The following is a 126,115-nucleotide window of genomic DNA, read 5'->3' on the forward strand; positions in this document are numbered from 1 at the left end:
AGCGAGTGGCCCTCGCCGTGTCAGCGAATTGGCTCGCGAGCCAGGAGGAGGCACCGGGCCCCCATTGTGTTGCATTTCGGCATCGCGGAGTTTCCGCGGCGACTCGCACCACGAATTCGCCACCGACTGTGAAGCTCACTTTGCTGCTGCTGCTATAGATTCACAAGGCAAAGGTCCCCCCCATCGCCCGTGTAGACTACTCAGGGCTGTTAGGGCAAGTGCTGTTTAGCGAGCACCTGTGAATGTTGGCGCACGACGGGGTGTGGGTGGCCAGCAACCACGCCCAGCCGCCTTTGTCTCACCGGTGGCGATGTTTTTACACACCGCACTCGGTACTCATTTGAGTCCGAGTCGACCTAGGGGAGGCCCAGGACGGGTTCAAATGATCGTTATTGGTGTTGGCCGTGAGCGGGAATCGAACCCGGGTCGTCGGGGATCGTAGCGGAACGCGCTAACCAATGTGCCACCGCTCCCCACGTACATGCCGTATAGACACGCATGCACAGCATGTGTACAAGGCAAAAGCGCAGCCCTGCTATTGCTTGCTCACGCCACTGCTGGCAGAAGAGCCTCCACAAGAGGGAGCTCTAGAGATACTCCAGAGGGTATGTTGGCCTACTCTTCCATGTTGGCCAGATGTCTTAGAAGTGATGACGGTCCTCACACTTTACTCCACCGCACGCGATCTGCTGATTGACTAACTGGTGTTGCGATTTCGACTTCCGGATACGCAGTCGGAGGGATTTAAGAAACACCGCGGTTTCAACTGCCTCACCTGGAGATCGAGTTGAGCCAAGGGCCACTGGATTGCGAGTCCTATGTGGTGACCATCACACCACGGCAGCATACGCATTCATTGTAAGCAGAGGTGTGGACTCGAGTCATGTGACTTGGACTCGAGTCAGACTCGAGTCATGAATTTGATGACTTGCGACTCGACTTGGACTTGCATAACAATGACTTTGTCCCACCTCTGATTGTAAGTCCTTTACATAGCAATCACAACTCGGAGGTTTATGATTCATTTCTGTATGCAGTGTTACACTTTTGGTGAATTAATTAATAACCTAATTTTCAATGTCGTTAAGTTCCAATTAGTATTTGCTCTGTATAGATTTCTGCTGGCATGGTTGGTATAATTGGTGGTTAAGTAACCCCCCCCTCCCCCCACTAAAGTTGGATTTCTTTTCAGCGCTTCTTAAATTGCTGACGCTGGGAGATTAAATCGAACCGCCAACTCCTGGTTTTCACGTACGGTGTGCAAACCATTAAATCAATAAGTTTCAAACAACTCAGGAATGTCTATAAAACAAACGCGCACACATGACTTGTGCAAATGGAAAAAAACCCAATTAGCATTTTCTATCTAAGCTAAGCATTGCTTCCACTCCTGTTGTGTTGAGGGTGAGTAGGACTCTGACCAGTTCGTGGATTCGGCAGACTTCTAGGATCGGTTTAACACGACTGCTTTCGCGACCAATATTATTCACTAGCAGGAAGTACCCGGCTTCGCTCGGTGGAAAATATATTTCAAAACGTATCTCTTAAAAAACATCTTATATATAAAAGTCTTCGCGCGCTCGCGCTTGCGCAGGATTTGGCTCTCGGACGGTGGCCTTTACGTAGAAAAAAAAATTGCCAGGCGGCATGCCCTAAGCCCCGCGGTGGGAATAGGCTATTCCGTTTTCCCATCCGTAAACGTTAAACTAGTTGAATTAACACATTCGCGCCGTTTCTATTATTCATTATTTACTTATTGCGCGCCGTCAACCATACCAACTCACGCCAGAGGTCGAAACCGGGTACCCGATACCCGTACCCTACCCGATACCCGGCTACCAGTACCCGGTCGGGTACGGGTACCCGTTTGCGACCCTGGTGCGGCCGGGTACAGGTAGGCCGTGAGTCACTGGTGAGGAACCGTTTGTCACTCATTTCCCAACATCTTGTCTCTTCTCACAATTCAAGTTCCTAGAATCAACCCATTCGCGCCTGCAACATGGCTTCATCCTAGAGGTCGCAATTAGGTACCCGATACCCGTACCCTACCCGTACCCGGTCGGGTACGGGTAGGGTACGGGTACGGCCGGGTACGGGTACCCGTTTGCGACCCTGGTGTGGCCGGGTACGGGTAAGGAATCAAAACCCGTTAGCGACCTCTGACTCACGCCAATTGCGTGGGGGGCAGACCCTACTAAGTGCTGCGCGTTACCTCCAGCTCACGGGGGACATTTCCTTTTACGAGTTTTACAGTCAATACATACAAACATAACGCTGCGGATATTTATTCACAGTGTCATGTACTCTTGCCCCCCCCCCCCCCAACACGCTGCGTCCAGTTTCTACTGCAGACTCCGTAGATCATATTTTAGTGCTTGTGTAGGACTCTTACTGACGCAACAACTTTTGTCTTTCTTGTTCCTTTTATTTCGCATATAGTTCACATCTCCGACAGCATCGTTCAATGTTCCTCCATACTCTTCAATGTACAATTCTCCATCAGACCCACTCGATGTCCCTCCGTTCGCTCGCTCTGCTGCTTCTCTCTCTCCACCAAGGTCCGTTACTCCGCTGCTTCGCTACGCTATACTCGCTCCGTTCTTGCTACTCTGTCCGTACTCTCTATATCCACTGCTACCGTATACTGTATTCTCCTTGTCCACTGCTACCTTATACTATACACTCTTATCCACTGCTACCCTATACTATACACTCTTATACACTGCTACCTTATACTATACACTCTTGTCCACTGCTACCATATACTATACACTCTTGTCCCAGGCACCAACTCCAACGCTAACTCCAACTGCGACTCCAACACTAACAATGACTCCCGTATCTCCATACGCTCACTGCCTTTATCCCCGAACCAATCAGCCCCAATTAATTATGTCATCCCCCCCTTTCGCTACTCACCCGCAGATCCCCAGCCTCACGTGATCCTGTTATCGTAGCCACCCCGGCGCCAGTCATCAACCACTCACCCTCTCGACCAATCACCGGCCTGCGTCCTCAGTTACCCTTAACACCTGTGGCGTCTCTTAATGACTTCACCCCTTAATTGGCGCAACAATAACTGTATATCCTCAGTTGCCCCCACTGTCCGCTACACGCTCGCATCGCATGCCTCCATGTTAGTCAGTGTAACTCCATTTATTTGCGTGTCTGTAGGTCCATGTGTGCGTCTTAGTCCATGCGTGTGTTTTATTGACCTGCTCAAGGCCTATGATACCATCAGTAGGCCTGCCCTCTGGGTTGTTCTTCGTGCTTTCCGACTCCCTGACCCACTGCTCACCATCCTTAAGGACCTTCATGATGGTGAGCGGCACTACGTCAAACTATGTGGCCGTGAGTCAGAGCCATTCCCTGTACACCTTGGGGTGCAACAGGGATGTCCTCTGGTTCCCACATTATTTTACATATATTTCGACCACGTAGTTCGTGAAGCCTTCAATGCCTGTACCAGAAGAATTCCCATCTCGTATAGTTACAATGGGAGGCTGATCGATGTCCGGGTGTGGTCAAGGGATGGCTCCCTATTGCTCAACCACGTTATGTATGCTGATGATCTGCTAATTGCTGCTCACTCGGAGGAGGAGTCCGAGGTGCTGCTGCTGAACCTGGAGCTTGCCACTAAGAGGTGGGACCTTACCATCAGCCCCACCAAAACTAAGCACCTGCCTGCCTATTTTGTACCATCGGACACTCCACCCCCACAACTCCAAATTGGTGATGGGGAAGTTGTGGAGACAGTGCAGAGTTTCCCATACTTGGGCAGTGTGCTAATGACCGGCTCCGGTTTAACAGCAGAGGTCTCACTCCGAATCAGTCGAGCCGCATTATCTTTTCATCGGTTGCGTAACGCTGTGTGGAAGCTACCTGGTCTATCACTCCGCAGGAAGCGTCAGGTCTTCTCGGCCACGGTCATTCCCTCCCTTCTCTACGCTTGCGAAACTTGGACCCCCCTCATGGAACATCTTCGCCGGTTAGAAACATTTAGGATGGCCTGCCTACGATCCATCCTGGGTTCAACCAGGCTGTATTGTGTGAGCTCACAAATCCTTGAAAGATGTGGACAAAATCCCATCGGTGACCTCCGGCAGGCAAGGCTGCGTTTCTTGAGTCATGTAGCCCGCATGGTCACCCACCGCATGCCTGAACAGCTTTTGTTCGGCCGGATCGAGGGGGCTAAACGGGCGCGGCACAGGCTGGAGAAGACATGGAGTAATGTGGTACAGGAGGACTTGGAGCTGAGTCCACTTGCGGATGACTGGTAGCAGCCGTGTCACGATCGGCCTCTGTGGAGGAGGCTCCTGAAGGATGCTACTGGGCAGTTGGAGGCAGTCACCCTCCAACAACAACGGAGGGCGGAGGAGTGACGCTCACAACAACGAGCGGAGTGCCAGGTGGCTAAAGCACAGAAGGTTGCCACAGTAGGGGCCACAGGTGGTGCATCAGCCAGTCGTCTCAGTCAGTCGACCTGTGCTATCTGGGTTTGCCCCGTGACCTCCTGCCAGCGGGCGTTCGACACTTCACGTGGCCTCAAGGTGCACATAGCCTGACACAAGCATTGTCGTGACGTCACCGCCACTTAGTGGCGAATGGCGGTTTTTGTTCAATCTATGTATGTATGTGTGAGTCGATTTGTGTGTGTAACTCTACGTGTGTGTGTGAGTCCATTTGCGTGTGTAGCTACATGTGTGTCTGCCTTTTTCGCCCGGGCAACGCCGGGTACTAACCGCTAGTAACATATATGTACACAAATACTAAGCTGTTTTAAAAAGCCCGGCGTTCCGTTTGTCCATTTGTCCGTCAGCCAAATTATGAGAGCCTCACAGAAGGCCTGAATCAAAAAGTTATAGAAAGTGGGAGGTAGTGGAGTAAATCCACAGCATGTAGGACTTGCTGAAGTTGTAAACTAATCGGCGAGTTTTGTTTACGTGTCAAACATTACCGGCTGTGTCGGGTGGTGGAGGGGTTACGACACATACGCGATTTAACCCAAAATCATTTATTATGGAAACTTCTAGGATGTTGCTTGCAAGGTTTGCTCCATCCCACAGCCACATAGGGGGCTTGTTCTGATGCCCCATTGGTGGAGGTTGGCGAGGCATGGGGCGCGTGACCAGTCCTGAACCTGTTTCGATTTAAAGCTTTCGTGACTGCAGGGATTCATCTTTTTGGTTCTTTCGGTAAAGTCACGTAGAATGGAAATAATAAAATAATAAAAATAAACATAATAAAATAATTCTCAGCAGCCGTCCTCAGGTGGAGAACAGGTCTGTCGACAGACCTGTTCTCCACCTGAGGACGGTTGCGTTGTGGCCGAAACGTCGTGAGAATTATTTTTTTATGTTTTATTTTTATTATTTTATTATTTCCATTCTACGTGACTTTACCGAAAGAACCAAGAAGATGAGTCCTGAACCTGTTGAGGGTGGACCACTCCTTGCTGGGGAAGTTGGAACCAGGGGGGCGGTTGTGTGGGGGTAGTAATGAGGTTCTTATTTGGCAGGTCCAGTGACTTCGATTATTGTGTCCAGGTGAGATTTGTGTTGAGGTCGTGAGTGGGCAGGGTCTTTACAAGCATTTGCTGAAGGAAGTCTAATGTGGCCGTCTATGTCCATTGGTCACCATCAAATATTAGTTTGAACAAATCTGACCAACTGACAGCAGCAGCAGTGATGCAGTGTGATGGACAGCTGTGGACTGTTTGCGTCCTCATTTAATTGCTGTAACTTCCATTTTTGCCACCGAGCTCATCCGCGGGTCATTCTCTGTAAATCTGCTTCAGGCTGAATGTTTTTTTTTTATTTGCCCGCATCAACAAATACAGTCAGCACAGGATAGCCACCAATATTCACGGTGGCAAAGTCTGCCGTTGGAAACCATACATTGTAGAGTACCCACTGCCACACTATGAGGCCCATTAGCTGGGCTAACGCCAACAATAACCAGAATATGTATACTGCAGGAGGAATCCGATCTCTCCCAGTACTGCTGCGGGGTCCACTTTCTGCCCCGTCTCCTTCCCCCCCCCCCCACTTCTCTCTCCCCCCTACTGCTGAGGCACACTATACATTACACTACACACTACACTATACACAATACACTACACTATACACTACACTAAACACTACACTATACACTATACACTACACTATACACTACACTATACACTACACTACACACTACACTATACACTACACTATACACTACACTAGACACTACACTATACACTACTATACACTACACTATACACTACACTACACACTACACTATACACTACACTATATACTACACTATACACTACACTATACACTACACACTACACTATACACTACTATACACTACACTATACACTACACTATTCACTACACACTACACTACACACTACACTATACACTACACTATACACTACACTATACACTACACTATACACTACTACACTACACTATACACTACACTATACACTACACTATAAACTACTACACTACACTATACACTACACTATACACTACACTATACACTACACTATACACTACACTATACACTATATAACCTCGTGCCACGGCAGATCTCTCGCCTACTTTAGCAGTTTTTTCTTGCCGTGGTTGTCCCACCTGATGACGTTTGCTTGTGTTGCGATCGAAACGTCGTGATCTATTTTATTTCTACCTCCGTTACTTTACCGAAAGAACCAAAGAGAATGGATTCCTGCGGTCACGAAAGCTTCAAATCTAGATTGCGCTTTAAAGCTCTTTTTTCACAGATGTCCAGTTGGGGGCCGGTCAGAATGTAACAACAACAAGCACTACACAAACACGATCAGAGTACAAAGTATCGGAACGGCCATGAGATCTGTGATCCATCAGAACACTCGTCATAACAGAATACTAGGCCAGGCTGGAACATTGTGTGTTTGAAACAACACACAGAGACACGCGTGAAACACACGGTGTTCTGGCCCTCACCCTTATTCTGTCTGTAACGATGGGGTTCCTCGTCATTTATAGATTTGATTGTCAGGGCAATGCAGAAATATCCATTGTTGTATGCTTTATATTTAACAGGTGACGTTTTTGGAAATCACTCCACCTCACAAATTATCATGTGTTTATGAAACTAAACAATTTATTTTATTTTACCAGGGAAGGCTGACTGAGCGAAACGGCTCTTTTTCAGAAGCGACCTGGTCACAATTGATAGCTCAACGAAGTGGCTTATCATGTGGAAATGTATAGCAGCCAAATACTCTAAACCGCATGATTCTAAATGTGGGGGGAAAACTCAGAGGACCCGGAGAAAAATCCACACGACCACGGGGAGAACATGCAAACTCCAAATATACAATAGGCGTCAGGATCGAGATCGAACCCACGACCTCCTGCATACCAGGCGAGGTAGTTAACATGTCGCCACCGTTGATCCCCATTAATCCCGACAACATTTAATTTGCAGTTACGAGGATTCCTGGAATCACATTATTGCGATTTAGCTGAAATGCCCGAGGTATAAAAGGACGCAAACCCTAATTATACAATGACCGTTGTAATGAGCACAAACGCTCGCTCGCTCGTTCTCGAGTCGTAGCTGTACAGGAGGTAAATTCGCGTGGCGTGGGCTTTGACAGCACGTTCTGAAATGATCCAAGATCAAGTACCTTTACTGATCCAAGACCATCAAGTAAGGTGCGTGGGTCACGCAGCGGGGTACATCATGGCCGCGGTCATAGACGCTGAAGTAGCGAGCGCTGTTGAGATCCTGAAAAAAAAAATCCACATCAAATCAAAGTTGAGCTTTTCACCGAGTTTGGCTTAATCCAGCACTGGGAATTAAAAAAAAAACCTCCATTTGATTGACACGCTACAAAAAACTTTTCAGGACGCATAAAAGATCTGTTCAAGTGTGGCTAAAGCGGCCTATTCAAGTGACTCCACAAGTCGCTGCTCAGTGACATCATCGTCTGAGGCCGCTCTCGAACACAGGGTAGTGCACTGCTTGCTGCGAGCGTTCAAGTTGCTCCGTCGTTACGGCACAACTCCAGTCGCACGGAGGGAACGTGAACGTTGACATTTTTTTTTTAAATTGTAGAACAAAAAACAGTCACAGTCGTGGGGGGCGGGGGGGGTCTGTGCAAGTAAACAAACAATCTTTAAAATACATATTTTTATATTTTTCCCAACCCAAACTTCTTCTGATTTCTCTATCGACATCGAATCACAAGGGGAAGAATCTCTTCAGATTTAGGGTTACACCTCCGTGTTAGGGAACGGTTCACGGGGCTACCGTTGAGATCTCTTCGAGTGACCTTTGCTGCTCTACACATCACAGGGGCTTGCATTTTTCAAACCGCCCTACCACAGCGAGTCACGCTGGTCTCCGCATGAGGCTCCAGCTGATCATTTTAAATCTCAAGAATTGGAAGTTAGCCAATTAAAGGCAGGACCAAAGTTCATGCGATTTTGTGTTGTGTGTGTGTGCGTGCGTGCGTGCAGCTATTTGTGACCGTGCTGAGCCCATCAACTCTCTACACCTCCGATTAGCACTGTTGGTTACGTACTGTGTGAAAGAAGTTTAACATTCACACATGCAACCCGGTTTTATTCGCAGACAATGGCCAAAACCTGGGTTCGAACCCAGAATCTCGGCTACGTCAGCTGAGCACTCTGACCATTGCGCCAATAAACCACCTCCAAAATTGTGTTTTCTTACAAAAAAAATAAAACCGCGTAGTACTTTGAGAAACATAAATCTTGACATTTCTCAAAATGGGTTCCTCAACCCCACACCGCGTAACGTGAATGGAGGCGGCCTCCTCACTCAGCAGGCAGCTCACGGCCGCGCAGAAATCTGGCGAACGGGAGGTGATTAGCCATCCCCTAGGCGACCAGACTGGCCCTCCGGTATCTGGGGACAAGAGAGAAAGAGGGGTGAGAGGAGAAAAACAAATTCCACCGGGGGTGGCTGCCCGCGGGGGCACGGGGGATGTGGTTTGGGGCCCAGGACGTGAGCAATTGGGTGCGCTGGTGGTGGTTGTGGTGGGAGGAGGAGGGTGTTTCAGGGATAGTTATTCTATTCCCACGACCCCCGTCGGCATGGGCCAATAAAAGGCGACGTTGCGCACAGCTCGCGAGCCGCGGGGTTCTTCGCTTCTCCGTTGGCTGGTCTCCGGCGCTGCCGCCGATGAGGGTGCTGGGATGTTGAGAGAGGCCGTGGTGACTGTTTAGCGAGCGAGCGAGCGAGCGGGAGCGTTCCGTTACATCCACGTCGCGTGTGTGCTTCATGTCGGCCCTCTGGGTGCGTGCTACTCACACGTGAAGGTAACCGGCCACGCTTCGTTTAACGATCGAAATGCGCAACAACAACAACAAGAAACCCTAGACGGCACGCGTCAATAGAGCACTGTCCGAAAGTTAGCGTGTGTACGTGTCACGGACGACGTTTCGGCGATGGCCCTTCTTTGTGTTAGAGGAAGAAAACGCGTTTTGATGATACTGTGCTGGCGGTTGTGTGGCGTTGCGTAAGCGCGGATAACAACGACTCGACGCAATTCGTCGTTAACGCTGCCCTAAATATATGTATAATAGGCGACGTTTCGGGTGATGGACCTTGTTCGTGGCAGAGAGGTCAGAGCGAACGAGTGCGTCGAGTTGTTTTGTTATTTGCGCCACCACCACGACCACCACCACCACCACCACCTCCACCACCACCACCCAGGGCTTTGCTTTGCGCGTTCAATCAAACGCCGACTCCCGTTCCGTGCCTCCCACGTACAGGCCAAATCGCTGCTTGTATCTCTGTACGTTCACTCCACGGGCCGAGCAGCCTCCGGTGCTTTGCGCGCGTTCGCCAGCCAGCAGCGTGGTCGGTCGGTCCTTTATTTGTTCGTTTGTTGAAGCGCGCACTCGGCACGGGGCGCCCACTCGCTGTTCCTCTGTCCCGTGAGCGACGCGCTGCAAAGATTGATCGTAGCATCACCACCATAGCGCTCGCAAATACCATCGATACAAACTCGACGAGACTCAATTACGTTCGGATGACAGCTTTAAACGAGTTTAAACTAAAAGTTCAACGTTGTTTTTTTTACCAGGTAAGGCTCGCTGAGCCGTGTAGCTCGTTTTCAGAAGCGACCTGGCCGATCGCAAGTGATAGCTCAGCCGCGTGGCTTATCATCACGTGGCAATTTATAGCAGCGAAATACACAAAACTACGTGTTTCTAAATGTGGAGGGAAAACCCGGAGGACCCGGAGAAAAATCCACGCGACCACGGGGAGAGCATGCAAACTCCACATATCGAGGCGCTATTTGACCATACTTCACCACGCTGCTCAGCGCGGGTTGGTGAAGGCGGAAGAACATAGACGGAGGAGCAAAGAAGCACAGTACAACACTTAACGTTGCTCGACTGCCGGCGCGCGTGGTAGGGTGAACTGTGGGTACTTGCACGTCGTGGAAGAGTAGGCAGAATACACTCTAGAGGAGCGCTCCAGAGCTCCCTCTAGAGAAGACCCTTCCGCCAGCAGTGGCGTGAGCGAGCAGTTGCAGGGCTGCGCCTTTATCAACACCGTCACATCGGCAGTTTGCTCCTGCAACAAGCAAACCAACATTTGTTAAATACAAATATGCATTTAAATATGATTCGCCAAACATCAAAACTATAATCGAGACTTAATGAGATATACAAATGACAGCACATCCGTTTTTTAATACAATTACGTGGTTAATGCATTGCAGGGAACTCGCAGCGCCACACGTATTTGTCAGTGTCAACGATGTTCAACTTCAACTGTTGTCGCGCTTAGCCAAGCCTCCGAGGCGAATTAACATCTGAATGGGGTGCGCTTCGTTCGCCTGAGAGCAGTTTACGAAGTTAAAAAGCAATAAGCAGACAATTACGGTCCGTCTCGCCACGTATAACATCAAATAAAGTTACATTCATGCCCATCAAGCCCGTCCCATCGGCCCACCAAACCAATGTTTTCCATTTGGCATCTCTTGAAAGTAGGCAGACTTTAAGGGCCGGTTTCAACCATCAGAGGTCTCATCAGCATCGACAGACCAGAACAATGTTATCCAGCATAGTCAGTTAAAAGCAAGCAAATAAATTATATACCATGACAAGCAGGCCCGAACGAATCAAACAAAAACGAGTTCACAGACGACATGAAGTCGTCGTTGCTGTGGTTATATAATCAGGTGAAATGGGTCATTTATTCCTTCCGTTACCCAGTTGCACGCTGGCCATCAAGAGAAGCAATGCAGAAAAATAAATGTTTGTAATGCACTTATACGCTCCAACATCTATCTGTGCTCCCCGCCTTCATAAACCCCCACTGACCTAGCGTGGCGAAGTATGGTCAAACACTTTGGCCCGCTCTTCCACGCCGGCTAGACTTTCTTGGGAAGCGGTAGGTAGTGAGTAGCCACACTCTACTCCCATCATTTCGAGTGACCTCCGATGCACGCAGCAGAGAGCGGCAATCCACGGCACCTCCTACCGCTGAGAGGAAATTTTCGTCACGTGACAACCAAATCCAATAAATGCAGCGCTCCCTCGTTATTCGCGAGGGTTACGTTCCAGAGGGCGGTCGTGAATATCAAATTTCTCGGAGAATGGTATTGGCCTACGAAGTATCATTATCGTAATGAATTACGTTACGTAAATTTGTAAATAAGCTATTAAATACGTGGAAATTATTATGATATTTTTTTAGAAATATTAAACGTAAAGAAAATAATAATATTAAAGCATTAAATAAGTTTGTAAGTTAATTTATCTTAATCTCATCACTTTCTCTCTCTCTCTCTCGATGCAGTCGTATAGAGTTCCAGATACGATTCGTAGATACCCAAAATCGCGGATAGCAAGTTCGTGAATAACGAGGGAATACTGTTTTGGAAAATATCTCTCATTAATTGTCACTGATGGAATTTAGGCATATTAAGTACGAACCGAAATTTCATCAGATGGCTCTCTCGTGCAGTCACTGGTCACCTGCCTTTAGACCATCAACTCGCTGTAGTCCACGCGCCCAGACCTGATTCTTCACCTGTCAATTCCATCTGAGCATGACAACGGTCGTGCATTATGCGGGAACCATTTGAAACGAGTGGGTTATCAGGTAGTTCAACTTGAATTGGCCATACAAATAATACGGCACAACTAAAGTTTTTATTTTTTTACACCAATTTCTGCTCCGGCTCATGGACCACTACGCTTTGGGAACCAGGCTTAGTAGTAATCACAGGCAGCAGCTGCCTGGACTCGAACCCAGGTTCCTCTCAGTGGCCTGACCTCTGAGCCACCCGGGCCGGCCACCTACGGAACGACAACACGTGTTACGGAGGCGCTTCCCTTTTCTTCTCGTGCCCTCCTTGCATCGCGACGGACAGACGCTTCATCACTCGCCATCAACGAAGGGGACAGGGGGGCGGTGGTAGCCTGATGGATTGTGTGTCCCCCCCCTTCTCACCCCCCCCTCCATCCTTCCTGAAGACAGCCAGAAGTTTTACGACCTGTTGCCACTGAGCTGACTGTTAATTGTCTCTCGTTGATTGATCCCGCGGAACTTGCCTCTCCCGATCCCTCCCTTGCGCGCGCCTTCACCTCCAAGCTGTTTACGAGACGGTGCACAGGTCGTCCAAATGTCTGTTAAGTCGTAAACGCATCCCCATCGCGGGTTTCATTCGAAACGAGGTTTTAACAGCCCAAGAATGTATTTACACCCCCTTTGCCAAAGTAACCCTTGGCACGAGGGCCGCCTCCATACTGTGTCACTCTTCGGAGTTATTTGGAGCAGACTTCACCGCGCTCGTCAGGGAGGGAGTGTGAAGTGATTGAGCTCAGGACCGGTTCGGATAGCGCTCGCCACCGATGTTAACCGTGACAAGAAATTTAAATTTCGATTGAAAGCTTTCGCGACTGCAGGGATTCATCTTCTTGGTTCTTTCGGTAAAGTCACGTGATATGCAAATTCTTTTGTCAAGGCGCCCCTCTTTCCCCCCCTTCCAACCCAGCTTATATATATATGCTCCAAGCACGTGTGCTGTTTCATTCAGACGCTGTCGCCTCAACAGACCTGGTGTCACCTGAGGACGGCTGCTTGCGTTGTGGCCGAAACGTCGTGAGAATTATTTTATTATGTTTTATTTTTATTATTTTATTACTTCCCTTCTACGTGACTTTACCGAAAGAACCAAGAAGAAATTTAACTTACAGGGCTCGTAACCTCCTGAGAACCGGAGGACACCTTGACCCTGCGGCCACTGGAGGCCGCTGCGTTCATCACAATTTAAAATCCAAATCAAATGCTACTTTATTCGAATCCCAATCTTTGCTAAAAGTCACACCCCCTCAATAAACAAAACTTCCCTTATGCACCCATCTTAGCCAGCAGAGCCCGCTCACAATCACCGCAATGCAAGCACAAAAAGCAAGCCCCGAAGAATCGACCTTGCATCGTGACCCTGAGTCGTTCCTGACAAAGACGCTGGAGGCTTTGGAATTTCTTTTGATTGTTGCCCGGCCGCGGCCATGGTGGTGGCGGTGGGTGCTTTGGACCTTCTCGCGTAGGATCACGAGGACCTTGGCCACTGCACGGACACGCAGAGAAGCAGCAGCCTCGCTCGCTCGCTCTCTCTTTCTCTGCAGCAGAAGGGGGGTTGTCTGCTGTATAGCCAACAAAAGCAGCACATAATAGAGAGCTTTTTTTTAGATCGCGTAAATATATACATATATTTTCTAGTAATATATTTTTTCTTTAACATTTCTATATAAAATCTATATTTACATACATATTTATATATTTTCGCGATCTAACCCAAGACAACCTCGAGTCTGGATCATATTGTTCGCGAAAGCCTGCGTGTTACAAAGCAGCACACGCACCCGTATGGCCTTAACAGACTTTTGGGGCAAGCACTGTTAAGAGAGCGCCTACGAGAATTCGCTACAATGAGAAACGTCGTTGATTGTACGCGCCGCATATGAATTTAAATATATTTGTGGCGCAGAGGTCACATGAACGGAATTTCGGAGGTAGCTCAGTGATATCCACTTTCTGTGGGTTGTGACTTTTCTTTTGTGTTGTTCGCGGTGCATTTAACGCCACAGCGCGTGGATTTATGTTCATTTGGTTGGTGGTGACTTTGTGTGCTTCGTATCGGAATCGCCTCCAGTGCTGTTGCTGCTGGCGGCAATACAAGTTGTTTAAAAGTCTAAGTCTGTTGGTTGTGCTGCACTGCGAAAGCTCCGCACGGAATTTCTCGACCGGGTCATCAAATAGCGAGAGAGAAAGAGAGAAAGAGAGAAAAAGAGCAAAAATAAATTGTGTGATCGCAACGGGTAGCACGTGGAATCACTCGTAACAATCATTACTCATTAGAATTTGGATACCAATGGGGGATTCGTTTGATTCATTTTTTTTTACGCAATGAACAATTGTCTCCTGACAGGTTTCGTGTGCCATGCCTCCTGCCAGTCGGTGAGAGAGGGGGAGAGAGAGAGGGCCCGACTCCATCCTCTCCACCACAGCATCCATCTCTCTCGCTCTCTCACCCTCTCTCGCTCTCTATCTCTCTCTCTCTCTATCTCTCACTCTCTCTCTCTAACCCTAACTCTCACCCTAACTCTCTATCTCACCCTCACTCTCTATCTCTCACTCTCTCTCTGACCCTCTCTCTCTCTGACCCTCTTTCAATTTCTCACCCTCGTTTTCTCAATCTCTCACCCTCTCTCTCTTTCAATCTCTCACCCTCTCTCTCACCACCATGGCCCTAAACTCCTCTTGGGAGTCGCCGCCGCCTTTCGGGCTCAACGGCAGCGCGGGGAACGCGACGGGCGGCGACGGCGCGATCCTCGACGAGGCCGTCAACGCCGTCACCACGGCCATCCTCGTGGTCACCATGGTGTCCCTGGGCTGCACCATGGAGATCGAGCACATCGGCGCACACATCAGGAAGCCCCGGGGCATTATCATCGCCGTGCTGGCGCAGTTCGGCATCATGCCGGTCACCGCCTTCGCCTTGGCCAAGGTCTTCCGCCTGAATCCCGTGGAGGCCGTCACCGTCCTCATCTGCGGCTGCTGTCCCGGAGGGAACCTCTCCAACGTGTTCGCGCTGGCGCTCGACGGAGACATGAACCTCAGGTGCGTTCTCGTCTTGCCGCGAGCGTTCGCGTCGTCGTGTTCGCGTCGTCGTGTTCGCGGTGTCGCGTTGTCGTCGTCGGTCGCGATGCGCTGTGTCGGGGATCCTTTGTCGGAGGAGTCCGCGAGCTTCAGGCCGCTGCTGTTCGTGAGTCGAGATCGACACGGGGGCGAACTCGCAGGCTCCGGGCTGGTCGACGCGAACTCTCTGCAGTTTATTGCCTTCAAGAAATCGTGCCCGTTGGCGAGAACAAACCAATCGGTGACCCCTTTGAAAGCGACGGCCTGACAATGATCACGTTTTTATTGCCTCCTTCTCCCTGCTTTTGTTTTCTCTCTGCATCCCCCACGGCGTCTTTGGACGAGGTACATTTAGACTCTTTGAAACGTTTCAATGAATCTCAGATGAAGGGTTCGAATCAAGATGAGTTTGAATTTAAACTCATCTTACGAGTTGTTGATCGTCGCGTGACTCATCACAGCATCGTCGCCATTATCATCATTCGGCTGCGTGTGCGTGCACGTGTTGAGATTTCCCAATACATCGGATCAATGCATTCGATTGATCTCCGATTTTAGCTTTCGGCATATACTTGCGTGGAGACACAAGATTGGTGGACCGCGCACACTTGTGAGATCTCCAAGCCCGCTGGTCCATGTGGTAGCCAGGAGATGGCAGTACAGCGAACGGGATTGTGAACCCATCTGTGTGGACCTGTGAGTGTTCGTGCATTCTATGCATTGTGGGTTTATTTTTTCTTATCGCGATCTGCTCTTGCTTCCCATGTACGATGGCCGGCGAGGCGCACACGAGGTGGTGGGTGGCCATCACCGGGTCAGATATTCGTCACTGGTGTGTACCTTCAGGGGGAATTGAACTCGGGTTGTTGTCGAGAACAGGGCACAGGGCACTGAGCACTCACTAATGCTTCCCACAACAACAACAACCGCCATTCGCCACTAAGTGGTTGTGACGTCACCACGACGCTTGTGCTAGGCTAGGTGCACCTTGAGGCCACGTGAAGTGTCGAACGCCCGCTGGCAGGAGGTCACGGGGCAGACCCAGCAGGTTCCACGGGTCGACTGACTGAGACGACTGAGATGACTGGCTGATGCACAACCTGTGCCCCCTACTGTGCCAACTTGCTGTGCTTTAGCCACCCGGCGCTCCGCTCGTTGTTGTGAGCGTCGCTCCTCCGCCCTCCGTTGCTGTTGGAGGGCGACTTCCTCCAACTGCCCAGTAACGTCCTTCACGAGCCTCCTCCACAGATGCTTCCCACATACACACAGCCACCTTCAATGGAATTGGCCCAACATGCAGTGCAGGATTCCTGAAACACAGCTTGGTGACTCATGGAGCCTTTCAGCAATAAATAATCCATAATCATCACTATGCTGTCACATGCTTTTTTTAACTACTGAGTAGGTTTTCCCAGTTGTGCTGTATTTTCAGCAATTCCTGAATAAGGTCCCAGCACGTGGAGCGAACCGTCAGACACCGTGCCAAAAAACACATTCGGTCTGACCGGAAAAAACGCACCGGAGGCACGTGGACCGAAACGTCGGACGTCGTGCTGCAAAGCACGCGGCACGACCCGGAAACATATCGGAGACCTTCTGTACGGCACAACGGCATAACGCTACCCCGTGGTATTACTCGCTGAGGGTTTAATGAACAAATCAGCAAGGGGCGTCTGTTTCGCCCCACATTGCCCTTGTACTTTCTTCGTGTGCAGCATCCTCATGACCACGTGCTCCACCGTGCTGGCGCTGGGCATGATGCCGCTGCTGCTGTGGGCGTACAGCCACGGCCTGTCGGACACGCGCTTCGTCATTCCCTACGCGAAGATCTCCATCGCCCTCGCTCTCATCCTCTTGCCCTGCGCCGTGGGAATCTTCATCAACGCCAAGTTCCCCAAGTACTCGCGCGTGATCCTGCGGGTGAGCGCGCGGCGCCACGTGGCGCGACTTCAGCCGGTGCAGTCCGGAGGGCTGCTCCGGAATTGTTTCGCGCCCCTGTCGCCTGATTTGTTGGCCTCACAGGATTACGGGGATACAGGGCACGACAGCACATGGTCATTGTGGATTGGCGTAACTTGCACTCTCGTGGTAGTGCCTTACGCCCGACAACCCCCACTCCGAGGTAGTCTAGCTTCGATTTTGTAAAAAAAAAAATTGAGCTAGAAATGATGGCCCATGTTCGCCGCACCATCAGCGCGATGCACCTGTCTTCGTAGAGTAGAAGCTGGTTATAAGCACACCCTGCCCCACCCCCCCCCCCCCCTTCTGATCGCAAATACCACGGTTACTGTTGCCGTGAACTCCAATCGCTGGTTCCTCCACCGCTGTTGAGGACTCGGTCTGACAGGATGACTGTATCGCCTCCTCCACCACCACCACACTGAGTCCCACCACCACCACACTGAGTCCCACCACCACCACCACACTGAGTCCCATCACCACCACCACCACCACCACCACCACACTGAGTCCCACCACCACCACACTGAGTCCCACCACCACCACCACCACACTGAGTCCCACCACCAGCAGGGCACTGCAGGTCACGACGCTTCTCCGTCTGCGTCTTCCCCCTGCACTGCTCCACTTTGCCTCGCATCGTCTCAGACGCGCTTCTGCGGGCCGTCTGGAAAGCTCTTCCTTCAGATATTAGCAAGCCACTGGAGCTGTGCGCTTGTAAATCTGAATTGAGAACTAATTTCCAGTGAACTTCTCTTTGTGTTTAGTTTGTTGTCCTTCTCCCGCACCTACGATTTAGCACGGGTGGCTACGTAGGGTGCGAAAGAAGTTCAACGTACGTACACACACATTACCGAGCTCCTGCAATCTCGCTCAATTCAAGAAACTCGTGTCAATTATAAGCACGTGTAAAAAACACGAACCTAACAAAACCGTTTGGGAGTAAGGCCATGTTGTGCTTATACTCACAGTGTGATTCTATCAGATGTGTCTCCCAGCCCCCACGAGTGAAATGTAATGGTGTGCTTATAAGAGGTGTGCTTGTATCAAGCTTCTGCTGTATTCCACACGTCGGCGTGTATATATATACACACACGGGGCAGACGGATGTTCCGTCGGCCAGCAAATATCTCGCGTCAGCCTCGATTTGTGCCTCCGACTTGGCTGGGCAAACGCTTTTGATGGACGGGGCTAATTTCCAGCGGGGCGGGAGAGACCGCACTCCCCTCCTTCGTGGTTCGAGCCCATGTCAGATCACCGTCACCGGAGGAGACGCGGTGCCTCCCCGTGGCGCAACATCTCAACCCCTTCAAGCGGTCTTTCTCTGTCGCCGTGCGCCAGGGCGGGATGCTGCTCCTGCTGCTCATCTCTGTCGTGTTGGTGGTTCTGTCGGCGCTGTATGTGGGCTCCGCCATCTGGCTCGTGTTCTCTCCCACGCTCATCTCCATCGGGCTGCTCATGCCCCTGCTCGGATACACACTGGGCTTCGTCCTCGCGGGGATCTTCCGCCTCTCATACAAGTGCGTTGTCCACCCCCGTCGCCCCCGCCGCGTCCACCGCCTCCACCGCCCTCACCACCTCCACCGCCCTCACCACCCCCACCGCCCCCACCACCTTCACCGCCCCCCCCTCGGACCCAGACGCTCCGCCGTTCTGCCAGTGGGGGACGAAATAGCGGCACCGCCAACGTGACCGGTGGCGGCAGGGAGCGACGAGCACCGATGTTTGCGGGTTTTATTTTTTTACGTAACATTGACTTAATATCAGAATCATCAGAATCGTCATTAGAATGTGGAGGAATCTGATGAGCTATGAAGCTCAGAGTATGGGCTGGGGTCTGCAGGTTACAACAGCAAATGATGCAGCAACGCTCCGAGTGCAAAATAGGGAAAATTGTCAGCAGGTCACAAAATATAAATGAATAATCACGTAATTAATTCTAAAAGTACGACTTATCAAGCTTGGGAAAAGCAGCAAAGAAAACAAAACAATCCTAGACCACAAATAATGAAACCTTATTTTCTTATAACTTTACATTGAGTTGTATTGACAAAAAACTCTAAACATTCGGCCTAAAGAGAAAAATATATATAACAAGTAACGTTTTAATCAATGGCCCTACCTCATGGCATGCAAATTAATAAAACACAAACACCACATTGTTTTGATCGGTTTCTCTTTCGACTACGTCCACACGTGCTTTGAATATGACACCAAAGAGCAGACATTAATGTCTAACCCTAACCCTAATCATCACGCAAACACATGAAGACAAATATTCCTCGTGCACCCTACATAGACCGTTGGGGTCAAATGCAGTTCGTGAGCACCTACGCAGGCCGGCACATCGCTCGTTGGAATGCACGACGCCTCTCACGCCTTTGTCTCCCCAGTGCCATTGTTTACACACCGCACCAGGTACTCATTTAAAGTTGATCCGACCAAAGTGCGACCCCAGGACCGGTTCGGATATCACTCGCCACTTGCTATCCGTGGTCCTGAATCGAACTCTGGTCGTGGGGTCGTTAGCACAATGTGTGCTAACCACTCCACCACCGCTCCCCAACAACAACAACAACAGCCATTCACCACAAAGTGGCGGTGACGTCACCGCGATGCTTGTGCCAGGCTAGGTGTACTCCGAGGCCACGTGAAGTGTCCAATTCTCACTGGCAGGAAGTCACGGGGACAGACTCATGTGCCGTGGGTTGACTGACCAAGATGACTGGCAGATGCACCACCTGTGCCCCCTACTGTGCCATCTTGCTGCATTTTAACCACCCTGCGCCCGTTGTTGTGAGCGTCGCTCCTCAGCCCTCCACTATTTGTTTGGCTGGTTACTGCCTCTAACCGCCCAGTGGCGTCCTTGACGAACCTCCACACACACACACGTGAATGCGCACACACACGGACATATATTTGAATCACGTCTTTTTGTTGATCTGTTTTATTCTGTCAGCTGGCCCACGGTCTCCAACCAACCGCAGTCGAAAATCTGCCTGGTGAAAGCTTGTGTGTGTTTGGGGGTGTGTTTGGGTGTGTGTTAGTAGCGTGTGTGTGTTAGTAACGTGTGTGTGTTAGTAGCGTGTGCTAGCGCGCTCTGCTACGAACCCGGTGACCCGAATTCGATTCCCGCTCACTGCCACCAACATCAGTGACGATTATGTGAACCGGTCCTGGGCCTCCCCTAGGTCGACTCCGCCTCAAATTAGTACCAGGTGCGATGTGTAAACATCGCCACTGGGGAGACAAAGGCGGTAGGCTGTGGCTGCCTTCATAGCACAGTGCGTTAACCAGAGCGCCACCGCTCTACCTCATTCCACTTTAAACTGCCTTCATAAAAACAACAACGATACAATGATCTACCGTTTCGGGCAATGACCCTTATTCAGAGGCACGGGTGCACACTTTCTGTGATGTGGCGGTATTAACGGTGCAAGTGGTGACTGGTTTCGTACACCAGGGATGCGTTCCCGATTTTCAGATTCATCTGGAAAAAAATATCTTCATATCGGGCCGCGATCTGAAATGTCAGACGACCCTAAAAAAGAAAACACTCTTTCTTTCAGACGCATTCGATTAAGTGAGATTAAGTCTAGGACGTCACTCGTCACGCCGTCACTTGGCGCGCCTTTCCCGTCAAAAGTGGCGTCTCGTGGCGTTGGATGACGTCGCCACGAAGACACGTTCCAATTATCCCATCAAGCGATTAAATGATCTGAAGAAAAATAAAATAATTGTCCTTAAATAACCACATTTAAATAAAAAAAATCCGAAACTCATAGCTATTTTGCAACATCATCAACGCGATAAAACCAACCTCGTTCGTTTTTCACTCAGGGCGAACTTCATTACGAAGATAAAAAAAATCTAAACGCAGTTCGGTCTCTGCTTTACAACGGTCAACATTCACCACGTTTATATAATGCCACCAAGGACCGATTTACGACGCCGAAACTAGATTTACGACGCACCTTCCCGCACGACTCCGAACGCATTCGAACAGGAGCCGGTCTGGTTTCCGAACGCCACTTGGCGTTGAGGCTTTTTTTGGTCTTCTCAGATGCTCGTGTGGATGTTTACCGGTCGAACCCCGCTAGATACGGCCGATAAAAGGAGAAACACATCGGCAAGTGGCGTTTCCGCCGTTGCCACCCTCCATGCGAAAGTAGAATCCGTTTAGTAATAGGTTTTTACCCTTTCAACTGGTACAAAACTGACACCTTTATACAAGGTATCATGTTTGCAATAACCACAACACAAGCAGTGAAAATGCAAACAAAAAGAAACAACTCTGATAATGATATGCACTGTCCTTGAAGTTGATTGGTCCACACCCGAGACGGCTTTTCTTAGAGCCTAGTCTCCATTGGTGTTGGACCAGATGACGCCAAAAGTTCCAACACCAATGGAGACTAGGCTCTAAGAAAAGCCGTCTCGGGTGTGGACCAATCAACTTCAAGGACAGTGCATATCATTATCAGAGTTGTTTCTTTTTATTTGCATTTTTGACTGCTTGTGTTGTGGTTATTGCAAACATGATCTCTTGTATAAAGGTGTCAGTTTTGTACCAGTTGAAAGGGTAAAAACCTATTACTATATTTTGCCACTGGTAAAAGAGGTCTCATAGTGTAGAATCCGTTTTTTTACGACGAGTTGTGTTTCCAGGAACGCACACAAAGCGGGGACCGCCTCCAGAAAGAACGAGTGGTTTGAGGATTCGTCTGACATTTCAGAACGCGGCCTGCAGTATTTGTCCCTTTCTTCTTACAGGTGCAGACGCACGGTGTCCATGGAGACCGGCTGTCAGAACCTGCAGCTGTGCACCGCGGTCCTCAAACTGACCTTCGACCCGCAAGTGATCGGTCCCCTCTACCTCTTCCCTCTGCTCTACATCTTCTTCCAGGTGTGCGTGGTCGTGTTGGTCTGGAAAGGCCGTAGGCCGACGGGCCGACAGCAAAGCCAAAGCATTGTGGACTTCTTGGTTCTTTTTCGGTAAAGTCACGTAGATAGAAAACAAGAGTCGAAATTAAAAGCAAGAATCCCCCACGACGTTTCGATCGCAACACAAGCGGTCTTCTTCAGGTGGAGGGGAAAGAAACGTCGTGGCTTTTTTGCTTTTAATTTTGATTCTTGTTCTCTATCTACGTGACTTTACCGAAAGAACCAAGAAGATGAATTCCTGCGGTCACGAAAGTTTTAAGTGGAAACCAAAAAATGTTCTCCACTTCAACGTGGGGACACGGAACGGAGTTCTGCTCAGAAATGGTCCTTTACCCAGAATGCTCCGCAACGAACGGCATCATCAGTTTGGCGTTGAATAGGGCTCCCCCGTAATTTACACGGAGTGCTCTTGCCAAGAACATCTGGTAACTCGGCAGCATTTGATTAAAACTAGAACTGCCTTTTATGTTTAGCTTGTTGTCCTTGCCCCGCACCTCCGATTATCACGGTTGGCTACGTACGGTGCGAAAGCGTACATGCAAATTCAGCGTACATGCAGACGGTCAAAACCAGTGCAGATTGTTTCTTGCTGAAATAATGCTGCTGGGTCATATTGGCCTTCGGAGCCAATAGTCTGATGGTCTAAAAACATAATCGTTTTCTTGGTTCTTTCAGTAAAGTCACGTAGAATGGAAATAATCAAATAATAAAAATATAACATAATAGACCTGTTCTTCACCTGAAGCCGGCTGCTTGCGTTGTGGCCGAAACGTCGTGAGAATTATTTTATTATGTTTTATTTTTATTATTTTATTATTTCCATTCTACGTGACTTTACCGAAAGAATCAAGGAGATGAATCCCTGCAGTCACGAAAGCTTTAAATCGAAATTTAACATAATCGTTATTGATTAGTGGATTACTCGTAACGGTGCTCTGCTTCTATTTGCTTTCATCATTTGCAACACCGCGGCCCGTGGCTTTGTGCGGACCCTTGCAGGTGGTGACGGCGCTACTCTTTGTGCTGGTCTTCCGCTTCTACGTCCACTGCTACCGCCAGCAGAGACAGCCCCAGACCGGTACGCCTGCCCGAAGGCACTGCCACTGCCATCTGTGCCGGCCACGAAACAGCAAAGCGGGCATGGGGAGAGAGTGGCGGGGACGGGGGGTTGCAATGATGGACAAATTAAAGATCAACAAAAGGTCAAAGTCCTGACTTGGTGAAACACTCGGGGTGGGACTCGGCTGAGGATTAGCAGTCGTGCTTTAGGGCTGATAGGATAGTGTTAGGGTTTAGGGCTTCCGTCTAGTTTCGTGTGGATTTTATATTTTACCAGGTAAGGCGCACTGCGCTGTGTAGCTATTTTTCAGAAGCGACCTGGCCACAAATGATAGCCCAAACGAAGTGGCTCATCACGTGGAGATTTATAGCAGCCAAATACTCTAAACGCGTGACGTTGATTCTAAATGTGGAGGGAAAACCCGGAGAAAAATTCACGCGACAACGGGCAGAGCGGACACGCAAACTCCAAATATACAGCAGGCGTCAGGGTCGGGATCAAACTCGCGACCTTCTGTATACCAGGCGAGGTAGTTAACATCTCATAGCCACCGTGGCGCCCTGGCCACGTCTGTTGGATGGAACATTTCAAAATAAACCGAACCCTTCCCAGACAGCGTGCACTGGAAGTCGGCGTGGTCGCGAAGTCGCGTCAAGCGATGCGGCCGCTCTCCGGGTGCGACCGCTCTTGCTTCAGTCGCCATCCTCCCTCCACCCGGTCTCCGTAATAGAACCACGAAGGGCAAACGACGATTAATGCGAGGCGAATGAAACACGAGGGCAAACGCGTTCAGTGAATGAGCACTCGTGAGCGGTTGGTTCAGAGTCTTCAATCCGTGAGCGTCACGGCTGCACTCACTGGCAGCGGTCGCCACCACCACGTGGTGCGGCCCCCGCACGGGACTCGTTGTGTCGCCTTCGTGGCCCGTGGAGTCCGGGTGGAGGAGGAGGGTGACTGAAGTGAGCAACATCAGCAGCCCCCCCACCCCCCTGGGCTCCCTCCCCTTAGTCCCCTCCGTCCCCCCCTCCCCTCCCTCCTATCCTCCCTCCCCTCCATCCCCCCTCCCTCCCCTCACCCCTCTCCCTCCCCCCTCCCTCCCCTCCCTCCCTCTCCTCCATCCCCCCTCCCTCCCCTCACCCCCTCCCTCCCCCCTCCCCTCCCTCCCTCCCCCCTCCCCTCCCTCCTCTCCGTCTCTCTCCCCCTCCCTCCCCTCCATCCCTTGTTCCTTTCCCTCCCCCCCTCCCTCCCCTCCATCCCCTGTCCCTTTCCCTCCCCCCCCTCCCTCCCCTCCATCCCCTGTTCCTTTCCCTCCCCTGTTGTTAAAAAAGGAGGTGAGCAACAACTGTCAGAGAAGTATGACGCGCAGTCGCTGCGATGCCGAATGTCACATTGAAGGCTGCGGAAAACCTCCGGCCGCGTGTGGGACGAAGCGTCACGCCTGCGTGCTGTGTGTGTTTGTGTTGTTGTTGCTGCCGCTGCTGCTGCTGCTGCTTCTTACTCCAGAGAGCGTCAACGCGATCTACACGGGCAAGGCGGAGTTGGAGGACATGGACGTGGAGTCGACGGCCAGGGAGGGAGCGCCCGCCGGGCACAGCTCGGAGACGGTGTCGTGGAAGAGGAAGCTGTCGTGGTGGAAAGTCAAGAAACGGGAGGAAAGATGATGGGGGCGGGGGGGGGGCGGAAATAAAAAGAACCCAACGTAACCCAATGATGATGATGATGATGGATTTACCGACCAAACTAAACAATAACTCCCCAACAGCAACATTCCTCGGCCTGCCACGTAACATGTAAATGCGTTTGGCATTCGCGTGGTGGAATCTACACACGTGGGGGTGCGTGTTTGTTCACTAGCTTCAATAGTACATTTCATTCCACGCTGTGGGATTGTGGCCAGTGCTGAACTTCAGCTGAAACAGTCCAGAACGCCGCACGCCGACGCGTCCCTCGCTCCTCGATGTGTTATTGATGAGCCCATTCGTTCACGTCGGGTTAACACTCAGGCATCCGCGAAGGAAATTACCATTCGTTCGTTGATGTTCGGTGCCGGATCGCGCGAGTCAAATGTGTGTCGTGAACCCCTCTCCACCCGACGCAGACAATTCGCAAAGTTGCCGCGTGAAGAGACGCGCCTGGTTCATCACCGCTTCAGCAGCAGCAGCAGCACCGCCACGGCCGGTGTGTTGTCGGAGAGAAATCTCACGGCATTTCACGTTTTAGTACAGAATTATAGGGTGCAACATAGCGGGTACAATAATCTCAATTTTTTTATGGATAGGTATAGCTTGCACTCTAGTGGTAGTGCCTTACACTACTCCAAGCCGGTCTAGCAGCGTTCCAAAAGGTATCGAGTGAGAGATGAAGCCTATGTTATGGCGCATGTGTCTGACTTTCTCGATGATTTGGGTCACAATCTGCGCGACACTCAGTAGCGTATCGAGAATCGATTTCCTCCAACTATGTGGAATATAGCATTGGGCGGTTTCTGTACACGTCCCAAAAAATACTGTGGATTTAACCGCCCCCCCCCCTGACCCCCCAACTGTTATACATATTTACTTATACCCGTTAACGGAACATCAGCTAATAATTTTGGGAACACTCACTGGAATGATGTCTATGGGACAACGAGCCAACTTGGTAGAGCCTCACGATGTCCGATAAGCGGCTTGATAACCAGCAGTAGCCAATGTACCTCATCGGGTTGCCAACGTTTCGGAACATTTTAGGACACGGTGACATGGCACTTATTCGCTCGTGTCACTGATGTGACGCGGAGCCTGATGGAGTTCTGGTAAATAATCAGAAGTGCAGTGACGAACTTGGGTGTTCGGGTCACATCGTTTTAACGGAGTGTCTTCGTCATCCACGATGTGCATTTTTATTTGGAGACATTTGTTGTTGTTGTTGTGTGTGCGGTGCGTATGCACGTGGGGACCAGTGGCGCAGTGGTCAGCGTATTGCGCTACGAACCCGGCGACCCGAGTTCGATTCCTGCTCACAGACAAGATCTGTGAGAAATATCTGAACAGATGCTCGGTTTCCCCTAGGTCGACTCTAATAGAGCAGGTATTTGCGATGGCCAAACATCTGCACCGAGGAAACAAATGTGGCTGGGTGTGGTGCTGGCCACCCACCCCCTCGTGTGCCGTGACTGCCTTAATAGGCGAGCACTCGTCCTGATGGTCTCTTGCAGGCCATATGGGGGGTCTCTGTCTTTGTGGTTCATAGTCTGTACTGCAACCTTGGCGACGTAGGTTCGATCCCTGGCCATGCACAGCATCGGTGGCACATGCATCGCGATCTAATATGTGTCTCTCCTAGGTCAACTCAGCCTTAACTGAGCACCCTGGTGCTGTGTGTGAACATCGCTACCGCAGGGATGAAGCCAGCTGGGGGTCGTGACGAACATAGTATGCCCTGTCTGTCAATACTGGTCTTAATAGGTGCTCGCAAACAGCATTCTATAAGGCTACATGGCAGGTCTGTGTGGTGTGCGTGCCGTCTGCCACCTGTTATTTTGGGGCTACATTCCGTACACTTTTGAAAACGAACTTACCGAAGCAATTGCAACGGAGACCGGATGTCGACATCCCAGTGTCGTTAACAGAATAATTATTCTTATTATTTTAGGAGTAAAAAATGTTAACTCTTTCACACACCCTCGTGTTTTTTTTAAACCAACAATTGTCTGCATTCGGATTGCTCACTCAAGCAAGTGATTTACCTGTGAGAGATTCAATAAGTCTCCGGACTATGAAGCCTGCTGCATTGGGATGTTTGGTCAATTTCAGTCGTGAATGTGAATGGCATCGGGTCGGTGGGAACTTGGAGAGGCAGGAGAAACCACATTCGTACGAGGAACTCACAGCACGGGAATCTCCTGGCCACCTTGCAAGCCCTACGGCTCTAACCCCAGGCAGGCCCCGAGTGTCTCCCCGATCCAAGTACTAACCGGGTTCAAATCTGCTTAGCTTTTTGAGATCCGGTGGGATTGGTGCATTGATTGTGATTTGATCTTAAGATAACTTACCAATATTAAGGCGTAATTAATAATAAAATTAGATTGCTTTGAGTAACCATTGTTTAACTTGTTTCATAATCGTAGCATGTCTTTTTGAAAATATTTTACGTGAAAAAAAATATATATATTTTTAAAATACAATATATTTTAACAACCGTGTCTTTTGCATGCGTATATGAAAGATGTTCCAGCATTCTGTGCTTTCATATTGCAACTTCGTATGCGTTCACAGTGTTTGCTGTCGATCTCTGCTATTGAAACGGGCGACTGGGCCCAGGTGTACATGGAGAGGTGGATTGTGCCGCGTTTCTAGCTTGAACAAATACACCCACAATGCAATGTACAGGACCAGCAATATTTTTTAGAATGTTACTTTGAATTATAAACGCGTTTTAGTAGCAATACTATTTGATTCGTGAAAGATTTGCCTGTTACTCATTACCTTCTATTTAGCACCCATTCAAATGCCTATTTAAAAAGTCGTCAACAAAACGTATTTTAAAATGTAATTCTCAGCAGGCCCCATGGTGTTAAGTGCAGTCTCCGACTCGTATTAGCCACTCAATTTGACTGGACTCTTTGTGCTCGGAAGAAGGCTCTTGGTTGAAACGTTGTTCAGAAATGGCGTCTTTTAAATACAAGCAGTGTTATTGACAAGTTTTCTTGAGTTTCGTTGCTGTGTGATGTTTCACCTTCTGCTTCACGTGCTGGGAGCTTTTTTGTGTGCGGTTCCTGAAGAAGCCTCTAGCACTTGGAGGGAAACGTCAGACATCGTGCTGATCAACGTGCTGTAACAACACGAGAACGGGGCGGAGAGCTGTGGTTTAATCTGGCAGCTATTTGGATGTTTTTGTTTTAAACGGGGAGATTTCGGATCGGTGTTCGCTTCATTTTACATTCTGGTTGATTCTATGTTCGGCATATTACTTTCAAATTTTTGTATCCATTATCTACCATTATCTTAAGTTGAAATTGTATTAAATGACTATTTAGGGTCGTGTTTCTTGTTTTGCCGGGCATACATTGTAACTATGTGAAAACAATACGTTCAAACTTAAAGCGTTGGATTTGTGATTTAAAAAAAAAATGGTACGAACAGCTACATTGTCTGAATACATGACTTGGGATCGTCGATTCGCGGAGGTAATTAGCGATATACTCTCGACTGCTTTTGACGAGCAGTGTCAGCAGAGCTGCTGATGAGACAGTGTTAAGGTCGCACTCGGTACACACAAAGTGCCTGCCACTTGCTAACATCGTTGAGGAGCATAAGCCATCACGCCAAACCCGGTCATCCTCGCAGATTTTGGCTGGCCATCGAACGAAAAACGATCACCGCATCGCGTGCTTTCAGATGCGCTTCCGCGGCCGTCTGGAACGCTCTTGCGTCCGGTATTAGGAAGCCACTGGAGCCATGCGCTTTTAAATCGTCTACATTGAAAACTCATTTCTTTCGAACTACTTTTTGTGTTTAGTTTGTTGTCCATTCGCCCGCACGTCCGATAAGCAGGGTTGGCTACATACGAAATAAGTCCAACATACATACACACGCACGGTCATGGGAATTGTTTGAGCATACGGTACTTTTCGCTGAGAAATGAGGGGTTGGTGAATAGAAGTGGGAGCTTTTGCATCCCTGTGGACTGGTTCAGATATTTCTATTTATACATATGAAGTACCGGTGAAGACGCTGGACACCCAGGTTGAGGCACACGTATATTTATTTTCAGCTTATCGGTACAGGACAACACTAGAGGGGGTAGCGGCCCCCTCACCCGGATAACTGGGGATACCCCCTAGCTAATCTCACCTATCCCCAAGTCCTCCTCTAACGAGCTAGGGGAGGCTAACTGGCCCGACACTGGTGAGTCGGGCTACGGTCTCCGGAGTCCCAGGGTCTAACCCTGGTTCACGGAACCACGCCTCTGGCTCGCTCCTCTGCAGCCCTGACAAGGGCGGCGTCGAGGGGAGTCCAGGGCTCTAGCTAGAGGATCTTCACTCTTCCTCCTTCGTTCCCAGACTGAGCCCCGAGCTCTCTTTGTCCTCCCCCTTTATACCCCCCAACAGGATCACAACCCCCCAGGCTGCCTGATGCGGACGTCGCTGCGGGCACCCCCCCCGTGTACTCCCGTAACTCCGCCCACTGTGTTTGTTACCCATTGGATCGTATGCACTTACAGCCCTCCCGTAACAGCCCTACATCACCCCCCCCATTACAGCTCGCAGCCGTCCCGGCTGCAACAATTCCAAATAAAGGAACAATTACCCCTCGACCCCGTGTGTGCCTCATTTTTTTCAACAAAATGCAAATAGAAGAACAACAACAAGAACAACAACCATACCCCCGAAGGGAATGTCCGACGCACCCCCCCCCCCGCATAAATACGAAATCCGTAAGCACGTATGTACAACTAGCCAGGAACTCCCCCATCACACACAGCACACCCACGACACACAACGCACCCACAACACACACACCGCGCCCACACAACACAACACACTCAGTGTGCAAGGAGCACACCACCGACGCAGCATACAGTAACCATGACACGTGAAGGAAAATAAATTTTTTTCTTTTTCTTCCTGCTGTATATTATAAGAGTCTGCGCATTTTAGCGCGCGTCCTTGCCGCAGGCCCGTCACACGGGGCAACCCCGGACGGCGGACCATCCGGTGGCGGCTGTCCCATGCGAGGTGAGGTCGCGATTGAAGTCGCGCGACTGTCGGCATCACCTGTGGGGGTTCCAGGGCGTGAGCCCGTCATTCCCGGTGCACCTGTGGGTGGGACAGCCGGCAACACATCAGGCGAGAGCAGCGACGGACCCTCCGAGTCGGTCGACCCCCCACATGCTTGGCCTCGCGTGCGTGGCGTGGGCCCCCGCACCGCAACAAACGGCTTCAGCCTAGAGGGGTGTACAAACCACCGGCGCCTCCCCCATTGGATTCGAACGCACTGAGGCCTCAAAACCTCAATAACCTCGACGGGGCCCCGCCACGGGCGTACGAGTTTAGAGGAGGTCGCGAGTGGTACCTGGGGACAGTGCAGCCATGCCCTGTCCCCCGGCTTCCACTGCAGCACGTGCGCGCGAGCCAGTCTGAGGCGCTCGTTCGCCTTCTGACGCCTGTCAGAATTTAGCCTCGCCGCATCCCGCGCCTCAGTCAGTTTGTCAAGGTTAAATTTAACGTGATCGTCCAATTTAGATTTGCCCAGCGGCACGGGGATCTGCAACTGTGCCCGAACAGGTGGGTCGGGTTCGCGGCCATACATAAGAAAGAAAGGTGAAAACCCCGTCGCAGCATGGGGAGCCAATCTGTATGCCGCTAGAACCCCTTGAATTTGTAAGTCCCAATCAGCCTGTGAGTCCGAAACTTGCTGCGACAACATAGACGTGATGGTGCGATGCAGACGCTCGACCATCCCGTCCGTTTGCGGGTGATAGGGGGAGGTTCGAATTTTTTTCGTTCCCAGGAGATCACAGACTTGTTTTAGGAGTTTCCCCGAAAAATTTCTACCCTGGTCGGTCAACAACCGCTCCGGGGCACCTTTGTCCATGACATAACCTTGGACAAAGGCGTCGACGATGGCTGCTGCCGACTGATTCGCCAGGGGCCAGGCCATAGGCCAGCGCGTAAAATATTCGACCCCAGTAAGCAAATATTTATTTCCCCTGGAGGTGGCGGGGAATGGCCCCAGAATATCCAGTGCGACCAGTTCATTTATTCTGGAGACCTGGATGGATTGTAAGGGCGGGTTCGACTCCCGTGCCGGTGGTTTGCGCTGCGCACACTGAGGGCATGCCGCCAACAGATCAGCGACATCCCTTGTCATACCCGGCCAAAAAAAATTCAGCTGAAGCAAGGCGAGTGTTTTCTGGGTACCTAGGTGGAGGAGGCGCTCATGAGCAGCCCACACCACCTTACCTCGTAGGCCAGAAGGGACCACCAGCCGGTGACGCTGGGATTTCCCGTCCCAATGCATAAGCAAGCCCGCATGGGTTTCCCATGCGTCGGCATGACCCGTCACACGCCCCCTCTCCCCGGCGCGACGACGCAACGCGAGGAGGGAGGCATCCTCCAACTGGAGGCGCCCCCATTCATCAACGGGCAATCCAAGCAGGGAATCTCTCCCCTGTTCGGCGATATCAATGGGGACTACCGTTTCATCGTCGGCGGCCGCCGCCAGGACCGGAACCATCACGTCCCCCACTGGCTTGCAACGCCCCGACCCCAGGAGACATGCGCATTCGGAGGCGGTTGGCATCCGTGACAGAGCGTCAGCGTTGGTGTGGCGAACGCCCTTACGATAAGTGGTTTCAAAACTGAAATCCTGGAGGACCTCCAGCCATCGGGACAATTGTCCCGATGGCTGTTGAACCTTCAGGGCGTACTGCAGTGCCGCATGATCTGTGCGGACGGTGAAATGCCGACCGTACAGATATGGGCGATACTGTTGGATGAAATAGACAATTGCCAACAGTTCCCTACGGGTGACACAATATCTTTGCTCCGTTGGAGACAACACCCGACTGCCGTACGCGACCACCCGTTCCACGCCGTCAACCACCTGGGAAAGCACGCCTCCAATACCCGTGTTGCTCGCGTCGGTGTCGAGCAAAAACGGCCTCGAAAAATCTGGGTAAATCAAGGGAGGAGCCTTCACCAGCGCGTCCCGAAGGGAGCAGAAAGCAGCTTCCTCATCCTGACCCCAGTGGAACCGAACCCCTTTAGAAGTTAACGCGTGTAGGGGTTTGGCAATTGTTGCAAAATTAGCGACGAAGCGTCGGTAATATGATGCGAAGCCAATAAAACTCCTGACCTCTCCCACCGAGGTGGGAGTCGGCCAGGAGCTGACACACTGCGTTTTGGCGGGATCGGTAGCAATACCCGAGCGCCCTACGATGTGCCCTAAATAACGCACCGACTCGCGTAACAAATGGCATTTTTGGGGCTTAAATTTCAAATTAGCAGCCCGCATCTTTAGGAAAACCGCCCGCAACCTCTGGAGATGTTCATCAAAAGTTTTACCAAAGACAATAACGTCATCCAAATAAATCAGGCACGATTCCCATTGCAATCCAGCCAAAACCAATTCCATCAATCGCTGGAAAGTTGCCGGCGCTGAGTGTAAGCCCATCGGCAACCGGTTGAATTGGAACAGGCCGTGCGGTGTACGGAAAGCAGTTTTAGGTTTAGAATCATCGTCCAGAGGAAGCTGCCAGAATCCCGAAAGTAAATCTAGTGTGGAGAAGAATCGCGCTCCCGCCAAAGCGTCCAGCGATTCGTCCATCCGTGGGAGCGGGTATGCGTCGGCAACCGAAATTTTATTAAGGCGCCGAAAATCCACGCAAAACCGCAACGAGCCGTCCTGCTTTTTAACCAGGACGATCGGCGCTCCCCACGGGCTGGTGGAGGGAGAAATGATGTCGGCGGCTAACATGTCATCAACAGCCGATTTGACATGGTCCTTTTCGGCGGGACTTAACCGAAACGGATTTTGGCGAATTGGCGCGCTGTCACCCGTGTCAATATGGTGACGCAGCAGGTGAGTGCAACCCAAATCATATTTATCACGACTGAAAACGTCGGAAAATTCCCTCAGTAGCGTTCTAAGCTGTTGGCGCTCTGAATTTGTCAGGTCCGTCGATCCCGCACAAAGCGCGTCGATCCACCCTTCATCGCTGTCCGAATGTGGGAGCATCCGGGAAGCAGTGCCAACGTGGTTCGCGACAGGTTCCTCGCAGGGCACTGGCGTCGCGTGAGCGAGCACCGTCCCTTGAGGAACCACCACCGTCTGCGATCCCACATTTAGGACCGCGATGAAAGGGTCCCCGTCCCCTCTTACGACGGTCTGGGCCGGAATCAAATGAGGCCCATTAACCCCGGCCCTAGACGGTCCCAGCAAAACACCCTGATCCCCTATGCCCTTAGCGAAGGGCTTACGAAGTTTGAGAGGCACTAGCATTTGAGCTCCCGGCGGCACACGAACAGTTTCAACGACGAACGCCGGTACCGTCGCGAACGCCGACCGAGCCGCCGCAGGGGATGGCAGGAACGCCATGCGCCGCCCCGATGGAAGCTCAATGCATCCTTGGTCGATCAAAATACGAATGGGCATTTTACCTAAGAAATCCGTCCCCAGCAGGCACGGAACCGCCAGCGAGGAGGAAACGAAAATCGGCCCCGACAATTTGATGTCCCCAATAGAAATTTGCGCTCGAATCTGTCCCATGATGCCGAGAGAGCCCCCGTTAGCGGCATAGAATGGGACGTTACCCGGCAGTAAAGGCCGGCTTTGTACGGGCAGAATATTGTAAATTAATTCCGAAATGATTGTCGCCGATGCCCCCGTATCGACCAAGATGCGTACTTCTACCCCGTCAATGTGTCCGACTACGGCCGACGACCCTGACGACGCGGCTACCACGCGATGGGCCAACACGGACCACTGTTTGGGCTCGATTTGAGTCCCCGCAGTGATCCGCGTTGGCCCCACGCAACGCGACATCGGCCCCCCGTTTGTTGTGGTGCGAGAGCGTGCAACGGGTAGGTGCTTTGGCCAAACATGTGTGGTGCCGCGACTCGCCGGGTCATGTTGCTGGAGCTTGGGAGGAGGAGGCCCGGCGTCCCGTCGAGCCGTCGTCCCGCGCTGTCGAGGAGAGCGGCACCCCGAGGCGACGTGGCCCCGGACGCCGCAGTTGAAACACCGCGGGAGCCCCGGTGGAGACGACGGGCGGTTGAAACGGCTTGACCCGTCCCGGGCCGACCGTACTTCTTGCGCCTGTTGCCGTCGATGGTCGACGGCGAAGAGCTCCTCCGTCGGAAGGGTGGCTGCAGCCACCGCACGCCCTGCCGATGCCCTGCTGGCTTTCCGCCGCAGGGACAGAAGGTTGGCGTGAAGGAGGCGCGCCGCCTGAAGAGAGGTCATCTCGGCGTCCTCCTGTGCGACGACAGCGATGTCCAGGTCGTCTGCCAGGAGGAGTATTTTCTCCGTGACCATCGCGTCCACGCCATCGTCGTCCATACGGGGAAAAGCCGTCTTAGCCAGCGCTAGGAGGCTCGTCCTGTATGCCAGGGGCGACTCCTTCTCACCCCGCTTGCGCTCGTAGAACCGCTCTCTGCATTCCGCTGAAGGTCCATAGACCCCGGCCAGCAGCTGTAGTGCTTTCGGCAGAGTAGACCGCTTCTCTTTCGGCGCCGATGTGAGGGCGGCGAGCGCGTCTGCGTCGAGGAGCGCCGGCAGCGCGCAGAGGGCTTCATCGTCGGACCACCTTGCCATTTCTTGGTGGGCGATGAAGCGTCGCTGGAAGCCGCCCCAGTCGCCCTCTGCACCAACAAATTCTTTCAGCGGAGGCAGCCGTTGTTGTAGCGCAGCGTTCGCCTTGGACGTCTGTAGGCTGCTATCCCCGGGACTCGGCTGTGCGTCGGCGCGAATGGCAGATGGAATCGCCTGTCGCGGATGTGATGACGCTCCCTCCGCTGGAGATGACGCAGCTGTCCCAGCGAGAGCGGTGTCGGACCCAAGGTTGAGCCCGGCCACGCCCTCCGCAGCTGCCGTGACGATGGCGGGAAATTCAAAGTTTGAGTTTTCAGAAATGGCGGGAAGGCGCTCAGGTTGACGACTCCCCTCGCCCCGTGGTGGACCACCAGCCCCCAGCCGCGTGATGTTTTCCAGCGTGGCGGCAGCGGCGTACAGTAGCTCCGCCAGTCTCTCGTGAGCCAGCCGTAGCGCGTCTGGCTGCGGCCCCTCTTCATGCCGATGCCCCGGTAGGAAGGCGTCGGCCCCCGGCTGCGCCATGTCTTGGTGAGCCGCCTCGGGCTCAACGACTTCAGCAGTGTCCTCCTCCGGTACTCTGGCTCGAGCTGTCTGACGTGTTTCCATGTCCGTAGTACTTCTGACACCAGATGAAGTACCGGTGAAGACGCTGGACACCCAGGTTGAGGCACACGTATATTTATTTTCAGCTTATCGGTACAGGACAACACTAGAGGGGGTAGCGGCCCCCTCACCCGGATAACTGGGGATACCCCCTAGCTAATCTCACCTATCCCCAAGTCCTCCTCTAACGAGCTAGGGGAGGCTAACTGGCCCGACACTGGTGAGTCGGGCTACGGTCTCCGGAGTCCCAGGGTCTAACCCTGGTTCACGGAACCACGCCTCTGGCTCGCTCCTCTGCAGCCCTGACAAGGGCGGCGTCGAGGGGAGTCCAGGGCTCTAGCTAGAGGATCTTCACTCTTCCTCCTTCGTTCCCAGACTGAGCCCCGAGCTCTCTTTGTCCTCCCCCTTTATACCCCCCAACAGGATCACAACCCCCCAGGCTGCCTGATGCGGACGTCGCTGCGGGCACCCCCCCCGTGTACTCCCGTAACTCCGCCCACTGTGTTTGTTACCCATTGGATCGTATGCACTTACAGCCCTCCCGTAACAGCCCTACACATATTAAAAAAAAAACTTTTTATTTGATCAGGTAAGGCCCACTGAGCTATAAAACACTTTTTCAGAAGCGACCTGGCCATATTTGATAGCTCAACGAAGTGGCTTATCACTGTGGAAATGTACAGCAGCCAAATATTCTACACGCGTGTTTCTAAATGTGGAGGGAAATCTGGAAGACCCGGAGAGAAACCCACGCGACCACGGGAGAGATAAGCAAACTTCAAATATACAGCGGGCGTCAGGGTCGGGATCGAACCCACGACCTCCTTCATACCAGGCGAGGTAGTTAACATCTCGCCACCATGGCGCCTTCATCTCGCCACTGATGTTTAGCCGTGACCGGAAATCGAAGTTCAAAATTAACACTGCGGTGAAGGTAAAGGTGCAGCCCTTCAATTGCTTGCGCGTGCCACAGCTGAAGGGCCTCCACTAGAGGGAGCACGAGAGAGCCCCCTTGCAGAGGGTACAGAAGTACCGTTTTTTAAATTCAAGGTTACAATTTTGTCTTGATCTAATTCGTAGATCTCGAAGATTGGGAATGAAGCCGTTGTGAATGTGGTGCGGAAACGTTAATCCATCCTCATTAATGACCCAATGGGCTGTGAAGCCCATCAGAGCGTGCCGGCCGGACCGGTTGCCCTGTACGTGCATGCATTTAATAATAATAATGATACAATGCTCTTGTGTATCTGACGCCTTGAGCGTAAAAGTCACGTGTAGAAACATTCGCTCAATATGAAAACAAAAAGTACATTGTTCATCCACTACCGCGTTCCACTTCTGTGAATCATTAACACAAAGACAAAGATCCCCCGTGGAGCCTTAACAGAATGTAGGGGCAAGTGCGGTTAGCGAGTAGCACCTATGAAGGCCGGCACGGCACACGACGGGGTGGGTGGCCAGCACCACACCCGGCCGCCTTTATCTCCCCAGCGGCGATGTTTACACACCGCACCAGGTATTCATTTGAGGCTGAGTCGACCTAGGGGAGGCCCCCAGGGCCCGGTTCAGAATATCGTCACTGATGTTGGCCGTGAACGGAAGTTGAACTCGGTTGGCCGGGTTCGTAGCGCAGCGTAGCGCTAACCTCTGCACTACTCCCCCCCCCCCCCCCCCATTGAATCATTAACTCACAAGAGGACAAACCCCTTCACCGACATGATCAGCCGGGGGTGGCGTGGGGTGACCAATAGCACGCACGGCCGCTTTCGTATCCCTCCTACCCCCCCCCCCCCCCGTGCAATTATTTACACATCACAACCTCAGGTACTCATCTAAGAGCGAGTTGACCTCGGTGAGGACCACAGCATGACCAGTTATACTGTGCGCGCACACACACACATAAATCACTCGCCACGCAATGATGACGTTAAGTGTTAACGCGGGAACATATTGGCCGAGTTGAATGAAGAGAGGAAACAGAACCGGCTTGGACATCGCTCGCCAGCCCACTGATGTTTCAACCCAACCGTGGCCAGGAATCGAATTTTGTTCGGTGGCCGGGTGTGCAGCCTAGTGCGTTCGCCGCTCACTCAGACACGCAACTCGGTTGGAGGAGGGGATTGGAGTTTGGGAAAACTATCATTTAGTCGGCCACCTCGCTCAACGATCTCCCACTTTGGGGTTTCCGCGATCACTAACCCCCCGACTACGCCAGGTATGTCAGCTGCCAAGTTCCAATGATTGCAGTTCGAGTTGAAGTGCGTTCTCGTGAATTTGCGCGATTCTGTTCATGTTATCGGATAACTACTTTCTGTTAGCTTACTATTCATAAGCCCTTGAAAATAATGGTAAGCAGAGAATTAAAAAAAGCAATTATTAATCGGGCCCCGTGGTTGTGAAGTGCAATCTCCAGGTCTTATCGACTCGAGCATGGGACCTTTTTTACACTATCAACGTATAAAAAAATATAAGTTTAACCGTTGCTGGCAATAAAACACCAGGTTTTAAGATTTTCAAACACCAAAAGGAAACCTTTTGCAATTTAATCAAGTTACCGCATTAACCACACGCGGTTCTTATGGTGAACATGCACACAAACATGCTCTGATAATAGAATTGCATTGTCTTTGAAACTGATGGGCCGGGCGCCTTTGTCAGAGCAAGGTTGTATTTGCATGTGGACGACACGTAGTGTGTGTGGTTAATGCAGATTTGATTCCTTGCAAAAGTTTTCTGTTTGGTATTTTAACATCTTAGCACCCTCCTGCTTTATTGCCACAAAAGGTCAAACACATTCTCATATTTTGATACTGGCAAGGAAAGTCCCATATTGTAGCTGCTCACCCCGGCCTATAAATGTCCTGATCGTCCATTGTCTTTGTGCTGTTCGCCTTTTGGCGTTTTCTGGTCTAACACTGTTTGAGACAAGGCTCTACAGAAAGCTGTCTCTGGTGTGGAACAATCCGTTTCAAAGACAATGCATATATTCATTATCAGAGCATGTCTTTTTTGTTTGTTTGCATGCTCACCACAAGCAGTGTGTGGTTAATGCAGACAGGATTCCTTGCAGAAGGTATCTCTTTGGCGTTTGCACATCTTATCACCTCCTGTTTTATTGCCAGAAAGGGTAAAAGTATATTCGAACTTTTCACACTTATCAACTCTGTCTGGCCTCCGTTTACGTGGTATGCAGAAGGGCAATTGCCTGAAACGTCACCGATTATATATAATTTCTGTTAAGATCACATTTCGATTATTTTGCCGCTGTAAATTTCCACGTGATAAGCCACTTTTGTTGAGCTATCATTCGTGACCAGGTCGCTTCTGAAAAAAAAGTTAATAGCTCAGTGGACCTTACCTGGTGGATTAAAAAAATTGTTTTGATTTAATTGTATATTACTTTCAAATTATTGTTTTACCTTTACAATACTTTGCACTCATATCGTGTTTTGTACGTATTGTGGTCACTTTCTAACCCTCCCCTACTGGACATCTGTGGACAACTTTATTGCTCCTCGGATTCCTCCTCCAGTCTAAATAATGATTCCGATTCTGAGATAATATAGATGCTTAGACATTAGATCTAAAGTTATCGTTCTCTTTAAAAAAAAATACCCGACATGCTTATTGACCTCAATGTCGCCTAAATCCACGTGAATATTTACACTGAGAGAATTAAGGGACGTATTTGGTGAAAGTGATGTTGTCCATTCTCACTCTCAAATCTCTCCTCCCACCACTCCCCTCTCCATGTGTACAATCCACCGGTTCCCCTCCTTTTCCTGACTCGCCCCCACCCCCCTTTGCACTGCAACAAATTCCCCCTCCACATGAAGCGAGAAGCACCTCCCTCTCCCTGTCGAGATTCCGCTCCTTTCTCAAACCTCCCACCTCTTCTCCCTGGCCCCATCCTTCCCTCCATCCTAAGGTACCCCCGTAATCCCTGTACCCACTAAATCTCCCTCCCCATACCCCCATCCCTATTCACCGCATTGCCTGTAGCCACCCTCATTGTACCGCTCGTAGCCCTTGTAAAGCGCCTTGGATGAAGGCGCCGTATAAATGTGAGATACGGCAAAGTCCGTGGCGTTGTCCGTGATCGCTTGGGTGTCGAGATCGCCAGGGGTCCGGGTCTTTTGTTTCTTCGGGAAGAGAGGCAAAACCGTGGGACTCGTTGCTGTACAAGCACAGTCTGGCCCTCCTATAACGCGGTAGTTGCGTTCCTGAGGAAGGCCGCATTACAGAAAACAATCGCGTTATGAATAATAATGCAGGGTGCTTCAAACAAAAATGTTGACACTTCCGAGAATTTGCAACAACACCACGGGAATGCGCCTCCGGGCTCTGGAGACCACCTGGAGAAGATTCCAGGCACGCGTTGACAACGATGACGAATAAGTGGAGACTCGATAATTGTTTTTTTACCCTTCTATCTGGCAACAAAACTGACACCTTTGTTGCCAGATAGAAGGGTAAAAAACCAATTATCATATTTTTACTGGCAAATGAGGTTCCCATAAAGTGGAGACTCTTTGACTTATTTAAACTAATAACATACATTTGTCGTCATGTCACAGTGTAATTATTATCCGTTATTTTTTCCATTAGAAACGACAGTCCCATGTAAGTGTAGGGGTGTTAGAGAGAGAGCCGTTATGCATGGCAGCTTATGGGAAACAAACACAGTGGGCGGGGCTACGTGAGTGCACGGGGGGGTGCTCTCAACGACGTCCGCACCAGGCAGCCCGGGGCCCCACCCCTCAGCGGGGGTGGAGTATAAAGGGGGATGTGTCAGAGGGCTCGGGGCAGAATGTTTAAGTAAACTCTTGAAGACCGAAGACTGCCTAGCTAGAGCCCTGGGCTCCCCTGGGACGCCGCCCTTGTCAGGGCCGCGCAGGACCGAGCCAGCGGCGTGGTCCCGTGAACCAGAGCCAGGACTCTGGGACTCCGGGTACCGTAGCCCGACTGACCAGTGTCGGGCCAGACAGCCTCCCCTAGCCCAGTAATTGGAGGATTAGGAGGCAGGCTAGGGGTAGCTAGCCGTGTGTTCCCAGCTATCCGGGTGAGGGGGCCGATACCCCCTCCAGTACTGTATGTCCCCAGTGACTGTTGTGAAATAAATACGTGTGCCTCTACTGCGGTGTGCACGCGTCCTCAACGGTACTACATCTGGTGACAGAAGTGAACTAATACGAACATGGACACGCGCCGAACAGCTCGGGCCGGGGTGCAGGAGGCGGAGGACACCGCGGGAAGTGCGGTGCCAGAGACGGCTGATGGGGGCAACGAGCAGCCGGGGCCGAATGCATCCTTACCGGGGCATCGGGAGGAAGGGGAGTCGCCATCCGACGGACTTCGGCTGGCGCACGCGAGGCTGGCGGAGCTGCTGTATGCTGCTGCCGCCACACTCGAGAGCATCACTCGGCTGGGGGCTGCTGGACCGCCGCGGGGCGAGGACGGCCGACGACCGTTGCGCCTTCCCGCCATTTCTACTGACTTCAACTTCGAATCTCCCGCCATTGCCGCAGCAGCTGCCGAGGGCGTGGCCAGCCTCAACTTGGGGTCCGACATCGACCTCGCAGGGGCTGCCGCGTCATCACCAACGGACGGAGCGTCACCATCAGCGCGACAGGCGATTCCATCTGTCGTTCGTGCCGACGCTCAGCCGAGTTGCGGGGACAGCAAAGCGCGGGCCTCCACGGCGATCGCTGCGCTACACCAAAGGCTGCCCCCGCTGAAAGAGTTTGTAGCTGAGGAGGGCGACTAGGGGGGGTTCCAGCGGCGCTTCCTCGCGCACCAAGAAATGGCGGGGTGGTCGGACGCCGAAGCCCTCTGCGTGCTGCCGGCGCTCCTCGACGGCGACGCCCTCGCCGCTCTTACGTCGGCACCGAGGGACAAGCGCTCCACTCTTCAGATGGCGCTGCAGTTGCTGGCTGGGGTCTACGGACCTTCGGCGGAATGCAGACAGCGATTTTACGACCGCCAGCGGGGAGCAAAGGAGTCGCCCCTCGCCTACCGTACGAGCCTTCTGGCGTTGGCAAAGACGGCCTTCCCTCGTATGGATGACCAAGGCGTGGACGCGATGGTCACTGAGAAAATTCTTCTGCTGGCGGACGACCTGGACATCGCCATCGTCGCACAGGAAGACACGGAGATGGGTTCCCTCCAGGCGGCGCGGTTCCTCCACGCTAACCTCCTGTCACAGCGACGGAAGGCCAGCAGGGCAGCGGCCGGGCGTACGGTGGCTGCCGTCACCCCCCCGACGGAGGAAGTCTACGCCGCCGACTTCCGACAGCAGCAGAGGGTGGGAGTACGGGCGGGCCGGGATGGGTCGGGCCGCTCCGACCGTCCGTCATCACCGCCTGCGCTCCCGCGCTGCTATAACTGCGGCATCCGGGGCCACGTCGCCTCGGGGTGCCGCTCTCCTCGACAGCGGGGGACGACGCCTCGCCGGGACGCCGGCCCTCCTCCTCCTTCCAAGCTCCATCAACATGACCCGGCGAGTCGCGGCACCCCACATGTTTGGCCAAAGCACACACCCGTTACACACAAGCACACCGCAACGAACGGGGGGCCAACATTGCGCACCGTCGGGCCAACACGCACCACTATGGGGACCCAAATCGAACCCAGGCAGTGGTCCGTGTTGGCCCATCGCGTTGTGGCTGCGTCGTCGGGGTCGTCGGCCGTAGTAGGGCACATTGACGGGGTCGAAGTGCGTATCCTCGTCGATACAGGAGCGTCGGCGACTATCATTTCGGAACTCATATACAACATTCTCCCTGTCCAGAGTCGTCCTTTGCTACCGGTTAATGTCCCATTCTACGCTGCTAATGGGGGTTCATTGGGTATCATGGGTCAGATTCGCGCACAAATTTCGATCGGTGATATTAAATTGTCCGGCCCGATTTTTGATTCCTCCTCGCTGGCGGTTCCGTGCCTGCTGGGGACGGACTTCTTGGGCAAAATGCCAATTCGGATTTTGATTGATCAAGGTTGCATTGAGCTCCCGTCGGGACGACGGATGGAGTTTTTGCCTTCCCCTACTGCGGCTCGGTCGGCGTTCGCGACGGTACCGGCGTTTGTCGTTCAAACGGTTCGCGTGCCGCCGGGGGCACAAATGTTGGTGCCCCTAAAACTTCGCAGGCCCTTCGCTAAGGGTGTTGGGGACCAGGGTGTCCTGCTGGGGCCATCTAGGGCCGGGGTTAGCGGGCCGCATTTAATTCCCGCCCAGACCATTGTAAGGGGGGACGGGGACCCTTTCATCACGGTCCTCAATGTGGGGTCGCAGGCCGTGGTAATTCCTCAAGGGACCGTGCTTGCTCACGCAACGCCGGTGCCCTGCGAGGAACCTGTCGCCAATCACGTTGGTACTGCCACTCTGCCGCTTCCACATTCGGACACCGATGAAGGGTGGATTGAGGCGCTTTGTGCGGGATCGACGGACCTGTCGGATGTAGTGCGTCAAAAACTTAGGACACTCCTGCGCGAATTTGCCGACGTGTTCAGTCAGAACAAATTCGATTTAGGCTGTAACCATTTGCTGCGTCACCATATTGATACGGGTGACAGCGCGCCCATACGCCAAAACCCCTTCCGGCTGAGTCCCGCCGAAAAGGACCATGTCAAATCGGCTGTTGATGACATGTTAGCCGCCGACATCATTTCTCCCTCTACCAGCCCGTGGGGGGCGCCGATCGTTCTGGTTAAGAAACAGGATGGATCGTTGCGGTTTTGCGTCGATTTTCGCCGCCTCAACAAAATTTCCGTTGCTGATGCATACCCGCTTCCCCGTATTGACGAATCGCTGGACGCCTTGGCGGGGGCGCGATTCTTCTCCACATTGGATTTGCTTTCGGGATTCTGGCAGCTTCCTCTGGACGATGAATCTAAGCCTAAAACTGCATTCCGTACACCACATGGTCTCTTCCAATTTAACCGGTTGCCGATGGGATTACACTCGGCGCCGGCGACTTTCCAGCGATTGATGGAATTGGTTTTGGCTGGATTGCAGTGGGATTCGTGTTTAATCTATTTGGATGACGTTATCGTCTTTAGCAGAACATTTGACGAGCATCTCCAGAGGTTGCGGGCCATTTTCCTCAAAATGCGGGCTGCTAATTTGAAATTTAAACCCCAAAAGTGTCATTTATTGCGCGAATCGGTACGTTATTTGGGGCACATCGTTGGACGCTCGGGTATTGCTACCGATCCCGCCAAAACGCAGTGCGTCAGCTCCTGGCCGACTCCCACCTCGGTGGGAGAGGTCAGGAGCTTCGTTGGTTTCGCGTCATATTACCGACGCTTTGTCGCGGACTTTGCCACCATTGCCAAGCCCCTGCACGCTTTGACGTCAAAGGGGGTCCGCTTCCATTGGGGACAGGAGGAGGAGGCTGCGTTCCGCTCCCTTCGGGGCGCTCTGGTTAATGCCCCTCCCCTGGTTTATCCCGATTTTTCAAAACCCTTTGTGCTCGATACCGACGCGAGCAACACAGGTATTGGGGGCGTGCTTTCCCAGGTGGTTGAGGGCGTGGAACGGGTGGTCGCGTACGGTAGTCGAGTGTTGTCTCCAGCGGAGCAACGATATTGTGTCACCCGTCGGGAACTGCTGGCAATTGTCTATTTCATCCAGCAGTACTGGCCATATCTGTACGGGCAGCGTTTCACCGTCCGTACAGACCATGCGGCGCTACAGTACACCCTGCGAGTCCAACAACCATCGGGACAATTGTCTCGATGGCTGGAGGTTCTCCAGGATTTTGATTTTGAGACCACGTACCGTAAGGGCGTTCGCCACACCAACGCGGACGCTCTGTCGCGCATGCCAACCACCCCCGAATGCGCATGCCTCCTGGGGTCGGGTCGGTGCAGGCATCCTGGTGAAATGCCTGTTCCGGTCTTGGCGGCTGCTGGCGACGCAGCGTCAATGACGAATTCCATCGCACAACAGGGATCTGATTCCCTGTTGGGGTTGCCTGCCACGGAATGGGGGCGTTTGCAAATGGAAGATACCTCCCTCCTTGCGTTGCGCCGCCGCGTCGGGGACCGGGGGCGGGGGAGGGGTGATGCCGACGCATGGGAAATGCTCGGTGGGTTGTTAATGCATTGGGACGGGAAATCCCATCGACACCGGCTGGTGGTCCCTTCGGGGTTACGGGGTAGGGTGGTGTGGGCCGCTCACGAGCGCCTCCTCCACCTGGGAACCCAAAAGACCCTGGCCTTGCTCCAACTTGATTTTTTTTGGCCGGGCATGACAAGGGATGTCGAACCCGCCCCTGCAGTCTATCAGGGTCTCCCGGGTGAACGAACTTGTCGCGCTGGATATTCTGGGACCGTTCCCCGCCACCCCCAGGGGAAATAGATATTTGTTAACCGGGGTGGAGTACTTCACGCGCTGGCCTATGGCCTGGCCCCTGGCCAACCAGTCGGCAGCAGCCATCGTGGAGGCCTTTGTCCAGGGATATGTCCTTGACAAAGGTGCTCCCGAGCGGCTGCTGACCGACCAGGGTAAAAAATTTTCTGGCAAATTGTTCCAACAGGTCTGTGAGATCCTGGGCATGAAAAAGATTCGTACCTCTCCATATCACCCACAAACCGATGGGATGGTCGAGCGGTTGCATCGTACCATCACGTCGATGTTGTCACAGCAGGTTTCAGACTCACAGACAGATTGGGACTTGAAAATTCAGGGGGTCCTGGCAGCATACAGATTGGCCCCCCATGCTGCCACGGGATTTTCCCCCTTCTTCCTCATGTATGGCCGCGAACCTGACCCACCTGTTCGGGCCCAGCTGCAGATCCCAGCGCCACAGGGAAAAACTCAATTGGCCGAACATGTTAAATTTAACCTGGAAAAATTGACAGAGGCGCGGGATGCTGCCATGCAGAATTCTGACATGCGGCAGAGGGCTAATGAGCGCCTCAGACTGGGTCGCGCATGTGCTACAGTGGAAGCCGGGGGACAGGGCATGGCTGCACTGTCCCCAGGTACCGCTCGCGACCTCCTCAAAACTGCTGCGGCCGTGGCGGGGCCCCGTCGAGGTGGTTGAGGTCCTGAGACCTCAGTGCGTACGCATTAAATGGGGGAAGCGCCGGTGGTTTGTACACCCCTCCAGGCTCAAACCCTTCGTTGCGGTGCGAGGTCCCACTACACACGCGCGTGGCCAAACATGTGGGGGGGCGACCGACTCAAAGAGTTCGTCTCCGCTGCTCTCGCCTGACGTGTTGCCGGCTGTCCCGCCCCCAGGTGCACCGGGAGTGACGGGCTCACGCCCGACGACCCCCACGGGGGATGCCGAGGGTCTTGCGACGTCAACAACAGACTCACTCGGAGATGAACACTTGCCACCCGACGGCCTGCCGGCCGGGGTTATCCCGTGTGACGGGCCTGCGGCGAGGACACGCGCAAAAATGCGCAGACTCTTGTGTTGCACGGAGTGAAAATGGGAAAAAATAAAAGAAGAAAAAAAAAAAATTTTTGGAAATATTTTTTTTCCTGTGTACATTCACATGTTATGCTCACTGTGTGCGGCGTCGGTGGTGTGTTCCTGGCACATTGCATTGGACGAATGTTGTGTTCGCTGTGTGTTGTGGGTGTGCTGGGGGGTTTCCTGGAAAAATGTATATACGTTGGTTGTACGGATTTCGTATTTATTCGGGGGTGGGGTGCGTCGGGTTATTTTCCCTTCCTGTTGTTCTTCTCGTTGCGTTATTGTTGAAAAATAGTGAGGCACACGCGCGGTCAGGGGGTAAATGCGCTTTTATTGTCGTTTTTTTTGTATGTTGGCAGCCGGGACAGCTGCAAGCTATGCGGGGGGGGGGTGATGTAAGGGTGTTAGAAAGAGAGCCGTTATGCATGGCAGCTTATGGGAAACAAACACAGTGGGCGGGGCTACGTGAGTGCACGGGGGGGGGGGGTGCTCTCAACGACGTCCGCACCAGGCAGCCCGGGGCCCCACCCCTCAGCGGGGGTGGAGTATAAAGGGGGATGTGTCAGAGGGCTCGGGGCAGAATGTTTAAGTAAACTCTTGAAGACCGAAGACTGCCTAGCTAGAGCCCTGGGCTCCCCTGGGACGCCGCCCTTGTCAGGGCCGCGCAGGACCGAGCCAGCGGCGTGGTCCCGTGAACCAGAGCCAGGACTCTGGGACTCCGGGTACCGTAGCCCGACTGACCAGTGTCGGGCCAGACAGCCTCCCCTAGCCCAGTAATTGGAGGATTAGGAGGCAGGCTAGGGGTAGCTAGCCGTGTGTTCCCAGCTATCCGGGTGAGGGGGCCGATACCCCCTCCAGTACTGTATGTCCCCAGTGACTGTTGTGAAATAAATACGTGTGCCTCTACTGCGGTGTGCACGCGTCCTCAACGGTACTACATCTGGTGACAGAAGTGAACTAATACGAACATGGACACGCGCCGAACAGCTCGGGCCGGGGTGCAGGAGGCGGAGGACACCGCGGGAAGTGCGGTGCCAGAGACGGCTGATGGGGGCAACGAGCAGCCGGGGCCGAATGCATCCTTACCGGGGCATCGGGAGGAAGGGGAGTCGCCATCCGACGGACTTCGGCTGGCGCACGCGAGGCTGGCGGAGCTGCTGTATGCTGCTGCCGCCACACTCGAGAGCATCACTCGGCTGGGGGCTGCTGGACCGCCGCGGGGCGAGGACGGCCGACGACCGTTGCGCCTTCCCGCCATTTCTACTGACTTCAACTTCGAATCTCCCGCCATTGCCGCAGCAGCTGCCGAGGGCGTGGCCAGCCTCAACTTGGGGTCCGACATCGACCTCGCAGGGGCTGCCGCGTCATCACCAACGGACGGAGCGTCACCATCAGCGCGACAGGCGATTCCATCTGTCGTTCGTGCCGACGCTCAGCCGAGTTGCGGGGACAGCAAAGCGCGGGCCTCCACGGCGATCGCTGCGCTACACCAAAGGCTGCCCCTGCTGAAAGAGTTTGTAGCTGAGGAGGGCGACTAGGGGGGGTTCCAGCGGCGCTTCCTCGCGCACCAAGAAATGGCGGGGTGGTCGGACGCCGAAGCCCTCTGCGTGCTGCCGGCGCTCCTCGACGGCGACGCCCTCGCCGCTCTTACGTCGGCACCGAGGGACAAGCGCTCCACTCTTCAGATGGCGCTGCAGTTGCTGGCTGGGGTCTACGGACCTTCGGCGGAATGCAGACAGCGATTTTACGACCGCCAGCGGGGAGCAAAGGAGTCGCCCCTCGCCTACCGTACGAGCCTTCTGGCGTTGGCAAAGACGACCTTCCCTCGTATGGATGACCAAGGCGTGGACGCGATGGTCACTGAGAAAATTCTTCTGCTGGCGGACGACCTGGACATCGCCATCGTCGCACAGGAAGACACGGAGATGGGTTCCCTCCAGGCGGCGCGGTTCCTCCACGCTAACCTCCTGTCACAGCGACGGAAGGCCAGCAGGGCAGCGGCCGGGCGTACGGTGGCTGCCGTCACCCCCCCGACGGAGGAAGTCTACGCCGCCGACTTCCGACAGCAGCAGAGGGTGGGAGTACGGGCGGGCCGGGATGGGTCGGGCCGCTCCGACCGTCCGTCATCACCGCCTGCGCTCCCGCGCTGCTATAACTGCGGCATCCGGGGCCACGTCGCCTCGGGGTGCCGCTCTCCTCGACAGCGGGGGACGACGCCTCGCCGGGACGCCGGCCCTCCTCCTCCTTCCAAGCTCCATCAACATGACCCGGCGAGTCGCGGCACCCCACATGTTTGGCCAAAGCACACACCCGTTACACACAAGCACACCGCAACGAACGGGGGGCCAACATTGCGCACCGTCGGGCCAACACGCACCACTATGGGGACCCAAATCGAACCCAGGCAGTGGTCCGTGTTGGCCCATCGCGTTGTGGCTGCGTCGTCGGGGTCGTCGGCCGTAGTAGGGCACATTGACGGGGTCGAAGTGCGTATCCTCGTTGATACAGGAGCGTCGGCGACTATCATTTCGGAACTCATATACAACATTCTCCCTGTCCAGAGTCGTCCTTTGCTACCGGTTAATGTCCCATTCTACGCTGCTAACGGGGGTTCATTGGGTATCATGGGTCAGATTCGCGCACAAATTTCGATCGGTGATATTAAATTGTCCGGCCCGATTTTTGTTTCCTCCTCGCTGGCGGTTCCGTGCCTGCTGGGGACGGACTTCTTGGGCAAAATGCCAATTCGGATTTTGATTGATCAAGGTTGCATTGAGCTCCCGTCGGGACGACGGATGGAGTTTTTGCCTTCCCCTACTGCGGCTCGGTCGGCGTTCGCGACGGTACCGGCGTTTGTCGTTCAAACGGTTCGCGTGCCACCGGGGGCACAAATGTTGGTGCCCCTAAAACTTCGCAGGCCCTTCGCTAAGGGTGTTGGGGACCAGGGTGTCCTGCTGGGGCCATCTAGGGCCGGGGTTAGCGGGCCGCATTTAATTCCCGCCCAGACCATTGTAAGGGGGGACGGGGACCCTTTCATCACGGTCCTCAATGTGGGGTCGCAGGCCGTGGTAATTCCTCAAGGGACCGTGCTTGCTCACGCAACGCCGGTGCCCTGCGAGGAACCTGTCGCCAATCACGTTGGTACTGCCACTCTGCCGCTTCCACATTCGGACACCGATGAAGGGTGGATTGAGGCGCTTTGTGCGGGATCGACGGACCTGTCGGATGTAGTGCGTCAAAAACTTAGGACACTCCTGCGCGAATTTGCCGACGTGTTCAGTCAGAACAAATTCGATTTAGGCTGTAACCATTTGCTGCGTCACCATATTGATACGGGTGACAGCGCGCCCATACGCCAAAACCCCTTCCGGCTGAGTCCCGCCGAAAAGGACCATGTCAAATCGGCTGTTGATGACATGTTAGCCGCCGACATTATTTCTCCCTCTACCAGCCCGTGGGGGGCGCCGATCGTTCTGGTTAAGAAACAGGATGGATCGTTGCGGTTTTGCGTCGATTTTCGCCGCCTCAACAAAATTTCCGTTGCTGATGCATACCCGCTTCCCCGTATTGACGAATCGCTGGACGCCTTGGCGGGGGCGCGATTCTTCTCCACATTGGATTTGCTTTCGGGATTCTGGCAGCTTCCTCTGGACGATGAATCTAAGCCTAAAACTGCATTCCGTACACCACATGGTCTCTTCCAATTTAACCGGTTGCCGATGGGATTACACTCGGCGCCGGCGACTTTCCAGCGATTGATGGAATTGGTTTTGGCTGGATTGCAGTGGGATTCGTGTTTAATCTATTTGGATGACGTTATCGTCTTTAGCAGAACATTTGACGAGCATCTCCAGAGGTTGCGGGCCATTTTCCTCAAAATGCGGGCTGCTAATTTGAAATTTAAACCCCAAAAGTGTCATTTATTGCGCGAATCGGTACGTTATTTGGGGCACATCGTTGGACGCTCGGGTATTGCTACCGATCCCGCCAAAACGCAGTGCGTCAGCTCCTGGCCGACTCCCACCTCGGTGGGAGAGGTCAGGAGCTTCGTTGGTTTCGCGTCATATTACCGACGCTTTGTCGCGGACTTTGCCACCATTGCTAAGCCCCTGCACGCTTTGACGTCAAAGGGGGTCCGCTTCCATTGGGGACAGGAGGAGGAGGCTGCGTTCCGCTCCCTTCGGGGCGCTCTGGTTAATGCCCCTCCCCTGGTTTATCCCGATTTTTCAAAACCCTTTGTGCTCGATACCGACGCGAGCAACACAGGTATTGGGGGCGTGCTTTCCCAGGTGGTTGAGGGCGTGGAACGGGTGGTCGCGTACGGTAGTCGAGTGTTGTCTCCAGCGGAGCAACGATATTGTGTCACCCGTCGGGAACTGCTGGCAATTGTCTATTTCATCCAGCAGTACTGGCCATATCTGTACGGGCAGCGTTTCACCGTCCGTACAGACCATGCGGCGCTACAGTACACCCTGCGAGTCCAACAACCATCGGGACAATTGTCTCGATGGCTGGAGGTTCTCCAGGATTTTGATTTTGAGACCACGTACCGTAAGGGCGTTCGCCACACCAACGCGGACGCTCTGTCGTGCATGCCAACCACCCCCGAATGCGCATGCCTCCTGGGGTCGGGTCGGTGCAGGCATCCTGGTGAAATGCCTGTTCCGGTCTTGGCGGCTGCTGGCGACGCAGCGTCAATGACGAATTCCATCGCACAACAGGGATCTGATTCCCTGTTGGGGTTGCCTGCCACGGAATGGGGGCGTTTGCAAATGGAAGATACCTCCCTCCTTGCGTTGCGCCGCCGCGTCGGGGACCGGGGGCGGGGGAGGGGTGATGCCGACGCATGGGAAATGCTCGGTGGGTTGTTAATGCATTGGGACGGGAAATCCCATCGACACCGGCTGGTGGTCCCTTCGGGGTTACGGGGTAGGGTGGTGTGGGCCGCTCACGAGCGCCTCCTCCACCTGGGAACCCAAAAGACCCTGGCCTTGCTCCAACTTGATTTTTTTTGGCCGGGCATGACAAGGGATGTCGAACCCGCCCCTGCAGTCTATCAGGGTCTCCCGGGTGAACGAACTTGTCGCGCTGGATATTCTGGGACCGTTCCCCGCCACCCCCAGGGGAAATAGATATTTGTTAACCGGGGTGGAGTACTTCACGCGCTGGCCTATGGCCTGGCCCCTGGCCAACCAGTCGGCAGCAGCCATCGTGGAGGCCTTTGTCCAGGGATATGTCCTTGACAAAGGTGCTCCCGAGCGGCTGCTGACCGACCAGGGTAAAAAATTTTCTGGCAAATTGTTCCAACAGGTCTGTGAGATCCTGGGCATGAAAAAGATTCGTACCTCTCCATATCACCCACAAACCGATGGGATGGTCGAGCGGTTGCATCGTACCATCACGTCGATGTTGTCACAGCAGGTTTCGGACTCACAGACAGATTGGGACTTGAAAATTCAGGGGGTCCTGGCAGCATACAGATTGGCCCCCCATGCTGCCACGGGATTTTCCCCCTTCTTCCTCATGTATGGCCGCGAACCTGACCCACCTGTTCGGGCCCAGCTGCAGATCCCAGCGCCACAGGGAAAAACTCAATTGGCCGAACATGTTAAATTTAACCTGGAAAAATTGACAGAGGCGCGGGATGCTGCCATGCAGAATTCTGACATGCGGCAGAGGGCTAATGAGCGCCTCAGACTGGGTCGCGCATGTGCTACAGTGAAAGCCGGGGGACAGGGCATGGCTGCACTGTCCCCAGGTACCGCTCGCGACCTCCTCAAAACTGCTGCAGCCGTGGCGGGGCCCCCGTCGAGGTGGTTGAGGTCCTGAGACCTCAGTGCGTACGCATTAAATGGGGGAAGCGCCGGTGGTTTGTACACCCCTCCAGGCTCAAACCCTTCGTTGCGGTGCGAGGTCCCACTACACACGCGCGTGGCCAAACATGTGGGGGGGGCGACCGACTCAAAGAGTTCGTCTCCGCTGCTCTCGCCTGACGTGTTGCCGGCTGTCCCGCCCCCAGGTGCACCGGGAGTGACGGGCTCACGCCCGACGACCCCCACGGGGGATGCCGAGGGTCTTGCGACGTCAACAACAGACTCACTCGGAGATGAACACTTGCCACCCGACGGCCTGCCGGCCGGGGTTATCCCGTGTGACGGGCCTGCGGCGAGGACACGCGCAAAAATGCGCAGACTCTTGTGTTGCACGGAGTGAAAATGGGAAAAAATAAAAGAAGAAAAAAAAATTTTTTTGGAAATATTTTTTTTCCTGTGTACATTCACATGTTATGCTCACTGTGTGCGGCGTCGGTGGTGTGTTCCTGGCACATTGCATTGGACGAATGTTGTGTTCGCTGTGTGTTGTGGGTGTGCTGGGGGGTTTCCTGGAAAAATGTATATACGTTGGTTGTACGGATTTCGTATTTATTCGGGGGTGGGGTGCGTCGGGTTATTTTCCCTTCCTGTTGTTCTTCTCGTTGCGTTATTGTTGAAAAATAGTGAGGCACACGCGCGGTCAGGGGGTAAATGCGCTTTTATTGTCGTTTTTTTTTGTATGTTGGCAGCCGGGACAGCTGCAAGCTATGCGGGGGGGGGGGGGGGTGATGTAGGGGTGTTAGAGAGAGAGCCGTTATGCATGGCAGCTTATGGGAAACAAACACAGTGGGCGGGGCTACGTGAGTGCACGGGGGGGGGGGTGCTCTCAACGACGTCCGCACCAGGCAGCCCGGGGCCCCACCCCTCAGCGGGGGTGGAGTATAAAGGGGGATGTGTCAGAGGGCTCGGGGCAGAATGTTTAAGTAAACTCTTGAAGACCGAAGACTGCCTAGCTAGAGCCCTGGGCTCCCCTGGGACGCCGCCCTTGTCAGGGCCGCGCAGGACCGAGCCAGCGGCGTGGTCCCGTGAACCAGAGCCAGGACTCTGGGACTCCGGGTACCGTAGCCCGACTGACCAGTGTCGGGCCAGACAGCCTCCCCTAGCCCAGTAATTGGAGGATTAGGAGGCAGGCTAGGGGTAGCTAGCCGTGTGTTCCCAGCTATCCGGGTGAGGGGGCCGATACCCCCTCCAGTACTGTATGTCCCCAGTGACTGTTGTGAAATAAATACGTGTGCCTCTACTCCGGTGTGCACGCGTCCTCAACGGTACTACATAAGTGTTAGCACCCTGTTTAACGTATAGGGTAAAGCAGAGTCCACGATAACTCGTGAGATGCGTACGCAGGCTGAACAGCGACTTGAGGCGCGTGGGTAGTTTTAGCCGGTGTGAGCTCGCCTGTGATGAATGGCACGCACAGGTAGTCCTCTACTTACGATGGAGATGTGTTACGACGACCCCATCGTAAGTCAAAAATATCGTAAGTCGGACCATCGTAACTCGGGGACTATCTGTACTGTATAATTGTGTACTCTGTGAATAGCTACAGGGAGCCAGATGTGTTGCTTTTATAATTATTTTTACTATTTAAGAGAAGGCAATGGTGATCAGGGAGTTGAGCCCGAGCCTCCACGTGAACAGTAGGGGTACAAAGCACGCCCCCGATTTAGATTTCGGGGCTGACCTTCGTTCTGGGAGATGTGAGCTGTGGTGTTGTGACGTGGAGGGTGTCTCTGGTCGCTATTGCAGATACGCAATTTATTTTTAAAAAGGAGGACCTTTTCGAAATAGTTTGTTTTACGTTTTACAAACCCCCCATTCCTGGTGTTCAGCTGTTGTGGAGTCGCCCCCACTTCTCCGGAGGACAGAACACAACGCAAAGTCTCATCTCATCGTCTCCGAACTTGATTGCTTTCAACGTTGTAATTATCGTCTATTCAGCCGAGCTGCCCACCTCGCAATGATTCACGACGGGAGGAGAGGAGACAGGGCGGACCGGCTGCAGTTTGCCTCTAGAAGTAACCAGCATCAATCCCAGCCGGACAACCCCTGATGTCCGACTCGCGCGCTACGCAGTTCCGTTCACTCAATCGCGTCACATTCAATTTGCAAAAAAAAGACGTGTTCCCCAATGCATTCACCGCATTGCATCCAAATTCGTGTTTTGAAAACGACGCGCTGTGGGAGAAGTGGACTGGAACGGCACCCCTGTACCGACGGCGACAGGCAGACATCGGTTATTCCGCGGGACGTTCTGATTCTTCTCATCTTAGATATACATAGATTTATAGAGAGCCTTGATTCAAGGCGCTTTACAGCAAGTGTTAAAAACAAAAATGTGTACGTAAGATGATGGTAGTTGAAATGATAGTTGGGGGTTGTTGTTAAAAGTGGCGGTATAGTTATGGTGACAGGAGAATGGGTTGGGAGTGGTTAAGGAGTGGTTGGGGGTAGTGATAGGGAGGGGTTGGGGTAGTGATAGGGGTTGGGTAGTAAGAGGAGTTGGGGTAGTGTCTTCTTTGTCTTTGCATATTCGCATGTGTATTTGTGTAAGTTCCTGTCTACGCTTGCGTGCAGGGTGGGGGAAGGAGGTGTGTGGGGGGGGGCAATCGTTGATGTTCGTCTGTCTTTGTCTTTTCACGACGACAGGTAACAGGGCCACGGACCCATGTCGCTGCTCCCCACTACGGATTCGTCGCCCGCCTGGTTCAACGGCAGCGCCGGCAACGGCACGGCCGCCAGCCCGGAGGGAGAGGGCGCCTACGGCAACGCCATCAACGCCACCGTCACGTTGGTCCTCGTCGTCACCATGGTGTCCCTGGGTTGCACCATGGAGCTCCAGCACATCGGCGCACACATCAGGAAGCCCCGGGGCATTATCATCGCCGTGCTGGCGCAGTTCGGCATCATGCCGCTCACCGCCTTCGCCTTGGCCAAGGTCTTCCGCCTGAATCCCGTGGAGGCCGTCACCGTCCTCATCTGCGGCTGCTGTCCCGGAGGGAACCTCTCCAACGTGTTCGCGCTGGCGCTCGACGGAGACATGAACCTCAGGTCTCGGCGTGCGTGCCTATGTTGCGATTGTTACCGCCACGCTGGGTGAATATAAGGGAGAGGCGAGCAGGTTTTGGCGCTGTCGTGGGGGTTTGGGGTCCTGGCTATCATTGTCGCTGTCATCTTTGTAGTCTCTTCGTCACCGTCGTCAATAGAGTCGGCCAGCTATATTGTCTTTGTCGCTGTCTTCGATATATAGTCAACCAGCTATATAGTCGAATGTCGCCATCATCGCCATGTGGTCGGCGCTATATCCTAACCTGTGACTGTGTCCTTATGCCGTAGATGTATGCCGACAAGAAATAATGAAGGAGCCCTCTACAGTTACGTCTCTGAAGTCAATACATTACAAATAGACAAGAATCAGAATCAGAAAAGTAATTGCCCGGGTATAAGTGTTGCACACTCAAAATGAAGGACGTTGGGCAGGTGCTCCAGATCGAGGGCAAACACATTTATTGTGGTTAATCTGTAAAATGCAACAGCACGTGTGCCACACACAGCAATCCTTGAAACGAGTCGCCATTAACCATGTGACTGGTGTCCAAGTGCGGTTATTCAATAACAGTTTTCTCTTAAACCCGATTCTACTACTGATAAACCATCTTTATCTTTGACAATAACATTTGCACATCACTATTCGAATATTCCTTTAATCCCAAGCTTTATGTCTATCTATACCATCCACTTATATCGGTATCTTGCACCCATTATCTGTACTGTATGTGTACATTATACATACTGTATTTGTTACCATTGTACAACTTACTACTTTACATGTGTTCTATTCTCAATAGCATTGCCAGTAGTCATACTCTGGGTGCATGGGCATCGTTATAGACTAAACAGTATTAGGGTTAGAGAATTACAATGACAGTAGGTAATTACAGTGCATCATCCTTTACAATGCACAGTGCTAAAAGCCCTCTAATTGAATATATCACAAACGAACAATTCAAAGCCAAGCTTAAAGTCTAGAAGAAGTCTAGAACATTTATATAACGATCATAAACAACCTTTGGGTCCTTTACCTGTAAAATTCAACAGCACGTGTCACACACAGCAATCCTTCCGAGTCGCCATTAACCACGTGACTGGTGTCCAAGTGCGATTATTCAATAACCCTGCCAGCCACCTACAGGCCCAACTCAGTCATCGCATGCTGCTGTACACACATGCATTGATGCACTGCACAGCACATCAGGACTTTCACAGACACACACTTTACTCCCTTGCTGCTGCACAAGGATATAATTAAAAGAGTGATCCATTCCTAATGTGCCACATGAGGCCCAGTGGGTTAAGAAGCTCTCGTTCAAGGGCGACTCGATCGGCAGACAACATCAACTCATTCCACAGTTACAGATTTAAAAAAAAACAGCAACAACAACTTAATAATATTTTGTTAAATGACATTCACACTAACACGTTCGTTTTGTAACAAAAATTTTTCGTTTAAATTAGGACGGAGATGTCACACTGGAGAGGCCAAGAAACGAAACTGGGAGGTTCCAAACACTTTGGGTGCAGACACGTTAAATGCCTTCAATCTAAATTGTGTGCGAAATCCGTGGAACTATCAATAGACAATCAGGCGCGCGTCGGTGTGTGGTGACGTTGCCGTTGTGCTTTCTTCGTGTGCAGCATCCTCATGACCACGTGCTCCAACGTGCTGGCGCTGGGCATGATGCCGCTGCTGCTGTGGGCGTACAGCCACGGCCTATCGGACACGCGCTTCGTCATTCCCTACGCGAAAATCTCCATCGCCCTCGCTCTCATCCTCTTGCCCTGCGCCGCGGGAATCTTCATCAACGCAAAGTTCCCCAAGTACTCGCAAGTGGTCCTGCGGGTGAGTACGCAGCATCATGCGGCGTGATGCTGCTGTGTGCGAGCATCTCTTAACCCTTTCCCGTTCCGATGACGAACGTGTACGTCATCAGTTTTCTTTCGATTCTGTTCCGATGGCGTACGTGTACGTCACCGGAAAAAAAGTATAATAAAATAACTTTATCAGTACCGAGGCTCCCACAAGTCTATGCTAGAGGGTGTGGGGCACAGTTTGGCGCCAGCTATTCTCGAGTGCGGTCGTGTCGCTACGGTTCTCTGCGGTGAGTACAATGTCTTTAAGAACAACGGCGCTGCGCCTCTCTAAATAAAATTAACCGTCAGCTGCTTGCGCGTTCCGAGATTCAGAGGTGAACGGGACACCCACCCTTGCAACTTGCAGACGTCTCAGAACGGGAAAGGGTTAAGGATGGTGTGACGTGAGTTGGCTCTGTGGCTGAGAGGAAAGAGTGCTGAGCTGGCAACGATGAGAAGGGTTCTAATCCATCGGCCCCCAGTGATTTAAACCTTGTTCTCTACAGCGGAGTGAGTTGATGGCCTTACCCCGGTTAAGAATGAAAAAATGCACGCAATTCAATTTTTCACTTAACATGGATGAATTACATCTCCGAGAAGCAAATCAGGTGGACTATCACGCGACAAACGTTGTTCTTGTTGGCCGGGCGGGCGGGAAAGTGCCGCCACCTTCTCTGTAGGACAGACGTGCAGGCGCGATGAGACGAGCTCGCTATCGGGAGCTGGATGCTGGATGGACCGTTGCATCGCAGAACCGTGACGGAGGGTGACGGCTTGGTGGGGGGAGAGGCGGGGGGGGGAGGCCTCCATCCAGCGGTGGACATAGATCCTGACCGAGACGACGCAAGCCTCTCGCCTGGTAGAAGCCAAGGTTCTGTCTTTCCGTCGCTGTGTGCCGCAGTCAGGGATGGTGCTCCTGCTGGTGACCGGGATTGTCTTCATCGTCCTGACGGCGCTGTACGTGGGCTCCGCCATCTGGCTCGTGTTCTCTCCCACGCTCATCTCCATCGGAGTGCTCATGCCCCTGCTCGGTTACACGCTGGGCTTCGTCCTCGCGGGGATCTTCCACCTCTCCTACAAGTGCGCGTCTCAGTACTGGGATACCAGTGGTGGCCCTTGACATAAGCAAATTAAGTGGATTAAATGTGGGGGGGGGGGGGGGTGGTGGGGGGGAGCACATCCGTGAAGGAATATGGGTGCACCACATATCAGCTTGGGCGCCACGGTGGTGAGACGTTAACTCCCTTGCCTCGTATGCAAGGAGGTCGTGGGTTCGATCCTGACCCTGAAGCTTGTATATTTGAAGTTTGCATGCTCTCCCTGTGGTCGCGTGGATTTTTCTCCGCGTCCTCCGGTTTTATCTTCCACATTTAGAAGCGTGTGTTTAGAATATTTGGCTGCTATGAATTTGCACGCACTACTATGGCCAGGTTGCATCAGAAAACAGGATCAGTGGGCCGTACCTGGTAAATAAAAAAGAGTTAACTCACGTGCTTTTGAACATAATGCTAATGACACGTTTACATTTGTTTTATTGTTTGTCTAATAACTAGGATGTTTAACACATTCGTCAATAACAGTGGCCTTAAAATAATAAAAATATATATTCAATTACGTATATTTTTAATATAGAATCATGTCCGTGCTATGAAGAAGGACCATTGCTAGAATTCTCACTTCATTTGTTTATTTTAAAGGCATATTGTAAATGACGAATGTGTTGAGTTTTTGTTGATTGTTCTTGTGTGCACCACTGCCAGTATCAACCGGGAGACTTAGGAATGAAGCGTCTTTTTAAATCCTTTATATTAAGTTCACTTGCTTGCTTGCGCGCTTACGACCGTGCAAATCTTTCGGTCGTTTTTTAACCCACTTCCCGTGATTAAATCGAGCTGACATTTTGCACACAGACTCGTTGTGCGTGACAATTTATTTTCGTGAAATTTTTTCCCCAAAATTTTACACTTTTTAGGAAAAAATAAATAATATTTAATTACCAATTGCTTAATGGTGGCAGGCAATCATCTGACCCATAGGTGGCAGCCATCTCAAGCCAGAGGACGAGAGGACTCTAGCCGTCATGCATATAAAGGATTTATAGTGAAAAACTTTGTTTTTACGGGTTAATTTTTTCCTTTGTCCACCCATAAAAGGCCCGACTCGCGTTTCGTCTGCTTTGATCATGCTAACGATGCCCGTTTACAAAGCTACAACAAAACTCAGCGATAAAACTTCATTCGATCACAATTTTTTCATTCGCTACACGTTCTATTGTCGGGATACCTATTCCGTGCCTGGTTTTTGTCGGCCTCTCTCAGACTGGAGAGAAATTCATTGGGCGTAATTTACCTCCCACGCTTACACAAATAAGATAATGCCACAAGTGTGTGGCTTATGTCCAGATCAAAATCCCCACAAACCAAGACCCCCCAATCACTGCGTCTTCATGTGGTGCAGTAAACAGGTTTGTTCTGCCATCAATCTCAATTGATGCCCCTCTGTTCTGGAATCACTTGACCTCCCATACCGCATTGAAATTAAATTCCAACCATAGCTGAGTTAAAAAACATAATAATGAATAGCCTTGACGACGACCTGTGTACATTTTTAAAAATAAGATAAGTGCTTGTTTTCATGTTTTGTTTTCGCCTTTATTCAATCTGTTTTCGCACTCATTACACACAAATTGTTTGCCGCAAATGAACCACAATACCTTGTTGACCTCGTCAAGGAGCGTAGACCATTAGGCAAACTCCGGCCATCCCCGCAGTGGCTTTTGGCTAACCATCGAACAAAGACGGCCACTGCTTCGCACGCTGTCAGATGCGCTTCTGTGGCCGTCTGGATAGCTCTTCCTTCCAATATTCGGAATCCACTGGAGCTATGCACTTTTAAATGTAATTTTAAAACTAATTTCTTTTGTGTTCAGTTTGTTATCCTTCCCCCACACATCCGTTGAGCATGTTTGGCTACGTACAGCGTGAAAGAAGTTCAAGATACATACATACGTCTAAGTCTACATTTTACCAGAATGTTGACTAATTTCTGCCTCTTCGGGAGTGAACGAACGCCGTGCGGTGCATTACAAGTCGAAATAATTATAATACAATAATGATTGTCATAATTATTATTGTACGTATTTTTTAAACTGCAATTCACATTCTTTACTTGTTATTGTAACATTATAGTGTAGATGTCTTGCATTTATACGTAATCAACCAGGCTATGCGTTAATTGTGTGTTGACCGACTCTCTGTGTTGCATTACATCACATTTCGATATTTTGCGAGGTTATTTAATTTTAGTGTGCCTTTCTCCTAATTTTCAAGCTTGCGTGCCGTGCCACGTCGTCATCTTACTTGCGCAGCAGCAGCACGTTGCCGTCCACTCATTGATATGCTAATTTTCTCTGCCTCCTCCCTCTCTCCGTCCCCGCCCCCCCTCTCTATATTTAAGGGACCGTCACAGAAACGACCCCTCTCTTTGTGCCGATATGTGTCCTCTCTCTGTGTGTCCTTGTGATGTCTGTCTGCTTGTATGTCTGTCTATAGTTTTCTAGTTAGATTTGTGTTGCTATTTCTTTTATGCCTGATGATGATTGCTTGTGTTGCAATCGAAACGTCGCTATTATTTTAATTTATTATTTTATCTTTAGACGTGACTTAACCGCTTACTCAATGCCCTTGTTAAATGAAGATACTGACTGAGGTAGGAATATATGAAAGTCTTCCAGGAAATTGACTGTCCTGGATGTTGTCAGTCGTGTAATAATACACTTCTGAAGGCAATGCATTTGCACGTGGTTCTTGTCTCTGCCAGGGTTGCAAGAGAGTCTTCTGCCCCTGCTATATATGCCAGTTGCTCTGTATCCTAGAGTTGGCAAACAAAACAACAGTGGTGGTGCTAGGCACAATGCAAACTAAGCAAAAGCATAGGGCTCCAAGCGGCTCAAGGGGCACTGGATTCATTGAAAATGTAATAGTGAACCAATTATCAGCTTCAGTGGGTCTCTCCTCAAGGCTCCCAATGTGCCAGTACCACAACTGGCAAAACAACAACAACAACAGCAATGCTTACGCCCATCCCCTCTCTCCCCGGCTCTCACGAAACAGATGCAGACGTGCCATCTCCATGGAAACAGGATTCCAGAACCTGCAGCTGTGCTCCGCCATCTTGAGGCTGACCTTTGACCCGAAAGTGATCGGCCCGCTTTACCTCTTCCCACTGCTCTACATCATCTTCCAGATTGCAATGGCGCTGCTGCTCGTGCTCACGTTCCGCCTGTACGTCCACTGCTACCGGCAAAAAGAACAGCGCCACGCCGGTACGCCTGCCCCAAGGCACCGCCGTCTCTGATGTTGTGACCGTAGGGAGATTTATGAGCCAAAAACAAGTGGGGGGGGGGGGGGGGGGTCTTAACACGGAAAAAATTAACCCGTAAAAACAACGTTTTTCACTATAAATCCTTTATATGCGTGGCGGCTAGAGTCCTCTCGTCCTCTGGCTTGAGATGGTTGCCACCTATGGGTCAGATGATTGCCTGCCACCATTAAGCAATTGGTAATTAAATATAATTTATTTTTTCCTAAAAAGTGTAAAGTTATGGAAAAAAATTTTCACGAAAATAAATTGTCACACACAACGAGTATGTGTGCAAAACGTCAGCTCGATTGGATCACGGGAATTGGGTTAAAAAACGACTGAAAGATTTGCACGGTCGTAAGCGCGCAAGCAAGCAAGTGAACTTAATATAAAGGATTTAAAAATTGAGAACCGACACAGCCCCACCGAGGAACACCCGTGTCTAAACTAAACTAGTTTTTGGTCTTGCCAGGTAAGGCCCACTGAGCTTCCTAGCTCTTTTTTAGAAGCGACCTGGCCACAATTGATAGTTCAACCAAGTGGCTTGTCACGTGGAAATGTATCGCGGCCGAATGCTCTAAGAGGCGTGTTTATAAATGTGGAGGGAAAAACCCCGAGGACCCGGAGAAAGATCCACGCCATCACGGGGAGAGAGACACGCAAACTCCTGTCTTGTTTTCATTGGCAAGACATAAACCCCGTAACGTTTTTGCTATTGCCGTGGCTAGTTTCCAGTTGTTCGGAGTACATGCGTTGCGATTACCAATGACCAATGACAATCTCCTTACGATTACTCCAGCAGTAGGATACTGGAATCTGTGTTGCTCATGAACATTCTGTTGTACACAGCAGATAAACATGACGATGTATGTTTATTTAGCACCTAAATGCATGCTGTATAGAACTGTAATGCACAAGACTGCATGACGGCGTATCGGCCAGCAGAGTGAAATGTCGTCCTATATATTGTTGGACTGTGCTATGCAGCCACGCCAATGCTCTCTTATCTCCAACAACCTGCACTGACCAGCGTGGTGAAGTATGGTCAAATAACCCCCGCGACCCGCATGGCGTGGGGAGGCACTCACTGATCCAGCAGTGGATTTGCAAAAACGGTTGGACATGTAATGCGGGCAGTTCCTACCATAGGAATGTGGAATTTCCATCACTAGCTCAGGGCCGGCAATCAGATATGACCATCGCGCCTTGCATGTTTTGAGTAGGGAGCAGTGTGTTACTGGTAGTAACCTCCTGGTTACACCGGCCCACGGGATGATTTTGTCCGTCCGTCGTGCAGGGAGGGGCTGGGTGTGGGGGGTGGGGATGGGTGGGGAGGGGCTGGGCGGGGAGGGTGGGGAGGGGCTGGGTGGGGAGGGGCTGCTCACCCCGTGGTGCCCTTATCAAACTCAACGTTTAACCTACTCACGTCGGCTTGTGCCCGCCCTCACAGTCGGGCATATTTGCGGAACACACCACGCCGCCGTTGACCCTGGCCATTGACCGAGCAACCCAACGTTCCTACCAGCTCCCTCCGCAGGAATGTGTTATTTGACCCGGTACTGTGAAAGCTTGCACGTGACGTCACCTGATTTTTCCCACTTGTGTTGCGTCCGTGTCGTTTTACACAGAGGCAACCGTCGAGATCTACAGCATCAAGCTTGAAGGTGAAGTCGTGGAGTTGGATGGCGGTATGTCAAGGCACAAGAGTGAAGATGACAGAAAGGAATCTTTTTCCGGAACAGCCTTTTGACTTTGTTTAAACTAGGCCACAACTTAAGCTGCCCTGCACTTGTTTTAGTGATATGGGAGGACTTTGCGTATGGAGCGGAATGACCACCGAGCTCGTGCTTTTTGAAGTCACACCAGAAATTACCGTGGATTTAGCAACCACATTTTTTTGCGGAGGGCCTGTGATGCAGAGGTCAGAGCACAGAGCTGGTGCCTAAACCATCCTGGCTTTGAATCCAGACAGCTGCCTATGATCAAACTGGGCTCCCAAGCGTCAATACCGTTGTTGATTGTCTCAGCCAAGTGACCAAAGGCTGCATTTTTATTTGGCCAATTTCCACCTGTTCAGAGGCATTCTCAGTGGCGGCAGAGGTGGTTTGGGAAGTGCGACTCCTTCCCGTGTGCACCGTGTCTCAGCTGCTTTGCTCCGTCACCTTGTGGATCGTGGGTTCACTTGAAGGAATTTCGGAAGAAGCGAGCTCTGTTTTTGGTGGGCCGATGTCTAATACGAAGAGCTGCACTGATCTGTTGAGATATTCGAATGAACACTTCATATCAGAACTTACCTCAATATGGATGCAATTGGGAAAAAAAAATACAAAAGTGATAAAAAAAAGCAAACGAACTGAATTGTGTCTATTTGCTTTAGTTATGTTGTCTTGACGACACAGTGTGCCGATAACTTGATCTTGCAACTTCGTGGCTTTGTCATCTTCGTTCAAAGAGAGCCTCGATTTATTATAATCTACTAAGCGTGTGTGTGTGGCCAGATTTGTATCTGGGAAGCGGCAGTGTAGTGGTTATCATGCTGTGCATATTAACCTGGAAACCCGGGTCTGATTCCTGCTGACGGCCAACACTGGTGACGATTATATGAACCGGTCCTGGGCCTCACCAAGGTCGACTCACCCTCGAATGAGTTCCTGGTGCGGTGTGTAAACATCGCCACTGGGGAGACAAAGGCGGCCGGGCGTGGTGCTGGCCACCCACACGCTCGTGTGCCGTGCCAGCCTTCATAGGTGCTCGCTAACAGCACTTGCCCCAACAGTCTGTTAAGGCTACACGGGGAATCTGTTTGGCCAGATTTGTATAACTTTATTGATACCGGGCACAAGCATGGGGTAAGTCCTACTTTCCGGAACATCTCATAATCCGGAGAATGCCATCAAAGTAAAAATGTCTTAAGCGCGGTACAGCAATTAACGATGTGCCTGGACCACGTTGTCAAAACCTCTTGGAGACGTTTCCACGTTCAGGGCCAAATAATTTACTGCACTTTAAATTTTGATTTCAAGCTTTCGGCCGTGGCAAATCACTGTTATAATTCAGTGGGCTCACTTGACATTGATTTCTCCAAGACAGAGGTTCTTTGCAAGCCATCTGGCTACCATGAGAGGTTCGTTCATGAGGCTATTCAGATATACAAACACAGAGACAATTTCAACCGAGAAGATAGATTCTGGGTTAGCAATCATTGGAAGGATTTGATAAACCATTTCGGGTCTTAATTGATTGTGTTCACGCTTACGGTGACTTTCAGACCGCATTTCATTTTCTGCTCCCCCCTCCTCTTTTCCGAACATAGATGGACTCGTCCATCTGGCCAACTGCCAAATCGCTGTCCGTGGTGCTGACGTCAGGAAAAACCGCCACTTTTTTCAAATTTTCTTGCTGTGGATTTCACACCTGATGATGATTGCTTATGTTGCAGTAGAAACGTCGTGAGACTTTTTTGTTGTTTTATATTTATATTATTTTATTATTTCCCTTCTACGTGACTTTACCGAAAGAACTAAGAATACAATTACTGCACTTTGTTGCAAAAAAATCCTTTGTTCAAGTTTGTTGATAAAAAAGTAAATCAAAACGGCTTTCATATAAATTGCCGACACACTAACAATCTTCCCGATATTTTATGGAAACTCTTCATCTGTGTTTGCCATGATCGTCATCACCCGCGTCACCGGCTATGATCAATCCGCTGCTGGATGATGGCCTACTCAAGCCGTCACCATCCCTCGCGAGCCTGCGATGCAACAATCCATCTAGCACCTGCACACAATTTCATCGCTCCATCTCTCCTCTGACGTGTCAGAGTGGTGTGTACGTACTGAGTATCTGTAAATAATCTCCCAAGCTGAGCAATACGTTGCAATATGTTGAAGAACCCGATGAACTTCCATAACACGAGATTTCTTGTAAATGTTGTGGGTTTACTCTCCAACACACCGGTGTGCTGAACTAGTAACGAATTGATATAAAGCTTTCGTGACTGCAGGGATTCATATTCTTGGTTCTTTCGGTAAAGTCACGTAGAAGGTAAATAATAAATTAAATTAGTTTTTTCATATGATTATTATTTTATTATTTCCCTTCTACGTGACTTTACCGAAAGAACCAAGAACATAGTAACGAATTGGCACGTTTTGTCGACGTGACAAACGTTACCAATTGGCTGTGCCGGGTGGTGGCGGCTTTAACGACACATTTATATTTACGCGATATAACCCAAAAAATCTCACGGATTGTAGTGGTAGCGAATGCCTTTGTTAAATTGATTAACTTCACGGTCAATTCAGTAGGCGGCGCTCTATAAGCATGAATACGTGACGTGGGGTTGAGAATTAAATTCTGTCCTAGCGGGAACCCGCGGAACTTCTGCGATTAAAGGATGGCAAAAGTGTATGCCCCCCCCCGCCCCCCCAATATATATGATAATTACGGCCTTGTGATGTATGTTGCAAGGTACGGGTGTTTGTAAAAATCACGTGCATCGCTCGCACTCGTCGTTCTACAAGCACTTGCAAACAAAGGTGAACTCATTTGCTTGGTAATTATTCTGAAACTGGCTCATAGTCTGGCAAGTTTTCCTGCACGTGGTTATTGGCATGTTGGAGTCCTCGTCCGCCATGATCAGTACACTGCTAGATGAATTTCACCATTCTAGATTTGAAGTTTTTGTGACTGCAAGGATTCATACTCTGAGGTTTTTTCGGTAAAGTCACGTAGGTGAAAAATAAACAATAAAAAAAATAATAGAAAAAATAATAGAAATAAAATAGTAAATCACCAAATTATTATTTTATTTCTATTATTTATAATTATTATTTATAAATATTATTTATTTTTCTCCTACGTGACATTCATACCTAACAGTATGAATGTCACCATTACCCGCGGTGCTGAGATTCAACAGTGCATCCGTCTTCCGCGCACGAACGTTTGATTGCTTCATCTCCGCGGCTGTTTTCCGATCCGTTGGCCGCCACTCCGTCGTTAGCCTCGACTCTGGAGTCTCGACCAAGAGCCACCATCACTTCTGCCGACGTGTCACGGGGCTAGAAACCCCAATTTTTCACACGAAAGATGTTGAAGCCAGGGTTATGCTAATGAGGGGTTTGTGATCTCACAGAAGAAAGAGGGGGCAGGCAGAGGGGGGAGCAGGGAGAGGGGGGAGCAGGGAGAGGGGGGGAGAGGGGGGGAGAGGGGGGGGCAGGGAGAGGGGGGGGCAGGGAGAGGGGGGGGCATGGAGAGGGGGTGGCAGGGAGAGGGGGGGCAGGGAGAGGGGGGGAGCAGGGAGAGGGGGGAGCAGGGAGAGGGGGGGCAGGGAGAGGGGGGGGAGCAGGGAGAGGGGGGGGGCAGGGAGAGGGGGGGGCAGGGAGAGGGAGGAGCAAGGAGAGGGGGGGGAGAGGGGGCAGGGAGAGGGGGGGGCAGGGAGAGGGGGGGGGGGCAGGGAGAGGGGGGGGGAGCAGGGAGAGGGGGGGGGAGAGGGGGGGGCAGGGAGAGGGGGGGGAGCAGGGAGAGGGGGGGGGCAGGGAGGGGGGGGGGGAGGGGGGGCAGGGAGAGGGGGGGAGCAGGGAGAGGGGGGGGGGCAGGGAGAGGGGGGGGAGAGGGGGGGGCAGGGAGAGGGGGGGGCAGGGAGAGGGGGGAGCAGGGAGAGGGGGGGGGGAGAGGGGGCAGGGAGAGGGGGGGAGCAGGGAGAGGGGGGGGAGGGGGGGGGAGAGGGGGGGGCAGGGAGAGGGGGGGGCAGGGAGAGGGGGGGAGCAGGGAGAGGGGGGGGAGGGGGGGGGAGAGGGGGGGCAGGGAGAGGGGGAGAGGGGGGGGCAGGGAGAGGGGGGGGCAGGGAGAGGGGGGGGCAGGGAGAGGGGGGAGCAGGGACAGGGGGGAGCAGGGAGAGGGGGGGGAGGGGGGGCAGGGAGAGGGGGGGCAGGGAGAGGGGGGGCAGGGAGAGGGGGGAGCAGGGAGAGGGGGCGGAGGGGGGGGCAGGGAGAGGGGGGGGGAGAGGGGGGGGGCAGGGAGAGGGGGGGCAGGGAGAGGGGGGGAGCAGGGAGAGGGGGGGGAGGGGGGGGAGAGGGGGGTTAGGGAGAGGGGGGGGGAGAGGGGGCAGGGAGAGGGGGGGGCAGGGAGAGGGGGGGGGGAGGGGGGGCAGGGAGAGAGGGGGGAGCAGGGAGAGGGGGGAGCAGGGAGAGGGGGGGGAGGGGGGGGGCAGGGAGAGGGGGGGCAGGGAGAGGGGGGAGCAGGGAGAGGGGGCGGAGGGGGGGGCTGGGAGAGAGGGGGGCAGGGAGACGGGGGGGGCAGGGCGAGGGGGGAACAGGGAGAAGGGGGGCAAGGAGAGGGGGGGCAGGGAGAGGGGGGGCAGGGAGAGGGGGCAGGGAGAGGGGGGGGGCAGGGAGAGGGGGGGGCAGGGAGAGGGGGGGTGGGAGAGGGGGGGGGAGAGGGGGGGCAGGGAGAGGGGGGGCAGGGAGAGGGGGGGGGCAGGGAGAGGGGGGGCAGGGAGAGGGGGGGGAGAGGGGGGGCAGGGAGAGGGGGGGCAGGGAGAGGGGGGGGGGCAGGGAGAGGGGGGGTGGGAGAGGGGGGGGGGAGAGGGGGGGCAGGGAGAGGGGGCGTGTGCGAGACGAAAGCGGAAGCGGAAACGAGGAACGGAAACGCATCGCACGTGGGTGGCGTGCAGCGTGGTGGGGATCGCGTGTTGCCTTTGAGCGATCCAGAGTCGCGGTTAACGATTCCAGCTCTCGCGTCGAGTCACAAATCGATTAGTATCTGTGTGTGTGTGTTTTATATCGATGTAAATTCAACGCAAAGTCGGACAGTGGCTAAAGCAGTGACTCTTGACCCACACTTCACACCAACGCGAGCGATATCTGTATATAGATATAAAAACCCGATTATCCTTCACGCGACAATCGGGTATCGTGAGCGCGCGTAGCGATATTGCAATCGATTCATGTCGTCTCTTACAGGAGGCAGCGATGGCGTGGGCATCGCTGAAGAGGAACAAGACGTTCAAATACGGGGTCCCCATGCTGGTGAGAGCGAGAGAGAGAGACAGAGAGAGGAGAGAGGCGTCCAGGCGCAACGCCTGCCCGACGTTTCGTGACGGAGAGCCTGTGCAGCAGCAGCAGCAGCGGTGTTAGTAGCACTCACGCCGCCCTTGAGATGCCCGTGTGTCACAACAACACGTGTATAACTAGTGGAGGAGAGTGTGTGTGTGTGTTGAAGTGAGAGCCTGTGCATTGATTAGCGCGCTGCGCTACGAACCCGGCGACCCGAGTTCGATTTCTAGGGGAGGTTCATTGACGATTATCTGAACCGGAATGTTTATTTACAATCTACTAGGCGTGTGTGTGTGGCCGTATTTGTATCTGGGGAGCTGTAGTGTAGCGGTTAGCACGCCGTGCACACGAACCTTGCAACACCAGTGACGATTATCTGAACCGGTGCTGGGTCTCTTGGGGTGCGGTGGTGTAAACATCGCCACTGGGGAGACAAAGGCGGTCGGGCGTGGTGTTGGCCACCCACCCAACCCCTTCGTGTGCAGTGCCGGTGTTTCACAAGTGCTCGCTCACAGGACTTGCCCCAGCAGTCTGTTACGGCTACACGGGGGGGGGGGGGGTCTTTGTCTTTGGAGCTCAAAGTACACCTAGCCTGGCACAAGCGCCACCGCCGTGATCTCACCTGAACTTAGTGGCGATTTTTGTTTTGTTTTGTTTAAGCTCCCCAAGAAATGAGACTTCCCAAAGGAACAAGTCGTTAGCTGTACCCTGTAAAAGAAGTGGGGATCGCGTGGGTGCGAAGCTTGGCGGTGATGGGATTGGGACGTTCAGGATTTGATGTACACGATGTTCACGTCTTGTGTGTCCGTGGTTCCACACACACACCGCTTTATCAGTGTTGGGTCTGCCCGTGTATGTCTGTGGGTGGGTGTGTAGGCATCGCCGCGGTTGTGTGTGACTGTGTATAAATGTCTCTGTACATGTGTCCGTGTTTCTTCTTGTTTCATGCCGTGCGCCTGTTTCTTGTCCGTCTCTGTGTTGCTATCACTAATCTTCTGTTCTTGCCCTAACAGTCGGTGAAGGTTATACGGGGGATCTTTGTAATCTGCACGTCTGTCCTCGTGATGTTTCTCGATTGTGGCCCTGTCAGAACTGGCATCACGGTGGCTAGGAGATGTGCACCACCTCGCCTGGTCTATGGGAGGTCGTGGGGTCAATCCCGACCCTGACGCCTGCTGCTGTATGTTTGGAGTTTGAGTCTCTCTCTCTGATCATCACGGTGGCTAGGAGATGTTAACTACCTCGCCTGGTATACAGGAGGTCGTGGGGTCAATCCCGACCCTGACGCCTGCTGCTGTTTATTTGGAGTTTGTGTGTTCTCCCCGTGGTCGCGTGGATTTGTTTACTGATCCACATTGAGAAGCACGCGTTGAGAGTTTTTGTCTGCTAGAAATGTCCTATCTGGTCAAATGAAAACGAGTTTTTTTTTAGTACATCTGCGTTTATCTGTGCGGCAGACTTTACGTGGCTCTCTGTCTCTTTCACTCAGGGATGTAATGTCGTGTCTGTGTGTTGAGACAGCTTGGTTGGTGGTGATGTTGATGATAATGAAACTCCTCTCAAGGGCGTCCTGTGACCTTCCGCTAAAGAGTAGCGACCACCCTCATCAATCACTTGGCCACGTGCACCAGTGTGGATGGCAACATTATTTAATGTGGTGTCACTCGCTGACAGCGACATACTTAACATAATAAGGCTTACACGTGGGCAGCAATCTTAAAATATACTATGGCAACAAATTTCATGTCGCGTTTTTGCCGAATACTCAGTTTTTACTATTAGATTTTTTGTATTTTTCACAATTTTGCGATCGGTTTGCCCACAAGCGCAAAGTGTGCATTCGGAATTCTTGCGAGGGTTGTTACGGAACGGCTCGTGGAAGGAGATATCGCAGATCTACTTCCGAGAAACCGTCAAGTGACTTCATCCACACGAGGGGAACTGCACTCTCACATTTAGTAACTTCAGAGATGTTCATCTTCTAGCTCGAAAAATCGATGTGTTCCGTTCTCAACTGGAATTTAGCCAAATGAGTTGAAAAAACGAATGTCACATTTCGTTTTTTGAGGTAACTGCGCTCAGACTATCAACTTGCTGCAATTGAGAATCAGGTTTAACCCCTCTCAAAAGACAAAGATCCCTCGTATAGCCTCAATAGACTGTAGGAGCAAGTGCTGTTAGCGAGCACCTATGAAGGCCGGCACAACGCAGCACACTAGGGGGTGGGTGGCCAGCACCACCCCTGGCCACCTTTGTTTCTCCAGTGGCGAAATTTAAATACCACACCAGGTACTCATTTAAGGCTGAGTCGACATAGAGGAGGCACAGGACCAGTTCAGATAATCGTCACTGGTGTTGGCCTTGAGCAGGAATCAAACCCGGGTGGCTGGGTTCGTGGTGCAGTGCTCCAACTGCTACACTACTGATGCCCACTATCGGGCATCGAAAAACCAAAATTTTTAGCCAAGCATGTCGGTGGTCCTCATCTGTCTCTCACCTCTGGACCACCTGGAGATCTCCGAAGCTTTACTCATTTGGAAATATTTTATTTTCCAAACTCCATTAAAATTTTTTTTTTTAAATGCTCAGAATATTTTTTCATTCACGTAAAGGCAAAATCAATGAAAAAAACATGATCTTATAGTTAAGTACATTGGGTTTGTTCTGTAAATTTTAAGTGTGATGTAAGTTTATTTTAGTTTTAAATAATGAGAGGGATAAATTCCTTCGAGGTAAGATCATTTAAACACAATAGGATCGTGTAGGAACCTGTGACCCAACATTGTTGAGTCCAGGGTTCTAATCCGGGCAGCTGATTCAACCAGGTTCTTAAGTGTCTGTTCCCGTAGTGAGCTGATGGTCTCAGACATGTCACTAAAGTAGAAAAAAAAACTATTAAGTTTCGTTTTTACCATTTGGCAAAATTTTAGCTCTCACCAAAAAAATATTGGTTTGGCTATCACATCACAAACATTACTCAGTCGCAAACCAATAGGGAAAGTATTTCTGCCGACTGTAGAGACCAGAAGTCACTTGAAGGTATCTGGGAGGGGCCACTGATATCAAAATTTAAATATATTTATACTGGAGGAATACAATGAGCGATAAAGCTCTTTTTCACAGATGTCCAGTAGTTTCACAAATATCCACGGTGTCTGGGAGGTGACACTGATATCTGCTTTCGCGCTCCGATCTCGAACAACGCCGGCTTGCTCTGCAGCATGAGATTTTTCCGAACAGATTCTTGGCATCATGCGTTCATGCCTCGAGCACAATCGGAATAAAATTCGGGGTGAAACAAAAAAAAATCTTCCACTTTTTCACCATTTTAAATTTCGGCATCGTCGCTTTGCTTCGGCAAGCATGGCCACTCTGGTGACGACGGCTTCTCCTGCCACGGCTGGCAGTGACCTCGCGTTTCCAGGCCTCGTCCTGGCGCTGGCCGTTCATTGCTTCCGCACTGGCACACGCTGGCAATTTGGACTTGGCAATCGTTTAAAGTGCCCTGGGGGGGCGATGTATGTTACGTAATAAAAAAAAACCACAGGGAAAAAAAATGCCACTTGCAAAAGATACTTGCTACGCGCTAACAAGATTATGCGAGCGGTATTCGGCTCCGAACGCAATTGCGTTTTGCGGTGCTCTTGTGGTTTGAATGCGGTGAAGCTTTTGTTGATTTAAAAACCAATTCGGTTTCCGCGTGGCGGCTTAAGAATCAAGATTACAGTCGGCGAGAGCGCGTGTGTTTTTGTGCGACGAGGCTTCGCTGCATATGGAGTATTCATTGAATTATTTGTGAGCATCCCCTTCGGATGTGCCTTAAATTGTGAGGCTGTGTCGTGGAGGTAAGGTTCTCCGTGTACATTGAATAATTTGATGTATGTTTTTAATTCGATGTGGCTATGGCGCATGGTGAAAAAAAAACTTCGTAATAAAAAATCCAACTTTGTTCCCCTGGGCTGACGCTTTCGATTTTGGAGTTTTTTGGTCGGTTTTTGGCTTTTACAGCGAAGCGTATTTCCTGGCTGGGCTGCTGCACGGCACTCCCCAGTTTTACCGCTTGCCTTTCGTTGGGCACGATTTCTGACTCATACGCCTTGGTTCTTTCGGTAAAATCACGCAGGTGAAAAAAAGAATAAGAATAAAGAATAAAAATAACTAAATTAAATCACGACGTTTCGGAGGCAATCAGGTGAGACAACCACGATTTCCGACGTTTCGCTCCACACGGAGCTTCGGATATCAGGGGTGGGAGAGTGCGAGGAGGGGATTAGAGTTAGACGAGAGTGCAGAGAGGTAGGCAAGGGGTATCGTGAGCGTAAGAATGGATGTTAAATGACAAATTAGTTAATCGTTCCTCCTAGTACCTAGGCAAACGGAGTCAACGCCGAGACGCGTAGCGCTGCTCTCAAACTGAATTAAATTGTGTGAGCTTAGTGGCAGGAATTTTTTTAATTTTATCCCCTTCGCCTCATTCCTTCAGCTAAGCTTCTCGTAATATGTATTTGAAAAAAAAAAAGACTTAATTACACTTTTTGGACCATCTTATCTGACAGGCACTATTTTAATTTACTTCACCGAGTGTTAACATCCCCAGTTATTTTTAACAGTACTCTCTTCATTTTTCAGCCTGCATTGGTATAAACATGGGCATTTTCGTTCCTTTGTTCTATCATGTGTATCAGACCTCCCCTCCCCCCTCTCTGCCCATTGTGTTGGCGTGCGCAGCAGCCGCGTCCAAGCCGTCGCCAAATGTTTTGTTGGCTCCCTCCCCCTCCCACCCCCCTCCCTCCCGATACGTTCCATTCATTGGCTACCACATTCTGATGAACTCCCCCCCCCCCTCTCCTCCCCCCCTTCAACTTGCTTATAAGGGATTACATCTTGAATCATTGCTTCACTTGATGCAGCTAATCTGGCTGTGACGGTCCCACCTGATGACGGAGACTTGTGTTGCCTCCGAAACGTCGTGAATTTTATTTTTATTTTTGTTTTGTTTTATTTTACTTTCATTACTTTTAATGTTTTACCTACGTGACTTTACCGAAAAAACCTGAGAATATGTATTTGAACATCAGCGGGTGGCGGAAGGTGATTACCATCTCGCTCTGGCTTTTTGTTTTTTTGTCTCGAACGAACAGACGACATCGACATGCGGCGGCGATGCCAGCAATCGTCGTCCACAGAACACGACCGCTAAATAAGAAAATACAATTAATCCTCCGTGGCACAATCACCGGCTGCCCGTGCCGGCCGCTGAAGTGGTCCGTGTTTGCCTTCCAGTGTCGTACGTCCAAATATAATTTTAAAAAGCTCATAGTGGGCTCGTGTAGGTGAATTCATTAAACTTGCGTTTTTTTTATTTTACGGAACCGTAATTATGTTACAGCTGTCTAACTGTGAGGCGTAGTGGAAAGCCTTTACTAGGCAAACCGCTCGGAACGGAATTAGCTGTTTAAGAAGGGTGTGCTTTATTAAATGATTGTGATGCTGTTGGGAATTTGACAAAACATTCAGGATTTAAAAATTGCCATAGCAGCGGAGCGAAATTAGTTCAGGCTGAGCCACCCTTTCTGATTCTTGTGTTGGCGCGTACAATGCTTCGTTACCACCTAGGAGGAATCCGTTCGCATGGACGATCTCCGTAATGAGGCGTGTGTGTCAGATATTTTGGCTTTGCGAATGGATTCGGAATCGTTTACATTTTTTGCGTCTCATTTTGGCCATCTCATTCACATAGCTTGACAGTCGGTGGGCAGGTTATCTTGTGATGGGCTAAGGTGTGGGTACTCCCACATCTTCCGAGACGTCTGGGCAGCGTGGAAGACCAGGACAAAATACCTTTTTGAGGTCCTCTGGACTTTTCTCTCGTGGTGGCCCTTCCTCTAACAGTGGCATGAGGAAGAAATTGCAGGGCTGCACCTTTGCCACCTTTTGTATTGTTTTTGCCTGCAAAATGTTGTTCAGTCCTTTAGCCGAACTTAACTTGAGCCGTGTAGAGCCCTTTATTTCAAAGCACTGTTGGCTGAAGGCCTTCCCACTTCAAGTCGGAGGACATGGGGGTGTTTCACCTTATATTCATCATAAATAATCGATCCTGATGATTATTATGCATACAATGCATGATCCTTGCACACGCAATTCGATGCGTGTACTTTGCGCGTAAGAATCGATTTTAATTGAACCTTGTGGCGGTACCCCGGGGTACCATAGTCCCCCGGCTCTCGCATAATGGCTACGTACGGTGCGAAAGAAGTTAAACGTACATACATACGTACGAGTCCGCTGCCACGGTCCTTGGTGGCGCGTCTCCTGCTTGCTGGGAGCGTCGCCGAGTCTCCTGGGTCCGCCGCGTGGCATGCGGGGACCACGCCGGGGTTATCTCCACGGCCGCGGCGGCACGCGCGATGAGGATGGCACGTGTCGTTGAAAATATAACAGCGTCGTCGCTATCTATCCCGCGGTGTCGCACTTGATTGCGGCAAACAAATGCTGGCGGCGGTTTTTGGCGGTGACTGGTCGCCGACGTGACACCCGCAACTTTGGGATTTACGGCGCTAATGGGAGTTTTTTTTTACTATATTGTGTTTGTACTGTGAGGCTTATAAAGCGTGGTAAAGGAATCTAGGCCATTCCCGAAAGAAGAAAAAATGGGGGCGGTTAATGCGGCGATGGTGAAACTCGCAATGCGTCTCGGAATGAAACGTGAGATGAACTTATAGAAGGAGGCTGCTAGTGTGGAAGTCGTTGAGTACAGCGGGTTCGCTAAACAGGAGCTCGCCAGAGAATTTGCTCGCCACGGATATTTTCTGTGGCAGGGAGTCAATGATAAAACATTTTTTCGTTTATATAAATTGTTTGGTCATATTGCAATGGTTGTGCACAATCGCATAAAACACATTTCTCAATAACACTGTGACCTTAAAAGAAAAAAAATAGGTGACGTTTCTGGGCAAGGGTCCTTCTGCAGGAGCTCCACGGTGGTGAGATATTAACTCCCTCGCCTGGTATACAGGAGGTCGTGGGCTTGATCCCAACCCTGACTCCTGTATATTCGGAGTTCAAATGTTCTCCCCGTGGTCGCGTGGATTTTTCTCCGGGTCCTTTGGTTTTCCCCATCGCAATTCGAATCGACGTGCGTTTATGGTATTTGTCTGCGATAAATTTCCATGTGATGAGCCACTTCGTTGAGTTATCGTTTGTGGCCAGGTCGCTTCTGAAAATGAGCCATATAGCTCATTCGACCTTACCTGGTAAAATAAAAATCGATTAGTTTCATAGCACATGATGTTCTGTGAGGCTGAGCGATTGCTAAAAAAGTCACCTGTTAAATATGTCTGGTATTGATATGTCCTTTTAAAGCCACAGTGCAACTGACGAATGTTTGAGTACAGGAATGTATATATCGCACTTTTCATCGAAAGATCACAAAGCATTGTACTTGTAAAAATGTCAACACTCCATACAAAACAAGATTAAGCAGGGCAAGCAAGATACAACGTATATTTATATAGATATGAAAGGCTATACAAGACAATTCAATTATGGGTAACAGATTGCTCCAGAACGGGAGGCGCAGTGCGTTAACCACCAAGTCACCGCTGCACCACAGTGTTTTGTTTTCATAAAAAAACACACACACACACACCCACGCGTGTGTGTATGTGAACGTTCTCAAGTCATCCCAGGACACACCTCAGTTGGAACGTAATTGTGCAACGGGAAGGCGAGTGAGAGAAGTGGGATTCTTAGGATCCGTTGAGTGCTTGAGGCCCTGAGGGTCGCGGGGGCTGTAGTTAGGCGTCGTGTACGTGCCAATGTTAACCCTTTACCGTTCTGAGACGTCTGAAAGTTTTGCCGGGCGCGGGTGGTCCCGTTCGCCGCCGAATCTCGGCGTTAACTTTATTTATGGAGGCGTAGCGCCGTCGTTGTTAAAGACATCGTTACTCACCGCAGAGAACCGTAGCGACACGATCGCACTCTACGATAGCTGGCGCCAAGCTGTGCTGCACGCCCTCCCCGCATGGCCTTGTGGGAGCCTCGGTACCGATAAAGTTATTTTGTTTCCGTTCTTGTTCCGGGTCTCCTTTCGATGACCGACACGTACGTCATCGTAACGGAATCGGAAGAAAACCTGATGATGTACGTGACGACGTACGTCATCGTAACGGAATCGGAAGAAAACCTGATGATGTACGTGACGACGTACGTCATCGCAACGGAATCGGAAGAAAACCTGATGATGTACGTGACGACGTACGTCATCGTAACGGAATCGGAAGAAAACCTGATGATGTACGTGACGACGTACGTCATCGTAACGGAATCGGAAGAAAACCTGATGATGTACGTGACGACGTACGTCATCGCAACGGGAAAGGGTGAAGAGGACCTGTGACGGCAGCGCGACGCGACATTGCGCCGCGCAACAACGCGATGCGGTCGGACAGCGCCGTCAACATTCTCAACGGAGAAGAAAAACGTTACCTGGAAATGTTTTCATCCCGAACAACAACAACGCCGTACTCCGCAATGCACTGCAGTCATGCGCGTTCTCAATACAATGCTATTCGTATTTTATTATTCTGTGTATGTTGAACGTCTTTCACGTCGTACGTAGCCAACCGTGCTACCCAGGAAAAGCCTCTTTTTCAGGAGGGTACTGCTAAGCCTTTGCAGCCGTTGGGTGACGTTGCCGCTTTGTGTAATCCCGACAGAGTCATTTGGATTAAACATTTTTTTAGCATTGGGATGTTTGGCCAATACCAGTTTCATTGTACTTAACTTTTTTGTTTGAGCTATAGGCAGAAATCGGAGAACCCAGACGTTGGTGACCCTTGCAAAAAAGTTATGAGAACTTACAAACCCCCACACAGCAAGGCACTTGAGCCGGGAATCAAACCCATAGACCCCTTTGCTGTGAGGCACAAGTGTTACCGCTACGACACACAAATGCCCAAAAAGTCTGCACTCGTGTACGTGCTTTCGTGCCTGTGGAGCGTCTTTCACACCGTACGTGGCCAAACCGTGCTCATCGGAGGTTGCGAAGTTGCTAGGCGCAGGCCCAAAGGTCTTCAACGCCAAAGCGGCCAGCATCAAACGGCATAAATTAAAATTGTAAATGGATAAGAGTGCGACGCGTCTCTTGAATCGAGCAAAAGTTTACAATCAGACCTTTGGAAAAAATGACAATGGGAGGGAATTCCAGAGTCGAGCAAGTGCAAGGGAAGCGGCAGACAGAGAAAGCATTTGTGGTGAGCGAGTGAATGCGTTGCTGTGACCTGCACAGTGCGGACGAGACGAAAAGGTCAGTCCGTTCAACGTGGGTGGGAGGCATCAATGAGTGATGTTCAAGGGTAAACGGTAACCAGTCTTAGTTGCGATGGCAGAGTGATGCGGAGGTGACTGATACCCCCCAGTAGGGGGTCAGTGCTGGAACACTGCAGGGATGGAGGGGTTAGGGTTCGCGTTGAGCACGTGGCGTACGCGGTGGCGTTGGCGGCTAAAGGGGGCTATACTCTTAGGTTTTTTCGGTAAAGTCACGTAGGTAAAAAATAAAATAAATAATAGAAATAATAATAAATAATACAATAATAAATCACGACGTTTCGGAGGCAACACAAGTCTCCGTCATCAGTCAGGTGGGACCGAAACGTCGCGATTTATTATTTTATTTCTATTATTATTTCAAATTTTTTTTTTTACCTACGTGACTTTACCGAAAACACCTAAGAGTTATGAATCCTTGCAGTCACGAAAGCTTCAAATCTGGAATTAATACCTTCTACGGGGAGGAAGTTCACCTATCTGTTAGAGACAAGAAGTCACAGCTTCTCGAAATACAGTAAATTCAGCTGTGACGGTCCCACCTGATGACGGAGACTTGTGTTGCCTCCGAAACGTCGTGATTTTTTTATTTTATTTCTATTATTATTTATATTCTTATTATTATCATTATTAATTTTACCTACGTGACTTTACCGAAAAAACCTAAGAGTATGAATCCTTGCAGTCACGAAAGCTTCAAATCTAGAACTAAAGGGGGCTCTCGTCACAACACCCCCGGAGTCGGTTCCCCTCGTTCCCAACGCTGGCGACGGATTCCCCCCCTCTACGACGCTGCCCCCCCCCTCCGCCCTCACCATTGTCTTGTGATTACACGAGAGATGGATTTGCCCTGGCAAAGTCGGCGCAGATGGCGCGCGCGTGTGGTCATCCCGCGCAAATTAATTGCGACGCGGAGAGCGATTGTAAAAACGTAATCCGCCGGACGGAAAAATCGTGATGTCATCGCGCGGGCTCTGGGAATCCGAGCGCGGGTTTTCATTTTTTTTAGCGGCGGTACGAAAAAGGATGGCTGCAATTTGGGGAGGTCTTCATTCAGCAGTGGATTGACCATGGCCGATGGTGACCATGATGACGATGGGTGACGATCGATCTGTGTAACGCTGCTTCCAGAAAAAAAAGTTTATTTCTCGGTCGCGTTTTGCGCAAATCCTGCGGTGGCCGTGCTTACATTATTTCTCGCCGGTTATTATCCATGCCGCTGGTAGACTGGGGTTAGCTCTGAGCCACAGCCGTAACGAGAGGCATACTGGATGCGCTGTGCTGGGTTCAGAATTGCATTCTGGGTTTGCTGGCAGGCCGGAGTGCGGGGCCACGCAGCTATTAGCCACAGTCATAGCGAGAGGAGATGTACTGGACGTGGTGTTGCTGGGTGCGGACATTTTTTTGCGGGTCAACCGACCTGGAAAGATTCGGTGAAAATTAAGCCCTGTGTGCGGTGAACTCTTCTTCTCTGAAATCCACAGACAATTTGATCGAGTGCCTGGAAGGAAGCTGGGAGGGAGAGAGGTGGCGGGGAGAGGGTCGAGGGCTTTTTTGAGGTTTCCGTGGCAACACCATGAGGAGTGCTGCCCTCTAAAGGAAAACAATTCCTGTTCATTAATCAGCGTCCAGTCTGGTCCTCGGGGAGGTGCCCCTAGGCCTCTCTTCCAGGGTCACGGGTCACGCCGGAGCAGTTGCTACGAACGAAGCCTTCTTGATATTTTATTTACACTGCTTTCGCCGACCCACTGCCCGGCGAAGGCCGCATATTTCCACGCTGTGTTGGCCGGTCGCGCCGGTTGTTCGACCGCTGGCCGGGGGGTCCGTTATTGACAGCTTGGCGTCGCCAGGTTCGCGTGGCGCGGTGTGGCAATCGCTGCGCCATCGCTCCACATCCTCCCCCGCCACCCAAATCTGGCTGTGCAAATGAGTAAAAATATATCCTTCCGCACGTTTTCAAATTTTTATTTTAACGTATGATCTTAATTGAAGCTTACAGTTTCCTCAACATTTTGATTGACTGCAAATCCTTGGGAAATTAACTTTGGTAATTCTCAAAATTGGTGAAGCTTGGAGTGGGGGGCTGGGGTATCAGCAGTGCGGCTGGCAGTCGTCTGCGCGTTTAAATCCGCCGACCTGAGTTCGCGTCCCAGCTAACGCAACGGATCCTCCAAGTCTGTGCCGGGACGAAAGTGCGTGCGCACGCGCGTAGGAAACCGCATCACTCTTTCCCTTTACAAAACCCAAAAAATAAATGAAGGATTTGGCGCAGTAACAACAATACCAGCTTTCGGCGGCGCGCACTTTGCATTTGAACTGCGCGTGCGTGTTCTTTTACGCTTTTAAGTTGCGTCCCTTATATACACGTTTAATACGTTTACATGATGAGGGTGCTCCTGATTTTTGAAAAATACTAATTATAAGATTGTTGTCGTCGTTCTTGAGTTATTATTGCATAACCGTGACATTTTATCTTATTTAAAGGATGTTTAGGGGTGGCTGTCGTGCTCCTAGTATGTGCATTTATATTTATAAGTATCGAACACAGTGGGGTTGGTGTAATGAATGGGTCTGTGCTCCGGACCTGTGGCTGATGAAACGATGGCGGTGCAGGTTTCTTAAATCCACCTGGCAGTATCAGCGGGTGCAACCACAGTGAGCCAATCGGCAGGTTGCGTGCGGTGCGGTGAAGTGTGGCGACCTCGGATCTCCTGGTGTGGCGGTTGAAGCATTGATGCGATTTTCCGAAATCCCCTCCCGACTGTGTCCAAGTAGCGGCAGATAAGCGTGCGTACGCCCACGGTCGGTCGATGAGTGGCTCGCGTGCGGGTGGGGTAATATGTGGATACTCCCACCTCTTCCAAGATGTCTGGCCCAGTGCGGAAGGGCAGGCCAAGTACCCGTTAGAGGAGGGTTCCTCGAGTCTAGATTACTTCTTCCGGTTCCATCATTTGCCTGAGCAAGAAAAATCAGCAGGGCTGCACCAGCAACTTGGCCTAGATTCAATTTCAAATGGTTATTTGTTGAACTTCACAGGCGCCGGTGCACCTTGTGGGGGAGACCATGAGGCAGTGGGGGGGGGCGGTAGGGGCTGTACCTTTGCGATGGATGAATAGGTCAGACACTCGGGGTCAGATTTTGAAACGTGTGATCTCGGGGGGGGGGGGGGGGCGGGGGGTGGTGGGCTTCCACTGCGGTGTGTGCGCCCGGGGCAGGCCTCCAGAGCGATAGTAATTTCATCCCGGCCTCCTGTTTTGGCGACCGGGGTGCAGGGTGTAGGAGGGGGGGGCCCCATCACGCGTTGACCTCTTTGCACAGCTTGCGGTCATGGTGCTGCCGTGGTTACGCCGCTCGTGGTGTGGTGTTGATTGGTGCTGCTGGTGGCAGCGGCGGTCGCTCGGTGGCTGTCCCTGGTGGTCGTGGTGGTCGTGAAGCTGGTGGCAGCGGCGATGCTGGTGGTGATTCTGATGGCGGCGGTGGCGGTGCTGATGGCAGCGATTGTGTTGGTGGTTGTAGATGAGGTGGCAGTGGTGAAGATGGTAGCTGCCCTGGTGGTGATGGTGGTAGTTTTAGAGACGGTGGCAGCCGTGGCGGTGGTGCAGGCGTCTGTTGCGCGCTAAAATATTGACTTAACGTTTCCGCAGAATTTAAGGTGAAGTCTATTTTGCCTCTGTCGCGTGTGATTAGGTTCGCTGAGACGCGGGATAATCTGAGGTCGCTGGCCTGCGTGGAATGATGACTGCGCCCCCCCCCTCCCTCCACCCCCCCCCCCCACCCTTTGGCTACAAAAAACAGATTTGAGCGAGAACCTGGGAGCCCGTTGAGTTGGTGCTTCCCCAACGCCGTAATTACTTCCTTGCCCGTACCGAACGCCGGTCCGTCCAGCTCGCGCGACGGGCTACCCCCCTCTATCTCTCCGTCACGCACCCCCCCCCCCCCGTCTCCGCCCTTTGTTCCGCGATGTTTTTTAAAATCAAAATTAATCGTGTTACCTGCCAGTGCCTTGTTAGTTATCCTTTCCTTTTACTTTGCTGTTTAGCGCCGGCATATTTGGCCTGTTGGTAAACGGTCGTCGAAAGTACAACGATAAAATATCAAAACACTTGAACAGTTGCACTTGTGTTCGTGGTTTGTGAGCGGGGGACCAAGATTTGAGAGCCATCCCCTCGGATTGCGTCGTGGGTTTCCTCCGGGCTCTCCGCTTCCCTGCCGCATGCATGGCAATCAAACGCTCTTTTAAGCAGTTCAATTGGTCCGTCATCAAGGCGCGATCTGTAGGCCCCGAGGTGCCTTTGTTCCGCGGTCGGTGTTGTCCTTTTCTGCGGCTCCTCTGTGTGTCGACGCCGCCGCCGCCGCCTCCTGTTCAGATTTGTTGACCGCGTGATCCGTCACCTGTCACGGACGCCCCGACGTCTGCCCCGGATCGCTTCACCGCACGCGGTGGCCGGCGAATCTCCGTCTTTCCTTCACTCGCCACTGCCGATGCCGCAGCCGTTGTCGGCCGTGGTCGGTCCGCTGCTGGATGAAGGCCCTCTTCCAAGCCACCGCCGTCCCTCGCAATCCCGCGCTGCAACAATCCACCTGGCGCCTTGCATGCTGTACTACGAGGAGCTTCAACCGTCACGTGATCGCTGGCCATCTTCAGAGCAGCAGCAGCGGCGGCGGCGGCTTTTGGCTGGCCATCGAACAAAGACGGTCACTGCAGCGCTTTCTGCGGCCGTCTGGAACGCTCTTCCTTCCGATATTAGGAAACCATTGGAGCTATGCACTTTTAAATCTCGATTGAAAAACTCATTTCTGTAGAACTGTTCTTTGTGTTTCGTTTGTTGTCCTTCCCCCGTGCCTCCGATTAGCACGGTTGTCTGAGTATGGTGTGAAAGAAGTTCACCATACACGCCTACATAGAAGCCGATTGCGTAGCTCCATTTCCCCTCTGTGGACGTAGCCCCGAACAGGGAAGAACCCATTACGAGTTGGGGGATGGAAGGGTGTGGGGTGGGGAGGGTGGTGGGGAGGTGGGGAGGGGGGTGGGGAGGTGTGAAACCCCCGACGTTTTGTTGAATCCAAAAAAAGAAGTTTTATTTACACGCTCATCAAATTAGTGCAGAATAAACATGAGCCGTTAGATTTATTAAAATTTGATTTGCTTTGGAAAGTCATTAAGGAAAGTAATCAGCGCTAATCACCTGCTCGCCTCAGGCTTCGTTAACCCGTGAACTATTTGGCTACCCGCCGACAACGCCGACGCCTGTCTGAATTTTAAGGCCCTCTCACACTCGCTCACACTCGCACACTCACACTCGCTCGCACTCACACTCGCTCTCACACTCGCTCGCACACTCGCTCTCACACTCACTCATACTCACACTCTCACTCGCTCTGACACTCACACTCGCTCGCACTCACTCACACTCGCTCGCACTCACACTCGCTCGCACTCACACTGGCTCTGACACTCGCTCTCACACTCGCTCACACTCGCTCGCACACTCACACTCGCTCGCACTCACACTCGCTCGCACTCACACTGGCTCTGACACTCGCTCTCACACTCGCTCACACTCGCTCGCACACTCACACTCGCTCGCACTCACACTGGCTCTGACACTCGCTCTCACACTCGCTCGCTCTCACACTCGCTCTCACACTCGCTCTGACACTCGCTCTGACACTCGCTCTCACACTCGCTCTGATACTCGCTCTGACACTCGCTCTCACACTCGCTCTCACACTCGCTCTGACACTCGCTCTCTCACTCGCTCGCTCTCACACTCGCTCGCATTCACACTCGCTCTCACACTCGCTCTGACACTCGCTCTGACACTCGCTCTCACACTCGCTCTGACACTCGCTCTGACACTCGCTCTCACACTCGCTCTCACACTCGCTCTGACACTCGCTTTCACACTCGCTCGCTCTCACACTCGCTCGCATTCACACTCGCTCTCTCACTCGCTCTGACACTCACACTCACTCTCACACTCGCTCGCTTTCACACTCGCTCGCACTCACGCTCGCTCTGACACTCGCTCTGACACTCACACTCGCTCTGACACTCACACTCGCTCTGACACTCACACTCGCTCTGACACTCACACTCGCTCTGACACTCGCTCGCACTCACGTTCGCTCTGACACTCACACTCGCTCTGACACTCACACTCGCTCTGACACTCGCTCGCACTCACACTCGCTCTGACACTCACACTCGCTCTGACACTCGCTCGCACTCACGTTCGCTCTGACACTCACACTCGCTCTGACACCCGCTCGCACTCACGCTCGCTCTGACACTCACACTCGCTCTGACACTCGCTCGCACTCACACTCGCTCTGACACTCACACTCGCTCTGACACTCGCTCGCACTCACGTTCGCTCTGACACTCACACTCGCTCTGACACTCGCTCTGACACTCACACTCGCTCTGACACTCGCTCTGACACTCGCTCGCACTCACGTTCGCTCTGACACTCACACTCGCTCTGACACTCGCTCGCACTCACACTCGCTCTGACACTCACACTCGCTCTGACACTCGCTCGCACTCACGTTCGCTCTGACACTCACACTCGCTCTGACACCCGCTCGCACTCACGCTCGCTCTGACACTCGCTCTGACACTCACACTCGCTCTGACACTCGCTCGCACTCACGTTCGCTCTGACACTCGCTCTGACACTCACACTCGCTCTGACACTCGCTCGCACTCACGCTCGCTCTGACACTCGCTCTGACACTCACACTCGCTCTGACACTCACACTCGCTCGCACTCACACTCGCTCTGACACTCGCTCGCTCTCACACTCGCTCTGACACTCACACTCGCTCTGACACCCGCTCGCACTCACGCTCGCTCTGACACTCGCTCTGACACTCACACTCGCTCTGACACTCACACTCGCTCGCACTCACACTCGCTCTGACACTCGCTCGCTCTCACACTCGCTCTGACACTCGCTCTGACACTCGCTCTCACACTCGCTCTCACACTCGCTCTGACACTCGCTTTCACACTCGCTCTGACACTCGCTCTGACACTCGCTCTGACACTCGCTTTCACACTCGCTCTGACACTCGCTCTCACACTCGCTCTGACACTCGCTCTGACACTCGCTTTCACACTCGCTCTGACACTCGCTCTCACACTCGCTCTGACACTCGCTCTGACACTCGCTCTGACACTCGCTCTCACACTCGCTCTGACACTCGCTCTCACACTCGCTCTGACACTCGCTCTGACACTCGCTCTGACACTCGCTTTCACACTCGCTCGCTCTCACACTCGCTCGCATTCACACTCGCTCTCTCACTCGCTCTGACACTCACACTCGCTCTCACACTCGCTCGCTTTCACACTCGCTCGCACTCACGCTCGCTCTGACACTCGCTCTGACACTCACACTCGCTCTGACACTCACACTCGCTCTGACACTCACACTCGCTCTGACACTCACACTCGCTCTGACACTCACACTCGCTCTGACACTCACACTCGCTCTGACACTCGCTCGCACTCACGTTCGCTCTGACACTCACACTCGCTCTGACACTCGCTCGCACTCACGCTCGCTCTGACACTCGCTCTGACACTCACACTCGCTCTGACACTCGCTCGCACTCACGCTCGCTCTGACACTCACACTCGCTCTGACACTCACACTCGCTCTGACACTCACACTCGCTCTGACACTCACACTCGCTCTGACACTCGCTCGCACTCACGTTCGCTCTGACACTCACACTCGCTCTGACACTCACACTCGCTCTGACACTCGCTCGCACTCACGCTCGCTCTGACACTCGCTCTGACACTCACACTCGCTCTGACACTCGCTCGCACTCACGCTCGCTCTGACACTCGCTCTGACACTCACACTCGCTCTGACACTCGCTCGCACTCACGCTCGCTCTGACACTCACACTCGCTCTGACACTCACACTCGCTCTGACACTCGCTCGCACTCACGCTCGCTCTGACACTCGCTCTGACACTCACACTCGCTCTGACACTCGCTCTGACACTCACACTCGCTCTGACACTCACACTCGCTCTGACACTCACACTCGCTCTGACACTCACACTCGCTCTGACACTCACACTCGCTCTGACACTCGCTCGCACTCACACTCGCTCTGACACTCACACTCGCTCTGACACTCGCTCGCACTCACACTCGCTCTGACACCCGCTCGCACTCACGCTCGCTCTGACACTCACACTCGCTCGCACTCACGCTCGCTCTGACACTCACACTCGCTCGCACTCACACTCGCTCTGACACCCGCTCGCACTCACGCTCGCTCTGACACTCACACTCGCTCGCACTCACGCTCGCTCTGACACTCACGCTCGCTCTGACACCCGCTCGCACTCACGCTCGCTCTGACACTCACACTCGCTCGCACTCACGTTCGCTCTGACACTCGCTCTGACACTCACACTCGCTCTGACACTCACACCCGCTCGCACTCACGCTCGCTCTGACACTCACACTCGCTCGCACTCACGCTCGCTCTGACACTCACACTCGCTCGCACTCACGCTCGCTCTGACACTCGCTCTGACACTCACACTCGCTCTGACACCCGCTCGTACTCGCACTCGCTCGCACGCGCCCCCCTATATTATGAATGATCCCCTCCAGCTAATCGTGTTTGCTCATCGTAGCCTGCAACCTACATTGTGCTTTATCTAGCGAGGCTGACCTATATACCCACCGCGCTTCCATTTGCTCGCTGCCGTCCTAAATTGGCTTGCGTGCCCCGCGGTACGCGCTTGAACATGCGTACGTTGAACTTCTTTCACACCGTACGTAGCCAACCGTGCTAAATCGGAGGCGCTCGCGCGTTTCCGCCGAGTATCGGTGGATCGCGCGAGGAGTCACGATTGCTCCTCAAAACCGCTGGGCCGCCATGCCAGCTGGTTTTGCCGGCCGGTTTTGCCAGCCGATGGCAGTACAGCAAGCGGGTTCGTGAGCACCGTCTGTGCGGGGTCTCTGGGTTTTGTCTCTCCCCCCGTACGTTTCGCGATGGGGGTTCCTCTGGATGCATAGCGGTGGGTTTTCCTCCGGCAAAAACATTTTGGCGATGCGCGACCAGTTTTGTCACTCCGCTGCTAATCGATGGCCTGTGCCATACCATGCCGATCATCGGGGGTTTGGTGAAAGATGTTTCACCAGTCGCCACGCTGGTCGGTGCGGACTGGTTCAGGCAGAGAGCGTGGACATAGGTGCTGCGTGCAGTGCAACAGCGGTGTCTTGCCGCTGTACTGCCCTCTGACGAGCGTGGGAGTAGGGGGGGGGGATGATAGAGTCATCGCCGACGTAACGCTCCCCCACCCCCCTTTTTTTTGGCTTTTGTTTTTTTTTCTCTCGCAACATTCAGCGTCGCGCCGAAGCGAGTGCGGGCGCTTGCGAGCTCTCGCTCGCAAGCGCGTGCTTTTATTTTTGTTCGAGGAGAAATTTCAAGGCTCTTAGGGGGAAATGAGTTCTGGGACGCTGTTGCTGGCCAGCTGTCCGTCTTTTGCCCCCTCCCCCCCCCCAACCTCCGATTCGCACGGTTGGCTACGTACGGTGCAAACGAAGTTCAACACACATCACCGGCTCTTTGCCGTTGGTTGCGTGCTGAGAGTCACGTCGCCGCACCCTTTTCCTTTTAGGAACCCTCTTCACCGTCACGTCGTATCCCATCGCATCACATCATCGGGGGGGGGAGTGCCTGCAAGTGTGACACCGCATTAGCCCGTGCAAGAGCCTCCCTCCAAAAAGGGCCCTTCGAATCCGACAACAACAGCTGGGGTTGTGTCGCGTGTCAGCCAACCGGGGGGGTGGGGGGGGTGGGCCAGTGACCGCCCGACGACCAAACGAACCCGCTTTCTCCTCGCGTCCTCGGAAGCTAAGCAAAGGGGTCTGAGCCCGGAGCGCCTTGGATGGGCGGCCACCGCAGCGTACAAACATCTCGTCGCCGGCCACTTGCTGCGCACGCGCGCGGGCCCTGCGAACGTCGTGGAGCGGTGGTCGGCGGTGCAGCGACGGCGGCGGTTGTACGTATCGTGCCGCTATGCTGCCACGGCCTTGCCTTATGCTCCCGCCGCCTTTACCAAAGCGGCACGCGGTGGTACGGTGAAGTTTACCTCAGAGGCCCGCACGTGTGTTGTTTTTGGAGGCCCCGATCCGGCAGTGGATTGACGGGGGGGTCCGGTACGTGTGTTCATTGACTTGAGCGTCACCGTCCGCAGGAGGCAAGTCACTCGGTTTGCTCACGGTTGGGACCCTGTATGTGGAAGTGCGGCGCGGGAGGCTGGGAGCCATGTGGAACTTGAGGCTGTGACGCGGCCCTGGGAGTGAAAGCAATGAATCTCCGTGACGTCATTTTTTGTGGCCCCAAAAAAATAATAATTGTTTTTTCGTCATAACCGCGGACTTAACTACATTTGAATTGTGTCTTCTTGCTTGCCTTTATGGAACTCCTTTATAATTGACATTATAATTTACCTTACTAATTGGCTGCAACGGGTGGTGGCGGGGGGTTCAACAACACATTCATATTTACGCGATCTTACCCCAAAAAAACTCTTGGAAAATCATCACCAACAGCTTTGCCCAGTTATTGCTTCTCCACCTCGTGCTCCTCCTTCCAGCTGCTCGCCTTGAGCCGTGCCTGCTCCGTTTTTCTCGAATCCCCTTCCCCGCGCGGTATGCCACGGGTAAACGGCTTCATAACGTAGGGATATCGCCTAGATATTACAGATAATTATGCTCGGAGGCTGATTGTTTTTCACGGACGGCGAGGGAAATTAAAACTTTAACAAGCGGGGGTTCCAGCCGATTGTTCCGCATCGCGTCCACAGATTGTTACGCGTCGCGTCCAAACCCCGTTGGTCCGTGCGCTGTTTTGCGCACGTAAATGAGCGGTTGTGAAAATAAATGAACGAAAGCAACAACAACAACAACAACAAACCGCACGCAGAGCGGAAGCTGAAACAAAGACGAGGAAAATCTTCGCCCGTTAATGATCACCGCGAGGCCGTGGCGTTTGCCTTCGTGAGGAAGCTAATGTGGTAATTGCGTGAGATTGCGTTCAAGCTGTTCGCCGATTCTTCCGCGTGGCCCGTTCCTCCGCACACCTCCCCCGCTTGCTTCCTCTCCTCCCTTCCCCGTGCGTTTAACCCCGAGAGCGGCGTCGCCGTCGTTTGGAAAAACACCGGCGGACGGACGAAGCGCGACCTGTGGCTGCGACGACCCCCACCAGGGGCCAAAAAGTGTGGCCGTGACAAAAGTCGCTCTAACCGACTACGTAGATGGCTGTAACTACAGCAGCCAAAACTACAGCAGGCTGTAACTACAGCAGGCTATAACTACAGCAGGCTATAACTACAGCAGACACTAACTACAGCAGACACTAACTACAGCAGACACTAACTACAGCAGGCAATAACTACAGCAGACACTAACTACAGCAGACACTAACTACAGCAGGCAATAACTACGATGGTCTATAACTACAGCAGGCTATAACTACAGCAGACACTAACTACAGCAGGCAATAACTACGATGGTCTATAACTACAGCAGACACTAACTACAGCAGACACTAACTACAGCAGGCTATAACTACGATGGTCTATAACTACAGCAGGCTATAACTACAGCAGGCTATAACTACGATGGTCTATAACTACAGCAGGCTATAACTACAGCAGACACTAACTACAGCAGGCAATAACTACGATGGTCTATAACTACAGCAGGCTATAACTACAGCAGACACTAACTACAGCAGGCTATAACTACGATGGTCTATAACTACAGCAGGCTATAACTACAGCAGACACTAACTACAGCAGGCAATAACTACGATGGTCTATAACTACAGCAGGCTATAACTACAGCAGACACTAACTACAGCAGGCTATAACTACGATGGTCTATAACTACAGCAGGCTATAACTACAGCAGACACTAACTACAGCAGGCTATAACTACGATGGTCTATAACTACAGCAGACACTAACTACAGCAGACACTAACTACAGCAGGCTATAACTACGATGGTCTATAACTACAGCAGGCTATAACTACAGCAGACACTAACTACAGCAGGCTATAACTACGATGGTCTATAACTACAGCAGGCTATAACTACAGCAGGCTATAACTACGGTGGGACAAGTGTAGCTCTTCTTAATCGAGACGCAGAGCGAGATGAACGTAGTGATGCCATGAGGGATTGTAGTGCACTTAGGATCCCACCGAAACGGCTACTTGGCTTCATGTATAAAACGAGTAACTGGGTTCATTGATTGGCTTGCCTCATTATATTTGCATGTAACAATTCACCTCCAAAAGATTGCATTAATGTTGACGATGTTTGATGTCCCAATTGAATCAATTTCCGTATTGTCTTTTTTTTTTACCAACTCATTTGCATTGTTTTTCCTCGTTCATCCGGAGTTGCGTTTGGTCGGCTGCCGCCTCGCACCTGGCGGCGACTGATTTTCGGATCCACATTCCGCGCGGCTGCATCTGCCCGCGCAGCTGAGACAATTTAGCGCTCGCACACCGCGTCGCTGCGCCACCGACGGCGAGCAAATTCGCACGATCTTCTGTAAAGTGATGATGAGCTCATCGGAGCTAAAGCTTGCGTGCAGCTGTAAACAAATTGTCAATAATGCTTAACGTATTTGTTTTTTACGATTGTGTGTACGCATGTTGAACTTCTTCCGCCGCGGTACGTAGCCAGCCGTGCTAATCGGAGGTGCGGGACCATTGGACCGCTCTTCCCCATCGTACCAGGTCACTCTTGCAGCACCTGATGCGCACGTGGGTGATCAAAGGCTCCTGTGTGCAACACGCCCCGATCCATAGACCCCGTGTAAATTTGCACGGCCCCAAATATAATTTGGTGGCGGGTGAGTGGCTGAGTGGGGGTGGGTAGATGTGCAGTTCGCCAACTCGCACACGGCACAATTGAGTGGCTATATTGCTTCTAACTCATCTTGGATATGACGCTATCCTTGAGTGCACCCACGGTGTGGCCAAGCACTCCAAACTGTGGACCGTACAGTGAATCCGTAGAGACGCACAGATATACGTAGAGACGCGTAGAGGATACGTGGAGACCCATAGATATATGTAGAGATGCATTGGAGACGAGCCGCGGTCGTGCGATTGTGATCGTGCGATTGTGATCGTGCGATTGTGATCGTGCGACCCAAACTACAGAACATGAAGTATGACACTGCAATCTGCGCTCCTTCAATGGAGGAGGAATAGCAAAACTACACGAAGTTGGTCCTGAAGCCCTCTTGCCGTGGCTAGCAGCGAACCCCGACATTGGCATTCAGCTCCCGAACATATTGCCATCATGCGCAAGAATAGAACAGAAGCTGGTCATACAAATATATTTTTCCTTGTGCGTCACGTGAACTCACCGTACTGCGTGTATAATGCACGCAGCCTTGCCTTGGACCAAAATAAATATATTTTTATAGTATTATTGTAGACAGCAGCAGCAATTGCCTGTGGGAAAAACAAACAAGGTAAGGTCCGAAATACAAAAAACATAGCCGAAGCGTCTTGAGCCATTCCCTGGCCTCTGGAATCAGCAGTCGGTGAGACGACTGTGTACCGGTTTCACCCTCGTTGGGAATCATCAGTCGAGAGGAACAGAAGCGCGCACGGATTCTCCACGGCCCCACTGCTTCGTATCGCCGTTGAAACATCTTTGGGCCTAAAGCGCGAGGGCTAATCAGGGAAGGTGCAGGATTGGGCTTGTGGAAAATGTAATCGGACGTTTGATTAAGCTGATCGAATAAACATCTAATCTTGGGAACGTATACAACTCGCGACCGGCCGACCGGCTGCCCGGCCGCCCAGTGTGTCATTTATTTGACTTGACAATTTGTCTCCTGGGTTATCGGCGAGATTAATTGATATTGCTGCCGCATTTCATTACAATAACGTTGTGTGTGTGTGCGCGTAGTGAGCTGTATGCAACATGTGGGTCGGGGTGGTGGTTAACGACGTGAAACATAAATTCAAAAGTTAATTCTTTGCTCGCGCCACGTGGAGGACTCTCGCAGGGTCCCAGTTGCTCCCAATTGAATTGCTATAGGTCCTTGGCAATGAAGATCTGGCAGTCCATCAGTATCTGGCAGTTCACCAGCATTGGTTCCAGCAGGCCCTGACTCTGCTGACGAGAAACACGCTTGAGTCTGTTTGAAACCGGCGCAGAGTTTTCTTCTATTGAACCATAGCTGCTGTTAAGATGAACTTCCCTCGAAGGCCGTGTGGCTGATGGGTTAAATTATTTTGTCTGTTTGTTAAAAGTGTAGTGGCATAGAATAAGCGATGTAGCAGCATAGCGCGTGCTGCTGGCGGGGAAGGGGATCTGCGGCTTACAGCAGCCCTGACGTCAGCAGGCAACGTGACACACCAGAGGGGATATCTGGGGGAAAGGTCACAGAAGGGGCACGTGGGGGAAGCCCGGGAAGCCGCTGGTAGGTTCCAGAGAGGGGGCGTGGCCGGGGCGGAGCGAGGCCACGCTGGGAGCACAAAAGGGGGGGCCCTGAGCGAGAGCTCGGGGCTGTCGTATGGAGTGGGATCCCCGTCGTGCTGTTGAAGATGGTCGCCGTCGTCGCTGTCGTCTCTTCGCCGTCGTCTTCACTCGACATTGCGCTGCTAGACGGTAGTTGGCTGTCTCGGTTCAGCGCCGTCGGTGTTAGACGGCTAGTGTTGTGTATAAGCGAGCGACAGAAGAGTGTGTACCAGCGTAGGGTGTGTACTGTGCCGAGGGTGCTCGTTAAATATAAGAAGTGCCTCCAAGTCTTAGTGCCTCCAAGTCTTAGCGTCTCCGAGTTAAGTCACTACATATGTGCAGAGACAAATATGATTAAGTTACTTTATTTTGCTATTCATATTCGAAGCTTTGTCCAGCAGCGGATAGAGGATGGTCTAAAGCACAGATGATTGGTTACGCCGAATGGCAAGTGTAGTCTAGCGATGTTATGCTTATCAGTGCTCTGGTAGTAATACCCTGACACTGTGCATCTCGACAGAGAATCGCATGCATCGTGGTAATCGCCCGTATTCACTATTGAAAGGAATAGCGATGCGGGTATAAATAATCCTGGATTGGTACTGCGATTCACTTCAACGGCTCTAATTAAACGCAGGAGAAAATCAATGGCGATCGCCTTAAATTAGCAAGGCATTGTCAAATACAGACAAACACCACCACCACCACCACCACCGCCATCAGCCGTGATCAATCCACTGCTGGAAAAGGGCCTCAGGCCATCGCAGTCTCTCACAATTCTGCAATGTAGCAATCCACAAAGCGTTCTGCACCCGCGCTGATTTCAGCATGTGCCCTCTTGCAAATTGAGCCGTGAAGGCGCAGTGGGGCATTCCCATCAACATTATTTTCGCGATTATAACCACGGCACCGTTGATATGTCGCGTAAAGCAGCCAAGGCTAATTGACGACCCCGCGCTCGCTGTAGCCGTGAACTTCGCTCGTTGATTCCTCCGTCCATGTGGAGGACTCGCTCGATCGCGCTCACCGATGCGTCTCATCGACACGGTGTTCAGCCACCGCCAACGCCGCAGGTCGCACGGCACTACCTCCGACGCGCCGCTCGCCTTCGCAATCGGGAATCTTTATTCGCACCGGGGGAATCCGATGAGCTACAAAGCTCTTCTTCTTCTTCTTGGTTCTTTCGGTAAAGTCACGTAGAAGGGAAATAATAAAATAATAAAAATAAAACCTAATAAAATAATTCTCACGACGTTTCGGCCACAACGCAAGCAGCCGTCGTGAGAATTGTATTTTATTATGTTTTATTTTTATTATTTTATTATTTCCCTTCTACGTGACTTTACCGAAAGAACCAAGAAGATGAATCCCTGCAGTCACGAAAGCTTTAAATACAAAGCTCTTCTTCGCGCATCTTTGGAGTTCCTTCCCGGCGCATTTCTACGCAGCCGACTCCGCATACGTATAATGAATGACCTTGCTCAATTCGAGAAGCATTAACGAGTCGATAACAACTGGAATGTCACTGTTTGCTGGCGGCCCATTTAGGCCTTCTGGGCCTGTGTGCTCGGCAAGCAAACAAAATAATTTCTTCCAATGCACGGAATCGCAGCTCGAGCCTCTGGCCATCGCGATCACTGACGCGGAAACTCAGTCTCACGGCGGGCAGGCGGGCGGGAGGGGTGAGGATGCCACGGCTGCACTGCTGGCGGCTGGGGGGGGGGGGTGGTGCGGTTTGACGATGCGCCACCACGACGCCGCTTTCAGCTACTTCCCCACTCGAGCGAAGACGACTGCTCGGGGAGGGGACGCGACGGGAGGGAGGGAGTGTTCATTCGTTACTCCTGATGCAGCGGGTCGCCGTGCAAATGGCAGCTTGCTTTGGTACAGTACGCGCAAAGCCACGCACTTTTTTTATTTAAAAAATCACTGCACATTTCGGATCCTCGAGGATGGTTTTATAGCATTTTCAGATCGGCCTCCCCAATCGTGCTCCGATATGTAAGAACTCTAATTCTAGATTTGAAGCTTTCGTGACTGCAAGGATGCATAATCTTAGGTTTTTTCGGTAAAGTCACGTAGGTAAAAAGTAAAATTAAAATTAATGAAAGTAATAATAGAAATAAAATAAAATAATAAATCACGACGTTTCGGAGGCAACACAAGTCTCCGTCATCAGGTGGGACCGTCACAGCTAGATTTACAAGTTAAGGGGGGGAGGAGGGGGGGAGGAGCTTATCTGAGTGTGGTAGCCAATGAATGGAACGTATTGGGAGGGGGGGGCGGGCCTAAAAGCGAACAACAGGTGCACATGCTAAAGGTGCAGATGCTAGAAGAGAACGACACTGCGCATGTTGTTTAACCCAGTGTTGGTGACAACCCAAATACATAAAAGGAGAGTACTGTTAAACGCTGGGGATGTTAACACTCGGCGAAGTAGAATAGTACCTGTGAAATAAGATGGTCCAAATATGTGTAGTTAAATCTTTTATGCATGGTTAATAACATCTTTCCAATGATTATTCAGTTTGTACCCATCATCGTGGTTGAAATTATGTCCGTGTTTGTATATCTGGATGGCCTCGTGTACAAACCTTTGATGGTAGCCAGAGGATTTGCAGAGCACCTTGGTCTCGGAAAAAACAATATCATGAGAGCTAATTTTAGCTCTCATTTTTTACCTACGTGACTTTACAGAAAAAACCTAAGAGGATGTAAGAACTCTCTCCGTGCTCCTGCCGGCGACTTAGCCCGGTGGCCGCGCTCCGCCGCTTTTGGCGTGGAAAGCGCGGCGACGTGACGGCACTCTTCCGCCTTTTTGGATGAATCCAAAACAGGCCAGATGATTAATTTTTGTTACAGATGTTTCAGATTAATCTCAAGATTGGGAGCACGTCCCTGGCGGTGCACGCTGACCGCTTGGCAAGCCTCCACCCGGCAACTCGGCCACGGGTGCCGACACGCTCGCCCCTGGGCGAGATTAAAAGTCAACGGCGCTTTGGTTTTTGTCGGGGTTCACCGTGATGATATTTGGGTCGGCGTGCCCTTTTTACGGCATAATTACTGCGAGCTGCCGCTTGCCGGTGTTCGTAATTCGTCTCTCTCGCGCAATAATTAACCGCCTAAATGTGAAATGTGGGGTTGCCCTCGTTAAATCGGCCACGCAAATTTGCAACGCGAGGCGACGTTGGTCGATCGCGGCTGGGGTTGTTATCGTGGACCGCAGTGAACTGTTGAAATATATATTAAAGAAATAACGATTGGCCATCCGTCAAAATCGTGACCTAAAGCGGCCACTTGGAGAGGCCTTCATCCAGCAGTGGATTAACCATGGCTGACGATGATTGTGACGATCCATTAGGGGTGGAACAATTTGCCAACCACGACCATTCGATGAATTGTTGCGTTTGCCACGACGTCCGGCGTATCCTTCGCGAACGCGCCTTCACATTTCACTCCTCGTCCGACGTTTCGGGCGTCGTGCCTCGAGCGCGACATCAGGCGTCCTACCGAACAACGCGCGACACGACCCGGAAAACAAAACCACGCAGACCCTGAGCAGTAGACGTGGTGATATCCCCCAAAATTAATAGGATCGGTGGAGTCAGTTAGTTTTTTTGGGGAGGGGGTGGGGGAAAGAGAATTGTAACGCACCTGGCGTCCGTTTTTTGTTCTGCACCTCGGAAAACCCGATGCGGTTACGCTTGCCAAAAGCGATGGCTTTCACGGCAGGCGCTTGTCAATATCGCGGTCTGAGTGAGATCGATTCTTTTCCAGGCACATTTTCTGTTGCGGTCAAAACACCGCCGCGATATATAATATCGATGTAAAAAAAATGAAAGAAGAGTGGGGGGGAGGGGGGGGGGAACAAAAACAGATATACGTTGACCTTTCAGTTGAACGCTTTTGTCTTTTAACTTTGGACAAATGCATGACATAATCAAGAGTGGCTTTTCGCAGTTTCTGTGGCCCCATCGCAGAGTACGATGGAGACGATGCCCCAGATATTGCATTGTGCGGCCGCCACAGCAGGTCACAATGTTCTCGGTTGAAGTAGGCGCCACGTGACTCCGTAGTCAGTTGCCGCAGCCATTATGATCATCGTTATCATCGGCCATGGTCAGTCCACTGCTGGATGCAGTCCACTCTACCCCTCCCCCCCACCTCCCAAGCCGCCACCAACTGTCGCGATATAATAAATTGTCCAGCACGCATCCCTACGTGCCTGTCTGTTCTAGTCTTCCTATTATCCGCAACAAACACGGATCGTATAAACGCTCATGGCTCACATCATCAACCATCGTCCAGCCTTGATCCGGCAGTGGATAGATCGGAGCCAGTGACGAAGTTCACGACGAGGATTCGACACGGGGGACCTCGCGTCCTAGAATTGTGAATTCGTCGCTTTGGCGGCTGGTAAATGTTTGTACGTTTCTGGCTTGACGCGGGAAACGGAGGACGTAGCGTCGCACGCACCGGCGGTGTGTGTGTGCGTGTGTGCGTAATTCACATTTGTATTCGCACGACACGTGGGCACGCATCGGGCTGGGAGGTAATCATCTCGGTCTTTATTATTCACCGTGAACCCAGGAGAGGTTTTAATTGAGATCCTTTGACGTGGGTGTTTTGGTGCTGATAAAACAAAGCGAGAGAAAAAAAAAACACAACAGTCTTCAAAATGCAGATTGCGTCGCTTATTCCTGTTAAAAAAAATAAAAATTCGCCCGCCGTTTTAATCTCCGCCTTTTTCGATGGGATTAAATTCTTTGAAGTTATCTTTTTTTCAAAATTAACAAGTCGCACGGTAAAAATGACAAATCGGTTCGCGTGCAGGTGCTAGGTGGATTATTCACATCGCGGGATTGTGAGGGAAGGCCTGCATCCCCTCCCCCCCATTTTCACCACGCTGGTAAGTGAGACATTTTTTGAAAGGCCTTGTGCCCAGCGCCGGTTCAGACTTTGCTCGCCGCTGATTTTGGCAGTCGCCGGCGATCGAAAATCGGGTGGCCGGATATTTAGTGCCGTGTGCCAACCGCCGTGCCACCTTCTCTTTGCCTTACATGTTTAGGCTTCGTTAACCTAAACATGTAAATTCGTATGTCATTTACTGCATTGGAACCTTCTTTGCCAGTAGAAAAATATGATAATTGTTTTTTTACCCTTTTATCTGGCAACAAAACTGACACCTTTTTTACAAGGAGTCATGTTGCAAACAAAAAACACAACTCTGATAATGTATGCACTCTCCTTGACATTGATTCGTCCACACCCGAGACAGCTTTTCTTAGAGCCTAGTCTCACATGGTGTTGGACCAGATGACGCCAAAAGGCGCACAACTCAAAGACAACGCACCATCAGAGTATGAGAGCTCGGGGGGGGCATACAAAATTTCCATTTTGCAAAGCGATGCGTTCCCCCCCCCCTCTCCTCTCTCTTGTAACTTCAATAATGTTTTCCCTCCGCTGCCAAACTCACTTGCTCTCTTGAATCCTTTTGTCGGGAATACTTTGGAATCGTTTTGTAAAAATGCGGGTAGAGCTTAGGCGGTCGGTCCGTTTGTGCTAAAAGTGCCCCAGGGAAATGCGTGGTCGGTGCGGGGATTGATAACGGTTCTTTAAATAGTTAGGGCTCTCGTTCAGCCGCATAGGCCTTTGTTGGCTGCCATGGAATCCGTGTGTGTGTGTTTTTTTTTCACTTTACCGAAACAAATATTTTAATGAACATTCAAATGCACACCAGCGCTCCCAAGGGCACAACCGGTGAAAGACGCAGGCAAATACTGTATGAATATATATACGTTCAAACCAATTGTGTCAGCAGTGTAAACGTAATGTGAGCACGGAGATGGCGAGTCGATGCGTTTCAAAAAAAGGGGCGCACAGAGTGAAACCGCGCAGCGTGCACCGCACGCACGGTCACCCAACCCACAATGCACCGCACACGGAGACGGCTGCCTGCTAAGTACGGCGCACAGTAGACACACATACGGTAAACACGCACGGCACACACACACAGTACACAGAGTGCACACGCACATAAACAGTACACACAATGTTGACCCACGTTCGATCGCATGGTAGCATGATTTCAACCTGTATATAGCGAATTCAGGGTAGAAATAGGTTAGCCGCATATACAGCACGAATTCGCACAAACCGTGTGTGCGGGTTTGCGGGAGTCTTTGTGTTTTTCGTGCAATATTCGCCGAGTGGCAAATTTGCCCCGTCAGTCGCAGTTGTCTATCGGCCCCTGTCACGAGCAGTTGGCATCTTTCAAATGGTTCCTCGCGGTTGGCAAAGGACCCTGAAGGCTACTCCCATCTCCGTTGAGGAGATGGGAGTGATGTGGGCAACTCACGTGCGTGAGTGAGATGGACTTTGGCATTCGAGGACTATTGGAGAGATGGAGGTTGTTTTTCCTTTTGTTTCTAATTATTGCGATATTTGTCAGCAGGGAAAATCCCATGAGATGGAACGCCGTCATTTTCAAAGGTGCCCACACAGTGAGGGGGAAAGCCCTTCATTCACGCACCAGTGGGTCAGAACTTGGCTGGTGATGATTATTAAAATATGGCATTATCCTTTGTGGACACATTTGTAATCTGCTTTCCAATTGAAAATTCCAGAAGGTATCATACTTGAATTTCCATTTTGACAACCGCTGTTTTTTAGTTGACAATATTATTTCACATTCACGTGATAAGTTTGCACTCTTTATGTCTTCACCGTGGCATTTGAAAAGCAACGGATGGACTCATGGCTGTAATTGTTGCTTTTGCAAAACCTGCCCGGATGGCCTGAAATTCGTTCTTAACTAAACTATTAAACTAAACTTTTTCTTATTTTACCAGGTAAGGCCCACTGAGCTGTATAGCTCTTTTTCAGAAGCGACCTGGCCACAAATGATAGCTCAACAAAGTGGCTCATCGCGTGGACATTTATAGTGGCCGAATGCTCTAAACGCGTGACGTTGAATCGAAATGTGGAGGGAAAAACCGGAGGCCCCGGAGAAAAATCCACGCGACAACGGGGAAAGAGACACGCAAACTCCAAGCATACACCAGCCGGCAGGGTCGGAATCGAACCCACGACCTCCTGCATACCAGGCGAGGTAGTCAACATCTCATAGCCACCGAGATGTTAACGTCGGAGTTAAACGTCTTGCCGGAGAGGGGGTGGGGGGGTTTGACGACGTGCGACGGGCGATCGTTCCGGCACACCCCCGGAGCGGGGGGGGGGGGTGGGGGGCGTGTTCGCCGGACGGGTTTCTTGCTGGATGTGGTGGAGGCAGAAGCCACGTCAACCTCCGCCGCCCCCTGACATTTTGTCTCGATGTCTCGATCTCCTCCGTGTCAGCCCCGCCGCTGCTCTCCAGGACACCGTGCAGCGCCGCCCTCGCCCACTCGCCCCCCCCCCCCCCCTTCTCCACGCTCTCTCCGGCTCTTGCGTTGTTTGACGGCGTTCGCGTCTTCATCGAACGGTGGAGAAGTTTTTCGCTCGCTCGACGCTCTGTCGTTCGATCGGATTCCCCCCTCCTCCCGCTCCCCATGTCGCTTCCATAACGTTCCTGACCGGCTCATTTCAATCGGCGCCACGGATGGAAACTTGTCCGCGCCGCATCCCGCGCGCTACAATTAGTCGCCGCGTCCTGTTTCGCCCCCGCCCGCCCCGTATCTTCGTTATTGTTTGAAGAATCGACCAACCAAAAATCGATGACCCGTCGATCGGACCGCGGCCTCGCTGCGATGTTGAGACGAGTCCGTCTCCGAGCTCGCCGGGTCGCCCAGGGTTCAGAGCGGCTGAGCCGCCTCCCGCAGAGATATCCCGAGTTCGAATCCAGTGGTGACCGGGTCGTCAGTCCGGTTCCCAGTAACTGCACGGAAAAAAAATATATCCATCGCGTTAAATTTGGCTCTGCTGATTTCCAATTTAGAAAATTGTATTATTGCTTTGATTGTCATGCGATGAACATCGCTGTCGCATGCAGAAGCGGGTTTTGAAAGTGCTGCCCACTACTTTGCGTTATGCATTTTTAACTTCTTTCGCACCGTGCGTAGCCAACCGTGCTAATCGGAGGCGCGGCGGAAGGACAACAAACATTAAAGGCAAGACGCATAGGTCACTTGAAAGGATCTCAGCAGGTCGCTTTGTGGGATCTGCTTCCCATGGCCCCTTCTCCAACACGAAGGTTTGCGCTGCGAGAAATTCGATCGGATGATGCGACTCCGATTGCACAATCGAGGTTAAAACTGGGTAAACATTTTTTTCTTCAAAACGAATTTGTTTTGTTGGTGTGTGTGGGTGTGTGTTTCTGTAGATCCTCATCGTTGGGGGTTCGTTTGGCTTGAAGGAATTCGCACAGATTCGATATGACGCCTCCAAAAACAAAGGCAGGGTAAGCGCAATATTAGCTGTAAGATTATTCTTGGGGGAAAAAAAATTACATCTGAACTTTGTATCTTTATTTGATTTCTCACTTCTTTACGAATGCCCTCCAGATGCATTCCCTAAATGTTGCCCACATCTAGTCGGGGGACAATTCCACCCTAATCCCATTGAACAAACACACACGTGCCAATGTGACACAAGCGTGAGGATGAGCGTGCAATGTAGCAAAGGCAAAATCCCCCCATGTAGCCTGCACATGCTGTTGGGGCAAGTGCTGTTTGCGTGCACCTTTGAAGGCTTGGCACTGCACGAGCGGGTGGTGTGGTCAACGCCCCACAACTGCCCAGCCACCATACGACACCAGGTTATCGGTTAAGGCTGAGTAGACCTAGGGGAAACCCAGGGTGAAACTCCGTTAAGGCTGAGTAGACCTAGGGGAAACCCAGGACTGGTTAAGATAATCGTCACTGACGTTGGCCGTGAGCGGTAATCGAACTCCGGCCCCTGGGTTTGGTAGCGCATCGCTCCCTCACGCACACACAAGTACACGCACACACACATACACAAGTACACGCACACACACATACACAAGTACACGCACACACAAGTGCACGCACACACACATACACAAGTGCACGCTCACGCGCACACACATACAAATGCACGCTCACGCACACACACAAGTGGACGCGCGTGTGTTCCGTCTCTTTGCTCGCAGATGGACCCGAAGTTGTTGGCCCAGCTGAAGGAGAAGGAGTCCGTGAGCCTGGAGAAGGAGTATGAGGTCGGAGGCCTTCACTCACGCATCTTCGCCATCGTTTTGCTCCTCATTACCCACACTGGCATGCCCCTCATTAGCAATACAGCGGCCGTAGCAGCCCCGTAAAAACAACAAAAAACGCTGCCGCATTCACGACATCGATGCGCGTCGAGCCGGATGCCCCGGCCCGTCGTTTTTTTATTATCATTTTTTTTTTTGGCTTTTGCGTAGCGTTACGAATCTGACGAGGCACCCCGAGCACGCGGCAAGCGCTCGTTTATCGGCGTTTTGGAAACGGGGGACGCCTCCCCGAGGTTGTTGGTGGCGGCTACGTCCCTCCGGGAATTAACCCCGGACTTGACCCCACGATTAGCCAAACGAGGCGGCGCGCGTCCGCCCGCTTGGCCTCATCAGGTGAGGCCAGCGCGGTTAATCAAGTGATTTACGGCCGTCCTCGCGACGCCCTGTCGCTCCTCGGGGGGGGGGAGGCCCCCTCATCGTCACCGTCACCACGGGCCTGTGGTCTATCCGCTGCTGGATGAAGGCCTCCCCGAGCCGTGGCCATCTCCCGCGGTCCTGCGGAGCGACTTTTCCTCCGGGTGCCCTGCCCCCTGGGCTCACATGGTCGCTCCTCAATTTCCCGCACGCGACGTCAAGTTCACGATTTCACCATTGTATGCAATTGATAGATTTTATAGCGGTCTAATAATATCCGATTTGCTTTGGGAAGTCTCAAATGAATCTTCTTGGTTCTTTTGGTAAAGTCACGTAGAAGGGAAATAATAAAATAATACAAATTAAACATAAAATAATTCTCACGACGTTTCGGCCACAACACAAGCAGCCGTCCTCAGGTGAAGAACAGGTCTGTCGGAAAGACAGCGTCTGAATGAAACGTCATGAGAATTTTATTGTTTTATTTTTATTATTTTATTATTTCCCTTCTACGTGACTTTACCGAAAGAACCAAGAAGATGAATCCCTGCAGTCACGAAAGCTTTAAATCTCAAATGAATCTCAATGTATCATCATCATCATCGCCCATGATCAATCCACTTCTTCAACCATCGCTTTTCGTCATGGAGCCGCGATGGCTAGCCCCCGAACAAAGACGGTCACCGCACCGCGCGCTTTCAGGTGCACTTCTGCGGCCGTCTGGAACGCTCTTCCTTTAAATCTTAGGAAGCCACTGGAGCTATGCACAAATTTCTTTGGAAACTGCTTTTTGTGTTTAGTTTGTTGACCTTCCCCCGCACCTCCGATTAGCACGGTTGGATACGGTGCGAAAGAAGTTCAACACACATACATACAGCCACGCACCGAAAAGTGTTGTTGTTCGAAAAAGTGGAAGGAACCAGAAAGTGAGGAAGCCCTAACAGGGAATGGCTTGACGATGACGACATAAGAGATTGGTTCCAAAAAGATGTGGCCACTACCTGAAAGTGTAAACAGATGACGAAATGTGCAGTGGACACCTACGGGGCTATCTTGCCTCATGGATCGTGATGGTGACGACAATGATGACGATGCACTTAGCATCGGCGGTCGAGCCGACTTTCATCGCAGTGGGCGTCCACTTCCGGCACGTTCCTCGCTTTGGCCGCCGCTCCGTACGTGGCCCCGGCCAGCAGCCCGCGCACAACGGCAACAACAACGGCAACAACAACGGCAACAACAACATCAACAACAACGGCGACAACAACGGCAACAACAACATCAACAACAACGGCGACAACAACGGCAACAACAACATCAACAACAACGACGACAACAACGGCAACAACAACGACAACAACAACGACGACGACGAGCGACGAGATTCTTCAAGAGCGTGTCCCGAGCCTGAGAATCGATTTTTAAATCGACGAATCGCCCACCGCCGTCATTGCCCAACGCAGCGGCGGATGTTCTGGCGGTGGTATGAAAGCGTTAGTATTCTGATCCCTTGTCATGGGTACGTGCGTTGGTTCGTTCGTGCGCGCGTGTGAGTGCTCGCTTTCCGTAACCACTCCGGTGTCTTCCCACTTGGCTCACCGAGGCTCAGAGAGGCTCAGCGAGGCTTTCCTGAATAAATAAATTATTGTTTATTTTTTATTTATAACCGGCCAAGAGCTCATTGAAAGTAAAGTTTCTCTTGCGGGCGGAGCAGCCTCCGTATTGACGAGCAGTGCTGCTGCTTTTCACAGCGCAAACATTTCGGTGCACGCACACACAAAAGAAATGAGTAAATGCGGATAGGATCAATAATAAGAGCTCAAGGTGAGATTTCAAGCTAAAATATATCTAAGCATAGCGACCATGGTCCCCTACCGGCAGACTAAAGCCCATTATCAGACCAGGTGCCGCCAGACACATCTGCCACTGGGAAATCCTCATTTAAATTATTCAACTATGTTTTATTTCACCAGGTAAGACCCACTGAGCTATCTAGTTATTTTTCCAGAAGCAACCCATCCACAAATAACAGCTCTACGAAGTGGCTCATCATGTTGAAATGTACAACAGCCAAATGCCATAAACGCGTGACATTGATTCTAAATGTGGAGGGAAACACCGGAGGACCCGGAGAAAAATCCACACGTCCACGGGGAGAGAGACACGCAAACTCCAAATATACAGCAGCAGGCGTCAGGGTCGGGATTGAACCCAGCACCTCCTGTATGCCAAGCGAGGTAGTTAACATCTGGCCACTGTGGCCTCCCGGCGACATTTTGTTGTTGCCGAGCGGATGAGATGCGACGTTGGAGCTCTCCCGGCCGGCCCGGCGTTCGGTCAGTTTGGCGCCTCGTCACTCAACGAAATCGTCCCCTCCGTGTGCCGCCGCGTGCGACGTTTGCAGAAGCTGAAGGAGGCAGAAGCGGACGCGTGGGTCAACATCCGTGGGCCGCGGCCGTGGGAAGACTCGAGGACTGTGCAGGACGCCCAGCGGAAGGAAATCCAGAAGCAGCCGTGAGCTGGCGGCCACGGAGGAGGAGGGCGGAGGGAGAGTGGCCGCGTCGTTTCCCACGACCGATCTGTGCGCAGGGGCCGGATTTTACGCGGGGGGCGAACGGGGGGGACGTGCCGATAAATCTGATCAAGAAAAGTAGGTATATTTATTCATATTATCATTTTAATATGATATGTATATATACTTGGTGGCTTCCATTATAAAATTAAATAAACAAAAACGTGTGTTCTCTTGAATCAGTCCGGGGGGGTAAATTGGAAATGCGCAAGCTGAAAAACAACGTGTGGCAATGGTGATGGTAGTGTGTGAAGGTGGGGGTAACAGACTGGGAATATGGATATGGTTATGAAATTAAATCTAAACTGGCTGTCTAGCAGTAAACTGCACGGCAGCTAAAGTTTTAACTTGGTTAATTACATCCTTCCAATGATTGCTCAATAAAAAAATCCATCACCTCGGTTGCACGATATCTAGCGAAGACGTCAGCGACGACGAGACGAGTCCACTCCCAGAACCGGCAGCCCTGAGCTCCCGCTCTCAGCTGCTTTTATTCCCCTCGGCGTGGCCTGGCTCTGCCCTGGCCGCGTCTCCCTTCTCGAACCCACGAGCGAGTTCCAGGGTCTTCCAGATGGGGTCTTCCATGACCCTTGTCCCAGTTCCTCCGCCCTGCTGACACACCCGGCGTGTGTACTGTTTGTCCACCCCACTATTACACGACATCTGTTTTCCCCCTGGGGGCAAAGATACCTGAATCCTGCCCAGTTTGCTCGGTTTTGAATCGCTTTGAACGATTCGTCATTTTGAGTTTTTGTCGTTGGTGTTGATGCCCAGGTAGTTAAGGATCCTCCGAACAGCAGGTCGCATCTTCCCATCATCCAAGGGAACTACGGTAGCGAGATGTTAACTACCTTGCCTGGTGTACAGCAGGTCGTGTTGGTTCGATCCCAACCCTGACGCCTGTTGTATATTTGGAGTTTTTGTGTTCTCCACATTTAGAAACACACGTGTAGAGTATTTGGCTGCGATACATTTCCACACGATAAGCCACTCCATTGAGCTATATCATTTGTGGCCACGTCGCCTTACCTGGTAAAATAATAAAAAGTTTAGTTTAATAGTTTAGTTTAGACCGAATTTCCGGCCATCCTGGCAGGTTTTGTGAAAGCAACGATTACAGCCGTGAGTCCATCCATTGCTTTTCAAATGCCACGGTGAAGACATAAAGAGTGCAACCTTATCACGTGAATGTGAAATTATATTGTCAACTAAAAAACAGCGGTTGTCAAAATGTCAATTCAAGTGTGATACCTTCTGGATTATTCCGACGAGGGCCTTACCTGGTGGAAAACAAAAACGGTTTAGTTCATAGTTTATCTTTGCGGAGAAGACAACGCCACGAACGCGGAGGCTTTCGACCGGCAGAGGCGCCCCTGCCACGTGACCTCACGACCTTTTCCTGCCTCTGGAAGCCGTTCGGCAGAGGGGAACAACGCCGGTTCCATTCGATCTCCCCGCGTGGTACTTGCAACATTGCTGCAAATCCTCCCTCTAGCCAGTGGTTGGGTAAAGTGTGGGCACTGCCGACGTCTTCCTAAGACACTTGCCTGAATACCCGGGTGGGGCTCTGTCGAACGACTTCGAGGCGGGGAGGCCCTTTTGGCGGCGGTTGGTTTGAGCGAGGCATTGCAGGGCTGCACCTTTTACTGGTTACCTTTATTCATGCTGAGAAGTAACCTAAGGGACTTACACTAATGTCCCCTTTCCGTGGCATGGAATCCCTTCCAGGCTCTTTGTAACATTTTCCTTTTAAGGTTTTTTTTTTTGTTTAACACGTAGGCTTGCGTGACCAATATCCATAATACAGGTTTTTTTGGGGGGTTAGATCGCGTAAATATATAAATGTCTCGTTAAACCTGCCAACCCCCCCCCCCACTTCACGCAAGGAGAACACACAAGTGTCATCATCACATCTACCCCTCTATTTAAGGAACGAAGCAGGAGGATTTCTCCACTACTCTGGCTGTCGCCTGATGAAGCTGGTTGCAATTGCTGGTGAGACGTCGTACTCAGTTTGTAAATGTTGTGGCTTGGCTCTCCAACACACCGCTTAGTGCTGTACTAGTGACGAATTGCCACGTTCTGTTTACGTGACAACCCTTGCTAATTGGCCGTGTCGGATGGTGGCAGGTTTAACGACACATTTAGATATTTACGCGATCTAACCCAAAAAAACTTTATTATGGATGTTTTTTTAAATTAGCGCAAGTCGGAGCATTTTTCATTTAAGGGCATCTCTCTCCCCACCCCTCTCCCCCGGTCTTTTGTTTAAATTTTCAACTTGACAATTTCAGTTTCTGCCCACTTTGGCATCTTCTTTTCGCGGTGGCCGATGTCACCAAAGTGGCGACGTTGCAGAAGATGGCCGAAGCCTCCTCGTGTGAAGCGCAAGTTTTCCAAAAGCGATCGCCTCTAAGAAGGGGTTCTCACTTTTAACACTTCGACGAATCTCAAGGGTTCAGTTTATTATTTTAAAAAAAATTTTATTGCCAAACCTCTCAGAGATTATCGTCTCGATGACGTTTTTTTTTAAAACTAAAAATGTTAAATAGTTGAAATGAAAAAAAGAGTGGCATTTCAAATGTTACACTTTTTCTGAAAAAAAGTAACTGATATAAAAAACGCATTGTGTACTTAAATGCCTAAAGGAAGGATGACTTATTAGCTTCATCAAATATAAATAGGTTGATGTAATTGGCAAAGGGAAGAGAAAATAAGCATTTAGTGTTGGTGCCGATATATCAGTAAGCCTTGAGGCTTGTCAGCCAAAATGTTAACATTTTCCATCTGTGTATCCCACAATCTCATTAAGGAAAAAAAACATTTGTATACGGTCTTATAACAGCCTCGGGTCTGCTGTAGCACAGAAATATCTCGTATTATTTTCCACGCCACTAATTCCTGTATTTAGGTGAAATATCGTTCTCAACTGTTATTCGTAACAACGCGGTCACCGTTATTGTTGTAACAATCGCTTATGCCTCCTTAATTGCGTGTTGGAAAGTACGTAATGAAATCGGTAACTTTGGCTCCAAAGAATAATTGTCATTAAGGTGATGGGTTGAGTGTTAGGACTTAACAAATTTTCCGGTGGAATAATTGGGTATTCAAGTCGGGAGGAAAATGTATCCTTGTGGTCATGTGCGTGATATTTTGAGGTTATTTTTTTTATTTACTGTTGTTGACTTGTGAATATGTATAATGATGACTTGTGACTGATCGCATAAGCCAAGCAGTTCAAAGCATACTGCTAATGTTGGAACAAGCAAGCTGTACAATACTTTAAAGACGCAAATGTCGATCTCTGCAGATTTAAAAAAATGCTTACGTCCCATTAGTGCGTGAGTTTTTCTACCCACGGTTTTTTAGCAGTATTTCTTTAAGCAGGCATTCAAAAGATGGATCGGTTTTGATTTTCAGAAGCTCATCACCAGTCTGTCTAATGGATCTTAGTAACACTGCATAATGTGCATGTACAGCCGCTGTGTCAATAAACCGATGGATTGAGCCTTCCCCACGCAGTGCGCTTCTTGCGGTGGGTTATTTGACCATACTTCACCACGCCGGTCCGCGCGGGCCGGCGTACGTGGGATGGCACACTGCGGCCGTGCGTTGTGCACGTGTGGGGTTTGGATCGTGGTTGGCAGAGACTGGATCCTGACGAGAGACCACTCCTCGCTCAACCCGTGACTGGAGCCTGGAAGGGATTCCGTGCCGTGAGAAGGCGACGTTAGCGCAAGTCCCTTTTTATGTTATTTACTTCTCAGAAAAGGTGCAGCCCTGCAATGCCGTGCTCAACCCAACTGCTGCGAGAAGGGCCTCCACTTCGAGAGGCCGCTCGACAGAGCCCCACTCGATCACTCGTCCAAGTGTCTTGGGAAGACGTTGGCAGTAGCCGCACTTTACCCAACTCGTGGCCGGAGACAGGACTCGCTCCATTGCTTCAGCTGCCGCGCCGGAAGATCGAATGAAACCGCGGGGACCTCCCCAATGCAAGTGCGGCCAGTGTGGTGCTGACCGTTACGACCACGACCAGCGTCAAACCCAGAATCATTTTTGTTTCTTCTCCACTGAAAGTGGCTTTTCGGGAGACACCTCTGAGCGTGCCTCCTCCCGCCTTGAGGATTCCTGGAATTTGATGGCAACGTTAGGAGATGCACATTCACGAGTGGGCTTCGAGAATTCCCTTTGTCGCTTGGCTGCGGTGAGGGCGGGGTGTTGCGCAACCACGTCTCGCCAGCCGAGCCACTGACGGTGAAAACTTTGGGGGGGGAGAGGGTGGGGTGACGCGTAAAGAATTGACAGCGCCGCGTAATTCCGGCAATCACCTCCGGGTCAATAAACGCTCGAACGTGCAGACGGCTCGAACAAAACAAATCCAGAGAATGCCCGTCCGCATTTACGGCCCTCTCCGAATCTCTCGCTCTCGTTTCATTCGACCCCGCGATTATTTCACGGAATCATGCCCCGATGCCACGGCGGTGTTTGCTCAGAGGGGGGGGGGGGGGGGTGTTGGGGGGCTGACGCAGTTAACGCCGCCGCGTGCGAAATGGCAAGACGGGCGCCCCCCCCCACCTTTTTCTTCCCCGGCGTCTATCGACCGAGGTTCATTACCGAAATGACGCAGCCGTCTCCGCCGTTACTCGCCCCTTGCCCGTGGGTGACTCCTCGGCCTTGCCCATGAAGGTGCTCAGCCGGCAGCGGAGCGCCTTTGCGTGGCCGTCATCCCCGTGGCAGCGTTGGAGCGGCGCGCTGGAGCAGAGGGGTTAGTCGTCGAAAATTATAGTAATAAGAATAGGTTATACCCTTTCTGGCAATCAAACAGTTGTGTTAAGATGTTCAAACACCAGACAGAGACCTCTTGCAAGGAATCCTGCTTATAACGAATTTGTTTTAGTCCGTACGGCGATTCGCTCTCCAGACCAAAATTAGTCCGGCAGAATTTGCTTAAGCATGAAAACTGAACAAGCTTGAACCGGCTCTTGGTTCACAGCAACATCTACTGAGTTTGTATACAAGACTGAGTAGGGCCCCACAGCTAAGTTGGCGTGCTCTTGCCAATAACAACTGCTAACCCAGCAGCATTTATTTAACAAATCCTTGACTGGTCTGAGAAGCCAATATACGGATGAACTAACACGTTATTGTTCCGATTATACATCGCGACATGGTTCTGCTATTTGCCTTCTCGCTGTGCCCAATCCCAGTGTCGGTCCTTCTCCCTCCTTGCACCCCTCCACTGGAATAAACTTCCCTGTGCATTGAGCAGCACTGCCCATAGACAAAACACTGCCCATAGACTCAACACTGCCCATATACTCAGCATTGCCCATAGACTCAGCACTGCACCATAGACCCAACACTGCACCATAGACCTAACACTGCCCGTATGCTCAGCGCTGCCCATAGACTCAGCACTGCCCATAGACTCAGCACTGCCCATAGACTCAACACTGCCCATAGACTCAGCACTGCCCATAAGACTCAACACTGCCCATAGACTCAGCACTGCCCATAGACTCAACACTGCCCATAGACTCAGCACTGCCCACAGACTCAGCACTGCCCATAGACTCAACACTGCCCATAGACTCCACACTGCCCATAGACTCAACACTGCCCATAGACTCAGCACTGCCCACAGACTCAGCACTGCCCATAGACTCAACACTGCCCATAGACTCCACACTGCCCATAGACTCAACACTGCCCATAGACTCAACACTTCCCCTGTACATGAATCAGTCCCGCTCCTTAACCTCCCTTCCGTTCCTCTCTTCAACCCTCACCTCTTCTCCATCTCCCATTCTCTGCCCGTCGCTCGCCCCTCCGGGGCCTTGTGCCGGGCGTTTTGCCGCCAGGGCCCTGCCACGTGCTTTGACGACCCGGCGTGTTCCGAGCGGCTTCATTGTGGCCCAGTGACCTCGCTCGCTCGCTTGCTCGTCGCCGCCGCCTGAAATGCGCAAGAGAATCCAAATTTGATTTTCCAAATGCGCTAAAGGGGGGTGGGGTGCTCGCGGAACTGAGGCTCTCAATTTAATTTGAAGATTCCTCGAGGCGTTTACTTCTCGTACCGGGAGGGTTTAAATGTGTTGATAAATATACACGTTTTTTATTTATTTTTGAAATGCAACTTGCGGTATACACCAGGTGGTGGGGGAACTTTTTTTTGTAACTTGCCGTGAGCCACAAAGGACTTTCCTTCACCGGGAATTGAGCTCAATATGTGTACACAAAGACAAATATAAAGACTCCCCAGTGTCGCCTTAACGTGCGTTTTTGGGGCAAGTGCAGTTAGCGAGCACCTATTTGAAGGTCGGCACGGCACACGAGGGAGTGGGTGGCCAGTACTACGCCCGGCCGCCTTTGTCTCTCAAGTGGCAATGTTTACACGCTGTACCAGGTAGTCATTTGAGGCTGAGTCCTCACTGGTTGTTGGTGGCCTTGAGTGGGAATCGAACTCGGGTCGCCGGGTTCGTCGCGCTGTGTGCTAACCGCTACACGACCGCTCCTCCATTCAACCACACATTAACACACACACACACCTTAGAGGCCCTTGCCTTGACAGAAGTCACTGAGGGCACTAAAATTAGAAACGCAATGTTGCTGCCACGTCGAAAATATTCCCCTCCAGGACCCGATTAGTGCGGCTAAGATGCATTGCAGCGACGGGCAAATATTGTTTGTGGGCCCATGGTGGTCTCGCGTGGCTGAGGGTCATATGAAATTGAGTCACGGATGACTTCAGTGGCGAGCAATATAGTCGCTGGAACAACTTGCCCCTCTTCTCTCGCCGCCCCGACCTTCGCCAGCCGTACCTGAACCGCCGAGCTCTCTGGGGGCTGAGCTCCAGAAAATAATTCCCCCACCCCCTGCTCCTCCCATTGTCCAGGGAGGCGGTGGGGGTTCGTGGGTTCCGGGTGGTTATGGTTCGGGGGGGGGGCTAGAAAATAATATAGGAGGAATTAAGCCCTACGTACGGTCAACAACAACAACAACAACCGCCGTTGGCCACTTAGTGGCGGTGATGTCACCACGGCGCGTGAGCCAGGCTATGTGCACGTTAAGGCCACGTGAAGTGTCGAACGCCCGCTGGCAAGGAGATCACGGGACAGACCCATGTGCCCTGGGTTGACTGATTGAGATGACTGGCCGATGCACCACCTGTGCCCCGTACTGTGGCAGCATACGGTCAAACAGCCCCCCTGGCCAACAGGGCACGGGGAGGTCTTCATTCAGCAGTATATTGACAAATGGCTGAGCGTTTTTTTCCAGACTGGAAACTCCTTCCTTTAGAACAGCTGTTTTGTGTTGGGTGTGTTGTCCTTCCCCCGCACCTCCTATTAGCACGGTTGGCTACGTACGGTGTGAAAGAAGTTCAACAAACATACGCTATTATTATTTGAATTAAAAAAATTTCACCTGAAATTTGTAATACTAAATTCTACCTCTGGCCTCCTTTGCAAAACAAAAACTTCACCCAGTGACCGAATTCATTTGTTGATGGAAGGTAGCCTCGGGACTGGTGAAGATGTTAATCAGCCGATTTTTGATGTCAAAAACTGGCAACAAAAATGTACCTGGGAGCCTGCACGTGAATTTGGACATTGTTTTTGTTTTCTTATCTCAATCAGCTCTCATCCAGTTCTAAATAAAGATCACAAATGTCATCGACAGCAACCTTTAAATATCGCCCGACGTTATCATGAGTAGGTGGATAATTCTACATTTGTGCCAAGATCCACATTTACCAACGTTGTAACTTCCTCGCGGTGACCAATTTAGAATGTAATTGTCCATCCATCCCACGCACACAGACACAATAACGACAAATATCCCTCATGTAGCATTATAGGCTGTTAGGGGAAGTGCTGTTAGCGAGCACCCATTATGGCTGGCACGGTGCACATGGGGTAGTAGTGCGACCAGCACCACGCCCGGGTTGCCTTTGTCTCCCCAGCGCTGATGTCCACACACTGCGCCAGGTACTCGTCTATGGTTTGAATCAATTCTGTCATGTACGTGACCCAGCTCACTCTTGCAAATGAGACTCATCCTGGCCTCTTGAATTTTCACTTGGTTCAACTTGAATCGACCGAAGGTGGGTCCGGGGACAGATTCCAATATCATTTTGCCACCCATGTTGGCCGTGGTCTGGAATCAGGTAGCTCGTCCAGCAAACGATTGACACGAGGGCTGGACACTCTCTCGCGCGCGCGCGTGCACGCGCGCAAGTGTGGGCTATAAAAGCCACGACGCGTGGAAAAAAGACAAGCCCCAAATGTGGCCGCTCGAGTTATCTGCACACATGCCCATGATAAGTGAGAGCGACGCGTGATTGCCGCACGTGTGACTTGATTGCTTGGAGTGCAACCCTCTTCCCATCCCTCCTTTGCGAGCCACACGGCGAGCCCTCTGAAATAAGCGGCCGCCCATGTAAGGGTAGGAAATTGAGGCCACGTTGATAAGGTGGGCGTGGAGCTATTCCGAGCTTTTAAAAAAATATATATTATTTTTATTATTATTAAATCATGGGTCCTCTTAACCGTGCCGCTTAAACGTTCACGCTCTTCCTCCCGACAGGTCTCCTTGGAATTCTCGTCCGGCCAGGTGAGAGTTGTCGATCCATGTGCTGAGCTGTTTCATTTGCTGCGCGTGCGTCACTTGACACCCTTGGAGACTCTTGCCAATGGGATGTGTTCCATCCTCAGGTGCTTTGCAGGTAGGTGTGTTCGTAAAGAAATAGCTGCACATTTGGGCCCGTTTATGCAGTCCCTGCGCGCTGCGGTGTCCATCTGTTACTGTCTCATTCAGACCTCGTAGCTCTGAATGTTTACGTCTAATCTGCACTTTATGTGGAATCCACTGACTCAGCAAGTCTCTGTCTCCAGCTGATGGGGATCTGCACTTACTTTGTAGTCTCCGTCGCTCCGTATGGTTGGGTGCAACACGCACGACTGCATTGGTTGTCACTCGGTAAACCAGGCCAACCTTGCAAGACAGCCTTGAAGTCGCAAATTAAATCAGCCGTTTTGAATGCATGGCGGAGAGGCGGTGCAGTGGTCCGCGCCGTGTGCTACGAATCCAAAAAACTCGGGTTCGATTCACGGTCACGCCCAACATCATAGTGGCAAAAGTATGATCAGAACCAGTCTTGCTCCTCCCACCCCTTCACCGACATGCATTGACCAGCGTGGTGAAGTATGGTCAACCACCCCCCCCCCTCCCCTCCGTTATGACCGACAAAGCTTAAGGAGACTTTCAGCCATCGGTGGATTAAACATTGAAAATGTCAGAATTTTTATTGTATTTTTATTATTATTATTGATTGTGAAAGTGTTTTTTTTTTACTTTCGTGCTCTAAATATTTGAGTGCGAGGTCTCCCTCGAACGAGGGACGCGCTCGCAGTGGGCTCGCACCAGACGGCGAATAAAGGAGACGGTGTACGCGCCTGGAGGCAATTGACATTCGTTTGTGAGTGGCTCCGTGTTGATCATTGTTATTATTGCGTAGCAAAAAGGCGTGTGGCGTGACAACACAATAATGGAGTGCGCTGTAATGTTTGAGCGCACGTGGTCCCCTTAACGTGATTCCCGTCAACTGTAAATGAAACTTTCATTTGCGAATTCCGAAAGCCAATTTCTGTCGGTCGCGTTGTTCGCTTGCTCTTGCAACAGTCGGTGGTTTCATAATGGCCTCTGCATGTTTTTGCGAGCGGCAAATCGCTTAACCGGATATTGCCTTTGAACACTTTGGCCTGCCGGGGCTTTGTCGAGACAACCATCGAGTTGTTTAGCCGCAAGGGGCATTCGTGAGAAGGAACAAATTTGGCGGCATCGAAAACAGCAAACCCACGGTGCCATTGGGACAATGTGCCGGCTCACAATGCATAGAGGATAATCATCGTCGTCGGCAGAAAGAATCCGTCGTCACGAATTGATACCTCAATCAATTATCTTGCTCTTTCAAAAAATGACTACGGACACATTGGCCTCTAATTCCAAGCATTACAATTATTCACGAGGATCACGCAGACGCCAACACATCACGGGGGGGTTTTAAGAAAGGTTTTTCTACAATTTGCCACACGTATACACAGCACTGTCATCACATTCTGGAGAAGAACAACGGGAACGAGGGTTATCCACGGTGCAGTCCAGACATCACTCGCCACTTGGTGGTAGCCGTGGCCGGGATTCAAACTCGCTCGCCGGCAGTCAAGTCGCCTCCCCGTCACTCTTCTATCGCTGCTGCTGTGCACGGTTGCTGCCGTCGACGTGAACTTCACTCCATCGACTCCTCCATCCACGCGGCTCTGAGCAGCCAACGACTTTTTAAATCCTTTATATTAAGTTCGCTTGCTTGCTTGCGTGCTTGCGTGCTTGCTTGCTTGCTTACGACCGTGCAAATCTTTCGGTCGTTTTTTTAACCCACTTCCCGTGATCCAATCGAGCTGACATTTTTCACACAGACTCGTTGTGCGTGACAATTAATTTTCGTGAAATTTTTTTTCCAAAATTTTACACTTTTTAGGTAAAAAATAATAATATTTAATTACCAATTGCTTAATGGTGGCAGGCAATCATCTGACCCATAGGTGGCAGCCATCTCAAGCCAGAGGACGAGAGGACTCTAGCCGCCACACATATAAAGGATTTATAGTGAAAAACTTTGTTTTTACGAGTTTACTTATATTAAGTTCTCTTGCTTGCTTGCTTGCGTGCTTGCGTGCTTGCTTGCTTACGACCGTGCAAATCTTTCGGTCGTTTTTTTAACCCACTTCCCGTGATCCAATCGAGCTGACATTTTTCACACAGACTCGCTGTGCGTGACAATTTATTTTCGTGAAAATTTTTTTCCAAAATTTTACACTGTTTAGGGAATTTTTTAAAAATATTTAATTACCAATTGCTTAATGCTGGCAGACAATCATCTGACCCATAGGTGGCAGCCATCTCAAGCCAGAGGACGAGAGGACTCTAGCCGCCACGCATATAAAGGATTTAGAGTGAAAAACTTTGTTTTTACGGGTTAATTTATTTCGTTCTCATTCGCGCTGCGTTCAACCACCACCCTGCAGCTCACCCACACGCTCCTCTTCCTGCGTCTTCCCTCGCACTCTTCCACTTTGGAATTCCCTCCCGTCGTCGAATTTTTTCACCAAGTTATTACCAAACCTCATTCAAGTCAAGACACGTGCTAAATCGTATTCTGTTACACCTTCAAATGGCGCTTTTTGTTGCTGTCCACTTGACGTTTGGCGCTTCTTTGAGCCCGTAGTGCTTATACTAGCAATTACAAACAACGCAGATCGCCGTGTTCTTAGCGTAGTGTGCCAACCACTGCGCCACCGCTCCTTCCAATGTAAAATCAGCTCCGGGTTATTGCGCCGACTCAACGTGAGCAGGGAGGGCAGTCTGTGCGAGCGGTGGCATTTGTCACGAATAAAAACCACGTGTGCCACCTCCCAAGATGCCCCGCGCACTTGCAGCACGCACATCCGTGCAATGAGGAGTACGTCCTTAACATAACAGACGAGCCCACTTTTTTAGTTTTTACGTGCCGGGGATATTATCTTGACACGCATGGGATGGCCGCATTATTTAAACGGCGCGCGTGCGTGCGTGCGCGTGCGTGTGCGTGCCTGTGCATAATGTACAGCGAATGCCTCGCCTAGTTAGCATATGCACGATGTCATTATGCGATACGAAATGGTTGGTAGTTGGGCCGCTTAATATTGTAGGGTGCTTCGCAGAGGCTACTGAGACGATTTCCCCGGGGCATCCGTATTGTAGAGCCTTTTTTATTTTTAGTGTATTACCACAGGTTGATCCATTTACGGATACCGCAGTAAAGTAATACTTGCGTTGGGAAATGACGGAGCAAGAGACGTAGCAATGCAAATGACCCCTAATATGAATCTTTAATATTGTTTTGCATTTGCTTATTCATTTCTGTGTTCACACCCATTTCTAAATATCACGTTTTAGAAATGTAACTGGGGATCACAAGACATCTGGACCACGCCGTACATGTCTTCCAACAATCTCAATCATTTATCTGAATTAGTCATGATCATGAATGCCTCCGATAGCTCACGATGTTGTGATGTAAACATCCCACTTGGCACCTGCACACGTGGTTTCAATCTCAACACACACACATCACACCGTCGAACACTTTCCGGATACAGTTTGCCTAGCATTTATTTAACAATAGTCAATCACCTTTTGAGAGTAAGGTTTAAAGTGGGTCGTTATAAATCAGAGGGGTATCTATAACTGGATCACCTTGCATGTGCGTGTCACGTGTTTGTGTGCGTGTGTATTTAATGCAATGTACAATGAATGGCATGCATGAATATCACGCTATAATATTCTTATATCGCGGTATTCATAAACTGAACACATTTCATATTGCTTTCCAGCTCTAAAATATTGAATGCTGTGTATATTGTAAGCAACAATATACGGTATTTTCAATTTATCTTTGAGGTTTGTATTTTCGCTGTTACAGTATCCTGTATGCTGACCCTGAGTCTGCATAAGAAGCAGTGCTCATTGTTTAACGAGGTCACCCACTCCGTGGTGGGAAAGAGTTCATTTCAGGGCGCCACTGTGGCGAGATGTTAACTACCTCGCCCGGTATACAGAAGGTCGCGTGGGTTCAATCTCGACCCTGACAATGCCTGCTGTGTATTTGGAGTTTGCGTGTCTCTCTCCCCGTGGTCGCCTGGATTTTTCTCTGGCTCCTCCGGTTTTCCCTCGGCATTTAGAAACATCCCTTTACAGCATTTGGCTGCAATACATTTCGACGTGACAACCCACTTCGTTGGGCTGTCATTTGTGGCCAGGTCACTTCTGAAAAAGAGCTGCATAGCTCCAGTGGGCCTTACCTGGTAAAATAAAAAAAAAAGTAGTTTAGTTTAAAAGTATACATTTTTGGGGAAAGTTACGCAACATTCGCGTTTATACAAGGAATTGGGACCACGTGCATCGCGTTGTCTTGTACCTGCATGCACACGCACACCCCTCTTGCTGTCAGTCCACTGCTGGATGAGTGGCCTCCCGACGCCGTGCGGGTCGTGGGGGTGATGTGACCATACTTCACCGCGCGCGGCTTATTTAAGCGGATGGTGCAAGGGACGGTACCGGTGAAAATTTCACTCGCCCCTGATGTTCGCCGTGTCCTGGGAAATACACTATACACTGAACAAGTAGCAGCAACACGTAGCAGGCTTTAGCGATAAATATTATCCATAAGAGGTTTTTTTGGGTTCGATCGCATAAATATATGTGTCGTTAAACCCGCCACCACCCGACACAGCCAGCTAGTAAGGGTTGTCACGTAAACACAACATGCCAATTCGTCACTAGTACAGCACACAGGTGTGTTGGAGAGCAAATCCACAAAACATTTACACTCTGAGTACGACGTTTGGCCAGTAATTACAACTAGCTTCATCAGGCGACGCCCAGATATGTGAAGTCCACCTATTTCGTTCCTTATATAGAGGCGTAGATTACCAGTAAGGCCCCAACTTGAGCGATGGAGCTCTGTGTCAGAAGCGACCTGGCAACAAATGATAGCTCACGTGGAGGGAAAAAAACGGAGGACCCGGAGAAAAATCCACACGACAACGCAGGAGAGAGACACGCAGACTCCAAATATACAGCAGGCGTCAGGGTCGGGATCGAACCCACGACCCTCCTGTATACCAGGCGAGGTAGTTAACATCTCGCCACCGCGGACAGGTCGAAGATAAGCAACAACGGGTTCACGGAGCAATACGCTGACCACCGCGGTGAACATTGAACGTTGAGCCAACGTTGAAACTTGGTTGTAACCATTGAATCAATGTATTGTGTTTACCGGGGCTGCAGCGTAACGCCACGAGCTTTAATTAATCAAGAATGTCTTGCAACGTATTAAATATTGAAAAGGTCACTATGGATTAATCAATCAACAACATATTGTTTCTCAAGTTTATTTGTGATTGAAAAGCTCGGACTAGCTATAATTAATAATTCCGTGGACCACGTGCCTCACATGAATAATTCAACACAATGGGAACATGCTTTGTCTTTTTTCATGTGAAACATTTTCCGAAGGATCAATTAATCATCAATTTGTTGATGCATTTTAAGTAAAAAAAAAATGTATTTAAAGACGGGTTATCTCATTGATTTCTGATGAACAAGGAATCACTGAACAGGCCGACTCTTGATTGTTTTCATAATTAACTCGTGAACACGTACAAGATGCAAAACGAGGTTACAATCCATACGTAGTGCAGTATCTATTAATTATCACTCCATTGCTGCATAGCTCATGTTTATTTCGAGACTTAAAAGCAAACCTTTCTTTTGATATCTGATTGATCACTCTGTGTGTGGTTAGCGTCACGTGGCGTGTGACAGTACTCACGTGTCGCCCTCTGAAGGCTTCCCCGTGCCTCGTGAGTCACGAGATTGTTTGACCACACTTCAGCACGGAGGTTGGTGCCCTTTGATAAAAGGGGAACGCCCAGGGCCGGCTCCACGTATTGTTAGATGCGGCCGGATATTGATATATATATGTGAACAGTACACAAGGACAAATACAAAGATCCCCCGTATAGGCTTAACAGAGTTTTGGGGCAAGTGCTGTTAGCTAGCGCCTATGACGGTTGGCATGGCACACGAAGGGATGGGCGGCCAGCATCACGCCTACAGGCCTACAGGCGTGATGCACGTCGGCAGGTACTAATTTGAGGCTGAGTCGACCTAGGAGAGGCCCATGACTGGTTCAAATAATCGTCACTGGTGTTGGCCGGGAGCAGAAAATCGAACTGAGGTCGCCGGGCTTGTAGCTCAGCGTCTGCTACAAACATGTGCGCGCGTGTTCCCATGTACACCCCGTTATCATCTGTCCACTGCTGGATGAGGGTCCTGTGGGTTATTTTGTCATACTTCACCACGCGAGTCAGTGCGGGTTTGTGAAGGCGGGGGGGGGAGCGCAGACGTGGACTACGTAAAAGTGCAATACAACATTGGATTTTGTTGCATTGCCCTCTGCTGCCCACAACGTATACCTGTTTCAAAAATAACAGGTTTAAAAAAAAATCATATACGGTACCATTTAATGGAAAAAAAAAGATAAAAATGCAGCCCTGCAGTTTGCTTGTTCACGCCACTGCTGGCGGAAGAGCCTCCACCAAAGGAAACCAGCGAGCATTCTGTCCAGCTCGTCTATGCTCGCCAGACATCGTTGACGAAATGGGAGTGCCCACGCTTCACCCCACGACGCGCAACCGATGTTACTCAATACTGCTGGGTGGACATAGACGGTAGGATTTTACTGGTAGGAACCTCCTGGTTACACCAGCCCACAGGGGATTATTGTGTCCGTCCGTCCGTCGTGCAACCAACAATGGGAGGGGTGGAGCTGGGTGGACAGGGGAGGGTGGGGAGGGGCTGGGTGGGGAGGGTGGGGAGGGGCTGGGTGGGTAGGGTGGAGCTGGGTGGGGAGGGGCTGGTCACCCCGTGGTGCCCTTATAAAACTCAACGTTTAACCTACTCACGCCGGCTTGTGCCCGCCCTCACAGTCGGCCATATTTGCGGAATACACCACGCCGCCGTTGACCCTGGCCATTGACCGAGCAACCCAACGTTCCTACCAGCTCCCTCCACAGGAATGTGTTAAGATACTAGCACCATTGGGCGCATTTAAAATACATATATTTTTCTGATTTAAAGTTTTCGTGACTGCAGGGATTCATGTTCTTGGTTATTTCGGTAAAGTCACGTAGAAGAGATATAATAAAATATAAAACAATATTTTTTTTATTATTTTAGTATTTCCCTTCTACGTGACTTTACCGAAAGAACCAAGAAGATGTATATTTCTATTAGATGATTGCTGTACATGAGAACAAAAGGACTCCGCTGCGGAACGCTGGTTGACAAAAAACAACCCCACGTGAATAAATCCACCAGGCCCCACGCATTCGATGCGTCCTGATTGATGGGGGGGGGGGGTGGCAGTTGGTAGACAGACAACCCGTGGAAGGGTGGTGGTGGTGGGGAAGGAGAAACGGTTGTTCTCATTTACATGGGAACATCGCGGCTGGTACAACATTCGTTTTTTTTGCTGTAACATGGGTGGTGGTGGTGGCTATGTATGAGAAAGTTAATGGGCAAAAAGGGGGGAACGGGGGTTTAACATCTGGGGGTGGGGAGTCCCCTGGCTTGTATGTCGGAGGAATTGAGGGGTGGGAAGGGAAGTGGAGTGCGAGCCGTGGGAGTTGCCCCCCCCCCCCCCAAATCAACAAAACGTCAGGGCGGCTGGTGCTCGACACGACGCTTCCCCGACGAATAGTCGACGCGTCGCTGTAACGATACCGAGCCTGGAGATGGAATCCAACCGACGACATCTGGGATTCTAGATTTGAAGCTTTCGTGACTGCAAGTATTCATACTCTTAGTTTTTTTCGGTAAAGTCACGTAGGTAAAAATAAATAATACAAATAAAATAATAGAAATAATAATAGAAATAAAATTATAAATCACCACGTTTCGGAGGCAACACAAGTCTCCGTCATCAGGTGGAACCGTCACAGCTAAAATTTACTGACATCTGGGATCACAACTCCAATGCGATAACCAGTACGGCCACTGTGGCAGCAGCAGCAAGCGGCAGCAAGCAGCAGCAGAAAGCAGCAGCAAGCAGCAAAGAAAAAAAATACACGAATAATTATACAAATGTATTGCTGGCGACGCCTCTAGAATTAATGCACACTGTGATTACTGGCGTGTAGTGGTAATAATAATGATGGCAGATAATGCGAATATGTAAGCGGCGTGAAATTGGAATGTGAGCGAAGCGCTTTGTGGGCTATCTTCTTCTTTCGCGAGCGGTTTGTATTCGAGATGTGTGCCCGCCCCGCCAAACACCCGCGTCCACCTCATTAACCACCCGCTCGTTTAATTCTGCCGCGAGTCTGAAAATGCTCGCACGCAACGCTGAATGGACGAGTCGATTCATCCCTACTGCCTAAGATGTGTAGGTCTTTTGCGGGATATTGCAGTGGCCTCATAATCGCGTGTGCGTTCATCCGCGGAAGTTCAGGCCGTGTGTGAATTCATAGTCACTATCAACCATGTTTTATCTACTGCTAGATGAAGCACCCCGCCGCCTCACCCCCTCCCATCACGGCCTCGCAATCTCACAATCCACGTTCCTGTACGCGAGCCTATTTCCACGGTGTGTTATTGGTTGCCTCGTTATTCGCGAGGGATACGTGACGGAGATGCTCATGAATGTCAAAATTTCGCAGGTAATGATATCGGCCTAGGAAAATTAAGTACCTTAAATACATATGTACATATGCTATTAAATTCATGACGATTATAATAATATCATTACTTTATCGCATCACATTCTGTCTCATCACTTGATCTCGTCGCTTTATTTCTCTCTCGATGTAGTCGTGTAGGGTTCAGGTTAAGATGAGCGGATAGCCAAAACCGCGAATAACGAGGTGATCCTTTGACGTCATCTCGGACGTGTTCTTTCTTGTGTTAGACGCAAGGTTAATTTAAAGGAAGTCAATTAAACAAATAATTGGATTCAGGAAGTACCGTGGACACATCATGGCCGGGAGGGATGACTGGCGGCCGATGGGCGAGACTGGTGATGGAATGGCAGCCAAAACGATGGAACGCAGCCGAGAGGTACGACCACAGCGGAGATGGAGCCATGGGATCAGTTCATGAAGGGAGGCCTTCTTCCAGCAGTAGATGAACCACAGTTGATGACGAATACAGAATAGTAACGCGTTAAGGGTGAACACATTAATGAATCAATCTTTTCTGCCCACGCTTGTATATAAGAGCCATTTTAATATATATTGCAGATTTGCTTGTACGGCGTCTTTGGCAGTGGGAGGTGATGAATATTGTTCGTGGAACAGAGGGAGACTAGAGATGGTTGTGAGTGTGGGGAGAGGTGCTGCTATGTAGTGCAGATAGATGCGGAGGTGGTGATGGTGGTGGTGGGCAGGGAGGGCAAAGTAAGTTCACAACTGGTAGTGGTGATTTGGTGGTGATGATAATCTTAGTAATGAGTATGGGAAGGATGTATGGGAAAGCACTAGAATTAGAAGCGGTGGTGGTGACGATCATGGTAGCGATGATGATGATGATGAGGGTGATGGATTGGTGGTGATTGTGGTGGGGAGAGAGGAATTCGCAGGGAAGATAGCGCAATAGCAAAGGCGGTGATTGTTTTTTTGTTTGATGTTTGGTAACGATGACAGTGATGGCGCTGACGACGGTGGTGGTGATGGCGATTATTGTAGTAGTAAGAAGTGGGGTCTGTGCACGGGTGACTGCATGATAATGAAAGTGGTCGTAGTAATGATGATGGTGATTGCATGAGTGATGAGTTAAGGATCGATCGCGATAAGATAAAATGTTGGTGTTGATGATGATGATGATAATAATTATGCGAATATTAGTGACGAGCGTTGTTTGAAGAGGAGTCTCTGCAGGGAAGATATATGGATAATCGAAGTGGTGGTGATCGTGATGATGACGTTCATAATGACGATAATATCAGTGATGAGTGTGGTAAGAAGAGTCGGATTGTTACAGCGAAGATATCTGGATAATATAAGTGGTGGTCATGATGAAGATGGCGGTGGTGGTGTTGGTGGTGGTGGCAGCATTGATGACGGCGGTGATGAAAATGATGGTGATAGTGTCAGCAACGAGAGTAATGAGGGCAATGAGCAGATGAAGTGTGTACGGCGCAGAGAGCTGGAGAAGAACGGCAGTGCTGGTAGTGGTAGGCGGAGTTGGATGCGCGCGTCATTCTGCAATCCACGCGCTGCGCGCAGACGTGTCATCGCGTGCGTGCCGAGAGCATTCTCGCGTCTCTGCCGGCCGATAAAGCAACGAGTTGCTGCTGCTGCTGCGACTGCCTCATAGCACGAGCGAGCGAGCCAGGGAGCCAGAGAGCTAGCGAGCCCATTGGACTGGACAAGCACAGCTAGATAGCTAAAAATACAAGCTCGAAAAATCGCATCTTTTTCTTTCTTTCGTTTGTTGTTGTTGTTTAATTAAATCAGCGTATTGGCTAGAAGAAAGCAAAATGTCACTTTTAGAAAAATCTTTGGTACCACAGCCCCGGGTTTTGGCTTTGATATGATATTGCTTTGGCATGTGACTTATTTATTTACAAAATTTATTAATATATTTATATTTTGCGGAATTTTCAAATGTAGATTATTTATTGTATTCATGTAGTTATTATTATTTAGAATTAGGATGCATTAGGCTCAGTGGTCTTTGAGCTCACGGATTTAACGCGCGATGAAAATGAGACGTTTGCAGATGCGCCTCGGTGGACTGCTCACAAAATACGGCAATTAAAATAAATAATAAAGAAAGAACAATAATTAGACGAAGACGAAACGACGACGAAAACGAATCGAGGAAAGGAGGAGATCAAAAATATGAACCGCAATCCACGTCTCGTGTCGTATTGAGAATAAATGAAATAATTGTAACCAAAAAAAAAATGATGTGGACGCAGGGAATGCGCCAGGTAGAGTAGCGCACCATCTGGATGCTCCAGAGACAAGGAGCAATTCGCGCAAGACAGTCCGACTGCAGGTAATGTGCCACCCACGTCTCTCACCGTCTATTCCGTCTCTATTGCGATCGGTAACATTGCGATGGCGAGCGCGTGTGCGCGTGTGCGCGCGCTGGGTTCTCAGCCACGCGATTTGTCCACCCCCGCATTTCTGTATTAAGCGCCGACGTCCGCCGGGGAGATGGAGCGATGCGTTCAGCTCGCGTGGCGGGTTGCTGAACGGGATTATTTCACGACAGCGCGGGACCGATCGTGAGGGTTCACGGTTTCGGGAAGGCTTGCAAGTGGGCTTGACCATTGATGATGATGGTCGTGGTGCCGATGTCTTAAAAAAACGATGTAATGCTATAGCCGCGTCGAGCAATTGCTTCCCGACATAGTAGTGGATAGAGCGTGTTTCACTGGAGCAGACACACTGACATTCTCGCTTGCGTTAACGCAGACCAATTGCGCGCGCGCGCGTGTGTGTCTCATAGCGGTTTATCATTTTGTCCCGGATTTAATGGGTCCGTATTGATTCCTGATCAACGTGGGTATCTGGGTAAAGGTGCAGGAAGGAGGCATACTTACAATAAAACAACGCAATAAAACCGCATCTAGCAAAATTCGTGCGTGTAAATTGACGCGTGCCAGCGCGTGCAATTATTAGCGTGGCGCTGAGCTGGATATTTCTACAGTCCATGCAAGACTGTATGATGGGGGGTATAATGCCGCCCGACACATTGCACTGTAATACACCAAATCGCATTGAACGCCGGACGTTTTAATAACGGAGCCGCAATAGACACGGGTCTCCGCGCTCTTAGCAGTCATCATCATTAGCCATGATCAATTCACTGCTGGATATCGGCCTCTCTCACCCCGCATCGCACCCCCCAAATCCGTCGCCATCTCCGACGGTCGGAGGCTTGCGATGTAGCAATCATCAAGGAATATGAAGGAGGATGGGGTGGGGGGTGGTGGTGGTGGCGGATACAGAGATGAGGTTTGGAGTGCGTCTGTTATTAGTGATGTTATCGCGGGTGATATGATGAACAACACTGCCGTTGCGCGACTGCCACGCACGTGAGGCGGCAGGGAGAATTTGTAATCACCCGGCGTGATGATGTTGCCTGGCTGCTCATCCTCTGCACACTTTACATACCCGGTGTACTCTGTGATTACGCAACACGCGCGGCGTGTTAAATACACTCGGCGTTGTCTGGTCTGTGTCCAATTCATCCAGCAGTGGATGGACACGATCGAGCCACTGCTGGAGGAATGTCGTCGTCGGCCTCACGTCGTGGTGGTTGTCTGGCCGTCCTTCAGCGCTGTTTGGTGAAAGCGGGGGGTGGGGGGGGGGGTTATAGACGTTGAAGCGGAGTGCAGTACAACTATTGTTTTGCTGCACCGCCCTCTGCCGGCAACGTCGCTCCGCAGAAGCCGACTGACGACGCCGGTGTTATCCCTCGCGGTTGCCCATCCGAGCAGCTATCCAGGCTCAGCCGTGCTTCGCTTCCACCCATGACCCAAATCACAGGGGGTGCGACCGGATGGTTAGGATCTTGAAAGCCAAGCAGGGCTGGAGCCTGGACTGCGCCTGGATGGGCTACCGCCGTGCTGGGCAACGTGGTGGACATGGGAGAGCAGTGCAGTACAACGCGTTGTTGTGCTGTACCGTTATGCTTCTCCTCGCCGTCACCAACCTGTACTGACCAGCGTGGTGAAGTATGCTCAAATACCCCTCGCCCCCCCCCGCACTCCTCCACCACCTTGACTCGCGTAGCGTGGGGAGGCCCTCATCCAGCAGTGGATTGACACGAGGTCTGTGCGTGTCTGTGTATGCAGCTGCATGTACATTTGCAGCATAGGCGAAGCGATGCATTGACTGAAACGGTATACGCGCGTGTGTGTATGTGTGTCGGTGTGTGGTGTCGTCTGCGCGTAGAGCGGTGGTGTAGTGGTTAGCGCGCTGCGCAGCTACGAACCTGGCGACTGGAGTTCAATTTCCGCTCACGGCCAACAACAGTGACGATTATCTGAACCGGTCGTGGACGTCCCCTAGGTCGACTCAGCCTCAATTGAGTACCCAAATGCGGTGTGTAAAGCTCGCCATTCGGGAGATAAAGGCGGCCGGGCGTGGTGCTGGCCACCCACCCCCTCGTGTGCCGTGCCGGCCTTCATAGGTGCTCGCTAACGGCACTTGCCCGAGCAGTCTGTTGAAGGCTATACGGGGGATCTTTGTCTTTGTATGTACTGTATAGAAAGTAGCACGTATCAGTCGGTACGTACGGAATCATAATGATACCCTTTATCATCACCGCTATCAGACTCGTGGACTATTTGCATTCACTATGTATGCAATGCACTGTGTGGTTTGAGTGGAGAAATGTGATTGGGTCTTATACCAAGCAAACCATATCAATATTCATAGCACCACGTACTCTATAGAAAACTGGGAATTAGCAATGACTTGCAAACACCAGTAGCTTATTAATTAAGTGGTAAATTTCCTTTAGGGGGAAAAAAATATTTTACTGTAGTCCTTTTAAGTAAACGCATCACAGTATTATGTATGAATCCGTGTGTGTGTGTGTGTGTATGACTGGCCGCTAGTTGTACGTGCTTCAAGATAGTGATTGTATTGTATGATTGTACAATGTATGCTGTGCGTGACCGTATACAAATCAATAGCTTAAGCCGTGCCTTTTGCTATTCTTGTGTTATACAGTGTCCTACGTGCATGTATTTGTATATTGAACGTTGCATGTATGTTAGGTAACCGTGTGTATAAAATACCTTGTA

The 126,115-nt window shown here is 51.3% G+C and overlaps 3 protein-coding genes across 3 annotated transcripts; all 3 read left to right on the forward strand.

The window, feature by feature from the left end:
• Positions 1–9,126: 9,126 nt before the first annotated feature.
• On the forward strand, positions 9,127–28,256 carry SLC10A1 (solute carrier family 10 member 1). The gene is made up of 7 exons (XM_078606271.1): positions 9,127–9,326; positions 14,462–15,153; positions 16,887–17,091; positions 18,472–18,650; positions 21,904–22,036; positions 23,074–23,152; positions 24,638–28,256. The coding sequence occupies exons 2-7, from the start codon at positions 14,777–14,779 to the stop codon at positions 24,793–24,795; spliced, it is 1,131 nt and encodes a 376-aa protein (XP_078462397.1). The 5' UTR covers positions 9,127–9,326; positions 14,462–14,776; the 3' UTR covers positions 24,796–28,256.
• An 8,611-nt stretch (positions 28,257–36,867) lies between these two features.
• Positions 36,868–64,648, forward strand: LOC144727441 (hepatic sodium/bile acid cotransporter-like). Its single transcript, XM_078606272.1, has 6 exons — positions 36,868–37,249; positions 53,984–54,385; positions 56,030–56,234; positions 57,147–57,325; positions 60,358–60,569; positions 62,236–64,648. Exons 2-6 carry the CDS (start codon positions 54,003–54,005, stop codon positions 62,355–62,357), a joined length of 1,101 nt encoding a protein of 366 aa, XP_078462398.1. The 5' UTR covers positions 36,868–37,249; positions 53,984–54,002; the 3' UTR covers positions 62,358–64,648.
• A 2,874-nt stretch (positions 64,649–67,522) lies between these two features.
• On the forward strand, positions 67,523–103,855 carry COX16 (cytochrome c oxidase assembly factor COX16). The gene is made up of 4 exons (XM_078606273.1): positions 67,523–67,641; positions 99,855–99,932; positions 100,644–100,709; positions 103,525–103,855. The coding sequence occupies exons 1-4, from the start codon at positions 67,585–67,587 to the stop codon at positions 103,636–103,638; spliced, it is 315 nt and encodes a 104-aa protein (XP_078462399.1). The 5' UTR covers positions 67,523–67,584; the 3' UTR covers positions 103,639–103,855.
• Positions 103,856–126,115: the final 22,260 nt, after the last annotated feature.

The sequence above is a fragment of the Lampetra planeri genome, chromosome 25, assembly GCF_965212315.1.
Source record: "Lampetra planeri chromosome 25, kcLamPlan1.2.h2, whole genome shotgun sequence".
NCBI classification, from domain to species: domain Eukaryota; kingdom Metazoa; phylum Chordata; class Hyperoartia; order Petromyzontiformes; family Petromyzontidae; genus Lampetra; species Lampetra planeri.

Coding starts and splice junctions, on each gene's coding strand:
- SLC10A1 (XM_078606271.1), top strand. CDS start 14,777: ATGGCCCTAAACTCCTCTTGGGAGTCGCCGCCGCCTTTCGGGCTCAAC. Junction 18,651..21,903: donor ATCTTCCGCCTCTCATACAA/GTGCGTTGTCCA, acceptor TTCTTCTTACAG/GTGCAGACGCACGGTGTCCA. Junction 23,153..24,637: donor GCAGAGACAGCCCCAGACCG/GTACGCCTGCCC, acceptor TTCTTACTCCAG/AGAGCGTCAACGCGATCTAC.
- LOC144727441 (XM_078606272.1), top strand. CDS start 54,003: ATGTCGCTGCTCCCCACTACGGATTCGTCGCCCGCCTGGTTCAACGGC. Junction 54,386..56,029: donor GACGGAGACATGAACCTCAG/GTCTCGGCGTGC, acceptor CTTCGTGTGCAG/CATCCTCATGACCACGTGCT. Junction 60,570..62,235: donor AAAAGAACAGCGCCACGCCG/GTACGCCTGCCC, acceptor CGTTTTACACAG/AGGCAACCGTCGAGATCTAC.
- COX16 (XM_078606273.1), top strand. CDS start 67,585: ATGGCGTGGGCATCGCTGAAGAGGAACAAGACGTTCAAATACGGGGTC. Junction 99,933..100,643: donor CCTCCAAAAACAAAGGCAGG/GTAAGCGCAATA, acceptor CTTTGCTCGCAG/ATGGACCCGAAGTTGTTGGC. Junction 100,710..103,524: donor GCCTGGAGAAGGAGTATGAG/GTCGGAGGCCTT, acceptor CGACGTTTGCAG/AAGCTGAAGGAGGCAGAAGC.